This window comes from Dermacentor silvarum, chromosome 3, assembly GCF_013339745.2.
Source record: "Dermacentor silvarum isolate Dsil-2018 chromosome 3, BIME_Dsil_1.4, whole genome shotgun sequence".
Classification (NCBI taxonomy): domain Eukaryota; kingdom Metazoa; phylum Arthropoda; class Arachnida; order Ixodida; family Ixodidae; genus Dermacentor; species Dermacentor silvarum.
This window is the reverse complement of record NC_051156.1, coordinates 81,624,819-81,768,997: the sequence shown is the minus strand read 5'-3', so window position 1 is coordinate 81,768,997 and position 144,179 is coordinate 81,624,819.

Below are 144,179 nucleotides of genomic sequence, written 5' to 3'. Positions count from 1 at the left end.
ATTCGCAAGGCGGTGGCCAAGTTGCCGGTGCTGCGTCGACGATGTTACTCCCCGCATACATGCCGCTGCGTAGTGCACGAGCTGAGGCGCGCTAACACGCATTATTTCTTTGGGGCGTCCACCCAACATTCCACAACGAGAAAGGGGCCACACTCCACGGCAGAAAATCGTTGGTCCACATTTGCCTGGCGCGCCACGCATACGGCGAGTTTGAAGCATGACACAAGGTATCTTCAGGCACTTCTGTGCACGCTAACTGCGACCCACTTCATTACAGCAAACACAAAAACACAAGATCAAGCAAACGCATCGTGCCACCCCGGACATACGACCGCTATCACAGAACACGGAGGAAAAACAACAGCGCCGCCTGCATGCTTGTGAGCCTGTTGTGGCCTCTGTGATGCCAAATATATTGTCATGAGCAATGGGAAAGACAAAGACGTTGTAGTGGGGCTGGGTCAGAGTCTCTCTTGTCGGACTGAAACCTGCTGGAACCTGTGCGCTCTGTGCAGTCTTGACTTGACAAGTGCTAGCCGCTTACTGGTAATTAAATACTCCCCCGTAACATCTTTTTCGTGGAGGTTACGGGTTCTATTCCTTCCGGCCCTGGATCTTCGGAGCGGACGCCACGTTTCTCCGGCCTCCATGGCCGAAGACAGTACGCAGCCATCGCAGCCCGCGCCCGCGGCGCCGAAAACCGTGGTCCTTTCGCAGCTCCTCGACCCCGGCACGTTTTGCGACACGGACAACAAAGACGTCGACGATTGGCTCCTATTGTACGAGCGCGTCAGCAAGCACCACAGGTGGGATGACACTCTCATGCTTGCCAACGTCATTTTCTACCTACGGGGCACGGCTCGGGTGTGGTTTAACACGCACGAAGAAGAAATTACAAGTTGGGACCTATGCAAAGGAGAAGATGCGCGCATTGTTTGGCCGATAGGCCGCTCGCCAAATGACAGCCCGGCCCGAGCTGGCGGTCCAGAGCTCAGACGTCCACGGAGTCGTATGTCGCATACATCCAAGACGTACTAACCTTGTGCCGTGCCATTGACAAAGACATGCCAGAGACAGACAAGGTTGGCCACGTTTTGAAAGGCGTAGCTGACGATTCCTTCAACATCCTCATGTGTAAGCACTGCACCACGGTTGACTCCATCACAGAATGCCGGCGGTTTGAACAAGCAAAAAGCAGGCGGATTACTCCGCGCTTTAACAGACTCCCGAATACAGCTGCGACCTCCTTGTGCGATGATCCCGTGACGCCCCCTCCGTTCTCGCCGCCTAACTTGGCCAGGATTGTTCGCCAGGAGCTCGAAGCCATGGCTCCAGCCGCTTATCAGGCACCTGCTCACGACCATTTGGCGACAATATCTCTCATTCAGGCCGTCGTACGTCAGGAGGTTGCAAATATGGGCGTCCTATTTCCACAAGCCCCCAGTTACGCCCCTCCGCCCATGTGCGCTTCCGGTCCTCCCACTGAACACCACACCGCCCCAATTGTTGCTGCTGCCGCTTCCGCTCCCCGGTTCCCACCCCGCTACCGCAACGCTTTGAGTGGAGGAGGCCTGACGATCGACCAATCTGTTTTTCTTGCTCTCGCGTCGGCCACATTTCACGTCACTGCCGCAATCGTCGGAATTACGGACCCAGTTTCCCCGGTGAGCGCCGCCAAGATCGTGCTACAGCACATCTTTTCTCTACGACCAACTCCCGGCCCGTGATTCTCACCCTATTTCTTCGCGCTATCAATCGACCTATGCCGACATTGCCGTACAAGGACACTGGTCCAGCCGATCGCCGTCCCCTCAGAGTCGCCAGTCGCGTTCCCCTCAGCGCTGTCGCTCTCCTCCTCCGGCTTCCTCTGGACACCACCCGGGAAACTAGCCAGTGCAGCTCCGGGAGGTGAGGCTGCATTGACGACAAGGACCGCTAAACCTCTATTGACCCCTACTTCAAGATGCAATTTGCTCGGTGTTCTCGTCGACGGCGTGCCCATTACAGCTCTCATTGATAATGGCGCCCACTTATCTGTTATGAGTTCTAAGCTCCGACGCCGCCTACGCAAAGTGCTGACACCTGCCGTCTCTCCTACTGTGCGAGTAGCTGATGGCACCCGAACACCTGTTCTTGGTATGTGCACTGCCCGCGTTACTGTTGCCGGCCACCACACTTCAGTTCTCTTCGCTGTTCTCGACGCTTGCCCACATGATGTCATTCTTGGTATTGACTTCTTGAGTGCCTACTCTGCCCTCATCGATTGTTCTTCTGGCACTTTGCGGCTCGAACTGCCATTGTGTCCTGATGACGCCGCATCAAGCAACACTCGTCTGCGTTCCCTGGAGTTTCTACGACTACCCGCGCAGGCTGCTACCTACGTCCTTATGTCACCGTTACCCCAGTCCCTGATGGTGAATATGTGGTCGCTCCCCTCATAGATCTGATCCTCTCGCGCAACATCGCACTTCCTCATACCGTAGTGCTCATTGCCAACAACAGAACGTTGCTTCCAGTCCTCAACTTTTCTACTTCGACCAATGTGCTTCCTCAAGGAATTTCACTAGCCAAACTGTCCCCTTTGGAAGAATGTATTGTTGCTGCATTCGCTGCTGACGCTAAGACCGCGACGCAACCTGCCATACCGGCGCCAACCCAGGCACTCCTGGACAACATGATATCTCCTGACCTTTTACCTTCCCAAAATGAAGCACTCCGTGGTGTCCTATTTTCGTACCTTGACGTATTTGATGTTTCGAACAGTCCACTAGGCCGTACAAATGTCGTGGCCCATCGCATCCACACTGGAGACGCCAGCCCCCTTCACAAGCACCCTTACCGAGTATCTCACTCTGAGCGCCAAGTCATCCAAAAGGAGGTAGCGAAAATGCTTGATAAAGATGTTGTAGAGCCTTCCTCTAGCCCTTGGGCATCCCCTGTAGTGCTTGTGAAAAAGGACAACAGCTGGCGGTTTTGCGTCGATTATCGCCATCTCAATCAGGTAACAAAAAAAGATGTGCATCCTCTCCCACGAATCGATGATGCACTCGACTGCCTCCATGGTGCCAAATATTTCTCGTCGCTAGATCTCCGCTCGGGATACTGGTAAATTGCCGTCGATGACCGCGACCGCGAGAAGACCGCATTCGTCACACCCGACGGCCTCTACCAATTTAAGGTTATGCCTTTTGGGTTGTGTAATGGTCCTGCAACTTTTGAACGCATGATGGACACTCTTCTACGCGCTCTGAAATGGTCAACCTGTCTTTGTTATCTGGACGACGTCATCGTTTTCTCGCCCTGCTTTGACAGCCACCTCCCTCGTCTGTCGGCCATTCTCGACATCTTTCACCGGGCTGGCCTCCAGCTCAATTCATCTAAGTGTACCTTCGGGCGCCGCCAGATCAAATTACTTGGACACCTAGTCGACGCTACTGGTGTCCAACTGGACCCTGACAAGGTCCGTGCCGTCCGCGAGTTCCCGGTTCCACGGTCCACGCAAGAAGTATGCAGCTTTCTTGGACTCTGCTCCTACTTTCGCCGCTTTGTCCTCAACTTCGCGGACATTTCTCGACCCCTCATGGACCTGCTCAAAAGGATGCGGCCTTTTCTTGGGGCGCGGACCAAGCGTCTTCCTTTGCGTCGTTGATTTCTTCCCTCACTACACCACCTGTGCTGGCTCATTTTGACCCGGCTGCTGGAACAGAACTTCGCACCGACGCAAGTGGCCATGGCATTGGTGGTATCCTCGCCCAAACACAGAACGGCGCCAACCGTGTGATAGCGTATGCTAGTCGTCTTCTGTCACAGTCGGAGAAGAATTACACCATTACTTAGCGGGAGTGTTTAACTCTCGTCTGGGCTGTCGCGAAATTCCGTCCGTACCTATATGGACGGCCGTTCGTGGTCATAACAGACCATCATGCACTCTGCTGGCTCTCAACACTTAAAGACCCCACAGGGAGGCTCGGCCGTTGGGCATTACGATTACAGGAGTACACGTTCTCGCTAGTGTACAAATCTGGCAAGTTAAACAATGACGCCGACTGCCTCTCCCGCTATCCCGTTGAACCATCCGACTCCACTGAAACGGACCCCGACACCTATGTCTTGGGGATAACAGACTTCACCCATGTGGCCGACGAACAACGTAGAGATACATCGTTACTCTCTCTTATTGACCATCTCCCATCCGGCACCCTCGTCCCTTCCATCAACATGTTCTTACTTCGGGATAACGTTATTTACCGCCGCACCATGCACCCCGATGGCGCAGAATTCCTGCTCGTTGTCCCGCATCATCTGCGCAGGGATGTCCTCATCCAGTTTCATGACGCCCCAACTTCCAAGCACTTAGGCGTCTCCTGAACTTATGATCGCATACGACGACGTTTTTTCTGGAAGGGCCTTTATCGGTCCGTTCGCCGCTACGTAACATCTTGTGACCTGTGTCAGCGTCGCAAGAAACCTGCAACGCTACCTGCTGGTCTCCTTCAGCCAAATGACGTTCCAGCCGAGCCGTTTTATCGAGTGGGCGTGGACTTGCTGGGTCCCTTTCCAATTTCCACGAAAGGCGTCAAATGGATTGCAGTCGCTACGGATTATACCACTCGATTTGCAATTACTCGAGCGTTGCCAACCAGCTGCGCCACAGGAGTAGCCGACTTCCTACTCTACGACGTCATCCTCCAACATGGTGCTCCATGTCACCTACTCACAGAACGCGGTCGCTGCTTCACGTCTCGTGTGGTTGACAATGTACTCCGATCATGTGCTACTCATCACAACTTCACGACCTCATATCACCCGCAAACCAATGGACTCACTGAACGCTTAAACCGTACACTGACCGACATGCTTTCCATGTACGTTTCCGATGACCACCACGATTGGTACGTTGCGCTCGCGTTCCTCACATTTGCATATAACTCATCGCGTCATGAAACTGCCGGCTACTCACCCTTCTATCTTCTCTTTGGACGCCATCACTTACTACCCTTCGACACCTTGCTCCCTTCTGATCAGGCCTCCACGTCTACGACTTCCTATCCGCAAGATGCCATCACGCGTGCGCTCGTCGCGCGCACAGTAGCCCGCGCTCGGCTCTTGTCATCGCAGACCGCACAAAAGGCCATCTACGATCGTCGACACCGGGATACTGATTTTCCACCGGGCTCTCTCGTCCTTCTCTGGCTCCCATCTCGTCGTGTCGGCCTCTGTGAAAAGTTAATGTCGCGGTACGTCGGACCCTACCGCGTGGTGCGCCAGGTGACTTCTGTCACCTATGAGATATCTCCCATGGCATCTACCTCATCGACTGCCGCACCACGAAGTGACATCGTACATGTTCCCCGCCTCAAACTTTACAACTGTGATAATCCATTTTAACCACAACAAGCACCGGGACGGTGCTTCATCGGCCGGGGATAATGTCACGAGCAATGGGAAAAAGAAAGACGTTATAGTGGGGCTGGGTCAGAGTCTCTCTTGTCGGACTGAAACCTGCTGGAAGTTGTGCGCTCTGTGCATTCTTGACTTGACAAGCGCTAGCCGCTTACTGTGAGTTAAATACTCCCGTAACAATATTAACCGGTACACTCACACGCTAAAATTTTGTGCCCGGTTACACCCAACTACGTATAGATGTTGCGAGACAAAATAATCATAGAACAATCTATATTTCACGCTATAGTTCTGCGCAGAAAGAAATTCTATCACTTATTTTTACCTTTGAATTGCTTCCGCCGTCTGCAGCCAGCAAAAGCATGGTCTTCGAGATCAGCTAACGTTATATTTATCAAGCCGTCGCTGTGGCATGATTTGAACGGTTTGGGCTGTCTCGAAGCTGTCTCGAAGCCAATCCATGAGATTTCGCGATGCTGCCTACTTTTCCTACGCCACCACTTCGTTTTAAATAACTTTCTCATGTCGTCAACATGAATTGTAGCCTCAGGAATTGTTGACACGATATCGGAGGTACACATGTGCTGTGTGCGATGTTTCCGTGCGCGTTGTGACTGTTTCAGTCGGAAAGGATCAAATCTATACGAGGGTTGATAGCTCGTGTGGCGCAGATTACACCCGTATCGTCCGCATTTCATTTCGTGTCGGTGTGTTCAATGTGAGCGGGTTGCGCTCCTGTCGTCCGTGGCTTCTGTGTTTATCGCGCGGCTCGCGAAGATTCCTCCTAAAAAAACATGTCTCTGCAGCGTGCATGTGTCCTATGTGGTCTGTGGCAGAAACGTTCGGTGGTGTACGATGTGTTTGTAGCCGTATTGGTGGCTTAGTCATTTGCTCTAGTGCCGTTTCTATGATGTAAGCCATACGTGAACTGAAAAAATGCGCTGTTTTTCATATCGACAAGTAGATATATGATCTGTGTGTATCCACTGTGCAGTCTGGATGTGTTCGTTATTTTTATGCAGCTGGTATCATGGGGCTTGTGCCTTTCATGATGGCGACTGCCTAATGTTTCCACTTATAGGGGCATCTGGCGTGCAAGCAGTCGCAAGGTCTAGTGCATTTGGTGCGGAAGAAGGGAATGCTTTTATGCGTAACTTTGTCTACTATAGGTAAACCGTTGCAACAATTAGCATTTTCGTCATGTGAATGCTTGTGTCATTTAATTAATATAATTTGTAGCAGTTCTTATCTGTGGAGAAGCACAATACACATAATTTAACATGGTATTTCTTAGAAAATATTAATTACTGCATAACCACTATACATCTCCATACCTCACTGTATGATAAAGATGAGTTTTGAGTTGAGAATGAAAATATCTTATAATTGCATGAACGCACACATGCGAAATGCTACAGCAGCCTGGCATCACATTAATGTCAATATTTGTGACATCCGGCAATGTTTCGGGAACGTGCTGTTTTGTAACGTTGCTTCATTGATAGCATTTACACGGTAAATTGATGTTTACATGCAACGTTGACACAACGTGGGTGTCGGGATGTTGCTGTGACATTTATTTGTGACATCACTTGAACGTACAGCTGGCAACATACGTTCAATGTTGAGGTTGGCTGTTTAACGTTGCCTGACATTTGTTATGATCAAGCAATGTTTACACAACATTCTGTGTTACTTGGGTCAGTGAATGGTGTAGGACGTTAGTGGAGACCAGAAAAATGAAAATCGGCGGTGTATCCGTCATTTAGAAATGATTGGTGATTTTGATACGATTGTCAATAATTTTATGATTGCTGCGTAACTGTTTATTACGTGTTTCATATATGAAAACTGAAAACTTGAAAAGATGGCGTGTCCGGTGACCCAATTAGGTTTGAAAAAGGTTCGTTGAAGAGCGCCAAATACCATGGACCCAAGTTGGCGGGAAAGAGGTTAGGTGCTGACATACATGCACACATGCATACGTACATAATGCATACATACATACATACATACATACATACATACATACATACACACATACATGCACACACACACATACATGCATACATACATAGACACAAAGCGCAAACTTGGTGATATGCCCAAAGAAGGCTAATCGCATAATTATTTGCAAGTGCACGAACGAGCGTCTACTAAACTCGCGATGGTATCTGACATCATATTTTTCCTGAAAATTTGCCTTTGATCAAAATTTATTGAGAAGTTGTTTCACGACAGCCAAACTTTCCCTTGAGTTAGATGAAGGTGCAACATTTTATTTTGCGACCACCATAACAGTCCCTATTAGAACATAACACAGATCAAACTTGATACTTCTCTCGAGTCATGAGACATTCCTCCCGCCTTTGCAATTTTCGGCTTATTTCACCAATATTGTTACAGCGCCAGGCCATCTCCGTTACTTCTTGAAGCGTCCTCAGGCATTTAAGACGACGTACATAATCCCTAAACATAAGGCACATACACGAAAGAACATAACCCTTTAACTGATCAGCTCTTCTACGTGCCATCATTTTTTGGAATGATCTTCCCGGTATGATCGCATCTATCTGCAACCATCCCATCTTCAGCTGCGCAAATATCTTCAAACACATCAAGACAACAATAAGGTTTACTTGTGTACCATATTGTGTTTCTATGCTATTGCGCTGTTCTTGGGCTGTTTGTGTACAATCACTGATAATGATAATATTGTGTACCTCCAATGATAATATTGTGTGAGGAAAACATGGTTGCGCTAACAGGAAAAGAAAGACTTGGAAAGAAAAGTAGGAAAGGATAGGTCGGGCACTGAAACGTCTGTTTCACCGCGCGAGCTATCCTTTTCTACTTTTCCAGTAGAAACCAATTTGTTTGCCTGTTAGCCCAAACATGCTTTCCTCAGATGTCAACCAACTTGCCCAGCAAAATGTTCTACTTATAATATTGTGTGCCTAGTACTTATGTCTTTTAGACCTAGCTCTCTTTTTGCCCTGTGCATCTCGCATTTTCTTATACTATCCTTGTACGTCCCCCTTACTCAACGCTTCAGACCCTGTAAGGTATCCTAAATAAATAGATAAACTTGCATAGATTGTCATTTTAATCAATGTCCCCATTTTCTCTTGGATGCACGAAATCGTATGTGAGTGTATACGTTGGGAATGTATATCTGAATTTGATTGGTGCTTCTGTTTGACATATGAATTCAGTAAATTGCAAAATGATCGCTAAGAGCCGTATAATTTGCACCACAGTGTATTAAGTTGCAGAGTTTGCTTAGCATGAGGTGCCTATTATGCTTGTATCGCCTTGAAACAGTCGTTTATTTTACTTTTTAATATTAATATTTAGGTTATTTACAGAATACTGCAGGCTAACACGTGGCCCAGGCAGGCGTGGATATTTTTATTGATTGTTGATAAGAAATACAAAATTCGAAGAAGAAAAATAACACGCTGTCACAATAAAAGGAACTATGTATGCACAATGCAAGGTATTTCGTAAGGTGTAATAACTTTTTTTCGTGGGAAAAACAAGAACGAAGAAGAATTTTCTGTACCAGTAATGTAGTCTTACCAAGCCTAACGCAGCGAACTGACGCAGCGCTGACTAATGCATGACACCCCTGGACACCCTGCACCACCGTTGAGTGCATATGTCGTCTCCATGTCAACATACTGCATTCATGAATGGCAGATTCTTGTTTCGCTTAAAAAGGCCCTTTCCAAACGTTATCGTAAATTTTGAAAGCGACGATCGTTTTCTGCCTTCTCCCACACCGAAGCCGAGCAACCGCGTCATATTTACGACACGAGCCGCTCCTCCATGATATTCTTTGTTTCCGGCGGCACTATTCCGCGTTCTATCTCGGATGGTTTCTGAAGTGGTAGGCCATATTTGGTAGCGTTTCAGGCAATGCGTCTCACTTAAACGTGGTCAGACAAGAGACATTCGTTCTCCTGCAGGATAGGGTCTCAATCGAGCAGAAGGGCACTATGGCTTTCGTTTAAAATTACAGCTTTTTTCGCACCACGAAGCCGTTTGATTCTGTGTTGACACAATCGTCAGCGTGTTATATACGCACCGCGCTTGTTTCGGATGCCCGATTCTGCGGAGAGGCTCTTTATGAAATGATAACTATTTCTGAAATGGCCCAGAGATATAGCGTCTTCTATCATCCTCAGCATAACAGAGAACATCCGCAGTACTTCGCTCGATGCGAAAATAGGTTTCAATGAAGTATATGCAAGTATGTTGGTTTCATAAGAAATTTAAAACAAGCACTAACACTGGTACTGATCCTGCATACACAATGATTGAATTAGTCATGAGTTTACCGTCCGAAAGCGAAACTTAGGATGTAGGAGACGCAGTGGTGGAGTGGCCCATGTGTACCTATGCGAGTCTGAATCTAAGAACACGAGCGTCTTTGAGTTTCGTGCCCGCCTAAATGCGGCCGGATGGTCGGGAGAGGGCTCGCGACCTTGTGCTCAGCATCGCAACGCGACAGCTACCCAACTGCCGGGCCAGTATGCATACGTAATAGAACACCCTATATAGAGGCTGTCTAGGAAAGAGATTGCACATATTGCGCTTATTAATTGGGAAGATGTGATGTCTAAATGATTTCCTAGTGATTTCTTTACAAAAGATTCAAACATATTGCAATAAGTTGAGGTAGTACTTAGTTTACTTTCCATAATTACTTTATGAATTATCTTTACCTAGACGAATGATTTTGTGGAATGGATGACTTCAAGCCCGTCATCCAAGGAGCCCGTAATCGATTCCTGAGATACGCAATGCTTACTCTGCCAAATACTGCACTAGCATACGTTTTCATCAATTTCGCCAAGAAAGGTGGAACTAAACTGTGGAAGAGCATTTTGTCACTCCCTTATTATCGCTCATGGTTGACGGGCAGGATACAAGCGAGATTGTGGTTTGATTAGCACGCGTGCATATTGTTACGGGGAGATGTCAAAAAGGGTTTATATCCAATATTTACTAGTGACAGCGAGGGACACCGCAACAACAAAAATGGTGGGTCGGGATACAGCTCGTTCTCTTTCACGTCTGCTTTGCCACTTCTATTTCGTCCGCAGGATAGGTGCATACCTCATAACATTGCCCCCCCCCCCCCTGGCGGCGAAAGCACTGACTCGGTTAAGCACTGATGCGGTTAACTTAAAAAACAAAGGAAACAATCTTCTCACCCATTTTACAAACAACGATGTATAGACGGTAGGAGACTGTCGCTTTTCTCCCTGTTTTTGTGTAGTTGCCGGCACTGCGCAAACAAAAGTTACACAAAAATTCTCTTACGCGATGCAGATAATCAACACATTTCCTAGGTATACTTGAATGTGGCGCGAAATACATTTCGTGAAAAGGGGACAGAAAAGAGGAGACAGGGAAGCGCCAAACTACCAAGTGTTTAATGACAGCGTCAGAACATAGGGAAATAAGTTTAACTTCCGCGCGTGCGCAGAGAGCCAAGGTGTGACATCAAGCAACATGGTCATGATAACATTTTTTCAAGAAAGCACATTTCTGCCGAATACAATGTAATAGATGTATCACTTACACAATCCGACTCTTTCTTTTTAATAAAGAAAGTTTCCAACAACTCTCCGGTAGTCTTGTCCGCACTTTTGCCCAGAATCGATACTTGCTTAAAGCGTGGTTCACAAGGACAGGCCTTACAGTGCGCATGAAGGAGCACATTGTCCCACTTACCAATAATATTAGCATGCTCCCTCAGTCGGTCATTGATGCAACGTTCCGTTTTTCCAATTAATGTAGCACATACCATAGTCTAGCTGTATCTCAGACTACCATTTCAATACTGTGCCTTAAAGAATTATTATGCTGCTTCTGGCAGCCCCGCAGCCCATCACGTCTGATGCGAGGGCACAATTGAGCCAACTGCGGTAAAACAATCTGCGGCTCTGCAGAGGCTCAGATTGTTTTAATTGAGTGCGAACATGGTGACATTTAACAAATAATAAATTGCTTTGCCTAGATCAAGACGACCAATTATTATGCTGCGTAAGTCAAGATATGTTTATTCAACGAGAGGAAGCTATTGTGCGCGAGATCACCTTCTTAATGTATTGATCCAAGAACTGACGCATATAGGGGTAATTGTGGTTCTCCTACAATGCCTTCCGTAGCAAGTCTCCATTTCACTCGACTTGACTTGACTTTCAATTTATTTAAATACACATACAGCGCAATTTTAGCATGCCAAAGACGTGTGGCTACAGAATTTGTATTTTTCTTTTTCCCAGCACACTGCAATTAGTGTTTGCATCCATAATATTAAAACTGGAACAAATATTCGACAACTTCGAGTAGTAAACTCCTGAATGAAATCTAATAATTAATACAATTTGATTCGTATTTAAAATATCGGGTACACAACGTCCTTATGATTTTATCAATGCCATGTAGATTTTTTTGTTGTGACAAAGGTGGCCGATAGTGAAGGATGCCAAAAAACATTGGTGTGGCTTAGCTTTCGTTAACCCTGGTTGATTACGAAATCTTCACTGCCCTGGCTAGGCCCATTGTCGATCTGTTTCCGAGGTGTGGTTTCGCAATGATATACAGACATGTTTGAAATAAATACAGTGTTTATTCATTATTTTATATGCCTATGAAGACACTGCGGTTAACAGTAAAGTAGTGAGACTTGGTTGCAACTCGCACACGGGCCCAACTGTACTCGGGAAACGGCGACAATGTCTCCATTCAGGGCTCCGTAAAGGCCTAAATATAGTTCGAGGTAGCGTGAACGCGCTCACAGGTTATGTCACATTGGCGAGAACAACAGCGGCTATAGTTCGACCGATGGTTCGACGTACTGGCGCCGCCAACGTAATCGGACGCGCGACCAATGCGCTCCGAACGCGCCCGGCGTCTAATGACTCTCGCCCGCGTGCCGATAGCGTCGGAATATAAACGCGCCTTGATGTTCTCTTGTGGTTTGACCTCTAGCTCTCAAGGTGAAAACTGTTGAGTCGCTGACGGCTGCCCGAGGTAGCGTAATGAAGATTTCGCTTCAAAAGTAACGATGCATTCGAATGAGAATGTCAGTAATTTAATGAATGTCACCAGAGCGTACAGACTTTCGCTTTCATCCTCTTTGGCGTATGCTAAAGTGGCTGTCAATTTTTGTCTCGCACTTTAATATTAAGTTTGAGAATATTGTCACAGGGATTCACAAGTACACTGGAGAGACAATATATACAGGCTGCTGCTATCAGAGAATGGCTGACAGCATCTCACGAAGCATGTCCCGTCTTCTTCCTCTTCTCGTAGCACAGCGGTCCTTTAATGGCAGGCTCATACGCAATGCCTCGTAACATCACCCCCGGCGGACTGAGCGCCGTCACGGCGCCTTCTAAAATGAGTCAGCACTGCTGGTGTAGTAGGGTTTTAGCCGCGACACATGGACAGCATCAGCAGCAGACGCAAAAGAAGAAGATGGGCGATCTCGGAGCGGGGTGATGAGGTAGTCAACATCGTTGAGCTTGCGGAGAACCTTGTAGGGTCCTGTGTAGCGAGGGAGGAGCTTCTCGCACAGGCCTTGGCGTCGAGACGGCGTCCAGAGTAGGACCAGAGATTCAGGAGGGTACTCTACTTCGCGGTGCCGGCTATCATAGCGCTCTTTTTGGGAGGCCTGCGACGCACACAGCCTAGTGTGAGCAACCTGGCGAGCCATTCTGGCTCGGGAGAGGACGTCCTGAGCATATGCGGTTGGTACGGATGGATCAGCAGGAAGGAGCGTCTCGAAGGGCAACGCAGGGTTGCGGCCGTACAGGAGAAAGAACGGCGAATAGCCGGCAGTGTCATGTCGGGACGAGTTGTAGGCAAAAGTAACGTAGGGTAGGGCGGCGTCTCAATCGCGGTGATCAGTAGAGACGTACATGGACAGCATATCCGTGAGAGTTCGGTTGAGCCGCTCGGTAAGACCGTTGGTCTGTGGATGATAGGCTGTCGTAAGGCGATGTTCAGTAGAGCAGCTACGCAGAATTTCGTCACTGACCTTTGCAAGGAAACAGCGTCCACGATCCGTAAGAAGCTGACGCGGAGCTCCGTGTCGAAGAATGACGTCATTGAGCAGAAAGTCTGCAACGTCGGTAGCGCAGCTACTGGGCATGGCGCGCGTGATGGCATATCTGGTGGCGTAGTCAGTTACGACGGCAATCCATTTGTTGCCGGATACGGACGTAGGGAAAGGTCCGAGCAAGTCAAGGCCGATGCGGAAGAAAGGCTCCGGTGGAATGTCGACAGGTTGAAGCAGGCCAGCCTGAGGAAGAGCAGGACGTTTGCGGCGTTGACAGCGTTCGCAGGCAGCAACGTATCGGCGCCCCGAACGATATAAGCCAGGCCAAAAGAACCGCTGTCGCACGCGGTCGTAGGTGCGTGAAACGCCCAGGTGGCCGGCAGTTGGAGCATCATGTAGATGTTGAAGAATGGTGATGCGCAGGTGTCGGGGAATAACTAGCAAGAATTCTGGACCGTCAGGTTTCATGTTGCGACGGTAAAGGACGTCATCGCATAGGACATACTGGCGTAGAGCAGGGTCGGAACGCGCAGAAGAGAGTCGCTGAATGGTGAGCTTTAGGGCTGCATCCCGACGCTGTTCGTTGCCGATGTCGCGTAGATCAGAGATGGCCAGCAGACAGGAATCATGCTCATGGTCGGCGAGGCTAGCAGGGTCCACAGGATGGCGCGAAAGACAATCGGCATCGCGATGTAGCCTACCCGATTTATAAAGTACCCCAAAGGTATATTCCTGTAGCCTCAGAGCCCAGAGACCAAGGCGACCAGTTGGGTCCTTGAGCGAGGACAGCCAACAAAGAACGTGGTGGTCGGTAATAACCGAGAATGCGCGGCCGTACAAATACGGGCGAAATTTTGCGACAGCCCAAACCAATGCAAGGCACTCGCGCTCTGTGATAGAATAGTTCCGTTCTGATGTGGAGAGCAGGCGGCTGGCGTATGCAATAACACGTGTGTGGCCATGCTGGTGCTGAGCGAGGACGGCGCCGATTCCATGCCCACTAGCATCTGTGCGAACCTCAGTAGGCGCGGATGGGTCAAAGTGAGCCAAGATAGACGGTGAAGTGAGCAAGTTGGTCAGCACCGAGAATGCGGTTGCTTGGTCGGGGCCCCGCGAGAAGGGCACGTCCTTCTTGAGAAGGTCGGTGAGGGGTCGGGCTATGATGACGAAATTGCGTATAAAACGGCGGAAGTAGGAGCATAATCCAACGAAACTCCGAACAGCTTTAGTAGACGAGGGCACAGGCAAGTTCTTAACAGCGCTAATCTTGGCAGGGTCAGGTTGGACACCTGTAGCACTTACAAGATGACCAAGCACAGTGATTTGTTGTCTGCCGAAATTACACTTTTTGGAGTTTAGCTGGAGTCCTGCCCGACGAAAGACAGCTAGAATGGTCACCAAACGAGTAAGGTGACTTTCAAACGTTGGGGAAAACACAATTATGTCGTCTGTCGTCTAGGTAGCAGAGGCAGATAGACCATTTGTAGCCACGAAGGATAGAGTCCATCATGCGTTCGAACGTTGCGGGGGCGTTGCACAGTCCAAAGGGTATAACTTTGAACTGATAGAGGCTGTCCGGTGTGATAAAGGCAGTCTTTTCTCGATCCAAGTCATCAACAGAAATCTGCCAGTAACCCGAGCGCAGGTCGATGGATGAGAAGTACTTCGCACCGTGAAGACAGTCCAGGGCGTCATCGATCCGTGGCAGCGGATATACGTCTTTGCGCGTTATTTTGTTTAAGGCACGATAGTCGACGCAAAATCTCCAGCTGCCATCCTTCATTTTGACCAAGACAACAGGTGACGCCCACGGACTTGAAGCCTCTATGACGTCTTTAGAGAGCATCTTGTCGACTTCTCGTTGTATGACCTGGCGTTCGGAATGGGACACACGATAGGGTCGCCGTCTGATAGGAATAGCATCTCTGGTATGTATTCGATGACTTACGAGAGACGTTTGACCGAGAGGGCGGTCATCGAAGTCGAAGATATCCGTATAGGTCGTTAGGAGGTGGTGGAGTTCCGTGGCTTGACAAGTCGGAAGATCAGGGGCAATCATCGTGGTAATTTCGTCGGGGAGTGGACTTGCCGGACCGCTTGCGAGAAAGGATGAACAAGTGTCCGCGTCTAGTGCCGCGACGTCGCATTCATCAAGCGCAGACACGTTGGCCACTGAGATGCCTTGCGGGAGAGCTTGAGTCGAGTTGCTGAAGTTCAGAAGCGGGAGCTGGACGTCGTTGTCGACAACAGTCACGAGGGTGTGTGGCACAGCAATATTTCTGGTCAACAGTACTTCAACTAGTGGAGATACTATGTAGTCGCCGTCTGGAACTGTAGATGCCGTCGTCAAGGCAACACACGTGGCGGCTTGCGGTGCCACCCGAACATAATCGACAGAGCATAAGCGGTGTGACGGTAAATCTGGATCATCCGCCAGTTGAGGAAGCTCAAGTTCAAGGATGCTGGTTGCACAGTCAATGAGAGCGGCATAGGCCGACAAGAAATCAAGTCCGAGAATGACGTCGTTGGGGCATTGCTCGAGAACCGTAAACAAAACAGATATATGGTGACCGGCGATGGTGATGCGAGCTCTGCACATTCCGATGACTACGGGACTTCTTCCATCAGCGACGCCAATAATACCAGTAGCGGCGGGGGTAAGTACTTTCTTAAGGCGACGACGAAGGTGATTACTCATCACGGATATTTGTGCCCCAGTATCGACGAGTGCGGGAACAGTTAAGCCGTCAACGTCAACGTCGATCAAGTTTTGTCGCGTCGGCAATACGAGGAGAGGATTTGAGGTGCAAGTCGTAGATGCAGCGTCACCTCTAAGAGCTGCATCCCTTATGTTCCCTGTTGAAGGCTGAGCGGCGATGTCGGACGTCGTCGAAGAGGCGAAGGAGACGACGGCCGACGCGCTGGCGGCGAACGGGACTGATGACCTCGGGGCGACGGGGAACGGCTGTGCGGCGTAGGGGTGGCATCGACGTTGTACGGCTCAAAAGGCTGGAAGCGGCGGTAGCTATCAGTGTGGTATGGTTGGTATGGCTGAGCGGGCTGAAAACGGCGGTAGTTGTCGGTGCGGCTAGCAGCGTCGTCCCGGGTTAACGGCGACACCCAACGGTTGTTGCAATGGCGCGCAACGTGACCGATACGGCGGCAGTGGAAGCAAATCGGCCGATCATCTGCCGTCCGCCATTCAGCCGGATTACGGGAGCGCGGATAAAACCGTTGTTCCTGGGGCGGTGATCTCGGGCGAGGCGGTGACCTAGGGCGAAATTCGGCTGTCCGAGATTGAGCAACGGTGCAGACGGCGAAACCCAAGTTGCCGAGTTCCTCCCGCACAATGGACTGGACCAGGGAAACGGCCGGCACGTGAAAATCGCCGTGGCCGTTGTTGGGGAGAGCAGGAGCAATAGCTTCGATTTCCCGACGGACGATTCGTGTAATTTCCGACGGTGGCGATGACTGCAGACGAGAGGCCTGTCCGTGTTCGCATGATGACGTCGTGGCGGTGTTCGGTAGCCGAGCGAATGACCTCGCAATACGCCGACTTTTGGCCTGCTCAAAACGCCGGCATTCTTCAATAATTGCGTCGACGGTCGCACAATTTCGGCACAGTAATAGGTTGAACGCATCGTCTGCGATTCCCTTTAGTACGTGACCAACCTTGTCCGACTCCGTCATGTTCATGTCCACTTTACGGCAAAGAGCCAAGACGTCCTGAATGTAGGAGATGTATGGTTCCGTGGACGTCTGAGCGCGGACGGACAGCTCTTGCGTAGCGGCCACCTTTCGACCCATGGGCTTCCCAAACAAGGCACTAAATTTTGTTTTGAAGGTGTCCCAACTTCCAATCTCTGCCTCATTGTTATCGAACCACACCTTTGCCATTCCTTTAAGGTAAAACAGCACGTTCGACAGCATCATCGTCGGGTACCAACGATTGACCTCACCGATGCGTTTATAATTGGCAATCCAATCGTCGACGTCAACTTCATCCGTACCGCAGAACGTTCCCGGGTCTTTAGGGTGCGTAACGACGATCGTTGACGTTGTGGTCGGCGCTGGTGCAGGCATCGCACTGGCCAGCGCAGGCGGCGTGGTCGTGGTCTCGTCTGTCATAATGATGACCCCGACTCGACGACCACTGCGGAGCTCCGTTGTACAGCGCGTATTCTGGTACCCCACACCTCCACCAAATTGTCACGGGAGATTCACAAGCACACAGGAAGGACAATATATACAGGCTGCTGCTATCAGAGAATGGCTGACAGCATCTCACGAAGCATGTCCCGTCTTCTTCCTCTTCTCGTAGCACAGCGGTCCTTTAATGGCACGCTCATACGCAATGCCTCGTAACAATATTTAGCATAAAAGGCATGCGCTCCAGCGTTTTCTTTCTTGATATTTGTATGTGGGCTGTCATATTCAAACATACGTGGAATAATTTTGTAAATAATACAAGGCAAAGTGTGAGCAACGATACCACCGGAATCTAAACGAGCCTAAATGCTCTCTTGTGGTTTGATACGCCGACGGCAGCCCGATGTAACGTAATGATGCTTTCGCTTCAAAACAAAAGAAACAAAAGAATCAGCGAAATCCATCTCCCGAAGACTGTCAACGCAAATGCGTTTCATCATCATCATCATCATCATCATCATCATCATCATCATCATCAGCCTATATTTATGTCCACTGCAGGGCGAAGACCTTACTCTGTGATCTCCAATTACCCCTGTCTTGCGCTAGCTGATTCCAGCTTGCGCCTGCAAATTTCCTAATTTCGTCACCCTAACTAGTTTTCTGCCGTCCTCCACTGCGATTCCCTTCTCTTGGAATCCATTCTGAAACTCTAATGATCCACCGTTTATCTACCCTACGCATTACATGGCCTGCCCAGCTTCATTTTTTCCGTTTAATGTCAACTAGAATATCGGTTATCCCCGTTTGTTCTCTGATCCACACCGCTCTCTTCCTGTCGTCTCTTAACGTTAGGCCTAAAAGTTTTCGTTACATCGCTCTTTGTGTGGTCGAACTTGTTCTCGAGCTTCTTTGTTAACCTCCAAGTTTCTGCCTCATATGTTAGTACCGGTAGAATACAATGATTGCACTATCTTCTTTTTAACGACCATGGTAAGCTCGCAGTCAGGATTTGGCAATGCGTGCCGTACGCACTCCAACCTAATTTTATTCATCTGTAAACTGTTTTCTCATGGTCAGGGTCCCCTTTGAGTAATTGACCTAGATAAACGTACTTGTTTACAGATGCTAGAGGCTGATTGGCGATACTGAATTCTTTTTATCTTGGCAGGCTATTTAACATTATATTTGTCTTCTTCATGTTAATATTCAGCCCTACTCTTACACTTTCTCGGTTCAGGTCCTCAATAATTAGCTGTAATTCGTGTCCATTGGTGCTGAATAGGACAATGTCATCTGCAAACCGAAGGTTGTTGAGATATTCGCCGTTCATCCTCACTCATAAGCCTTCGCAGTCTAAGAGCTTGAATACTTCTTTTAAGCATGCAGTGAATAGCATTAAAGAGATTGTGTCTCTTTGCCTTACCCTTTTCTTGATAGGTATATTTCTACTTTTCTTGTGGAGGACCAAAGCTGTTGTGCAATCCTTGTAGATATATTGCCAAGATGTTCACGCATGCCTCCTGTACTCCTTGATTTCGCAGTGTCTCTATGAGTGCTGGTATCAATATTGAATCCAATGCTTTTCCAGAATCGATGACAGTGATATAGAGAGGTTGATTGTACTATGCAGATTTCTGTATTACCTGATTGATGACATGGATATGATCCATCGTAGAATATCCCTTCCTGAAGCCAGCCTGTTCTCTTGGTTGGCTGAAGTCAAGTGTTGCCATGACTCTATTGGAAATTATCTTGATGAATATTTTATACAATACTGAAAGGAAGCTAATGGGTCTATAATTCTTCAATTCTTTAACGATGAGCATAATGTTGGCGCTCTTCCAGCTTTCTGGAACACTTGAAGTCGTGAGGCATTGCGTATAAAGGTCCCCAAGCTTTTCAAGCATGATATCTCCTCCATCCTTGATTAAATCGACTGTTATTGCATCTTCTCTGAAGGCTTTTCCCCTGGTCATGTCTTTCAAGGCCCTTCTAACTTCAATCACTAGTTATAGCAGGAGCCTCTGCATGCTGTTGATCCCTACTTCGAAAGAAAGTAGCTTGGCTACTCTGGGGACCGTACAGGTCAGTATAGAATTCTTGCACTGCTTTTACTATGTCATCGAAATTGATGATGATATTACTCTGCTTATCTTTCAGTGCATACATTTTGCCTTGTCCTATGCCCAGTTTTATTCTCGCTGATATCATGCTGCGTCCATATTTTACTGCTTCCTTAATCTTTTCCGCGTTATAATTTCGGATATCCCTTACTTTCTTTTTGTGGATCAGTTTCGAGATCGAGTTCAGCGAACTCTATCTGATCTCCCGAGTTTGAAACTTTCATGTTTTGCCGTTTCTTTATTAGGTCCTTTGCTTGGGCGCGTTGGTGATTCATTGGCAAAAACACAGCGCAAAAAAGACACGGACACGAGAGAGCGAGACCTTACCTACTGGTTGCCTTGGTACCTTACCTCTCACTTCAATTGCTGCTTTTGAGATCAGCCTAGTTACGGTTTCATTCATTACCTCTATGTTGTATTCAGGTTCTTGTTCTAAAGCTGCATATATGTTGGCGAGCACCAGCCTGAATGGGTCTGCTTTTACCCTTACTCCGTCTAGGTTGGCCTGTTTCTTCTTCACTAACTTTATTCTTTCTCTCTTCAAATTGAGAGAAATCCTAGACCTCACTGATTTATGGTCACTGCAGTTTATCCTACTTAACACTTCTACATCGTGCACTATGCTTGGATCGGCAGTGCGAGGAGTGGCAGTGGCAGTGCGTGGAGTATGAAATGTATTTCATTCCTTGTCTCTCCATAAGGGCTATTCCAGGTCAACTTCCTGTTGCTGCGCTTCCCGAAGAAGGTATTCATTATTCGGAGCCTATTCCTTTCCGTGAATTCAACCAATATCTCTCCTCTAGTGTTCCTAGAATCGATGCCGTAGTTGCCAATTGCTTGCTCACCAGCCGACTTTTTCCAAACTTTCGCATTGAAGTCGCCCATTGCTACAATATATTGAGTTTGCGCCTTCCTAATTGCGAACTCAACATTTCATAAAAATGTTCTATTGGTCAAGTGCTCCGCAAATGCTGGAGACTGAGGGCCATTGGTAGATTGTAGGAGTCATGAGGGAGGTAGTGGCTGAATACTAGCATTGAATAAATGTAGCGATACAATATATTGCCATCGCCGAAACAAGCAATGTATGACGTGACTGCAGATTCAAGATTCCTCTTTGGCACTTATTTAAGAACACTCGGCGCCATCTGGTGCTGCTGCCGCGAAGCCTGCGTAGCCTCCAATGTCCATGGTGCGGGCGAACGCTGAGAAACGTCTCATGCGGTTACCGGACTTCTATATCACTTTTTTTTCTGGACACCCTGCACCACCTAGCGGCTCTGCCGAGAAGTCCGCGCATAGCCTCCGAGATGCGAAGCGTGGAGCACTAGTGTCTGCTAACGCTAAGAATTGTTCCCTCGTTTGCCGCGCACTCAAGAGCGCATACGCAGTGGCGCAGGTTGGTGAGATGTTCATTGAAGAGCAGCACATACTCAGTGGCACAGCTTGCTTAAACCTTGGCGTGAAATGCGTTAACTGAAAGTGGCATATACTAAGTGCATTTGTGGCGCAGCCTGCTAATGCTTCGGGTAGTTGTCCTTGAATAACTCTTGTGACATGGCATCGACGTGGGTCCGCTCAGCATAGGGATATTTTAAGCGATATTTTTGTCACTGTAGAGCGGCACATTACTAGTTACCAAAGTTTGAGTCAAATGCTTTCACTAAAAATGAATGACACATATCCATTTAACCAAATTAGCATCGAAGCGGTTCTCTGAAGACCAGTACAAACCGAGCGAAACATACCCGGCGCTCCAATTTGGCGTCAGAGTTTGTTCGAACAGCGGTACCCAGCCAGTCCCGCATCTACTGTGACTCATGTCGTCGTGAAAGAGGTTCGTTGAAGAGGGGGCACGTATGTTTAAATTACCACATACTCAGTGAACCATGTTGGCCCGATGGCTCGTTGCCCATTCAGCAAAGCAGCACGATGCGTCGCCCATTCGACCACGGAATACCCAGTGACCCAGCTACGCGGGAAAACGGTTACTTATAAGCATAGATACATCCATACATATATAGACACATATTCCCCGAAAAGCGGGTACGTATCTCAGAATGCGAACGCATTAATAAGTATTGTGAGTATAAGTTTAGTCGTGGGCGTGCATTGCGCGTCCAATTATTAACGTCAGAACAATGGTTCATTAGGTGACAATACGGGGCGAGTACCCGGAGCCCTTTGAATGCGAGTAGCATTCTTTGCCTAGTTCAAGCATATCTATCTATCTATACATCTGTCTATCTATTTATTTATCTATGTTCTAGCCTCTTCTGCCGACCCAGTGGCCCAAGTTGTCTACCAGTTTAAGCCACTACGCATGCGCTCGTGGTCGTGACGTCGTCGTTCAAACATCGTCATCCTAGATTAATCTTCTGATTCTCTTCAGGCTGTCATCTTCGTGCCTTTTACGCCGACTCAGTGGCCCAAGCTGTCTAATAGCTTCGGCCACTGGGTATGTCGTTGCGGTCGTGATGCCATCGTGGTCATTTCATCGTCGTCATTCCAGCTTTGTCACCCGACTCTCGCCATGGTATCGTCGTTACCCCATCATCTTCATAGAGGCGTCATGCATTCATTGTCCTACTACGTCGTGAGGCCGTTTCTCCGTCATCGTTCACCCCAGCTTCGTCATTCGACTCTCGTCATGCCGTCGCCCTCACGCCATGTTACCATACAGTCGTCGCTTTACAGTCGTCGTCACGCCGTTGTCGCAAATACATTCGTCGTCAACCTATTGTCCTCATATCTTTGTCATGCCATCATCGTCACTGCGTCGTCGTTATAGATTCATCGTCATGCATTTGGTGTCGCACCGTTGCTGTATGCCGTCGCGTTAGTGTCATCTTTGTCACTCTTTGTCATCGAATCTTGTCGCGCGGTCGTCTTCACGCCATCGTCACCACACAGTCGTCCCAATACGATTGTCGTCATGCCGTCGTCGTCATCCCACCGCTATCGTCGTTCCACCGACGCCAGTTTTTCTACGTCATTGTAACGTAATGAAGGTGTCCACTTTCAATCGAGATTATGCCCTTGTTTTCATGTGATTGTTGTCATTTGGTCGTTGTCAGGTAGCCGGTAGCAGCCGTTGTCATCATGCCGTCGAGGTTGTGCCATCATCATCTATTTTTCGTCATGTCATCACTCGTCGTCACCCTTTGTCATGATGTCGTCGTCACGCTGCCGTCGGCATACCATCACCATTTAAAAATCATCATCTCATCGTCATTATGCCTTTGTTATCATACTGCCGTTGCAATTCGATAGATGACATTTTATCTTCGTCTTTCAATCGTCGTGCCTGCGTCGGGGCCATACAGTCGTCATCCCAACATGCGCGTGGCCGACCTTTGCAAGAGAGTGTAATAGCAATGCGGGGCAGTACCGGAGCTCATCAAATATAGCCAAATCAACGAAATTCTCAGAATGACCAATGCAGATTTTTAATATACGTGATTTCCGAAGTATCCTGTCGCTACTTAGCTCAAATGCATTACCATCGAGAGTCATCGTGAGAAGAGCTCTGCCGTAATATTTCTTTAAGATGTTGAATTTGCGCCCGTCTTAGTCATTAAAACATATGCATTTTAAATAACGGCGGGCCCATAAATATTTACTGATTTAAATTAGGAAATATTATTGATGGTGTGCCCATTTCACTACAATGCACTGTGGTGTTGCCGTGCGGCGCAACGGGTAGATAGAGAGGCATCGTTTGAACGCAGCATGGCGCCGGATGTCACTTTCGCTAAACAATAGCAGCTTTTACACCAAAGAGAGATTGTGTGAGCGAAAGTGTCAAAAATTCCTAATAAGTGTATCTACGCCACAGGATTATACAGCTGGCGGCTTCTAGGCGCCCCTAAACAAGAAAAGTGGGCGAAAAGAATGGGACGTTATAAGCTCGTCAAGGCAATTGCTGCAATTGTGCCATGAGGAGGTACTCCACGACTTCATTTAAATAAATAACTATGTCGCAGGGCCAGTTGCAAAAACGAAACAATAAATCACAGCGTCTGTACTAAAACTACTAAGGATCTTACAACCACCAGGCAAGACGTAAAACTTATATACATATCGGAATATATCTTCGTTCAGAATGACAATGCAAGAACGGACGTATTCATTATTCAGTAGCATCTAGAAGCCGATACGCACAACGCGTACGAAGGTTTGTTTCACGGGAGATTTGTTAACGTCTTTGTGTCTAGCGCTTTCAAAATCCCCTAAGTTGTTGTTGCGTCCCACAGCTGCCGCCCACAATTCTCTCATTTGAACTTGAGCAATTAAACCAATATTTAAAACCTCACCTACAAATACGATACATACTAATGCGAAATTGGAGCGCAGCTGTATACGTGTTTTCTTCTCCCCATTTATTGGCTGGCGCGGACAATGTTTCTTGTGCCGCACGTTGCAAACCTAGCGAAGTGTGGTGCGACTTGATCGCTGATCTGGAGATCGCGAGAGCCCGAACGTGGGTGCGATTCACAACAGCCGCCACCGACAAATCTACCAAACGACGCGCACTACTCCGGCGGCATCTCGTAGCCATCGTCGCAGCGCTATTCTTTTCTTCTCACGCCTTCGCCATGCCCTCCTCCACTTTTCTCCTCATGGTTCCACTGCACTCTCCTCTCCTATTTCCTCCTTGCGTCTTTCATCTCCCGCTGCGATCAGCGTTCGTTTTAATTTTACGCTGTGCTCGTTCGCTCGGTTACGGCGCACCGGAGGAGCGGTCGCCTTAGAGCTGCGCTATAAAAGCGACCACCACCAACCTCTGACCATGAAAACTGGCGAAAAAGCCAGTGAAAGGCGTTTGCATAAAAAATTTAATAACCTATTTTAGTTTAACCGACTGCAACACCTACTCGACCAACGAGTGTCCGCCTCACTGCATGGATGAATAAGCAAATAGTCCTCCCCTCCCCCCTCCCTATACACACATCTGGTAAATAATTTCTGTTCTCTCTTGAATATAGCAGGCTATCCACTGATGCTGGCGGCCACCACTGCCATATTCTTCAAGGGCATTTATAATTGCATCATGCAGAAAATTGTCAAATACACCCTTGATATCAAGAAAGAAAGCAACCATAAATCGACGGCGACGTTTCTGATGTGCAACAGTCGTTAATAGGTCCAATAACGCCGTCGATTTACGACCTACCGTGTCGCGTATCTGTCCTCGCCCCTATATATATAACGCTTGTCGAAAAACCATTTTAGGCGCATTAAAACCTTGCGTTTTGTGGGCTTTCCTGTACAACTGGCAAGCGCCGCAGGTCTGTAGGAAAGCAGAGCATGGGGTGACTTGCGCGGTTTCAGGAATTCCACGATCTTGCTCGTCTTCCAGTGTGCAGGCGCTGTTCGCGAGGCCCTAGAGAGTTTTTATAAATCCAGAAGCTTTTCAATCTCTTGAGAGCCCATGTGACCGCTTTGTATGTGCCAGTAGGTGTGTGCGGTTATTCACTGAAAGGGTTCGACGCCAAGTTCGGTAAGTAGGTACGTGCCACCGGGAATGTGACGCTTTAAAATGACGAAAAGGATTCCTTAAATTTATGCGATGCTGAGCGGAATCAAACGCACGTCGCAAGGGTGCCTCGAGGACAGCAACCCGGCTCATTTGCAGGCTGCACCACAAATGCACTGGACATGTGCGGCTTTTCAAAGAATGCCTTTCACGCCATCCTTTTGCCAGCTGCGCCACGAACGCACTGGGCATGTGCCACTCCCTAATGTTCTTCTTCTTTCTGGGGTTTCAGGTGCCAAAACAGTTCTGATTATGAGACATGCCGTAGTGAATGGCTCCGGATTAATTTTGACCGCCTGGGGTTCTTTAACGTGCACTACAACGCAAGCACACGGGCGTTTTTGCATTTAGCCGCCATCGAAATGCGGCTGCCGCGGCCGGGATTCGGTCCCACGACTTCGTGATCCTATTTAATGAACCTCTCGCCAACTTCGTTCACGGAGTATGTGCCGCTGAGCGTGCGGCAAGCGTTGAAGGTTTGTTGAAGAGGGGCCCTGTGGACACCCTCTCGCACACAGCCAGCCAATAACGCAAGTTTGTGTTAATGAGGTTCATTGAAGAGCGGCTCACAACCAGGTACCCGGTGACACAAATTGACATCAAAGGGGTTCATGGAAGTGTGCCACATACCTAGTCTCACACCCCGTGTAAACCAAGTTGGGATGGAGGAGGTTCATTGAACGGTGGTTCATTGAAGGAGGTTCATTGAAAGGCGCAAAGCTGGGGCTGTGGCATTGCTCCGAAGGATAAAAGCCTCGCCTCACACGGTCACTTTCGTTGTCGCGGCCCAGTACGGACACACATAGGACTTCGTCACAACGGTAGTTAATCACGATGCACACGTCATTTGTGCCACCTCTATCAGAAACAGCACGGCGGCTAGAGAGCTGAAATATTTAATGACTCGAGGGCGGTGGTTCGGGCATTTGCCTCTGGTACCATCGCCGAGGAAGCTCAACGAATTCTCAAAGGCAATATCATCGAGCCACATACAATCACGTAGTTCCCGGCACATCTCGAACCCTAAATCGATTCCCTCCCCAACTTGAATGACATCGCACGCGTCCAAGCGTGCGAACTAACCCTCCGCGCTGACGCCACTGCGAGTCGTGGCTCCGTCGATTCTAGGCTCGTCGAGTTTCGTGACACTCTCACCACCTTTAACGAGGTTACCAAGCACTACTACCTTGGTAGGAGACTATACCCTTCCCCACACGGCACACTAACCAGACCTCAAGCTGTCACACTACGCATGCTTCAGACGGGATCATATCCCAACCTGAATTTATTTCACTACATCAATCCAGACTGCTTTAGTCCAGACTGCCCTAGCTGCCGACAACGTAGTACCTTGGACCACACGCCCTGGGATGCCCCTTGTTACAGAGGGGCCCGCATCGATGCACTGCAGAGGAGTGGAGCTCGGACAAGTCACGCCAATTTTGGGCTATCTAGAGAGCCCACGATGCGGCGCTGGAGCTCGGTCTCCCCGTTCCGACGTGGCTGCGGCCTGCGGCTTCGTCGCCTCTCTGAGAGGGAGCAACGGAGCTTCTCAGGACCTTCATTATATTTATTTGTCTGTGTATCTATGAAAAAATATATTTCAGATCAAATCGACCACATTGTAAACGGTATTGTCGCCTGCGGAAATAGAATATGACATACCATCAAAGGCTGCCTTTCGTGGCCAAGTGTTCACAGGCGTCACCTCGGCAAAAAAGAAAAAAAAAAGGATAATGTATGACGTAAGTTTAAGCAATGTTTTTTTAACAACTTTAAATCGTACTCAAATCAGCCAGCAATGACGACTCTCTTTGTTCCACCTTTCACGCATAAGAATTCGCGTGGCCGCTGTGAAATTCTGATACCGGATATAAAAATGCAGCGTGAATTGATAACACTTACTCGAGGCGCACTTTCAACGCGCCTGTATGCTGTGCGGTCTAGTGAGGCTCGCCAATCGTCGCCGTGTGGCTATTCAGGACTAAACGGTCGCTGTCATCGTCTAGTGAATAATAACGAGCGAACTTCGCTGTGTTCACCACAATCAACGAAGCCACGCCTACTGGTTTTTCATCTTTGGATATCCGTCCGGATGGAATTCTCAAGTGACGTATTGGTTTGAAACCGAAACATTTGCCAAGCCTCTTTTCAGCAGCGATGTACACTTTAAGCTAAGCTAAGTACCCTAACAGTGGACCTTACAATGATGATGATTTATGACATCCTCGTTGAAAGGGGGTGGTAACAAATAGTCACCTAGCCTGCCTGATTTACTCTTGTATTCTATACATGTTTTTACCTAGCATTTTTGTATATATTTCGTTAATCCTTTATTCCCTCTAAATCTACCTTGTACCGCTACCTATGACTGTAAGACATCAAATCAAGTCGTATCAATCTCTTGCCCTTTTTTCCACCAATACCCTAAACGAATCTTGCTTATCTCGACTGCTGCCTGGTTGATGCTTCCGTCCACTTTCAACCCAAGCGCTCTGGAAGGTACCAGTACGTTTCGTACTGCTCTCACTGGGTGTGAGAGCAGTACGAAACGCATTCCATTAGGATGTGCGGAGTCATCTCCGCTTCTTTGCTGCAGCATATACATGCCTAATCTAGTTCCGAATATTTGCTCCGGCATGTTTTGGTATTTAGGCAACCGGCTCGAGCCTCAAATAGCAAGGCACTGCCCTTTGTGTTATCGTACAGATGTTCCTTCCTAATTTCTTTCGTCTCATTCTTGTAAATCTCCTTTTATAGCGGAGCTGTTAAGCGTTTTGAAAGTCTGTTTCGTGCCGACGAAAAATGTGGACCGATCCTGGCGGTAGTGCAGAAAGGGTCGAAGCACAATGGCACATAGACCTGTGAACTAGCTAAAGTGTTTAAGCTCGAGGTTGGACCGTAGAATGCACGCCGCAAAACTCCGCCTGGCGATGACCTCACCATGCGTCGCCTAGCAACGCTTCGCCCCAGCTGCGCCGAGCCTCGCCGTAGCTGCGTGAGCCGCGACGTCATCGCGCGCAACGCATCGCTTCGCCTTAGCTTTGCCGAGCCATGACGTCACCGCGCCGTGCAGAATATTTCGAGTATCGCGCCGCTTCGAAAAGTTTGCGATTCGCAGAGGATCCGGAATTACGAGCCGGCGAAACCGAGCAAAAGCGTTTGAGCGTCCAGAAGCGTCCCGATTTGGCGTCTCGCCTAATCTCGCAAGAACTTGACCGAGTGTTCGTTGCTTCTTGGGCTGTAGATGATTCCGGGGTGATCTTGCGCAAAACGTGGCCAAGTCTCGAAGCCTAATCTCGCAAGAACTTGACTGAACCGAGATAAAGCTAGGTGGGGTCGTCAGCTTCGCTGTTTACCCAGTCTTCGCAGCACTAGTGTGAAGCTGCCCTAATTTTATTGTTTCCATTCTTTGCATCCAATTCACAGTTTCTATTTCTCTCACTTTCTTTCTGATGACTCCCGGTTGTCTATTTACAGCGTCAATTATCCTGTACTTGCTTGACAACTTTCTTGACCTCTTCATTCATTCTGTGTCGACGCTTTTCAGGAACAGATACTTGTGCACTTCAGCCGCCCATTTATTTGCATGCGTGTTCCCGAGTCTTTCTTAAAAAATGCAGGTAATCCACGCTGTGAAAGTGGATTTTAGCGAAGCTGTTGAGTTTCACCAAAGGAATTATTAAACAAAAAATATGCGATAAAATGCAGTGCAATAAATTTATTTTATTGCACAACAACATTTCACCACTGCTTTGTGGTCACTGTAGTATACGCTTATGTTTTCTTTTTTGATGCTTGAAACGTTCTTGGCCAAGATCCGCACACCTCGAAAGCAGACACGGCTTGTCCGGGGAATGCACGAGCGGGAACGTCGAGGGCACTGCTTTTCTTTGCGGCGTTCTGTACGGCGGAGATGCGCGACAAGTCGTGACGGAACCACATGCGATCACACACGGCACAGGAGAATCCAAATTCCACGTTGAGGAACTTGCGCTTGAATTTCGCCGTCGCTCCCTTGAATGTGGCGACCTTGTCGGCGCGGTACTTTAGTCGCTTCGCAGCATTCTCTGCTTCGCGACGCTCATCGTCGTCCTGGCGGGCTTGTCGGATACGCTTAGCATCTCTAGCGGCATATGTCGGATCCCGCTTACGACGCGTTTCAGCGAGACTGTTGTGTTCTTTTCTTCGAGCTTGATATTCCCGCTCTTCTGCACTCTTCATTTTGCGTAGTCTCCCCATGGCAGCCTGGGATATTGACCCTTTTCGCGGAGCAGTTTGCTCTAAAGGAACGAGAAAGCGCTTTCGGCGACGCGCCATACGTTGCCTCAGCGAATGCGCACTAATACGAAACCATTACTGCTTCTGCTCTGCTACTGTGCGATCAGGTGTCGGAAATGCAACTGGGTGTTTGCTAATGCACTGTGCCCAATTCATGCTGCCAAATGTGCAACGATAAAGGGAAGACGTTTGCGGTAGTTAGCTGCAAAAATAGTGATTCGCATATTACGGAATGGAATCAACCTGTGTCGCCGCTGCTACATATGGATTGCCTGCGTTGCTGGCCCTTCGCGATGCACAGCTTTTTTTCGAGGATAAAAAAACTAATCCGCCAGCGCTGTATAGCTAACCTCCAAAGAAATGACTTCAACTCCGGAACGTCGGCACATACGACTGAATACTGCTCGTTACAAAAGGTAGCGCCACTTACTGACATGGTAAGTTTCTGCCACGTTAAACACACATCCACCCCTGCTCACAATCAAACTTCCGCACACTCTATCGCCAACGTGTCAATATTAGGTGAATGGGCGCACAATGTGCCGAAGCATGAGTGACGGCGACTACACCGACAGGACACGAATGTTCGAAACTGAACGTAGAACACTTACATTCCAAGCTTTTTGCGCAGCAAGAACAAATCTGTCACAGCAGATAGTGGCCACAGATAGTGGCCACACCGAGGAACTTTACTGAGTCAGAAACATGACAAGCTGCTGCTTCAAAATGTTTGCCAAATAAAGAAGGAAGAGCACACTGAACCTGATTTAATTCATAAGCGTAAAGTTTGGTCAACTTGGAAAACACTTCTATCGCCGTTTTTGTATACAAACACCGTATACGCTGCTCGCACCGTTTGGAGAAGGCGTAATGAGCTCTGAAAGCACTTACAAATCCTATAAAGCTGTGGCCAAAGCTTCGTGCCGTCCACACAGTCGCCGTCTACGATATGCGGGAAAGCGGAGGTTTGCTGCGCCGCACCGGCGTCACGCGCTTGCATTGTAAACAAGGAGGCAACAGAGGCAGCTGAGGCAAGCAATGGGCGCTTCACCACGTGATCAATCATGGCCACGCCCACGGCAGCGCCGGGAAAAGAATCAATACTAGAGGCGTTGCGAGACCTGTTTCCCTTTTATTACAAATAGCGCACGCACTGGGTGATTGCCAAATGGGCACTTTGCCAGACGTGCGGCGCTTGCGCTGTCTTTTTTCTTTTTTGGAGAAGAAGCGCTTGGTTGTGCGGCTAGACTGGTTTCAGACATGGCAACGAAGATATGCTGTTTTGTGCCTTCAGTACGTGATCCGTAATACGAGCAATCGCAGGGAATTGTGGGGCGCGCCGTCTGCTAGCAGCTTAACGGTTCGACGGACGACGCAGCGGCATCGGCGGCATGCTCGGCGCACGTGTTTTTCTACGCGGTTTCAACTGTCAGTCGTGCGAATTAAACTTTCCGTCCACTTTGTCGACCAGCAATGTCGTACCATTCATGCAGCTGATTTCTAGGTTTCAGTTCACTCTGGGCGCGCCGATGACGAGCCGAGAAAGGCAAGGATACGTTTTTATTCAAAAGGAACTCTGGTTTTCGTTTCGGCGGCCTTTTTTGTTTCTGCCAGGTTTAGCTCTACGACATATGCCGTTGCTTGGACGCACCGTCACTGACTGCTCTGCCTGCGGGTCAGTCAGACAGGTGAAAAAGTTAATGTCATCCGATAATTTATCGAATGTATAGAAGACTTATTTAGAAAACCGGGTGCTGAGGCAATGGCTACAGCGGTGCATCCTGTTCTGTGATCGTAGCTAGAAACCGATGTCGTCGGTATAACGGCACAGCTAGCGCTGAAAATTATAACTTTGCGCTCTGTCAACGGCATTTCTCGGTCGAAACTTTAGGTTCATTTGAAGTGGTGCGTAGTTAGACGTTCTCGCATTTTTGTCAACCATGGCCGTATCGCCGTCATATTACGGCTGCGCATTATCTCTATCTGTGCTGTAGGAGCGAAGGAGGGCTAGTTGGTTACGAGTATTATGTATGTATCTCGTCGTGTCCCGCTTAAATTCGCGCCGTAAAATGTCGTTTCATAATACCTCTATATGTGCATGCGAAAACTGACATGGTTATGGTTGCCTGACTCAATGTTAGAGAAAGAAATATCTTGGGGAATCATTCCGTGACGACTCTTACACAGCTAATCGCCGCCTGATAAGTGGCACTGTACGTTCATTTTCTTTTTATTCTTGGGTGGTCTCTGCCTTGTTACAGTTTTGGAAGTGGCAGCCATTCCTCTCATAATTGTGCACAGCTGACTCAGCAAGGGTTGCTGCAAGACAGTAGTTACTTGCGTTCACCTTTAACGCTTGCATTTGAGCAGCCAACGGCTGAACAGCCGACAATGGTTTTGCTAGGCACCTGCAACCGGGTAAACTTCGAGTGGGACAAAGCCGGATTGCAAGCGCAAGTGGCTCAGTCAGCTAAGGCGTTGCGCTGCTGAGCACGAGCTCGCGGGATCAAATCCCGGCCGCGGGGGCCGCATTTCAATGGAGGCGAAATGCGAAAACGCCCGTGCGCTTGCGTTGTAGTGCATGTTAAAGAAAACCAGGTGGTCAAAATTAATTCGGAGTCCTCCACTACGGGGCGTGCCTCGTAATCAGAACTGGTTTTGTCACGTGAAACTCCAGAAATAAGAACGGACTGCAAGCGCATCAATGGAATTCAAGGGCGAAGCGGTGGCAGCGGCTGCGCTGACTCGAACCGGAAGCAGCCAGCAGACGACCCATCCCACAATCCCTCGCTATTTTGCGGGTCACCTATTGCTGACAACAGGGACCTTATCATCTGTCATGTGATTTTGATGCTTGTTTTGCACTTTTTCTTTTTCTTTGCGAAGGTTTTTTTGCTGGGCACACGAAAGAACCGTTGGTTGGTAGAAGTATATAGCTTCGCTATAAAACTAATTTTGCTCTGTGCTTCTCTGACTTCAAAAGAGGCCCAACCCATGTCACCCTGCAGTGCCTCATTTGTGGTTTTACCGTGGGCTCCCAAAGCCAACCGGCCTACTGATCTTTGGCAAACTTCCCAATCCGACAATATATCCCATTTTAAGCATAGAGTGGCATTTACGAACGTTAGCGTGGGCACCATTACTGCTTTCCGGATTCCACGCACCACCTCATACTTGTTGCCGCCCCACAGTGCTCAGTGTTTGATTATTGCTGCATTTCACTTCCCCTTTATTTTCAAATTTTCTTCGTTGGGTGCTTGAGTTTATGCTTCGTTTATGTATACACCGAGGTACTTATATTGCTTGACTATGGGTGTACCTTGCTGTTGAACCGACACCACTCATCTCTTCATTAAAGATCATAATACCTGATTTCTCTATGCTAAACTCAAGGCCTAGATTTGTCGCTGCGTTGCCACAGATAATCGCAAGTGTCTCTAAATCGCTCGTATTGTCCGCTAGTAGCACTATGTCGTCCGCATACATCAGTCCAGGGAACTTCTGTGGCACCCTTTGTCCATTACGCATGTAGGATGAATAAAACCCTAATTCGCTGTTTTCCAGTCCTCTTTCTATGCCCTTCACATAAAGTGTCAATAACAATGGAGACAGAGGACATCTTTGTTTCAGTCCTTGGTGAATTCTCACCACTTCATTACCTTTTCGACCTTCCCATACAACTTGTACTTCGTTGTCTATGCAGGGTGTTCAAAATAAAACTTTATGGATCATAAAATTATGCACTTGAAGGCACGCGAAGACCACCTGTGTAAATAAGTTATGTGGCCCGGGTACACAAAGCGAGATGATAATTATCGCTTTCAGCAGCCGAATTAGCTACAATTGAATAATTAAGTTTTTATTGACTGCAGTCAGTGTGTATGCAATCAAAAGTTAGAGGCAGTCGTGTTTCAACACAGTTTCACTTGGAAGAATTCTAGCATGTCTGTGCTCCGAGATATCCAACTAGAAATTTTAATTGTTGGTTGCATGATTACGCATGCCTGAGAGTGAGGATCGGCGCAAATCTCCTCCCTGATGTGACGCGGCTGTTGCGTGTGGTGTTCAGTCTGACAACAGGGAGGAGGCATAGGCAAAGATGATGACTGTTCCCCTTTCCCTCTCGGCTGGCGAAATCAAGATATGACAGCGCCGTGTGCCGTACGCAGTACGCATGATCCTGGTAAACGCGATAAGAGGAGTTAATTTTCGGCACATTTTCGTATTACTTGAGATCGCACCTGGACATGATCTTGTAAATGCGTTAGCTTCACTGTCATCTACTAGAGTGCTTTTGGAATAGCGGCGCCCCTGTACGGAAGGACAATCAATAATATCGACGGGGAGTCCCTCCGTGCTAATATGGCTGCTTCTCGCGGGACAGGGTATTCTACTGAAGAAAAATAGAGTTTGTTCTTGCAATGGTTAAGATGAATGGTAACGCTTCATTGGCAATGTGTACGCGGCTCGCCACCCACAACGTCCCCTTCCAGCTAAGTCTACCTTCATAAACATGTTTCGGCGCTTTCGCACAACAGGGTCAGTCCATCATCCGAGACAGACTAGGAAGACAATCGTCGATGAAGACATGGTAATCGACGTTGTCACATGCGTAACGTCGATGCCAGAACTCAGCATCTGACAGATGGCCGATCAGTGCGGTCGCAGCGTTGGAACAGCCGCACATATAATAAAAAAGCATAAGTTCTATTCGTATCATGTTTACCTTCACCAGGACCTAAGTGAAGCGGACTTCCAGCAGGGGCTGCTGAAGCAAAGTGGCGGAGGAGGGTTGGATATCCAGAGTTTACAGAGAGAAGCTGCATCTCGGCAACACTATAAAGAAGCTGACCGCGAAGATAGACAAATCGATGGTAAAGTAAAGCTAAAGCTAAGAACAAGCAAGAAATAAAGCTAAGTAAAAATTCAAGTTAATGCTACGTACAAGCCAAGTTATAGCTAAGTAAAAGCCAAGTTAAAGCCAAGTCAAAGCTTGTATAAGCCACCAGCTCCGCTGTTTCAGCAGTCTTCGGGAAGTTTAGTCTGTGAAGCTGGCTAAATTATTTTTTAGGGCAACTTGAACGGAAAGTTGTACACGGAAGAAATATTAGGTGTTTTCGTCGACGACATTGTCTCGAATCTTTGCCTGAATGACCTGCGCCAAGTGTGATTCCATCACGACGGAGCACGACCACATTTATCCAACACGGCAAAGAGCTGGTTGGACACACGTTTTTCACGACACTGGATCGGGCGTGCAGGAGCGATGTTTTGGCCGCCGACATCCCCTGACCTTTCTCCGCTTGACTTTTTTTCTTTGCGGCCATGTTTAAGTTCGAGTTTGTGCAGCAGAGCCCAGTGATGTCAATGATAATGTCGCGTATACCCTGTTGTACAACATACGCTGAATGAGGATCGAGGTAAGCGTAAGCGTCGACGCGCGATGCCGAGACGAACCTCGTTCTCTTCTTCTACAGTCCCCTAGCTGTAATGAGCCACGCCATGTGGCATTACCCCCTCTTCAAAAAAAAAGTAGGAAAACACACACAGGCTTGACGTGAGGGCGCCGAGATGGCCTAGACGAACACATAGGCTGTAGTCACAATCACTGTGGCGTGCGATATAGTCACAGGGCACTGAGGGACGAGAAACAACCAAATTTAACCTAAGCGGCTGAGAACGTCGGATATTAGGGGCTATAGTACGGTTTCAACCGCACAACGTGCACAATATCAGATTGCGGTTGTCGACGTCGCGGAAGGTGGCTTCCGTCAGGAAGGACTTCGTAATTCACGTCACTAATTCGCTGCAACACTCTGTAAGATCCGAAGTACCAACTCAAAAGCTTCTCAGATAGTCCTTTTCCACGCACGGGAGTCCAGACCAAGACTTGATCACCAGGTTAGAACTCGACTTGTCGATGGCGGAGATTGTAAGGGTGCGCATCGATGCTCTGTTGTTTCTTTATGTACACTCGGGCAAGCTGACGGGCTTCTTCCGCGCGTTGCACGAAAAGTTCGGCATCTAGGGCGAGATTGAGATGATCGAGGTTGTCACACGGAAGCATTGCTTCTAACATAGTCTGTACTTCACGGCCGTAAACGAGGTAAAACGGCGTGAAGCGTGTTGTTTCTTGCGTAGCCGTGTTACAGGCAAACGTTACGTAAGCGAGTATCTCGTCCCATGTCTTGTGCTGTACGTCTGTGTACATAGACATCATGTCAGTCATCGTTTGGTTCAGTCGTTCGGTCAAGCAGCTTGTCTGCGGATCATAGGCAGTTGTCCTTCGGTGGGTCGTACAGCTGAGTTTAAAGACGTCTTCAATTGGCTGTGCGGTAAAGGCTTTGCCTCGGTCTGTGATGACGTGCGATGCGGCGCCATGCCGTATGACGATGCTCTGTATGAAAAACTGGGCAACCTCGAAAGCTGTGCCTCGAGGCAGCGCCTTTGTCTCAGCATACCACGTTAAATATTCCGTGGCGACGATTGTCCACCTGTTACCAGAAGATGACAGTGGAAACGGGCCCCGAAGACGGTTGAAAGGTTTGCCAGGTGGGTCAATCAGATTCAGCAATCCTGCAGGCTTCACGGCTGGCGACTTTCGGCGCTGGCATTCACGGCAGGCTTGGACGTACCGCTTAACACACTAGGCAAGTTTGGGCCAGTAGTAGGGTTTGCGCACTCTATCAAGCGTTCGCGTAAAACCCAAATGGCCAGACAGAGGCTCGTCATGACAGCCGAACAAAACTTCGGCACGGAGGTCTGCTGGAACGACCAAAAGGTAGGTCTTGTTGGTGGCAGCGGAGTTCTTCTTATACAAGACGCCATGTCGTAAACAAAAAGACGACAATCCTCGAGCGATATGCCACGGTATTGATGGATTTCGTCCTTCCAGATGTTCGAATATAGGCCGTAGTGCGTCGTCTGCGCGCTGCCGTGTGGACAAATCAGAAACGCTTACCGCACCAAGGAAAGCGCCGTCATCCTTAATGTCTTGGTTGGTAGTGTCGATAGGGGCGCGCGAGAGTGCGTCAGCGTCTTCGTGTATGCGGCCCGACTTGTACACGATAGCCACGTCGTACTCCTGCAAACGTAGACTCCACCGTGCCAGTCGTCCAGAAGGGTCTCGCAGATTTGCAAGCCAGCATAACGAATGACGATCGGTTACAACTTTGAATGGGCGGCCGTAGAGATAAGGTCGAAATTTGGACAGCGCCCATACGACGGCAAGACATTCTTTCTCCGTGGTGGTGCAGTTGGTCTCTGCACGCGGTAGCGTGCGACTTGCGTATGCGATCGCTCTTTCAATACCTTCCTCCCGTTGTACAAGCACCGCACCAAGACCAACGTTACTGGCGTCTGTATGAACTTCCGTGTCCACCTCCTCGTGAAAGTGGGCTAAAACTGGTGCTGAGACCAGACGCTGTCGAAGCTCGGCGAAAGCAGTCTCTTGCTCTGCGGCCCAGACGAACGATACATTGTCCTTCGTAAGGTGAGTCAGCGGCTCCGCCATCTTCGAAAAATTTTCGATGAAACGCCGGTTGTATGCGCAAAAGCCCAGGAAGCGTCGGACACCCTTCTTTTCGGTCGGTGTTGGAAACGTGGCTACAGCTGCAGTTTTCGCGGGATCGGGGCTAACGCCTTCCGCGCTGACCACGTGTCCCAGAAACATCAGCTCCTTATACCCGAAATGAAACTTCTGAGGCTTAAGGGTGAGGTTAGCCGATCGGATGGCTTCGAGAACTTGCCGCAGTCGTTTCAGGTGGTCGTCAAATGTCGCCGAAAAAACAACCACGTCGTCGAGGTAGACGAGGCAGCTTTGCCACTTCAGACCAGCGAGAACGGTGTCCATAATTCGCTAGAAAGTTGCTGGTGCCGAACACAGACCGAAAGGAAGTACTCGGAATTCGTAAAGGCCACCTGGAGTGACGAAATCAGTTTTTTCGCGGTCTCGTTCATCTACCTCAATTTGCCAGTAACCGCTCTTGAGATCGAGAGACAAAAAATACTTAGCTCGCAGCAAACTGTCTAAAGATTCATCGATACGTGGTAGGGGGTACACGTCCTTCTTGGTAACATCGTGCAGGCGTCGATAATCAACACAGAAACGAAGTGTTCCGTCTTTTTTCTTGACCAGAACGACCGGGGAGGACCACGGAGTGTGCGAAGGCTGAATGACACCATCATCTAGCATCTCCTTGACTTGGGCTTCACTTGGGCTTGAATTGCCTCACGTTCTAACGGCGAGACACGATAAGGCTCTTATTTGATGGGGCGTGCGTCGTCGGATGTCGTTATTCGGTGTTTCGTGATTGGCGTTTTGCCCACCTTAGTAGACAGAGCGAAGCACGTGCGGAATTCATTCAAGAGTTCCTGCAGTGCGTTCTTTTGGTCTTCCATAAGCTCAGAGTTTACGTCGATGTCTCTGAGCAAACCGTCGTCTGTGTTCACTTCAGAAGCAAAACACTCGACGATCTCCGTTGATGGTTCCGCGAAGGCGATGGCAGTGCCACGAAAAATGTGCCGATGCTCAAAAGTAAAGTTGGTAACGAGGACCGCTGTCTGGTTATCACGAAGTTCCACAAGGCTTCGCGCTACACAAATACCTTGGGTCAGCAACATAGAAATGTTGCCTTCTACAATGGCTTCACCGTCTTGTAGCTCGTCGGACTTGACCGCAACCATAACTCTCGCACGCGGCGGTATCGTGATGCTGTCGTCGGAAACGCGAAGTGTGGATCTGCGTCCAATGACGTCGGTCTGTGTTGTTGCCCTTTGTATCGAGAAAGTGATGCAGCGCTCGCGGAGGTTAATAATGGCACCATATTCCCGGAGAAAGTCCATCCCAAGAATTACATCGCGGGAGGACTCGCGAAGAACCAGACTAGTGGCGATAAAAGCAGCACCGCGAATTTCTACTCTGTCGGTGCATAAGCCAAGTGGTGTGACGACGTGGCCAGCTGCCGTACGAACTGGTGCCCCATTCGAGGGCAACACAACTTTTTTCAGAACGCTCACCAGTTTGCCACTAAGAATAGAGTAATCGGCGCCGGTATCTACAAGTGCACTCATCTTTCTATCGTCGATCAACACAGGTATGTTCAGTGACATCTTGTTCGCGGGAACTGGTTCTAGCGTCATCGTGTTTTCGTTTTTCTGCGGTCGCCGGGACGATACGAGGTCTTCAGCGCGTCGAGTATCAGCGGCCCCGCCTCGGAAGGTCGCTGACGTCATTTTTCCCGGTGTGGACTTGGTGATCTCTCTTACGTCGTCCTCGAGGAGGTATCACGAGCAGGGAAATATCGCCGCGGTGAGGGCGAGCGTGACTGCCGCTGTGATGTGTCCGGCCTGCGCTGCTGGTCGAGGAATTCTGCGATGTCGAGAGGCCTTTGGCCGACCCTAGGTCGAGGTGAATTGATAGAAGAACCCCGCAGTCCGAGTCGTCGGTAGCGGCACTCCCGATACACGTGACCCGCTTCGCCGCAGTGGTAGCACAACGGTCGTCGATCGGGTGCTCGCCAAACCACTGATTTCCTCGCGGGTATTCGGCGGTCTTTGAAGTACGGTAGCGGGGTTGTCGGAGTGGCTTGCGCCGCCTGCAACGCGACTGGCGACGCAACATAAGTAGGTGTGAAAGCTTGGGCGGGGCTCAGCAATGTTTCCGCGTAAGTCTTGCGCCGGGGCTCCCTTGGCAGAGGTGATGCTTCACTGCTGGAAAGAGATGCCTGCAGTGCCTGCTGCACTTCATTGCGTACGACGCTGGCGAGGGAGCTGACTGGAGGTGGCGACGTACCGTAGCGCTTCTGCAGCTCGTCGCGAACCACGGAGCGAATCAGCTCGCAAAGCAAGGCGACGTCGCACCCGAAGCCTACCGGCGTATACGGAGTGCAGGCGGCATTGGCTTGCCGGTTGTACATGTTCTACCGTTGCTGAAGCGTCTGCTCCATCGCGGTGGCTTCGGTGAGGAACTCCGCAACAGTCTTGAGCGTATTCCGAACAAGACCGCCAAAGAGCTGCGTGGCAATATGAAGCACAGGATAAGGTTTGCCTGTGCGAGCATCCGTCCAAAGGTGTGCTGCGCTGAGTTATCGAGTAGACGCGAGACCGCTTTATGTTTTGAGTTGCTGTGGAAGGCAGGCATTTTAAACATCTTTTAAGGCATTTCCATCTTGATGGGTGAAGTGTTTTCATGAAATTTGTGCATCACCACACCAAACTTACACGGCAGTTTGAAATAATCGTTAGCATAGCTAAAACTGTTTTTCCTGTTGATGGTGCAGTTGTTGCTCTTGGTCTCAATAAAACTTACATTACTTAGAAATCAGCAGTCACTTTTTTCAGCAGCCCAGGTAATGAACATGCCCACTCGTCTAGTCACCATTACGCACGCGCAGTGCCCTCCGGCTTCTAAGCTCGCGTCATTATCTCGTCATGGCAGCTGCCGCCATCATTACAGGCTGCGCGGTCGCGTGTACGACAGCGGTTTGGGGTTCTTTGATTTTTTATTTCGCCAGCCGAGAGGGGAAGAGGGGCAGTTATCTTTGCCAATGCCCCCGCCCCATTGTCGACTAAACACCGCACGCAACAGCCGCGTCACATGAGGGAGATCTTCGCGGCGATACTGTCTTGCATGCGTAACCTTGCGAACAACAATTAAAATTTGGAGTCGGATATCTCGGAGTGCAGACACGCTAGAACAATTTTCTCAACTGGTCCTGTGTACAAACATGACTGCCTCTAACTTTTCAATGCAGGCGGTATACCCACTTACTGCAGTCAACAAAAAGGTAAATATTCAATTTTAGTTAACTGGACCGCTGACAGCCAATAATTATCGTGTCACTTTGTGTCCCCCTGGCCACATAACATAACTGCACAGGTGGTCTTCGCGTGCCTCTCAGTGCCTAATTTCAAGAACACCATAAAACTTAATTTAGAACACCCTGTATATCTGCCTCAGCAGCTCCATGAAATCGTCATCTATGCCTTCGTCCTTTTTTTTTTCATGTTGCGTTATTGTTTGTTAAATCACACAATGTTAACGCACTAAGGCTGTTCTCAATATTGTACGTGTATTTTCTTACTGATCCCTACTGTAAGTATTTTCGCCCTTGTACGTTTGCAAGTTCAGAATGTATTCCAATGTTTTCAGTATTCCTTTGCGTTTGTCAAAACTAAGCTGTTTCCTCGCCATACTGCCATGTGGGGCGTAATGGGGTTCTTTCAAGCCGCTGCATGCGGCTTTTACCCTTACGTCCGCTCTCATTCTGTATTCTGTGGAAAGAGAGAAATAAAGATTATTATTATTATTAGTATTATAAGAATCGTGATCATCATCAGCCTATATATATATATATATATATATATATATATATATATATGTCCACTGCAGGACGAAGGCCTCTCCCTGCGAACTCCAGTTACCCCTGTCTTGCGCTAGCTGATTCCAACATTCGGCTGTAAATTTCTTAAGTTCATCACCTCACCAGCTTTCTGCCGTCCTCGACTGCGCTTCCCTTCTCTTGGTAACCATTTCATAACTCTAATAGTCGACCGGTTATCCATCCTACGCATTACACAGCCTGCCGTGCTCCATTTTTTCCCTCTAAATGTCAATTAGAATATTGGCTATCCCTGATTGCTCTCTGATCCACAACACTCTCTTCCTCTCTCTCTACATTAGGCCTAAATTTTTCGTTACATCGCTCTTTGAGCGGTCCTTAACTTGTTCTCGATATCCTTTGTTAACATCCATTAAAAATATCCCGTAACAATTCCCCGTCTACGTTGTGACAGGCAATTCCCCGTCTACATTGTCACAGGCTGTCGACGAAATGCTACGCGACGACATCATCCAGCCGTCCAAGAGTCCGTGGGCGTCCCTCGTGCTTTAGTGAAGAAGGATGGAACCCTAGGTTTCTGCGTCGATTATCCTCGCCTCAGCAAAATCACGAAGAAGGACGCATACCCTCTTCCACGGATAGACGACGCCTTGGATCGACTCTACAGCGCAACGTATTTTTCGTCGATGGACCTCAAAACCGCTACTGGCAAATCGAAATCAATGAGAGGGACCGGTAGAAGACTGCCTTTATTACATCAGATGGAATGTTTGAGTTCAAAGTCATCCTGTTTGGCCTTTGCTCGGGACCTGCGAATTTCCAACGCGTCACGCATATAGTACTGGAAGACTTGAAGTCACAGACTTACCTCGTCTACATGGACGACGTCGTTATGTTTCCCTCAAGCTTCGAAGAACACCTCCGGCGACTTGAAACAGTTGTTCAAGCAATCAAGACCTCCGAACTCACGTTGAAGCCTGAAAAGTGCCGCTTCGCATACGAGGAGCTCTTGTTTTTGGGTCACGTCATCAACCAGTGTGGAGTGCGCCTTGACCCACAGAAAGCTGCCGCCATCACTGACTTTCCTCCTCCCGCCGACAAGAAGGCAGTGCGTAGATTTTTTTGGACTGTGCGTCCATTACAGGCGCTTCGTTAAGGACTTTTCACGGATCAACGAGCCACTGACGTACCTCACGAAGGCCGACGTCAAGTTAAAGTGGGCGACGCCGCAAGTGGAAGCAGTTGAAGAACTAAAACGACGCCTGCAATTGCCGCCAATACTTGTGCATTTAGACGAAAACACCGATACCGAATTCCACACCGACGCAAGCAGGGTAGGACTCGGCGCCGTGTTTGTGCAGAGGACAGAGTGACTAGAAAGTGTAAGTTACGCTAGCCGGTCGCTGTCGAAGGCGGAATCAAATTATTACACATCATAAAAGGAGTACCTCGCCATCATCTGGGCAAGATCAAAGTTTCGCCCCTACCTCTATGTCAGGTCCTTCAAAGTTGTGAGCGACCACCACACCTTCTGTTGGCTAGCTAACTTGAAGGATCCTTCAGGTCGCCTCGCACGATGGAGTCTGAGACTTCAGGCATTCAACATCACCGTCGTTTACAAGACCGGGCGAAAGCACTCTGACACCGACTGCTTGTCTCGCGCCCCTGTTGAACCCCCACCACAGAACGACCAGGATGACGACACTTTCGTGTGACCCATCTGTGCCAACGAATTGGCCGAACCACAACGAGCCGACCCGGAACAAAGGAGCCTTGTAGACTACCTGGAAGGCAAGGTCGTCGTTGTTCCGAAGGTGTTCAGGCGAGGACTGGCGTCGTTTTTCTTGCAAAACGACATTCTCCTAAAGAAGAACTTCTCGCCACTCCGAGCCAACTACCTCCTCGTGGTACCTTCAGCATTGCGCCCAGAGGTTCTGCAAGCTCTCCATGACGACCCGACGGCTGGACACCTGCGTTTTTCCCGCACGCTCGCGAGGATACAAGAAAAATACTACTGGCCGCGCCTCACTGCCGACGTCGCCCATTACTTAAAGACATGCCGAGACTGTCAGCGACGCAAAAACACCGCTGACAAGGTCAGCCGGACTACTACAGCCGATCGAACCACCTCGCCGATTGTTCCAGCAGATAGGGATGGACTTACTGGGGCCTTTCCCGACGACGACGTCCGAGAATAAATGGATGATCGTAGCTACGGACTACCTCACCCGCTCCGCCGAAACAAAAGCCTTGCCCAAAGGCAGTGCCGTAGAGGTAACCAGATTCTTCGTTGAGAACATCCTCCTGCGTGACGGCGCTCCAGAGGTCCTCATCGCCGACAGAGGCACGGTCTCTACGGCAGAACTAACTCAAGCCATCCTGCGAAACAACCAGACAAGCCGTCGCCGGACCACCGCCTACCAACCGCATAGGAATGGCCTCACCGAGTGGCTAAATAAGACCATCGCCGACATGCTGGCAATGTACGTCGACGTCGAACACAAGATGTGGGATGCCATCCTTTCGCATGTGACCTTGGCATACAACGCGGCTGTGCAAGAAACGACGCGCATGGCTCCGTTCAACCTGGTCTACGGAAGGAACCCGGCAACGACGCTTGACGCCATGCTACCGCACGTCACCGAAGACATTCTCGACGTTGCCACCTACTTGCAGTGCGCCGAAGAAGGTCGACAGCTCGCTCGCCTGCCCATCAAGATCCAGCAGAGGACCGATAGCCGACACTACAATCTTGGACGACGCTACGTCGAGTACCAACCTGGCGACCGTGTTTGGATCTGGACTCCGATACGCCGATGAGGACTTAGCGAGAAACTGTTACGACGCTATTTCGGAACCTGTAAGATCATCCGACGTATTGGCGCACTGGACTTTGAGGCCGTGCTAGACGGGATTTCGCAATCACAGCGGCGCCGCGCATGACCTGAAGTCATCCACGTGGTGCATCTTAAGGGTTTCTATGCCCACTGACGAACCTAGGGACTTTGTTGCTTTCTTGTTTTTTCCTCTTTATTATGCATGATTTTGTCTTCGCTTTCGTGCTTGTTGCATCGGGACGATCTTTTAAAGGGGAGGGTATTGACACGTCTACTTGTCTATCTTTCAGCGATGACCACTTTTCACCGGCTAAATATTAAAGGTTAAAGGTTATCGCTCGGCGCAGGACGCGCCTCCATGTATCGGAAGTTTCTCGAACGTTATCGATGCTTCTATCCATTGTCCCTTGTCACCGACGATTATGTAATCTGATTAAATGAGCGACGCGAGTTGTCTAGTACTTTCTGGAAGAAACGCGGCCACCAGGGATTACTCTAGAACCTTCGATGACACATTTATAAAAGCCGACGCGTTTCGCCGCTGATCAGATTTCGACGACCGCCTACTGTGTTCACCGCTATCGTTGTGTTTTGAGTGTAGCTTGCTTTTGTGGGCGCAGGTTCGCCCCATAAAGAATCAGTTTTGTCATACACAGTTTTACGACTGTTTTCTTCACTGTTACTACTACGTGACAATATGAGGTTCATCTTGGCTTCGCGCCACCCAACTGGAATGTTCTTCGTTCTAATGACTAGTTCTATGGCATTAGTCGGCAGTGTCCTGCTGTTTGGACCGAGGTTTTTGATTAGCTCTATTGCAAGTTCATAGGGTCCTGCTGCCGTGTTATTAGGGACATATTCTGCTGCTTTTTTCCAATGAAGGCTTTCTATGCTAAATAATCTCAATGATCCCTAGACGCCTGCTTACGCTCTTCTATAGCTTGCTTTATTTCCTTGTTTCGTCACTTACGTGGTTTCCTCATTCCAACCCAACAATTTTTACTGTTAAAAAATTAAATTATGGGGTCTTACGTGCCAATTAAAGCCACGATCTGATTATGAGGCACGCCGTAGTGGTGGACTCCGGAAATTTGGACCACCTGGGGTTCTTTACGTGAATCTAAATCTATGTTCACGGATGTTTTCGCATTTCGCCCCCATCGAAATGCGGCCGCCGTCGCCGGTATTCGATCCCGCGACCTCATGCTTAGCAACCACGGCGTGTTTTTTTAGATGCGAAGCAGCTTATGACGGGGGCTTTGTCCGTCCCTCCTGCGTCCCGCGGCGTCCCACACCCCCACAGCGCATGCGCGTCCCATCCCCCTCTCTCTCGTCTCCTACGCTCCCCCTTTCTCTCCTCTAGGAATCCTCTTCTGTACGGAGCGGTGCCCTCGTCCCACACCCCCACAGCGCATTTGCGTCCCCTCCACCTCTCTCTCTCCTCTCCTACGCTCCCCCCTTTCTCTCCTCCAGGAATCCGGAGCGGCTCGCACGACAGGTGGTGCGACAGCTGCATACTCCACTGGGGGCGCCACGGTAGTTCCGCGGTATGAAAATGACTGAGCGCGCGCGCCTCATTCGCTCTCCTGTGCAGCGCCGCGTTGTGCGCTCGGGCCGCTGCCAAGAAACCATCTCCCGCTCAAGCTAACCATCTCCCCGCTACTTCGAATCCACACATGGTTCCCTTTGCGGGAGATGGAGTAATTTTTTTTACTGTGTGTGTCTTATTTTCTGCTGGATAACGTCTACCAGTTGCTTATATTCTCAAACTGCTGTAGGAAACGCCTTAATTTTCTTCTCTGTTTTTTGCGATATCTGTTATTTGCTCTTCATTCATGTTTAGAAATTCTGAAGTTACTGGTTTGTGTTCTGCGTTAGTATATCTCTCAAGCTTTAGTATTAAACGTCTATGATCGCTACCCTGGCTATTTTTCCCATTTTTGTCTATTTTCATTTGGTGTAGTTGTTCGTAGACCATTTCTGAGGCTAAGGCGTAGTTGATACATGACTGCCTGTTTCGGCATTGCCACGTTACCTCTCCATGACACTTATTCTCTCTGTTAACTACTATAAGGTTCTGTTCATCAGAAAGATCCAGCACTACAGAACTGATGGGATCAGTATATGCGTGTATATCGCCCATGTGCGCGTTCATATCTCTTAATAATATCACCTGGCCCGATTTCTTGAACTAATTAATATCGATTCGAATACAATCAACCAGTTCCTTACTTTCTCCCCTATCACTACCTGTCCATAGGTAAGCTACTCTCATCCACGTCTTTTTGCCTTGTCTTGTGCTGCTAATCCATAAATGCTCCTTACATGTCTGTTTTGCGCTTTAACACTTCAGACCTCACTTAATTCGAATACCTACGCCTTTCCCTGACCCGATCATTCGGTTGCACCCTTCCCATACAAAGTTGTCAATAACAGGCGGCTGCTCCAAATTTCGTAGATGCGTTTGGGTCAAGGCGTACAGGATAATCGCGGCGTCATTCAGCTGCGTTTGAATTTCCAGCCATTTTATTGCTTGTGACCCCCCTGCATGTTTATGTGACAAATTTTACCTTCTCTATTCTTATCCTTTGTGCGTCTTTTCCTAAGTCCATGTGGTGTAATTCTGCCTTTTATTGGCGTGCCGCTACATTCAAGACTTAATATGCCCTCCTGATTGTCTGGGGCCCAGCTAAAAAAGGTACAGCCCGTGCCGCGAATCGACGTACAACCGGTGTTCCTACACTTTCACTAATATGTATCCCGCCACTCACAAAAAGGCCTTCGAGGCCTGCTCGGTGCACTTCTCGGTTGATGTCAGTGACTGTAAATGTCCTCGTCAGAAAGTCAACAACCTTACCAGAAAGTCAGGTGTGCACCTAGAGGCCACCCAATAAGTGATCTGGATGAAAGGACGCCGGCTCCGCTATCAGTCTGTTACCGCCATGTATTTGCATCCTGGTTGCGACAGGTTCAAGCAACATCAAGCGTTTTCTTGCTGTGTTAGGTGAGTAAAGCTGTGTAAGCTTCCTGTATAATGTTCATTGCACTTCAAAGCACGAAAAATCTGTAAGTCGGCACTTAAAGATCTATAAGTCTGAAGGGTAAAGAGAGAACGGCCGCGAGCATCTTAACAAGAGAAATAGCTACAGCAGAAGAAACAGCAATAGCTTTGGCAAACTCCATCTGTGGGGAATGATCAATAATACACACAGATTCACCAGCAACTTGCCGGAATTTTCTGAAAGGGAGAATGTCCAGGCAAGCCCTACAAATGCTCACAAGAACGACAAAGAAGAACCTACCAGAAACATACATTGTTTGGACTCAGGGGCACGAGTGACTACTGGGGAATGAGGCAGCCGACGCCTCCGCCCGAGCTCACGTTCACCGGGCTTTCTGACAGGACGCTCGAAGGAGAACCGATGAAGCTCCGAAAACGTACAGCGATATTCTGAAACACTACAGGCTAGACAGAAGAACTTACCCGCGACCTCACCCCTGCCTAACTAGCGAAGAGGCAGTTATCCTCAGGAAACTGCAAACCAACAGCTACGTCCGCGGTATTCTATTGCACCGAATATCATCTACTCAGCACTCATACTTCTGCACGTACTGTGATGTCCCAGACACCCTATGCCATATGGTATGGGGACGTGTCGGAAAACATGGCACCATCGATACTCACACACTAACTGAAGAGCAGTGGGAGGCAAAGCAATCAGACCCAGATCCGAAGAGACTTCTCCTCTCCTCCGTTCTCTTCATTAAAATCTACTCCTCTTTCTTCTTGCAGCCTCATCGGGAGATGACCATGGCCCGCGGCTACCTGTAATAAGGAGGCCACCCACCTAGGGCGCAGACTGCGCTTGCTCAGAAAAAAAGTTTACTCTCTCTCTCTGTCAAGCAGCCGACTTGTTAGAATTGTTGCTGTAAGCAACCGGCCCTTTGTGTCTGCATGAAATTTTGCTCACATTTACGGGAGGCCCGGTATGCTTGTTATCGGAACTTGCAACTGTGTTTACGAATTAGATGTACTGTTTTGAATGCGCTAATGGTAAACGGTCCCGTGTGCAGAGTAGTCGCCACCGCAGCAATAGATGCAACCAGGCATGGCCTTCGCTAGCGGTGATGAGAGGGCACGAGAAACGAAATTGTTCATTGCCCAGGGTGACGACTCTTCCTTTGGAAGAAAACTCGAGGCAATAAAAATGATTGCGCCTAGCGCCTCTCTGACACGAAATCTGTACACTGAAATTTCGGTAGTAATTCACCTAATGTACAAATTTGCACTTGTAATTTTTTACACAACTATCGAGGTAGTCAAATCAATTGCAGTGCAGACCAGTCGTCTGATTAAAAAGTTGGAGCGGACTGCGATACTTAAAATACTAGATTCAAAGATTTGTGACTTAGAAGACCAGTAACGGCGCACAAGACGAAGAACGATGAAAGACGCAACATGGGCGCTGACTCACAACACATTTTTTGGGGGAAAGCATCCATGTTGCATATTGTATGACTTATACTGCAGGCATTTTCATTTGATATGTATGGTCATCTACTGCAACTCTATCCAAATCTTCGTTCTATCTTGCAGCCATATTTTAATGTTGGGAATGTCCCATTCTTGTTCACTGTTATTACCTCTTAATTAAAGGGGAAAAGAGACATGCACCCAATCGTAGCAATTGCTACAAAGGAAACCCATACGGGTTCCTCGAAAGAAAAGCCTCTTGCTGCGTAGAATGTTCATGTGTTATCGACATACACATCTGCAGGTGGAAGAAGTGAATGAACTGCCGTAGTGTGGAGGAGCCGTTGCATCGTGGGGCGATGGTGATATTTGTGCTAAGGAGAGCAGTGTTCGAGAAAAAAGCATCACTCCAGAGCCTCCCACAGACAGCCCACAGCCTGGGGTAACAATTGACCTGGGTGCCAAAAGAGGCAGCCGTTGTACCAGCAGCAAGTCCAAAGGAAGGAAGAGGCCTGCATCGACAAACCCCGAATAGCTCACAAGCTTACGCAAGCAAGCGGAACAATGAGCAGCGAGAGCGTCAACAAAGTCAGAAACTTCAGAAGACGTTCGTAAAATTGCACGTATAATGAAAAGACATGCAGGCAAGCATGATCAGAAAGTTGCAGAAGTTTCTTGTATCAAAATAAAGTAAAAAGTCAGCATATACCACAACACAAATATTCATTTATCTCTGAAACATTGCACAACACGCATTCCCGTGAAAAGAGTGGTATTCTAGAGCCTCGCACAGCACCTATGCACACACGGGGGAAAACCTTTCCGAGATGTCGCCGCGGCATCGGTTAATACAGGCGACACGCACATCCCCAGTTCCACTCTATCCACAGGACAAAAATGACGAAATTGATCAGCTTTCCCAACCCTACACAAACAAGTTGAAACACGAGTTGCCAATGCTTAAAAAGCTACGAATAGTTTTCAGCATAATTATGTTCTGGCTAACGGGGAACTGAAGTATTTAGAAGTATTTATTTACGTGAAGTAGTATTACTGAAGTATTTTATTTGTTTTTTGACAATAAAGGGGAAGTCTGAGCAAGTATACCAAGAAAGCTAGCTCAACGATCAGCAAGCAGCTCTAGGGTTACACGTTTGCCGGTTTTAAAACTGTACTAGAAGAGTGTAGTGTGTCCAGGGGCGGCACGCGCCATGCATTGTCATGAGTCCGCAAGTGTGGACACGTCCGGCTGTTGGATGCCAACCCATGCGACAGCAGCTGCGCCGCCAACATCCGTCGGTCCATCGTTGATTACTGCTGTTACCAGTTGTGCTGCTTGTATGCAGATAGCGCATATGTCGAAGTTTGTGTTGTGTGCAAAGTTTGTTATAGTTGATGTAGTTCAAACGACGCATTGTTTAAAATAAAGGCTTGGTTTTCGCTAAGGTGTTCCAGTTTGAATTATACAGAGCCGTTTACACAGCAATACAAAGAGCTGAAATCGTGTAGTTAATTACATAATTATTCCATTAAATTTAATTATGCACCTTTGCAATACACAGGTAATGAAAACTTATGATTTCTAATCAGTTAAATAACTAATTAAAGATGTAGCGTAGAAGAGACGCTAGTGCGTTTAGTGCTACTGGATCAAAACGCTAGTGGGTCGAGCGCTCTTGATCGGCAACGGCTCTCGTGCTTGAAAGCTGTTACTGCGCTGACCGTTGACGTTGCGCTGCTCCAAGCTTTGCCGAATAAACACTTTTAGAATTGGTGGAGGTGCTAGGTAACCTCAGACAATCATCCTGAAACTCCGATCCCATACCCTACCATCTACAATGCCCCAAGACGATTCCGAGCAAACGCCTCATGCCTCGACCACAGCCTGCCATACAATCACCTTTAGAATCACCAATAAACACCTTTAGCAAAATAATTGTACTGTTGCGTTGCATTACTCATTTTACCTAAATAATTGAATAATTTGGTAAATAATCATTCTGTAGTGAAAAACTTTTGCTAAGTCCAATTGTTCATCATGTCACCTTGAGAAGTGAAGTAGCCAGTCTCTTTACATAATATTCATGTATTGTTTGAGTGATATCTGCATACGAAGGAGCAGGCTTTCATTTATACATTTTTTTAATGTGTAACACGTACTTTTAAGAATTGCATGCGCATTCCACGTTTCTAGTACAGCATAGCAGTTTCAAGTGTCAATATTAGGTACCTTTTTCCCAATCTGAAGTTCCGACTAAAAAGAAAAAAAAGTGAACGTTTGCATTGGTTAAAGGTACTCCACATTGGCTAAACAAAAGCCGATTGCCGCTGAGATGCTGCTCCAGTGAGCGAAGAGCCATCCTGCAGAAACCGAATACGGTACACCACCACCCAGACACGGAGCGCAATAACGACGTAAAAAATAAAAAAATAAAGTTAACCAAGATACGCAGACACGCAATTTCGCCACAAGCAGAATACGAAACGAAACAGAAACTTAGGTACTATGTAGGAATGTACGATATATAACGGCTTGGGGGCAACGAATTTTGTTGGCCATGAAAGCAGTCAATTTCGGCCAGCGTTCGGAGATTATGCCAAAGTTAGGCTCAATACAGATCCAGCACGTGCAAAACTAAGTATGAGACATTAAAACTATCAAACATGACAACTGACGTGTTAAAAAATACCATTTTATACCATTATAATGAAACTTTGCAGAAATATGGTTCAAAATGAAGCCTGAGCGCAAGCGATCACGTGACACGTCGTGAATCCATTAAACGTGAACAGGATAGCCCATACTAGCAGCGGTAGCTCAGTCGCTAGCAGCGACTAGCAACTTAGCAGCTTAGTCGTTAGCAACGTCGGTAGCAGCCTAGTCGCTAGCAGCGACTAACTTGCAGCTCAGTCGTTAGCAGCGAAACACAACAGCTTAGTCGCTATGGTGTTTCGCTGCTAAGCACGAAGTCGCGGGATCCAATCCCGGTCGCGGCGGTAGCATTTAGAGGGGGGCGTAATGCAAGAACGGCCGTGTTGCGTGCATTGGGGGCACGTTGAAGATCCCCTTGGGATCAAAATTAATCCGGTGTCCCCCACTACGGCGTACCTCATAGTCAAATCGTGATTTTGGCACATAAAACCCCAGAATTCATTCATTCATTCATTCAGTATAGCCCATGTAACTCCAGTGTACTATCGCTGGCGTCAACCGCGGTTGATCGAGTTAACCAAGGTTAAGTTTAACCGCGGTTAAACTGCCTGTGTAACTAGGACATAAGCCATTTTGCTGTGCAGATTAGTTCTACTTCTTACATTATACTCTTATTGTGCAAGGAAATTCGCTTAAGAAATAAGATAAATATATCTCAGTATTCGCCTGAAGACTGAGTAGTGAGCAGTTAGTGGATATCGCAAATATTACTTGCCTGGTTCTGTCGTTGTTGCGGCTGTAGTGGTGGTCGACACAGTTTCGGGATCAGGACCGGCGTTTTGGAGCCATTTATTCAGACAAGGTAGTAGTATTGCGGGACACCAGACATGACCACATTGGCTCTGGCCATCTGCGTACGAATAATCAAGTTGAACAGCTTATGCCTAAAAAAGAATTTTCGGAAGTATACCAATTCAATAACTTTGCGCAAATGAGCTAATCATCTGCCGGGAAATTGCATGCGATAACACGATCTCCCGGCTTATCTGTACCTGTCATCAATGTTATTTATTTATTAGGGAAAATATTTACTTATTCGTTATTGTGATTAGAATTCTTCGGAAATATAAGTCTGTTCTTGGCCTGTCCTTTTGCCTGCGCCTAACCTCTTTCATACCAACTTGGGTGACCGGGTAGTCCATGGTCTAAAGTGTTGAGAATCCGGCTGCCGTGCGGAGTGAACCGCATTGGAAATGAAAAATTCAGTCATTGAGTATTTTACACAAGATGTGTCACTCTTCAAGAAAATCTTTCATGCCAACTGCGCCACTGACCATGGGCCGCTCTTGAACAAACCACAATGACCCCAACTTGTTTCACTGGTAGTGTTGCAACTATTTTTGATTTCGAGGTACGGCTTTCCCGATCATCAAAAAAAGGGGTGCCTTAAAATGTGACTGCTTTCACATTCGCCATGTAAACAGCTGCCCGTAAGGCACTAAAAAAAGTAAATAACAGATTCTCCTTAATTATTATTTTCAGACTAACTTAAGCAGCAGCAAAGTATTTCTGCATCGCCGTAGACCTCGTATGCGAAGACAACAGGCGTCTCACAGTCATAGCACTTTTATAGAAATCTGTGGCGTCTAAAAAGAAAAAAAAGAAGAAAAAAACACTCGGTATACGGGGTTTATCACCAAATGCGTTCGAAATTCTTTAAAACATTTTTTTTATATAAAAGGACTAGACAAATTGTTGCAAGGGAAGACTTGAAGCATACCGTTGGAGGAGCTCCAATAAGTTTCCAAATATGAAAACAAAAGTTATACGAAGTAATGCCAAATGATGGTAAGTTATACGAAGTGTATAAGCATTTCCTCGTGGTTCGTGGCATCGGCGAACTCCTCGCGAAGCACTTGCAGTCCGAGCACACGAAGGGGAAGGGGGGCGAAAGCTATGTAGAGTGTACGGGCGGCGCACAGCAGACGACACGCCGGGATGACGTCACGACGCATGCGCAGTAGCGCGCAGCTGGTGGGAGCTCGGCAGAGCCGTCGCCAGAGGTCCCTGCTGCAGTCACGAAGATTGTCACTGTGAAGAGGAAGAGGCACTATTTTCTGCAGCCCTTTAGGCAGCACGACTCAGCGTCTTGGGGAAGGGGCAGGGCTGTAAAGAAGAAAGAAAAGAGAGAGAGAAGGTCGAGGCGATTACACAGCCCTTGAATGGCAGGCGTAGCCAGGCGGCGCATTCACAATTTTCACGACAGCCCCGTGTCCTACAGGAATGTGAGAAGATATCTTGCCTGAAGGCAGAGCCGTGGCGCCGGCCGGGAAAGAACAGCTGCGATGCTGAGTCTGTAGGGAGTCCTAGGCGTCGGAATGATGCGTAGGGAGAAGCCCTTTCTTTCGAGAAGGCGGAGCACAAACAAAGTAGATGGTCGATTGTTTCCTCCTCTCCATACGCTGAGCGCACGGGTAGAGTGAGCGTTCGGCGCTAATGCGGGGAAAGGAGAAGCGCGGATGGCGTCGGCTGCACCTCGGCGCGTTGCCTCGTTGGTGCTACTCACGGTGGAAGAATATTTAGGTGTTGACACTGCGCGCGAGCGAGCGTCTAGATTATGTTCGGCCGCGAGCGGGCGCACCGAATAGCTCTGCTGCGATCAGATAGATGGCGCCGCGGCCAGCGGTCCCAGCTTCGCGGCGCCGGCGGCTTGGCATTCCTCTGCCTCCCCTAAATTTTCGTTCATAGTGGCGCCAGTAAAACTCTAAGCGCGAAGGAAATTCGTTATTTCAGATTAAGGTGATAAGTGTACCAGGCTGAATGCTTTGCTCACATGAACGTATATTGTGCAGGTCGTGAATGACGTGAACACGGATCGATCGGGCACCACTCAACGCCCACCCACATTCCGCTCGCGCGCACATTTTGTTGCGGCCGATCTAGTCATGCCTACAAGCATAAAAAAAATGAAAGCGTAAGCCCGCGTGCTACCCCTCGATCAGAAGAAAATAGTGACTGCATAGGAAAATTTAAACTCAGAAAACGTTTAAGCATCGTCACGCGAATTCAGTGTGGGCGCGATATAATTTAAGAAATGAAATAGCGCAAGCTTGCGATATGCAACGCACTAGAGGAAAGTGGGGTTCATGGCTAGAACCTATGATGAGAAAGCTATGTAAAGAAATCTTTCAAAAGATAATTTGTCAGGTGGGACGAAGGCAGGCGCTTTATCATGGATTACAATATCACTAATGCAGTTTACTTGTGAAAATCTTTTTTATTTCAATTCCACTGAACATAGACTTTGTATATTATTCATTTGGCTTTCGTCGTTTGGGGAGCCAGTGACTCTTGCAGGATCTAAGAGGTGACTTTCCTTTTTCCTAAATTGCATATGAGAATGTGCCAATGTAAGCGTATTTGACAATGCATGCTACAGCCTGTCCACAAGTATACTTATACCCAGCACACAATCATCTCATAGACTTTTTATTTTTTATTTTGCAAAGACGGAATAATTAAAAAATTGTGCATGAAGCAGCTCGATAATTTTAATAGAGGATAGCTTTCCCAGAAGCTTACGCTCTCATACACTCCCACAATGCAAAAATGTTGAATAAAAACATGCAACCGTGTAATATACACCGCACGCGCATTCTAAAAAACATTCAGTATCCAGGATGGCACAAATTTGAAAATCAGGCACAGATCTGCACAGAAAACAGCAGTATTATACAGGCTGTACAAAGATTTCAAAACATGTAAATGTCACGTAGCTGAACAGAACCAAGGTAATGTTGTTTTCCGTCCCTTGGAGATACTGAGATTATTTTTTACATTTGGCCTAATTACATGATTAGTCTTAATTAATTAATCAGCTACTCTACTCAAATATTATAATTATATTAAAAGTTTCAATGAGAAAATTGGAGAGCAACATGAAAGACTCCCGATACAGCTTTCTATTACTCAATACACGCTACGTAGAAGTATTTTTCCGAGCGTGAAAGAAGCCCACGAATACACGCAAAGTATGCCTCGAGGCAATTTTGAGTCTATTCGCGGGTTTCTTTCACGCTCGGAAAACACTTTTATGTATCACGTATTGAGCAACAAAAAGCTGTATCGGGAATCTTTCATGTTGCTGTGCAATTCTCTCGTTCACACTTTTTTTCTAATTATAGCATTAGAAAAGTTGATTAATCAGTTATGAAAGTATTTATGTAATAAGGCGGAATGCAAAAAATAATCTGAGTATCTCCAAGAGACGACAGACAACATTGCCTTGGTTCTGTCCAGCTATGTGACATTTTCATATTTTTTAAATTTTTGTGCATGATAGTTAAGACACCCAGTATATATCTTATACATGCAGCAAAATTTGCACAGACTGCTGTGGCAGACAGCAGTTTTTGTGGCACACCGGAGGTTCTCTCTTCCGCAGCGGCTTTCAAGGTTTATTTGACCATGTGAGGTTCTTTGGACAGTTCGGAAATAAGGTGGGAACTGTATTTGCAGACAGAACAGGGCTCTTTGGCGCGTCAAGTAGCACCATTTTATCGAGCTCCACGTAATATGCCGTCGATATCATATCCTCTGAAAAATGCATGGCGCAAACATGGTCGGAAGGCATTAGAGTTCGGTCTGCCCTCAGATTGACACGCCGCCACTGCTCTAGACGACCGCTGTCGGACGGCACTTTGAATAGAGGCACACGCTCCGCACAAGTTCGGTATCCAGAATTGCAGTTCGTGAGGAAGCACTTTCTACCCTTTTCAAACTCTCAGAAGGCCGCTTCCACCTTGGTCGAGGGCCCGTGGCGACAATACACAAGCACAAGATGATGAAAGGCGCGTGAACAAAAAGTGTGCCTTCAAAACAGCACGGCCGCACACGCAAGCACAAAGCGCACAAAGACAGCGAAGCACGCGCCTTCCCGCCGAGGCTAGGACCGTAAAGCCCTACATCAAGGGACTTTATGGGACCGCATACCGCAGCGCCCTCTACGACGGCGCCGAACCAGCTGCAACCAAGCCGAACATAATCTGGACGCGAGCGAGCGGCGCTTTCGCGCGCGTTGGGGGGAGAGTGTCAGCACCTCTCCTTATTCTTACACCGTGGTGCTGCTACAATATGTTTCTCTATCTCTCTCTCACATTCATTTTCTATTTCTCTCTCCCGGGCAAGGCGCGCGACGCTCCGCGAGGTGGCTGCTAGGAAACGCAGTAGCCGGCACACATTACAGCCGGCTTAAACAGCTCCGCTGTTAAAGGGATGCGAACACAAAATCTGAAAATTTTACGAAAATGCTGAAAATGAGTCCTCAGTGTGTAATTACACCGAAAAGAAGTAGTCACTTAGCTCATTTTTGAGCCGATGTCTTTATTTTTGGCGTTTTTATGAGAGCGCCTCGCCGCCCGACCCGTAGGAGTTGGAAGGCGTGACGTCACGACACCCTCGTCGGTTGGCCAGCCGGCCGGCCGCGGCCATTCGAAGCGCACCGACGCCGCCATCGCGAGCATGGATTCGAGTTATGGTGCCTCTACCAGCGATGAGTACACGTCTGAAGATGAGGACAATTGCAATTTGGCAAGAAATATTACCGCTCACGGTTACGAGTCTTCCGCATCAAGCGACGAAGAAGAGTAGGCGGCCTTGGAAGTGCCGGTCAGGTTTTCGCGAACCGTAGCGCGAAGATTTCGCTCTGCACCAGACACTTGTGCAAGAATTATTTGTAATTTTCTCTGTAAACATGCTTTTTCAAGAGCGCACGCAGGCGAGGCAGCTGCGGGGTACTTCAGCACTGCGTGGATGACTGAATAGTAGTTTATGCTGTCGGCCTGAGCAACTGCTGTGAGGTATCAGTACCTCCGAGACTCTCACGTCCACTTCGCCAGCCGACACACAGATGGCAGCACCTGTGTGGCGTTCTGCCTAGTTTTTCTGCATTTAGCCTGTAGAGAAGCAGAGCTGTGTGTGTCTCTGCCCAGCGCTCCTCGCTGGTCTGCCCCGCTGCCATGCAGGATTGATCCCGTGAGTGGCGCTCGCTAGCCTTGTATTGTTTTACTAGATTAGCCAACATTTTAAAAGAAATTGCTGCTTTCGTGCCCTGCCTTGGCATCTCACCCCAGCCTCGCTCTCACACTACTCAAGAAGGCTGCAAGTGAACGAAAACAGCACCGACATCTATTCGCCTCCTCTTTTCAAACGCGCCGCTGATCATTTCTGCCTTGCGTTTTCGTGATAAGACCGATGGCACAGCGTCAGGCTTTAGGCGTTGCCTTTTGAGCGGCATTCCGAGGCTTTACAGCATAGCCGAGCTGGTCACATAATCATCGTTGACGAAGTGGTCCGCGCAAATGAAGTCATCTTTTAGAGGTCTCCAGGCTGAGCGTGATGGCTGATAGCCAGGTATCCGAAGGTTACGCACCTTCTCGTCTCTGGGAAACGTCTCCGATGGCGTGTCACGACCGACGATACTATTATAACAGCAATGTATGCGCATTTCCTTCCGCCGCAACGAACGCGTCAATACCGAGCGACGACCGCAGGAAGGCGCGTGTAAGACGCACCACCTGCGTGGAGCGGCGACGGGGATGTTTCAGACGGACCACGTGCGAAGATCACCGAAATGTGTTAAACAAACGCTACAAGGGACCGACACCCCCGGAAACACTGCGTCGGCTGTGGCCGACCTTGGCCGAGCGCGCGCGGGTGGGTGTTATGATGCCAAATTTCAGCTTCTGCAGGCGGCCGCTTGGAGGAAAGATGAAACTGAAAATCGCCAGAAAGAAGTTTCTCGTTTTTTTTGCAAATCAGCTTGTTGTATTTGCATTTTCAACAGTTCAACTTTTGTTCCGACGCAAAAAAACTACCCGCCAACTTTTGTGTCCATATCGCTTGAAAAAAAATTACAAAACGCGACCTAGACATTTTTGTGTTCTGTGTTTCGGTCATCTGTGAAGGTAACCCTAAAGCTAAGTGAAGGAAACACTAAAACATGAAGGTCGAAGTCCTAGTCATGAGCATGACATGATGGATTCATGACATGATGACATGATGGATTCGGATGTGGTACTAAGTGAAGGAAAAGGCTAACGGTTCATGGCCGAAGTAGTAGTCATGAGCATGACTAAGGCTTTTGCCTTAAGGTCTCTCAGGTGTAGCTAAAGGGACTCCTGAGGACTCACGACATGAATGTCATAACATCCGTGTCATGTCAGTCATGAAACAGCTGCCTACGTTTTGGTGCTCTCATGGTCGTTTCGTTAAGTTGGTAGGCTCCCCGCACCAGTGGCGTAGCCAGAAATTTTGTTCGGGGGGGGGGGGGCTAAGGTTGCAGCGCGGCCTCCTCCTTATAGAATTTGTTGAGAGATCAAATGTATGAATAATAACTGCATTGCCAATTTCATTGTATATTAGATGCTACAAACGAATTATTGAACGCTATGCACTGTCCATTAAAATATATATGTTTTTATAACAGGATATATTCGTATGCCCCAAAAATTGTTGCAGACATAACTGATATCAATGCTTCCGTGTTTTTTTTTTTGTCTAAATAATAAGTAAAGAAAACATCACATGAACTTTAGAACTATTGACCCCTTTCGCGGAGCAGTTTGTTTTAGAGAAACGAGATGGCGCTCACGGCGGCGCGCCATACCTCTCAGCAACCGCGCACGAATACGAAACCATTACCGATTCTACCTTGCTTCTGTGCGATCAGCTGTCGGAAATGCAACTGAGTTTTCGCTAACACACTGTGCTCCAATCATGCTAGATTGAATAATGTGGATTGAAGACGTGCGCAGTAGTCGGCTGCAAAAATAGTGATTGGCATGTTAAGGAATAGGATGAATCTGTGTGGCGAAGTTCGCGGACCGCTGCTGCAACTGTCCGAACGTGTTACCGGCACTTCATGATGTACGGCTTTCCTCGAGGATACAGAAATTTGCTCATCCGCCAGCCTTGTATCGCTAACCTACAAAGAAAGGGCTTCATCACCAGAACGTCGGCAACAGTGAGTACCACTCATTAAACAATGACAAAGGGAGTAGCTCCGCTTCCTGTCATAGTAAGTTGCGCGCAGGTTATCTATACACATCTGTCCAAATGGCAGGAACACTTACGCCCACTCTATCGCCGACGTATCAAGAATAAGTGAATGGACGCACACTTGAATATAAGCGCACTGTATACACACAATAAATGACGGACTACACCTATGGCGCACAAATGGTCGAAGCTGAATGTTTCGTGACGGTCCACAAGAGTAAGCAAGTTACTAGCTGTAATATATATTTGCTACAAGGTATTAGAATGTACAAAACAGCTACGTTAAGCCTTGTGCGCAGCAAGAACAAATCTATCGGATTCGGAACTGAGCACACCCGCGAGCGATTAGGAAGAAAATAATCAGATAGTGGCCGCACCGAGGAACTTCACTGAGTCAGAAACTGACAAGCCACTGCTTCAAAATATTTGCCGAATAAAGAACAAAGAGCAAAACACACTAATCCTGACTGAATTCATAATCGCAAAGCTTGGAATGCATATTTAGCCCCGCTTTTAGAAGAAGCACCATATAAACTGCCTGCGCCGTTTGGACATAGCTCAATCAGCTTCGAAAGCGCTTTTGCATGTTCTCTGAAGCTGTGATCAAAGCTTCGTGTCGTCCACCTAGTCACCGTCTATGAGGTCTCCGAAAACAGAGGTTTTCTAAGCCGCGCCGGCGTCATACACTTCCATTGTAAACAAGGAGGCAACAGAGGCAGTTGAGGCAAGCAATGGACGCGTCACCACGTGATCAAATATGGCAGCGCCCACGGGATCGCCGCGAAAAGGGTCAATATCAGTTCGAAACCAGCAAAGCAGTGCATACAGCTAGCTTATATGAAAAACGTAAAGGCCATGAAATGAATAAGTTGAGGACAAATATTTTGGTGAATCTTTGCCATTCGAGAACCTTGTTTACATTTTTCTACATATGCAACGGCCAGGAAGAAACCTCAATGACGCTATCCCTCGTTGCAGTCGATTGCGCAGGAGCAGCTGTAATTCGTCGTGTATTGTATATATTAGAAATGCGAAGATAGAATGGAATATACAAATGCGAAGATACAACTCGCTAAAGGGCAAAAAAAGAGTCGCTGGAAACAAAGTTCACTACTTGTATACACAAAACCTCGCAATGAGACATTTAAAAATACGTATGAGTCCCCAATAAATCTACGTATTTAAGCAAACGTCAGTGTATATAATGCGTCAAATACGACAAATAAACATGTTGCTCAGTCACAGATGGTAAACTTTGCGCACAGAAAGACAGATGATCCTGGCAAGAACATAACTATGATCGCAGAAATCGTGATATGTACTTGGGCCATGCAGCGGTCACGACAGTGCCATGTGGGTAGAATAATAGAGGAATAATGCATAAATCAGTACGAAAATGTGTAATTTAACTGCCTGCACAACGCCAACAATTATTCTGCACCCAAAATTAAAGGAGGGCCGGTATTCCTTCGTTTCAAAAAATAAATAAAGGTAGGTAGCTGGAAAGGAAAGAAAAGGACAAACGAAGGCCACAGATGATGCGGTAAGTTGAACTACCCAATATCCGAGTGTTTTTGGCGAACGCCGCGTGGCCCGGGCTTTCAATGAGCAAGGTCGGTCAAAATTGGTTATTGGTATCCTCGTAATTTTTGTATTCGCGTGATAATTGTGATCATGATGCTAACTGCTAGAATAAACGGCGAAAGTTTTTGCGGTTTTAAAAGCTAATGAGCGGTCATACGTTTTCATAATTAAGAACTTATGGACCTGAAGGAACAGTGCTTTTTACTTGCATTGATTTTTGCTGCTTCGCTATCTAAAGGACAAACTTCTCTCGGCGGGAAAGTTGAGCGAAGTGGTCAATGACTTCGGACACGTTGATGCCGACGTCTCTGTGGGTGTATAGAAGCGCCAGCCTAACCATGCGTTCCACAGACATTGTAGAGCGCAAGTAGGTTTGTAGTAAACTCTCGTTAAAAAAATATTCTCTCTGCGCTGGCAGCGGTCACTTGAAGGGTGACTAGAAGCTGCAGCAGTATTTAGACATTTACATAGAACCTGCTGTCGCAGTGGGAGATGGGCATCTATTCCGGTGCTAAAACCTAAAACACTCCCTCGATGTCGTTGGCATACTTGTTTAGGTACCTTGCAGAAACAGTAGGCTGTTCGATTCCAGCGATGTCCGTCCTTTCGTCAGGAAGTATGGAGAAGCAGCCTGCTTTTGAATCTAAGCTTTCTTTGATAATGTCACCACAAATTTCTATAATTTGGTTTTGTGCGTCTGGGCTTAAATACGAGGCAATACTGGGGCAACTTTCCAAATGGTTCTTCAGATATGTATCTCCACAATCAGCGCGCACGTGAAGAAGCACTCTGAAAATGCCTGTATTTTCAGCAGGGGCATTGCTTAAATCCATAGAGCCCCTGTCCCTGTGGCCACGGAGAGCCAGACCTTGTCGGCCGCAAAAAAAAAAAAAAAAATCCTCAATAATAGGCCGTTCACTTTCTTCTGTTTTCTCATTTACTTTGCCTGCCCTGGTCCAGCTGATCAATCACATTGGGCACGCTTCCTGAAAATGTTTGGAGAAAATTATCAGCTGCTAGCTGACAGTCACGGTGATATTTAGTATTTTCGTGTGTGCGGGATATTGCGATCGCGCGCTTCGATTTATGGAACGACTTGGACACGAGCGTTCCAGTGCGCGCATGTTGGCCCAAGTTTATAAGAACATTAACCCCGTAAAGTTCTAGAATTGAAAATCTTTGAAAGCATGCCTTTGGAAATGTCAGCGCACCTTTCGCGTCAAAAGTTTATGAGAACGTTATACCCATGAAGTTTCGTAATTGAAATCCATGTGCTCCGTATATTCCGCGGCCGCTGCGAGATGCCGCAACTCGCCCGCTCGCTATCGAAAAGCCGTTGAAAGTTTGTGCTCGGATGGGGCTCCTTGCGTTATGTGACTCCAGGTGCAAGGGCGTTGTCACGAAATCCAGCCCGAGTTCGCAATGTTCGTGCCGAAATGTCTTTTCGAGCGTGAAAAGGACATTGTAGACAAAATCCAGAATGATTGCCGGCGTCGGTGGTAGTTTTGGTCTGCGGTGCATGCCAGCACGAAAAAATTTCGGGGGGGGGGGGCTGAAGCCCCATCAGCGTGCGGGGCAGGCGCGTAGCCAGGGGGGGGGGGGGCTGAAGCCCCATCAGCCCCCCCCCTCATTACCATATTATACGGCGCATTCTGATTCTGTTTTTCTCTGGTGGTTGCTGTTGTCGGATCTCTGGAGTTTATTATGTGGTGCATCCCCTTTTTCTGCAGATAGCTTCGACGGTCTCAGCTAGCGAGCGTTCACTCCGACGGATGTTTGGGGAAGGGGGGGGGGAGGAGTGAAACGCATCGAAACCATTGTATATGACGAATGTCATCGATGGTAATGGAATGCACTTATTGAGTATTGCCCAGCCAGTATGTATTACCACTCTTGTTCATTTTTTCATTGCTTTCCTAATTGATACTGTTTTTCGTGTGAAGCTTCCCTCTTGGTCAGAGACGGCATGTGAGTGCATTACCATGCACCTGCTGCCCCCCAAGCTCACTGAGCACTAGGGCCAATGTTGAAACAAGCAGGTCGGCACAGAATATTTCCTCTGCATATAAGGTACCCTGTGTCGACCATGTGTCGATCCATGTCTTCAAATGATGACATAACCCCCACTCATCAACGCAGGTGGGTGACGTGGTCGTGGCGAGCAGGTATCGTCGTGCGATTGCTTGGAGGGATGCGATCACTTTCACGAGAATTCGCATCTTGGCACCGGGCGGTTCTGACAGCGTTTGTTGCGCACTGCAGTGATGTGAACTTGGCACAGCGGGTGTCTTTCGCCACTTCGTGAAAAATATCGTGACAGTTATTAATGCCTCAAAACATCTCTTCGTTCATCCTACGAAGAGATAGCTCAAAAAACCTCTTCAGTTCATCGGCTAAGGGAACCACACATCTGCAAGCGGGTAACGCACAAGTGGGCCTGCTATGCCGAGCGTGCCAGCCGTTGCCACATCAGTAGCGTTTACGGCCAACCATGCCGGCAGTCGATTTTGAAACCTTGGACAGCTTCGGGTTGTCTTGGATTCCAGCCCACGTTAACATGATATTGACACGTATACATGTTTATCTTTCGCCGATGGCGGCTTCCCACCGGCTAACAAATGTTAAACGTTATCGCTCGGCGCAGGACGCGCCTGTATCGGAAGTTTCTAGAACGTTATCGATGCTTCTTTTCGTTGCCTGTTTTCACCGACGTTTATGTTATCTGATTGTATGAGCGACGCGAATTGTCTAGAACTTTCTGGAAGACACGCGCGTACCAGGGATTATTCTGGAACCTTCGATGACTCAGGTATAAAAGCCGACGCGTGTTGCCGCTGATCAGATTTTCGACGATCGCCGACTGTGTTCGCCGCTATCGTTGTGCTTTGAGTGTAGCTTGCTTTTGTGGGCACAGGTTCGCCCAATAAACAACCAGTTTCGTCATACACAGTTTTGCGACTGTTTTCTCTACCGTCACTACTACGTGACATCTGGTGGAGGTGCTAGTTCGTCCATGCACCGAACGCCCCCGCAAAGCCGCGACCCAAGCCCAAAACCGGAGGACGAGACCAACGTCGCCAAGGACCAGCGAGCTAGCCGTAGGCAGCAAGGACTTGTGCCGGAGTTCGGACTTCTCCCCGAAAAGACCACCGCAATCAAGGCCAAGTCAACGACCAGAATGGCAGCACCAGCGTCCCCCATCCTGCTGCAGCAACCTCGGGAACCACCGACCTTCCGTGGATCATCAGCTGAAGACCCTGAAACCTGGCTGGAGACATACGAGCGGACCGCGACGTTCAACAAATGGAGTGACGATGACAAGCTGCGCCATGTCTATTTTTCGTTGGATGACGCTGCTCGGACCTGGTTTGAGAACAGAGAGACCACCCTGGTTACGTGGGACCTTTTTCGTGAAAACTTCGTGAGGACCTTCACGAGTGTCGTACGAAAGGAGAGGGCAGAGGTTCTCTTAGAAACCAGAGTGCAATTGCCGAACGAGAACATCGCTATCTTCACGGAGGAGATGACTCGCCTCTTCCGCCACGCCGACCCCGACATGTCTGAAGAAAAGAAAGTTCGGTTCTTGATGCGGGGTGTCAAAGACCAACTATTCGCCGGATTGATGCGCAACCCGCCCAAGACTGTCACCGAATTTCTTTCCGAGGCTACAACGATCGAGAAGACGCTTGAAATGCGCGTCAGGCAATACAACCGCCGTGCCCTGACCAACTACGCCGACGCTCAAGCGCTAGGCGCCGACGACCTGCGCGAGACCATCAGAGCGGTCGTTCGCGAGGAGCTGCATAAGCTCTTTCCAAGGTCGCAGCCTCACGTGGCATCTATCGCCGACGTCATCAAAGACGAAATTCAGCGCTCACTTGGAGTTCCCGATGTGCAGCCACAATCGCCGCAACCCCAGCCGGAAGCGCTGACCTACGCCGCCGTCGCTCGTCGTCAAGGCCCCCCTCCGCGCTCGCGCCAGGGCCCCGTAACGCCGCAGTTCCGTCGTCCACCGCCGCCGCCGCCAGCACGCCCGCCCGTCGCCCAGCGCAGCTACCAGAGGAAGACGGACATTTGGCGCGCCCCCGACCACCGCCCGCTCTGCTATCACTGCGGGGAAGCCGGCCATGTCTACCGCCGATGCCCATACCGCGAGATGGGCCTACGAGGGTTCGCCGTCAACGCGCCGCGTCCACAGCTTGGCGAGCGACCACGTGACATCGCCGACTACCTCGCCGGAGCCCAGTGGCAACCACGACGACCCTCACGCTCGCCGTCACCGGGCCGCTACAGCTCGCCGCATCGTCGTCAGTTTACCGGTCCCACCCGGGGCCGATCTCCGAGCCCTTACCCGGGAAACTAAAGGCAGCAACCGATGGAGGTGCGGTTGCTGTACGACGCAATGCCGAAGATCCTCCGCCGCCGCCGACGACGACGACGATTCGCGAATCATCACGACGAGATATCAGCACGCCGCCTAGCAACAGCCTTGACAGCACTTCGCCGACGCAAGAAGACCGGCCGACGCGACGTAGCAGCAGCGGAACAAGCCGACGCAGCCGTGATCCGACGCCACGACTTAACCGTAATGCTAGACGACGGTCTACCGACTTAGACGTGCTCATCGATGGTCATAACGTCACCGCTCTTGTCGACACTGGCGCCGACTATTCCGTCTTCAGTGGCGCGTTCGCCGCCAAGTTAAAGAAGGTGAAGACTGCCTGGCAAGGACCCGATATCCGGACAGCGGGAGGCCACCTAATAACGCCGGCTGGAATCTGCACAGCCCGAGTCACGGTAAACAACCGCACTTACCCGGCGAGCTTCGTAATCCTGCAGCACTGCTCCAGGGATGTCATCCTAGGCATGGACTTTCTAAACCAATACGGTGCAGTCATCGACTTAAGATCCAAGTCGATAACGCTTTCAACGCACAACGCGCTATCACCGGATACAAGCATAAGTTACCATGCCTTGAATGTGCTTGAAGAACAAGTCACCGTTCCGCCTCGTTCCAGCGTAATGATTTCCGTCGGTACCGAAGTGCCTGCAGACATGGAGGGCATCATCGAGGGCGATCATCACCTACTGCTCGACCGTGAAATTTGCGTCGCAAGAGGCATAGCTAAGCTACGTTCAGGGAAAGCAAGGGTGATGCTCACGAACTTCAGCCCTGAATACAAGCACATTAACAAAGGCACCACGGTCGCCTACATCGACGAAATAGTACAAGCCAGCAGTGCTTTCGCCTTCACGGATTCCAGTGCACCTGCAACGACGACTATAACACCTGAGCCAACTTTCGACGTCAATCAGAACCTTCCCAGGCACAAGAAAGAACAACTAAAAGCTCTGCTCCTGCAATACAAGGACTGCTTCTCGTCGTCGTCAAAAGTTCGACAAACCCCTGTCGCCAAGCACCGCATCATCACCGACGAAAATGTCCGCCCACTGCGTCAGAGCCCGTACCGAGTTTCGGCGCGCGAACGTGAAGCCATAAGGCACCAAGTCGACGAAATGCTACGCGACGACATCATCCAGCCGTCCAAGAGTCCGTGGGCGTCCCCCGTTGTGTTAGTGAAGAAGAAGGATGGAACCCTACGTTTCTGCGTCGAGTATCGTCGCCTCAACAAGATCACGAAGAAGGACGTATACCCCCTCCCACGGATTGACGACGCCTTGGATCGACTATACAACGCAAAGTATTTTTCGTCGATGGACCTCAAAACCGGCTACTGGCAAATCGAAGTCGACGAGAGGGACCGGGAGAAGACGGCCTTTATAACACCAGACGGACTGTTCGAGTTCAAGGTCATGCCGTTTGGTCTTTGCTCGGCACCTGCGACTTTCCAACGCGTCATGGATACAGTACTGGCAGGCTTGAAGTGGCAGACTTGCCTCGTCTATTTGGACGACGTCGTTGTGTTTGCCTCAAGCTTCGAGGAACACCTCCGGCGCCTTGAAACAGTTCTTCAAGCAATCAAAACCTCCGGACTCACGTTAAAGCCAGAAAAGTGCCGCTTCGCATATGAGGAGCTCTTGTTTTTGGGCCACGTCATCAACAAGTCTGGAGTGCGCCCCGACCCTCAGAAAACTGCGGCCATCTCCAACTTTCCTCTGCCCGCTGACAAGAAGGCAGTGCGTAGATTTCTTGGACTGTGCGCCTATTGCAGGCGCTTCGTCAAGGATTTTTCACGGATCGCAGAGCCACTGACGTATCTCACGAAGGCTGACGTCGAGTTCAAGTGGGAGACGCCGCAACTCGAAGCATTTGAAGAACTGAAGCGACGCCTGCAATCGCCGCCAATACTTGCGCATTTCGACGAAAACGCCGATACCGAAGTCCACACCGACGCAAGCAGCGTAGGACTCGGCGCCGTGCTTGTGCAGATGACTGATGGACTAGAAAGGGTTGTAAGTTACGCTAGCCGGTCGCTATCGAAGGCGGAAGCAAATTATTCCACAACAGAAAAGGAGTGCCTCGCCATCATCTGGGCTACATCAAAGTTTCGCCCCTACCTCTATGGCAGGCCCTTTAAAGTTGTGAGCGACCACCACGCCTTGTGTTGGCTAGCTAACTTGAAGGATCCTTCAGGTCGCCTCGCACGATGGAGTCTGAGACTTCAAGAATTCGACATCACCGTCGTTTACAAGTCCGGGCGAAAGCACTCCGACGCCGACTGCTTGTCTCGCGCCCCCGTCGAACCGCCGCCACAGGACGACCAGGATGACGATACTTTCTTGGGACCAATCAGTGCCGACGAATTCGCCGAACAACAGCGAGCCGACCCGGAACTAAGGAGCCTTATAGACTACCTGGAAGGCAAGACCGTCATTGTGCCGAAGGTGTTCAGGCGAGGATTGGCGTCGTTTTTCTTGCAAAACGACATTCTCCTAAAGAAGAACTTCTCGCCTCTCCGAGCCAACTACCTCCTCGTGGTACCCTCAACATTGCGTCCAGAGGTTCTGCAAGCTCTCCATGACGACCCAACGGCTGGACATCTCGGTTTTTCACGCACTCTCGCGAGGATACAAGAAAAATACTACTGGCCTCGCCTCCCTGCCGACGTCGCCCATTACGTAAGGACATGCCGAGACTGTCAGCGACGCAAAACACCACCGACAAGGCCAGCCGGACTTCTACAGCCAATCGAGCCACCTCGCCGACCGTTCCAGCAGATCGGGATGGACTTACTGGGGCCTTTTCCGACGTCGACGTCCGGGAATAAATGGATCGTCGTCGCTACGGACTACCTCACCCGCTACGCCGAAACAAAAGCCTTGCCCAAAGGCAGTGCCGCCGAGGTAGCCCGATTCTTCGTTGAGAACATCCTCCTGCGTCACGGTGCCCCAGAAGTCCTCATCACCGACAGAGGCACGGCCTTTACGGCAGAACTAACTCAAGCCATCCTGCGGTACAGCCATACAAGCCATCGCCGCACCACCGCCTACCACCCGCAGACGAATGGCCTCACCGAGCGCCTAAATAAGACCATCGCCGACATGCTGGCAATGTACGTCGACGTCGAACACAAGACGTGGGATGCCATCCTTCCGTACGTGACCTTCGCATACAACACGGCCGTGCAAGAAACGACGCACATGGCGCCGTTCAACCTGGTCTACGGAAGGAACCCGGCAACGACGCTTGACGCCATGCTACCAGACGTCGCTGACGAAGAAAATCTCGACGTTGCCACTTATTTGCAGCGTGCCGAAGAATGTCGACAGCTCGCCCGCCTGCGCATCAAGAACCAGCAGAGGACCGACAGCCGACACTACAATCTACGACGACGCTACGTCGAGTACCAGCCCGGCGACCGTGTTTGGGTCTGGACTCCGATACGCCGACGAGGACTTAGCGAGAAACTGTTGCGTCGCTATTTCGGACCATATAAGATAATCCGACGTATTGGCGCACTGGACTATGAGGTCGTGCCAGACGGCATTTCGCAATCACAGCGGCGCCGGGCACGACCTGAAGTCATCCACGTGGTGCGTCTTAAGCCTTTCTACGCCCGCTGACGAGCTTATAGGTACTTTGTTACTTTGTTATTTTCTTTCTTTAATACGCGTCGTTTTGTTTTCGCTTTCGCGTTTGTTTGTAGCATCGGGACGATGCTTTTTAAGGGGAGGGTATTGACACGTATACATGTTTATCTTTCGCCGATGGCGGCTTCCCACCGGCTAACAAATGTTAAACGTTATCGCTCGGCGCAGGACGCGCCTGTATCGGAAGTTTCTAGAACGTTATCGATGCTTCTTTTCGTTGCCTGTTTTCACCGACGTTTATGTTATCTGATTGTATGAGCGACGCGAATTGTCTAGAACTTTCTGGAAGACACGCGCGTACCAGGGATTATTCTGGAACCTTCGATGACTCAGGTATAAAAGCCGACGCGTGTTGCCGCTGATCAGATTTTCGACGATCGCCGACTGTGTTCGCCGCTATCGTTGTGCTTTGAGTGTAGCTTGCTTTTGTGGGCACAGGTTCGCCCAATAAACAACCAGTTTCGTCATACACAGTTTTGCGACTGTTTTCTCTACCGTCACTACTACGTGACAATATCGCTTTCTCTAAGGACTGGAACCAGCTAGGTGTCTCCTGGCAGCCCGCGAGCAGCCACTGTGTCGCATGTCGTTATGGGGGAGAAAAAAGATTGCACCTAACCAGTTCGCGAGACAGGTAAGTGTTGTAAACCGGTTCGCGAACCATCATAATCTTTATTTCATAAAACCGGAGCTGAACCTGAACGGAATGGGAGCTCGCCAAACATGAACCTAACCGGCATTTTTCTCGTTTCGACACCCTAGTTAGAACAGAAATTCTTTCTGTATGAGCGCATTGGTGCGGCGCGGGCAGGCCGGGGTGACCTGTGCACGGGGCTCTTAGACTTCAAAAACGCATTTGGTTCTATCCTCCGCGAGAGGCTCATCGCCAGCAGTTCAGGTTGTGCAGAGGCGTTCATAGACATCATGAAGCACCGATACCGCAACACGAAGACTTCAATAAATGCGGAAGTAGGCGTCATAACACCAATCAAGATTTAAAGTTGGACCCTACAGGGATGTCCGTAAACGAAACACCTATTCAATCAATTTATCCATCATGTATTAGGCGCTGTGCAAGACGGAGAGATACTGCACAATATCCTCGCAAACCAGACAATTTAACCCTATTAGCAAACAGCCCCCAACCGGTGCAACTGATAATCACCCTCACAGGCAATCTGGTAAAAGCGATTGGACTGCGACCAAACCCGGAAAAATGCGAAACAGTCCACTGCATGCAACATGGAAGTAACGTGGAACTCCTGTTGGCAAGAGGTCATATTACACATAACAGCGATCCGATTCCAGCAGGCAGAATCGCAAAAATTCCAGGGGAAACAAGTGGGCTTCCGTGTACTTTTGCACATTACACTCATGTAGAACGGAATTCATCTGGGCCAAGTGATTATTTCTTCTATGTTCACCCTATGTCACATGTTGGATGACCTTACAATCTTTTTTATGTGCAGCACTGAAATTAGCATTGCGGACGGTTACCAATGGACAGGGAGACTGGCGGTACTTGGATGAGATAATTCAACCTCTCATTAATAACACATTATAGCTCCAGGCGAACGCTTGAAATCATTACTTATTATACTATGTGGCAAGTGGAGTGGTAGGGATACCGGAGGCAGCAGAACTGAGCGGATTGGACTGCGCTTTGAAGTCATGAAAATTCCGGAATGCGGAAATAGGGGATATGGCTCTCAAGGAACTGAAGAACTTTGTTAAAGGACGCCTCCGTGTGACCCCGACAAAGGAGCACCTTTCTTTGCGCCTAACAGAGGAAGGGACAGTGCCTCTGGCTGCGCGGTATGGACTTAGTCAAGAAAGAAAGGCATCGGGGAGGATTGGCATCGCGTGTCATGTCTATGATGGAGAAGCCGGAATGTCTACGGCGAATATAATTCTGTCACATGTAAGAGGCCGCCGGTGGCGCGAAAAAGAAGAGGAGCACGCGATGCCCAGTGTTCCGAACAGCGCGAGCGCGCGTGGCGCACGAACCGAGGCATAGTCGAGGGATGAACGGGGCTGTCCGTTGAGTTTCAACGTGGCACCGGGTCAGGAAGGTCGCATCTCCAGCTATGTTCTGGCGACGGAAGACTTGGGGGTCTGGTTGAGTCCGCGACGCTGGCCGTCCAAGGTGTGGCCGTCGACCTCGCCAAGTTCGGGCGAGGCTCCTGGACGAGCTGCAGCTTCTCACGGCAGGACCAGGCACCCCAGAGAGGCTCCCCCTTCTGCGGCAGACCGGCGCGTTTGATTCTCCTCGGCACGACACGTCGGCACTTCTGAAGAAGTTGCGACGCATCCCGACGCTAGGCCTAGGCAGGTGGGCCTAAGCAACGCCGAGCGCCATCGCTGACGAGCTGACGAGCTCATCACCGACGAGCCGACGAGCTCACCGCCGACAAAAGAAACAACGCGAGGCGTCGACACCTACGACACCCTCAATGCTGGGACGAGCCCGACGCAGGTTCGACAAGAACTTCGCGACGACGATCTGTAAGCCCACGTTTCCGATTGCGACGCAGTCAGGCCGGATGCAGGGTGGCTAGACTCTAACGAACCCGCGCTAGGACTGACCTAGAGACTTCTAAGGCGGAGCGAGGCTCCGGAACTGAGATAGTTCTTTTTTCAGTAGCTGCTATTTAATCTGATTTTGTTATTTAAGTTCGAGTGAAGATTTTTGTTAAATCATAGCTTTAGTTTTGCGTGCCGTTAGTTTGAGTTTCAGTTTCAGTGTTGTGTGTTGCGTGCGTTCATCGTTCTTGTACGTATTAAATCCTCGTTTGCCATGCCGCCGGTCGTGTCTCTCCTCCATCGAGAGTAGCGCATGCACGCAACTCTCCACACTCCCGAGTAAAGGTGACAAATATTGGCGAGCCTGCCAGGATCGATACGGCCCAGTCACCGATAGTCGGGAGTTGTAAAGATGGAGTTGGAGCGGTTGGCGGCAGTAGCAAAGGATTTGAATATGACTAAGGAGGAGGCGATGACATTGTTTGAATATGCTCGGCAAGAACGGGATAAGCAGCAGCAACAAGCACGCGAGAAGGAAATTTTAGAGTTGAAGTTAAAGTTGGCAGAGATGAACTCCGGGTCTCGCGAGGGGTCGATTTCCCCCAGGTCGGCGTCATCCGACTCGACTTCGCCCAGGCCCAAACAGATTTGCCCAAGGAAATTGATGGCTCCCTTTGATGAGCGCAGAGATGATTTAGATGCGTATTTGCATCGCTTTGAGAGAATAGCGGTCGGGCAAGGCTGGGCAAAGAATGAGTGGGCTAGCGCCTTAAGCCTGTGTCTAGTTGGTGAGGCTTTGGGTGTGTTTGGACGAATGCCCGCCGAAGAGAGCTTAGACTATGACAAAGTGAAAAACACTTTATTGCAAAGATTCCGGCTAACTGCTGAGGGTTTCCGCGAAAAGTTCAGGTCATGCAAGCCGGAAGACGCGGCAACTGGAAAACAGTTTGCATGTAGATTGACAAACTACTTTGAGAGATGAATGGAGTTGTCAGAGGCCGACAAGACATACGAAGGGGTGCGGGACAAGGTCGTAGGAGAACAATTTCTCGCCAGGTGCAGCGACAGTCTGGCGATATTCCTCAAGGCGAGGAAATTAAAAACAGTAGAGGAAATGGCAGCGCACTCAGATCAGTTTGTAGAGGCGCAGGGACTAAGGAATTTAGGAAAGAGTGGCAAGGACGCGCCGATGGCAGCTGCAGGGGAGACGAGGAATCGGGGTCCAATGAACAGGCAAGGGACGCCCCAAAGATGTTTTCTTTGTAACCGGCTGGGACATATAGCAATGAACTGTCGGACGAAGGATAATAGACGTGGTCCACCAGTGGTTTGCCAGCTATGTCAAAAGAGAGGGCATGGAGCGCACGAATGCAGATCAGGATACGCAGACAAAGCTGCATGTATGATGAAAGGTAAAGAGGGTGAGCCGAGAGAAAAGAACATGCCCGTGGTAGAGGGAGAAGTTCAAGGACGCAGGGCCACGGTATTGAGATACACGGGGGCGAACACAGTCTTAGTCAGGGAGAGTCTGGTACCATCCGAGAACATGACCGGTTATTTCAAACCAGTCATGTTGGCGGACAGGTCTGTTAAGTATTTACCAGAGGCGCGAGTTCAAGTATCAACACCATATTTCACAGGAGTAATCACAGCTAGGTGTGTAGAAGATCCTCTGTTTGACTTGATTTTGGGGAATGTATCAGGGGTGAGAAGGGCGGATGACCCAGACCCTAACTGGAAGAGGACAGAAGATTTAGAGAAGAGAGAAAAGCCAGAAACGCTAGAAGAGGAGTCACCTGAGGTAGAGGTAGCAGCGGCAGTAAAAACGCGAGCCAGGAGTAAGAGTACTAAGCCCTTAAAACCATTACCGGTCACGAACATTAAAGGGTTGAACATAACGGTCGCTGAGTTCAAGGAATTACAGGAGAAAGACGAATCATTGCAGAAGTGCGTACAGAAGATAGGGGAAGTAGTACGAAGACAAAGTAGTCGAAACGTGGCGGAGTTTTTCAAGAAGAACGACTTATTATACCGGAGGTGTGTGTTCAATTCAGGAAGAGAGGTTCAGCAATTAATGGTCCCAAAGGAACTGCGAGAAACAGTAATGAAGATAGGACATGACAGTGTGATGGCAGGACATCAAGGGATAGGGAGCACGTTGGCGAGAATTACAGAGGAGTTCTTCTGGATTGGAGTACAAAGCGACGTGAAGAGATACGTCAGGTCCTGCGATATATGTCAAAGGACGGTGGCGAAGGGTCGTGTAGGAAAGGCACCGTTAGGAAAGATGCCTTTTGTTGAGCTACCATTTCACCGAGTAGCGATTGATATTGTAGGACCCATTAGTCCCACATCCGGGAAAGGTAACAGATATGTGCTCACGTTAGTGGATGTTGCCACCAGGTATCCTGACGCGGTAGAACTTAAGACGGTAGACACGATTCAGGTGGCCGAAGCATTATTAGAGATGTTTTCCCGGTACGGCGTTCCAAAGGAGATATTAAGTGTCAGGGGCTCTAACTTTACATCGGAAGTGATGAAAGAGATAAACAGGCTGCTATCCATAGATCAAAAGCTAACTACCCCGTACCATCCAATGGCCAATGGGTTAGTGGAAAGGTTTAACGGGACATTGAAAACAATGATCAGGAGGATGTGTCAGGAGAGGCCAAAAGACTGGGATAGATACTTGCCAGCGCTCTTGTTCGCGTACCGAGAGGTACCACAAGCCAGCATAGGGTTTTCTCCATTCGAGATGATTTATGGCAGAGCAGTCAGAGGGCCGACAACTATTCTCAAGGAGTTGTGGACTAAAGAAGAACTGGGTAGTGAGGAAAAGACGACCTATACCTATGTGTTGGAGCTGAGGAACAGGTTGGAGGAGACATGTAAGTTGGCCCATGAGAAGTTAGCGCAGGCTAAACAAACGCAGAAGAAATATTATGACCGCAAAGCAGTGTCTAGGAGATTAGAAGCGGGAGATAAGGTGTTAGTGCTGCTCCCCACAGACCATAATAAAATTTTGATGCAGTGGAAAGGACCTTTCATGGTGACGCAGAAGAAAAATGAGTTGGATTATGAAATTGAGGTGCAGGGTCATAGAAAGGTGTTTCATATTAACATGTTGAAAAAATATGAAGAGAGAGAAGAAACCGTAAAAGGGGAGGATGACGCAGGAGCTAGAGTTTGTATGGTAATCGCGGAGGAGAATGATCATGGCGAGGTACCAACGTATGTTGATAAGAAGACTAGTGTGTGCACGATTGCTGAAGAGAAGGACACAGGCAGACTAGATAGTGCCCATGATGCCGTAAGGAAGCTCACGACCGGAGAGCCCTTGGTTCAGGTTAACCGGGAGAAGAGGATGGACAACATCCCGATCGAGGTTTATATACCCGAAGAGCGGATGAGAGTGGAAAAAGTCGTTTCACCTCGGAAAGATAGGAAGTCTATAAGTGATGTTGAGTCCAGGGAGTATCAAGCACTAGACGTGATGGGATATTGGGACTCCGAGAAAAAGGGCGAAGGGAATAGATACCCAAATCGCCCTATACGTGTAACGCGTAAGCGTAGAAAGAAAATTCGCAAGAGATGGAAAAAATAGACCAGACGCGATGGTCAGAATCAAAAGGAAAAAAACATTTATGAATGGCATGCGGAAGACTGCGGGATTCAGAAATGTGTATAGAAAGGAATACACTGTAACAGTACCTACGCATATATAGGGCATGTGAAGCATTGTAAAATATGTCTAGGCCCAAAGTTTATTCATGTGAGAGTGTTTCAGAACATTAGATAGTGAACATTGTGAACAGTCGAGTGAAGTGCATTAGGTGATGAAATGTGCATAAAGTACACTCTTAAACGTGGTGAACAGTGCGTCTGGTGAATTGTGCGCAACAGTGTGGTGTTGTGTAGTGCATCGAGTCTTCAATGAACCAGCACCAATGTCACTACGAGGAGTCACAGTCATCGCCTGAACGCCAAGAGTGAGCAGTTTTTTGAGAAAAAACTCTTGAAGAGGGGGCCTATGTCACATGTAAGAGGCCGCCGGTGGCGCGAAAAAGAAGAGGAGCACGCGATGCCCGGTGTTCCGAACAGCGCGAGCGCGTGAGGCGCACGAACCGAGGCATAGTCGAGGGATGAACGGCGCTGTCCGTTGAGTTTCAACGTGGCACCGGGTCAGGAATGTCGCATCTCCAGCTATGTTCTGGCGACGGAAGACTTGGGGGTCTGGTTGAGTCCGCGACGCTGGCCGTCCAAGGTGTGGCCGTCGACCTCGGCAAGTTCGGGCGAGGCTCCTGGACGAGCTGCAGCTTCTCACGGCAGGACCAGGCACCCCAGAGAGGCTCCCCCTTCTAAGCAGACCGGCATGTTTGATTCTCCTCGGGACGACACGTCGGCACTTCTGAAGAAGTTGCGACGCATCCCGACGCTAGGCCTAGGCAGGTGGGCCTAAGCAACGCCGAGCGCCATCGCTGACGAGCTGACGAGCTCATCACCGACGAGCCGACGAGCTCACCGCCGACAAAAGAAACAACGCGAGGCGTCGACACCTACGACACCCTCAATGCTGCGGACGAGCCCGACGCAGGTTCGACAAGAGCTTCGCGACGACGATCTGTAAGCCCACGTTTCCGATTGCGACGCAGTCAGGCCGGATGCAGGGTGGCTAGACTCTAACGAACCCGCGCTAGGACTGACCTAGAGACTTCTAAGGCGGAGCTAGGCTCCGGAACTGAGATAGTCCTTTTTTCAGTAGCTGCTATTTAATCTGATTTTGTTATTTAAGTTCGAGTGAAGATTTTTGTTAAATCATAGCTTTAGTTTTGCGTGCCGTTAGTTTGAGTTTCAGTTTCAGTGTTGTGTGTTGCGTGCGTTCATCGTTCTTGTACGTATTAAATCCTCGTTTGCCATGCCGCCGGTCGTGTCTCTCCTCCATCGAGAGTAGCGCATGCACGCAACTCTCCACACTCCCGAGTAAAGGTGACAAATTCTACAACGACAACGCCGCGATAGAGTCATCAAAACTCTTCGCGGGCGGGTGGCTACCACCGACAACGTACAACTACCATCCCAGCCGAACCAGCGCCAAACCACGGATTGTGTCGCAGCCGACCCACCAAGGATTTATTTCATGCGATGGGATCCATACCTGTATATATATTTGAACAATTAGAGATTGTTCCATCGAGCCCGACTAAACCATCGCCCCCTGAAGGGTGGTTATACCTGGGCTCTGTCTATTTAAGAAAGGTGCAGAATAAGCGGATATAAGAATGAAACCCTGCCTCATGTTCTGTGATATGCAGGTTGCATTGTACAGATCTGATTCAACGCCATAATACAATTAGAGACCAAGTCAGCAATGGAACCACTTTCAAATTGACTAATTGGACAGCTATCACTACTTCCTGACCTGGTTCATGCTAATATTGAAGTAGGAATCACAGTAGACGTAGCCTCTCCAGTTGAAGACCGAAGCGCGGCATTGGAAGTGGCACCCCATGAAAAAGAAATCGGGGCAGCTTGCACTAGCGGTGCAAGGTTAAAGGCACAGCGGAGTTGAGCGGTATCGTTAGTTCTCTACTTCTCTCACGTCGGGATCTTCTCGGAGCCGGCGATTTCTCTCCCGTTCTCTAGCATTCTCTCGCTGTACGTACTCGGGGTCTCCGGCTCGCCGTCGTCGTTTTGCAGCGGATTCTTCGGCTAACCGTGCTGGGTACAATCGGTGTCGACGCTGGCAGTCTCGCTTACCAGCGCTCCGCGATTCTTGATAAGCGGCTTCTTTCTGGGCAGTGCTAACCTTCCTTGGTATCCCAATGTCTACGTCTGGTGCATCGCCGCCACGCACCGTCTTCTATACGGAGCGAAGGAGGGCATGCACAGTTGGCCGCGACGTCTCGTCTGACTTGTGGCGCATGCGCAGTAGTGCGCAGCTGGTGACGAAGTCGTAGGGGAAGTGCGGCGAAAGCTATGCACAGTGCTCGGGCGGCGAGACGCGCCTGGATGATGTAACGGTGCATGTCCAGCTGGCGGAATCTCGGTGGAGCCGTGTCTTGTCTGGCGAAGCGAGCGCGCACCTGCGCGAGAGGTTACTAGGCAACTATGACCCCGTAAATGTTTGCCTTTAGACACGCTACCAGAATATTTCTGTCGAGGTAGTGGTGTTGGGTTCGTTTGGTGTTCGTGACGCCGGAATTGAGAGGATTCTGAGACTACTCTGCAGACTATATCTGAACAATGATGCGAATAATTGGGTCACAATTCATTTGGCACTCTACAGCCGTATACCACGGCCATTCAAAAGATAGGTTGTAATTATAGTACCACGAGCAGCAGGTCGCAAACTGCAGCCACACATTGTAATGGTTATAATGACTCACCAGTCATAGGTAATCCACGTACTTGTACAAGCTGTGATGACCTCGCATTCTAGCGTGTTTGTAGACCATCACCATCATCAGCCTATATTTTATGTCCACTGCAGGACGAAGGCCGCTCCCTGTCATCTCCAATTACCCCTGTCTTGTGCCAGCTGATTCCAACTTACGCCTGCTAATTTCTGAACTTAATCCCCCGTCGAGTTTTCTTCCGCCCTCGACTGCGCTTCCCTTCTCTTGGTACCCATTCTGTAACTCTAATGGTCCACCAGTTATCCAACCTACGCATTACCTGGCCTGCCCATCTGCATCTTTTTCTATTAATGTCAATTAGAATATCGGCTATCCCCGTTTGCTCTCTGATCCACACCGCTCTCTTCCTGTCTCTTAACGTTAGGCGTTACATTTTTGGTTCCATTGCTCTGTGTGCGGTCCTTAACTTGTTCTAGAGCTTCTCCGCTAACTTACAAGTTTCTGCCCTATATGTTAGTAGTGGTAGAATGCAATGATTGTACACTTTTCTCTTCAGCAACAGTAGTAAGCTCCCAGTCAGGATATGACAATGCCTGCCGTATGTACTCCAACCCAATTTTATTCTTCTGTAGATTTACTTCTCATGATCAGGGTCCCCTGTAATTCACCTAGATAAGCGTACTCCTTTACAGACTCTAAAGGCTCACTGGCAATCCTGAATTCTTGTTCCCTTGCCAGGCTATTGAAAGTTATGTTTGTCTTTTGCATATTAATCGTCAACCCCACTCACTCACGCTCGGTTAAGGCCCTCAATCATCTGCTAATTTGTCCCCATTGTTGCTTATTGGACAATGTCATCTGCAAACCAAAGGTTGCTGAGATATTCACTGTTGATCCTCACTCCTAAGCCTTCCCAGTCTAAGAGCTTGAATACTTATTCTTAGCATGCAGTCAATGGCATTGGAGAGATTGTGCCTCCTTGCCTGACCCTTTCTTGATAGGTAACTTTCTACTGTTCTTGTGGAGAACCAAGGTTGCTGTGCAATACTTGTAGATATTTGCCAAGATATTCACGTATGCCTCCTGTACTCCTTAATAACGAAATGCCTCTACGGCTGCTGGTATCTCTACTAAATCAAATGCTTTTTCATAATCTATGAAACCCATATAGAGAGGTCGATGGTACTCTGCAGCTTTCTGTATTACCTGATTGATGACATGGATATGATTCATCGTACAATATCCCTTCCTGAAGCCAGCCTGTTCTCTTTGTTGGCTGAAGTCAAGTGTTGCCCTGATTCTTTTGGAAATTACCTTGGTGCATGTATTATACCATACTGTAAGCAAGCTAATGGGTCTATAGTTTGGATGAGTTTCATGCTGGCGTTCTTCCAGCTTACTGGTACACTTGAAGTCATGAGGCATTGCGAGTAAAGGGCCGCAAGCTGTTTGTAGACACTTGCTTATCATTCGCTAGTTCACATTATTGCTAGTTTGTGTCTCTACAGTGCGTACTCATACCTGATGTTCTGTATTTGTTGTCATGTTTCGCCTTTGTTTTTCAGGCCATTGCCAATTTAATATTGAGCTAGTTTTTCTTATTTTTCTCTATATGTATTCATGCTACCAAGCGTCCTAATAAAATGTGTTCGTATCATTGTGTTTCCAGCACTTACCACTGTGCCGCAGTATCGCGACAGTATAACGAGCACCACTTCTACTGCGATGCTCCACGTTTTCTGCGAAACCACCAAAACCTCAATTATTCACAGCAAACGTCAGTGCGCCGATGAAGTATCGAAAATGGCAATGGAGTACGCTGACGCTCAGATAGGTAAGTACACATTGCTCGCCCGAGGGTTTCGTCTTTCGGTGGCCATAAGACAGCTATTATTTATGATCACGCTGCGGGAACGATGAAGACCCACGTAAGCGCGGGCACTTACGAGATATTATGTGATACTAAAGCATACATAGGAGTGCTCGGTGTGTGAATACCTTCCTCACTAGTCGCGTCCTTTCGCCCTGTTTTCAATAACCTTCAATGCCCTTTCGCGTTCAATAATCTTTTCTGTCACTGGGTCTTCACACGAAGACACGACATACTTTTGAATGTAACGAGAAGTTGCGACAAAAAGTTCAAAACATAACGTTGAACTAAACATCACCCTCCCGTCACCTACGAACAATTTTAAAAGCCACCTCATTAGAGCGAGAAATGCAAAACAATCGTATTATATGAGGTGCACTACCAGGTTTGATTAAACGCTCGACGTGTTGCTCTGTGTAGCTGCTGTTAATTAATGTTCTTTTTTGCGTCCGAAAGCCCTCTGTTAAAGAGAAGCAAGGCATCTAATGATAACAATGTGTCATGCATTTTTTATTATGCATTGGACATTCTATAAGAGTCCCTTATCAGTTTTTGTCAATTTCTTTATTCGAAAGTGTCAAATGATCGATTGAGCGAGAAAGCAAGCGTCAGTCGTCTGTAGCCTTGAAACGGCACCTAAACTCGCATTGCCATTGGCTGGGACGCCACGTCACGAGCACGCTTCGACGGAGTTCCCATCGGTTGCGACGTCATTCACGATTAGCTCCTTGACGGAGCAGAGCAGGCGAAAGTGAACACCTGTTGTCACGGTAGCATGTAACGTGTTGCCTGAGGGGAGAGGGTATCGTCGCGACGCCACTTCACCCTAGCTCTCTACATGAGCGCTCCTCAACCGAGCAGAGCCAACGCCTCCTAGACAGCAGGCCTGGGCACTCTGCTTTATGGCGTCCTGTTACTTGGCGTACTGTTACGAAATCGGTGACGTCCAAATTACCGCGGCTTATTCGGAGCATACCCATTAGATTCTATGGCAGTCGGAGGATGAGGAGGTGAAACTTTATTGATATAGAAAGCTATGCGCGGTTTATTCCTGCGTGGTTCCCTCTTACAGGGCCTAACTGGCAATCGCAGCTCGCCGGGCCTGGTAGAGGGTCGCCAGTTGGCTGCCCAGGTTCAGTTCGGAGAGTCTTGCCTCCCAAGACCACGTAACGAGTGTTTGCGCTGTGAGTCGTGGCGAGATTGTTACAAGGTAGGATGACGTCTTGAAGTGAACAGGCGTTGTGCCAGGGGCGTAGCCAGAAATTTTTTTCGGGGGGGGGGGTCATCGGCCCGACCGGGGGGGCAAGCGTCTGCTTTCCACTACGTGACGTGATCGATAATAAGTATCGGTAGTTTAATCACACTCTATGCATGTATATCAAAGACATGGGACCCCCCCCCCCCTCGCGTGTGTGTGTGGCACTGTGTGCTTGTGAAGAAATTAAGTAAAAAGTAATGTAAGCTCAGTAAAATACAGTAAGTACGACAGGTACAGTGGGCGTTTGGAGCAACCGTCTCTCATCGCACCACTGAATGGACCAGTCTTCAAAACGCATCATTGAGACGACCCGCCCGATCGGAGAAGAGATCATTAATTGTTAATCTCCGTTAAGCGTAGATGGCGTCGTCCTCGTCGGGGCGAAGTGCGTTTCACAGGTCAAGGACGGCTATACATGTGAAAATGCACGTGTTACCACGCTATACCTACTCCCATAGCAATAGCTTGTTCGCTGCGTCTTTGCGCTAGAAAACTTAAATACGCGCAAGAACGAGTAATGCTTTTTTTTTTTTTTTTACAAAGCTTTCGTCGCCTTGCATTTCCTGCGGCAAGTGCATGGGCCGCTGTGTCTTCCGCTGTGTGTGAGCGTGCAGCCGTCATTTGCCTTTACGTCAACAGATTCAGAATTGTACAGAATATTTCACCGCACTGCATAGTTATGGCATGTGTACGCATTTTAAGTAGTGCGTGCGAGTCATTTCTGCTTCACTTAGGCCGGTGCAAACAGGAAGTGGCCTTGTACCTCACAGAATCTCGACTGATTGGTGTACTAGTGATGCAGGAATGAACTCCGGTCTTGTTCAGTGCATAGTGCACATAATCAATTTCTCAGGACGCGTGAACTCCGACGAGAACTGTCAGCGCCTGCAACAAGAGTTTACTTACGCTGTACTGCGCACAGCAGTAATCCATGCTTGTCGGCTGTCTGTTTCGTGCATTCTGTTGCGAGTCGGTGGAATTTCACTGCTGGCATCAACCCTTTCGTGTGTACATTGCTGGTTTGGGATTCCACAACACAACAGCAACTACCAGCCTTTCGTAATTGCTGGTTTGGGATTCAGCAACACAACAGTAACTACCAGCCTTCCGTAGGGGCGCAATCGCAAACGAGAGACGTTTTGCACTGCAGACTATGGCTACGTTCACATTTGGGAAGCGGCAAGCGGGTGGAGAGGCCAAAGCGGCCGGAAAATCTTTTCCGCGCATGTCCAAGTTCACATTTGTTTTGCTACCACCGCGGCCGCGCTGCCGCTTTCGTCCACATTCATCTAGTCTGCGTACGTTTGTCGGCGTGGTGGCGCTCATTATCGCATTATTTCGAGCGGTATGTTCATTCACTGACCCACCCGTCATCAAAAGTGATCATCTTGCGCAATTTCGCGTGTCATCTGCGACCTTCGGTAAGTTCCTCGTTGGCGTTCAGTAATTCTCCTCACACGGGCGCGGTAGCGCTGTGTCACAGGTTGCTGCCTATAGGCGTGATTATATTTCTTTAATAGCTTTTATTTACAAGTTGTAATAACATTTCATCATTTCGTATTATTTTCGGCGCCTCCAGGACACGAAAGCGGCAACGGGAACACCAAAGCTAAAACGCGGGCTGGCCCTTGTGTTGAGGCTCGCCGAAGCCTGCGCGTCCTACGTGAGACCTACGCTCCCAATCTATCGTCGCGACGAGAAAAGCACCCTGCGACTTCTGCAACATACCGTGCACGTGCGAGGAGAATTATGGAGCGCCAACGAGGAATCTGCCTATAACTATTGTCTTCCATGGAAGTGGAAGAAGAAATGGCTTTTATACTTCTACCTACTTGTTTTCTAGAAATCGACAATGAATAAACGGAAGACAAGAAAACCTCGGAAACGGCAGTGGTGGGTTCGCCTGGCTTTGCAAAAGTGTAAGAAGTTGGGTCACGCCAAGGCTTCGTTGCCGCACCTCCTGTCGCGCGTCGTTGAATACTATCGCGAGTATTGCTGACAGTACGTTTGAGTGCCACTCTTGTCGTAGAGGAAGGGGTGGTTCTTGATCGCGTCGATCAGCATTACAGCCTACACTTTTGGTGCCATGTTCAATGTTACGACCGGAAGTTTACATGCTAGTGTAGCTTCCGGTCGAGCAGAACGACTTTCCGCCGCGTTTCCACTTCGCCATGGCGAAAAAATCTGTCCGAGACCAATTTGGCTCGCCGCCTGTTTTTCTGCCTGTTTTGCCGCCTAGGCAGGCGGATTTTTGCAAGATTTTGCCGCTTCCGACAGCTTCGAGACCAAGTTCCTACGCGAACGCGGCCTAACCGGCACCTGAAGGGAAGCGGTGGAAATGTATACCGGAAATTTCGACCACCTGGGGACTTTAACGTGCACCTAAATCTAAGTAAACGGGCCTCGAGCATTTTCGCCTTCATCTAAAATGCGGCTGCCGCATTTGTTGCTTCATTTGTTGCGCATTTGTTGCGCATTTGTTGTTTCAGAATGCGGACGCCACATTCGCGCCCAAAACCTCACAGAGTGTCAAGGCCTTGACAAACACCGTGACAGTTTTTTTCCATATGCAGACATGATTCGCTGTAAATTACCAACCCAAACGGAAGCGCCCAGGAATGAAAGTGTGAAAGTAGCACCGGTTTCTTGAAATATGTCAGCGCGAAGAGACGAGAGAAAAGGGTGGGTTAGTGGGGGGGGGGGGTGCAAATAATTTCGGGGGGGGGGGGGTTTGAACCCCCCCAACCCCCCCCTTGGCTACGCCACTGCGTTGTGCTATCTAAGAGACGTTGGTAGAGTGTCGATAGCGCGCCACATGTTGAGTGATGGGAGAGGGCATTGTCGCGTCGGTGGCATGCTGCGCTGGCACTGTAGGCTGCTGCTACTGCTTGTTGGGGTGGGAAGCGCGTACCGCTATGGTACACTAGTCACGGCGCAAAACTAGAAGGACCGCTCAACGCCGTTCAATTGGACATTATTGCTTTCGCATTCATAACTCAAGAAGTACTTAGCTGTTCTCGGATTTTTTGATTATGGCAACTGGCTGCATGTGACAAATTTGGTGCTGCAGGTGAAAAAAGTTTTTGATATGTGAGAGCATTGTTTCGATAAATAAATATATAAATTTAAAGCCCCTATAACAGCCATTCACAATTGCTCACAAAAGGAGGTTAGTTCGCAGCATTGTGGTCATGGAGGAACATTAGGCGATAAAACTTGGTTGCTAGTTTAAACTGTGGCCTTAATCCTGTTAACTGGCTGCACTATTTCTTCCATATTTAGCCGTCGGTCAGTCAGCACTAGAGCCTTCATTCTCGCACCAAATTTGTGGTTCACCATCAGGAGAATACCTGCGACTGAATTTTCATCGCCGTAGCTTGTTCGACCGCTTTGAAATCGCCCGTGCCATAGAACCGTGCCATGAGCTGGCCCATTGTCACTGCCACCACCTCGGTCTGAATGTCCTTGGAATTGGGACGCTTTCAATGCAGAAACTGGATCACTGCTCATACTTCAAGTTTTCTCGATGGATGCTGCCATTTTTCTTCCGATGCTGTAGCGTTGTTCTTCGGTACTATATGACAGGACAATTTAATATTCCGCCTACACTAGATACGTGGTCTCATTTTGATACCTATTGTGTACTCGTTTTCTAAATTTCTATTACCGATAATACGAACCTTAGGAATGCTGTTGGGTTTCCGAGGGTGGACGTTTCCTCCAGGACGCCCTGTCGGTGTCCGGAAACCTCCAACGCTCTTCATCCGGAGATGATGTTGCGTGCTGATGCTTGGCGAAGGAACAATTGGTTTATTTCACAATTTTTCCGGTATTACGCCAAGAAAAAAGAAAAAGAACTACGAAAAAAAGCTAGAGACGTACGGCAGCGAAACGTGCGCTGGGCCTGAGAAGAATCAGGAAAACCTCTCTCACATGTCCGCGCTGCTGCTCTTAGGACCTTTTCTCCCGCCAGAGTTAAAAGGGCGTTTTACTCTTCTGGGTCTCTACTAAGAAGGCGCGCCTGCAACGGCTTTGTCAGTGGCGCTAACGTGTAGCAGTTCATCATGAACTCCGATATGAACACTTCATACTAATCTTTAGGTCACTGATCTAGAACGTTGACTACACGGGCTTAAGAACAAACTTGACAGACGAGTGTGCAAATAATAATAATAATATTAATAATAGGATGTTATTTATTACTGAGGAAGCTGCTTACCTGGTTTTCTTTGTTCCAGTAACATCGTTAGTTCGGGATCCATAGGAGCATCCCTCAGGTATGTGTTATAATGTGGATTTGTAACTTCAGGGCACCACTCCTTTACACACGTGTTATTGCATTCTGCAAGAGTGCATAATAAGCTATCATTGCCACTTCTTCGTCGAAACTCTATGTAAGGAAAGAAAATTTTGCAGCAGCGGCATTTCTAGCATATAGTTGCCGAAATGTTGTGGACCTAGGCAGCTCTAGTGTTTCGCTGAACATAAGACTGACTTGTACGTATCTCATTGTTGGTGATGCTTAAAAATACACTCGTTTTCAAATAAACTTTGCCAGCTCAGTGTCAATGTGTGTGAGCTGGCAAGTTGTTAATTCATTGTAAAAAGAGCACACTGGCGAACAAAAGACTGACAGAAGTGACTGAATATAGCGCTGACTATCAACCTTTCTATTGACAAGGACACACACACACACACAAGATCGGTCACCGGCTCACACGCCAAATTAAATCTTTATTTTCTTTGGTACATCTGCGTGCGATTTTATGACTTCCTACGACTGATGGCGCATCAAAGACATTCCAATCCTTTTTTAAGACACGACAATTCAGGGATACTTTCACAGTCAACCTTGCCTTAACTGCCGCTTCAGTTATCCTTGTGGCCACTAAGGGCTCGCTGATACAATTACCCTTGCCTATAAGTTCGGCACCAGATATCATGCGTGTACGATCACTTGACAGAGAAACAAAACCACGCGAAATGCGAGAAGGTCCTCCCAAACCTTTTGGATGTAATCTGCTATGTCGCAGAAGCGTATAGAAGGATTTCTTAATTGCGTTATCATCAATGTAGCTGTGTTCCGGTGTTTCATCAGAACAGTCGATGGAAAGCAATCAAGTGACCGTACAAGAGTGATAAAAAGAGATATTCACAATGTCAAGCACCACCTATCGACTTGCCGGAATATCCGCTATTTTCATGCCAGGACGCTTAAGTTTCGCCTTTAAGAGTGGAACGCGATAGCCTTAAGGGCCCCGTATCGCAGAAAATCTGGCGTCGGCTTCGGCGTAAGCATCGGCGTCCGTGGCATGCATGGCGAAGACATTCATCCCGAACCACCCCGACCACACAGGCCATCCCCGTGGCGCAAGGGGTTAAGGAACAAAAATTCAATTTCTCAAAGTAAAATCCGTCAGAAGAATCCAAAAAAGTGGGACTTAACTACAAGCTACAGACATGATAGCGTCGGATTGTAATTTGAATCTATCAGAAAAAAGCCTGATAAACACAGCTAGAGATATTTGAATGCTATCGCGTTCCACTTTTAAAGGCGAAGCTTAAGCGTCCTCCATTTCTGATGGTGCGCGGCTCAAGCAAGCAACGCTCACGGAATTTTGGACACGCGCTCGCCTCGGGGAAACAGCAAACAATAAATTTTAAAAAAGGCCCTAGGGCTTTCACATTTTGACATAAGACGGCTTATATTGCCCCTGGAAAAATGTCTACTGAGTAATGCAGTCGTGTTCAAAAGTGAAGCCGTGGCCTAGTGGTAGAGCACCCGCCTCGGCTGCGCGAGGCTGTGGGCTCGATTCCCACCGCCGCCGGGCACCCACTGGTTCAAATGGGTATACAAGCGTGCCCCGGACTGGCGTTCGGCTTCCTTCAGGGGTGATACGCTTGGGAAAGAAGCCTGCGCCCTGGATTCCCGTCGAAACCCTCGTTAGCACGGGATCGGTGTATGCTTCGTCTTACTAAGCTGCCTTTCCCACGTTGTGTGTAACAGCGAATGAAGCTTATGTAGTGTTATCAAGCGCGCCTACTGAGGTATAGCATGAGCAGCACGGCTTGCACGTGTCGCATTCTCGCTTATGAAGGCCGGTCATGTGACCATTTCTGTTGACCCAAAAACTTGTAACACCGAGCAATAAACGTTTTTTGGTTCTGCCTCTACCTGCCAGCTAGGCGGCGTCGACGAGAATGGGACAGTGGTACGATGACAGCGAGGCCACCCGAGTTCGACGACACGATCAGTAGCTGGAGCACGTACCGTATTCGTTTGGAGGCCTTTTTCGAGGGTCACGCCATCACAGATGAAGGAAAATGGCGTGCGCTGCTGGTGTCGGCACTGAGTGACAACGTTCTTCACGTGCTTCAAGGGCAATGCCAGTCGGAATCGGTGAGCAGCCTGAGCTCTAGGCTTGGTTGATCACCAAGCCTAGAAAAATATTATTGCTTGGCCGATGAAGCTAAGCTCTTAAAATCAAGCTTTAACTTATTTGGTGCTGATAAGTTATCTTAGGACCTGCATGTTTTCTAATTTAAGTACACTCCCCGTATGCTGCCTATGAAGTGCGCAATTGCCCATTAAACCATCAGTTGTCTTTTGGAAAAAGAGTTTGTCTTTAAAATTTCCCCGCGACTTCTCGGCGGTACAATCCTCTACCAACGTACCAAACGTTGGAAATAAGTTTTAATACCGAATTGGTTGCGTCATAATTGACATTTCTCTACAGGAACACTTCTCCTGAAGCATTCTTTGCCACTGATACTGTCTGAACAGTAACATTAGCAACAATGATATTAGGTCAGTCAGACCGGGCAAAACGTAGACGTTGAATATTATACCCGGGGAATCACGCAACTACTAAATGAAAGGCATCGTCAGTACCACAATCTACATAGTGATGCTTTAGGCACGTATTGCTAAAACGCGTGAGCGGCAGTACAATTAATAATAGCCGATGAAAACCTACCACCGGCGGTAGCCCTAAGAATATCACATGAGGAGTCAATCCTAGTAAGACTAAAATCACTTCCAAACGAAACATGTTTACTTTTATACTCTCCAAAAATTCATACGATACAAGGGTCGGCAGATAGTACGACCCAACCAGTACACGTTTCCCATTTGCTAAATTGCTAGCCTCAGCTTACAAAACACTAACTCCGAATCCAAAGCTGAGCATTCAAAGTGAATGCAAGGTATGCTACCGCTGACAAGAATGAAAACGCCGCCATAGTGAGAATTACGGCCGCGTCGGAAACAGTGATACCTCGCCGGAAATTTTCAGAATCAAATAAAGAAAACCCTGGCAATGATTCCATAATATAAAGCTTGTGGGCTGGGCGAAACGTTATAAGAAGGTGAATTTCATCAACTTCATTCTTTATACTCCTGCAATTACACAAGAAAACACTAAGCGGCTCTCACCGCTGTACAAATGGCTTTATTGCAATACTTTATCGAAGTCGCCTCTTCAATCAATAAAGCGTGTCATGCTTCATGATAAGGATCCCGTGTTCTTGCCTGTTGTGCTTCGTGAATTCTCAGAGCTTCCTTCTTTCTTCGCAAGACCATTACTGGCGTTTGTTCCAATGCATGCAAAAATTTGCTTTGTTACACGACGGTGGAGGCTTGGGCTAGTCGGTAAATACTCGGTAGGGAAACAGCGCAAAAACACACGACAAGACAAGAAGAGAGACACACACCAGCACTGTTTGTTACGATTTGCTACTCTAATTTCGCTCAAAAAGAACTACGGTCGCCATAAAATTACTGCGAACTAAGCGATAGTTTTCATTAACGTATATTTTTCCGGTTTGGATGTTCCCCGATAAACCTCTGTGATGGTTATTTTGCATTTTGTGATGTTAGACATCTCTAGTGCTCCAATTCTCGCTAACTTGAATGGAGCATTCTTTGAGCTCCTGCACAGGCTTATGTAAAATAAATGTGTGCGTTGCAGAAGTGTTGCGTAGGCCTGTACATACGGCAAAACATTTTATGAAAAAACTGCTTGTCGTTCACCGTGTGCTGAAAGGATCGATATTTCTCATCCACTGAAGAGGAGCATACTTGTGGAAAGAGTTTCTGTAAGCAAAGCCACGCCGGGCGCTTTAAACTGTGTGATGTGAAAACGGCTCAAAAGCGTTCAAGAATTAATGCGGGAATAGGACTTGCCTTGATGGCTGGATGCTGAAAGTCATAAATACAATGAAGCTGCTTGTTGGAAAAAGATGCACATTTTCATGGTGAGAGTTAGCAAAAACTTTTCCTGTTCTCTTTTTTTATGCTCTTACATGTTGCTTCGTATCGTGATGCGCCTGTGGCGCTGAGAGCGTGGATTGAGGAGTGCTCTGTTATAGCGTAGTTTCCCATTTGGTTCATCCACACGCACGTGGTCTTTAATTCGTCATGATGCCCATACCACTTCCTTGAGATAGTCAAGTGGGACCCCTCCTGCGAGCAAGATCTCTTACTGAAAAGGTGGAATCGCTGACCGATCGAGAGGGGACGTGTCCAAGTCTTCCCTCACCTGGAAAACCTGCGTATTTCATGTGTCACTTCCAGGCAATGTTTCGCTTTCTCTATTCTGCATAGTATTTTTACACACTCTACTTGTTTTCTTCGTGGCCTGCTCTAAATAACAAAAACAATTGTTCGCTCACTCTTTGTTTCGCAAGCAACTTCCGCCAAGGCAACAATCAGCAAAGCAGAGCAGCTAGAAAGCTTCATTGTTCTGTTTTATATGTCAAAATATACAAATCTGAAAAGAACATGGAAACAATCATGAGTGCGCGTTCCGAAAAAAAATTACTGAACGGGCGTGTAGCCCAGGTATGGACCGCCTTGTTTACAGAGCTAAAAATTTTTAAATGGTATTATTGAAAAGCACAACTTCGCGGTTATCTTCCATTTATCTGCCCGACAGTTTCTGTCGGCGGACCGGCCTTTTTCAGGGCCAAAGAAAAATCTTTCAACACAATCTCTTCATATAGTTAGGTAGACTAAAAGAAATAAGAAAGAAAAGAAAGAAGGAAGAAAACACGAACAAAAAACAAAGTGTGGGAGAGAGCCGGGGGCTAAAGAGATGACTTGTTTGTAGCAGGGTTATTAATCGTGCATTCGCGGAGTCACGTCCCTCATCATTGGCAGCGTTAGGTCCTTGACACGTTCCCCAAGACGAGCGTCATGTGGTCAGGAAGTGAGAAACGTAAGAGAAGGAATTCGGTACGTGGACTAATATATGGCAGACGAACTCGAAAACAATTTTGTGGTGTTCTGTTTAAACAACGGCGTTGCAACATAACAAAAATCTGTAAGAAGAAAAATTAAAGAATCACAAAAAAAGAAAATAATAATAATATTTAAAAAAAGGAGGGATGGAACGAGGCAAGGAGCAGAGTCAGCTCCGAGGAGTTCCAGGACGTGATCGTGCAAAAAGTAAAGACGGACGAAAAATAGAAAAAATAATGTAGCGCGAAAGAAAAACAGTACATGTAATAATCCGACGAAATGAGAATGCAAAGAAAAAGAAGGCGCAGTATTGTTACCATATTGAAAAATGGTAAGAGACATTCACCAGATAACTACCGGCCAATCTCACTAACATGTATTTGTTGTAAAATGCTCGAGCACATTATTGCCTCTCACATATACAACCATCTCGAATCGAACCACCGTCTCTTCACTAATCAACACGGATTCAGGAAAGACAAATCATGTGAGAACCAGCTTTTAGAATTTACATCTGAACTGCATTTTGACATGGACCGTAATATAGAGATCGATAGCATATTTCTAGACTTTTCGAAGGCGTTCGAACGTGTAGGGCACTGGCGCCTGATTTGAAGGTTAACTGCACTGCAATTATATTCACAGATACTATCTTGGCTTCGGAACTTCCTCTCTAACCGTCAACAGTTGACAATAGTTAACAATATTTCCTCGCCTCTTTGCTATGTTACTTCCGGCGTACCTCAAGGTAGCGTTCTTGGGCCACTACTATTCCTGATAAACATTAATGATCGTGCTAATAGTTTAGCAACACGCGTGCGGTTGTTCGCAGACGATTGCATTGTCTAGCGCCCTATAACAAGCCCCCATGACCATCTCCTTCTACAAAACGATTTTTGATTGGTGCAACACTTCGTCAATGACCCTAAATTCATTTAAATGTACGTAATGTCATCTCTTTTACTCGCTACTTTCTCTTATCACATAAATAACAATCCGATTTCCCAGGCCACTCCATACAAGTACTTGGGGAATTAATTTAGTGCCAAACCTTTCCTGGAACCATCACATTACTACCATATGGGCTAATGCTTTAACTCATTAGGGTACTTACGTAGAATCCTGCGCAAATCACCCTCCAACATCCGTAAGCTAGCTTTCCAGACGTTGGATCGCCCCAGATCGAATTAGCTTCTCCTGGTCACCCTACCATAAGAACCTAACGAGCGTATTAAAATGTGTCCAAAATACGGCCGCAAGGTTTATCTCTCATAACTATAGATACAATTGTAGTATTTCGCCAATAAAAGTGGATATTCCACTTCCACCCCTCAGTATCCGTCGCGACTTCGCTCTCTTATCTCTGCTTCATAAGTACGTTCATGTGGATAGGAAATCTTCCTTGAGGCTTGAATTTGCACCTTGCACATCACGCAGGCTACATAATCACCTCAGCTTCACAAGCATATGCGGAAACACTCACGCATTCAATTGGTTGGCGCTTCCCCGTGCTATTCGATTATGGAAAGCCCTTCCTGAATCTATCGTGTCCGAAAAAAATCCTGACAAATTTCCCCAGCTCAGAATCTCACATTTTATTGCGTAATCTCGACAAAAATGCCTGTCCCCTTCTTCTTATGTATCCTCATGATATGCCTTTTGTTAGCTATCTAGTTTATGGGATCACTTTGCTCTTTTTCTTGGATTACTGTGTTTCTTTTTTTGTCTGATTAAAACGTGACAGTCCAATATATTTTCTTATGCAATACTGATGTAACCCTTCCGTTTATCGGTGCATTGTTATTTTGTGTTGTGGTTGCTATGTTTGCATTTTTATCGAATTTCCTATTCGCCTAGTCAGTATGGTTTCCGGCCCGGCAAAGGCACTCAAATCCTTCTGGATGATTTCTCTGATCAGTTGAATGTAGCTTTCGATAATAATATAGTTGCTTGTGCGCTCCTTCTTGATTCTAGCAAGGCTTTTGATAGTGTTCACCATGGTCTGCTGTTAAATAAGCCTTTTTTGTTAGGATTTCGGGGTGCTTTCTGGTCGTTGTTAGCTAATTTCTTTCGGGATAGGCGTCAGGTCGTTTCAGTTGGTCAAGTTCATAGCGGCTTCTCCATTATTAATGCTGGAGTTCCGCAGGGATCTATACTCAGCCCATTATTATTTAATATCTTTGGAAATGACCTGTGTAGCATGATACCTGTTTCTCTTTATCAATACGCCGATGACACGATGATCGTAACTTCTCCCAACAGCTACTATGAAGCAATTGCTTCTTTACAGTCTGCTGCCACAAAAGCTATGGACTGGTTTAGAGATAACATAATAAATATATATGTATCCAACACGCAATTAATCTCCTTCCATAATCCTTTGAGGAAGGTAACGCTTGATTATCCTCTTGTTTTGCATTGTTCAGATTGTTTATCTTGTTCTTGTAGACCATTACAGTATTGATCTGTTGTAAAGTATCTTGGTTTATATCTTGATAGCGACCTTTCTTGGAACAGCCACCTTGCCTATGCTTGCAAAAAATCTTCACACCGTATCATGTCTATTGTACAATATAAGATATTACATGCCCTTATCGGTAAGCAAAACAATAACACACGCTTTAGGCTACAGTCTTCTGCGGTATGGAACAATTTACGGGCACTGTGCTGTTCGCTGGCACAACAGAATAAATGCTATACTGCACTCCCTCTTAAAAAACATATCTTATGATCTGAGCCTCAATGCTGACGCAGACTGTTTCAAAATACTTTCGATGCCGAATTTCAATTATCTTTTAATGCAAACGGTGGTTTTAAAACACTTCTGGTTCAGTGAATTCCTAGTTCCGTACACTTCTTCCCGTTGCTTAAGGCCCAGGAACCCGTTTTGGAGGCCACGTTGTTCCACAAGGTACGGCACTAGAGCTCGCGCCCATTACGTTCCAACCTACTTCAACGAATTACCCCCCAGCACCTTGGGTGCAAAATCGAAATACAAGTTAAAGAAACTGTTAAGGAATATCTGTTTGTAAAGGCGTATTTGTTCTTTTTGCTTACCGTTATTGCTTGTGTTCATGCATATGATTGTGCAATATCTTAGCACCATTGGTGTATGGTTACATATTATCTTACGGTTATTTTTTCACACGCATTTCTGTTTCTGCGATTAATTATGCTCAACAGAAACTCTTTTCATAGACACTGTATAACATTTAATAACTTTTCTCCTGTGCTATAGTCGAGTTCGCTGCTTATCTATTAGTGTACCGTGTATGCTTTTGCTGCATGCCAGACTCTGCCGCTCAAGCCTTCGAAGGCTTTGGCAGGCCTGTATGAATGCATTGATTTTATTATTGGCAATAAAAGTATTATTATTATTATTATTATTATTATTATTATTATTATTATTATTATGCGAATTGTTTCTTTTGTTTTATACTCTAATAAGCACCTCAATTCTACAATTATTTGGCGTATTCATCCCGTGTACGCAGGAAATCCTGAATATTCATTATTATTGTGCCAATTTATCGTGTATGTATATCATGTACCAATTATGCATGCTGTTTTCCTTTTTTTGTGATGCCCCCTTACCCAATGCCTCTCACGAGGCCTGTATGGACTTAAATAAATAAATAAATAAATAAATAAATAAATAAATAAATAAATAAATAAATCATGTGGAATGGAACCTTGCACTGAGGGGCGGTTGGTCCAGTCCCCCAGTTGAGTAGTAGAGATTCCTTCGGGATCAGCGACGTATTCAATTTGCATATGCGATGACTGATTTTTTCTTTAGTTACTGTAACCTATGCACTATAAACAAGAGGTTTATTCATGCCGCGTGTGCCATTCATGCCGCCTGTGATTATTAAAAATTTGTGGGTAAAATATCAAACACTTTGTTCGCGTTCACGAGCAGGGCCTTGCCCGCCGATGGTCTTCATCCCAGCTTTGAAGGCGGGGCGATGGCCCAGAAGCTCATCACTCCTTCAACACTACTGCAGATGGCCTACAATCTTCGTAGCTAGGCCGATGACCCTCGACCACCGAAGCAGCAGCGTCAGAACTGACAGTCTCAAGGCTCAGCCATGGTCCGCTCCTCCAATACACGGTCACGACTCAACCGTTTCCCTGATTTACTGAAATAAGCAATTAAGGGAAACGGTTGAGAAACGCGTAAAGTATAATCTACACAGCACGACGATTGATCCATATGCAACCACTAATTTGGCACCGAAGGACTTATGCCTCATGCTGAATCCGGCCATGACAACACTAGATCGGGATGAACGGCCACAGCGGGGAAAAACACTTTATGATGCGTCACTAATTCTCATGAAAATCATTATTGACCATATTGCACGCAAATGTCACGAACTAGAGCAAGCTTTGCACTCTGCAAAGTGCCAGTCCCATCTCAGTGAACGGGAGAGTAAAGACTTAGTAGAGTAGGAAAATCCGGAAATAAAAGATAAAATTAGCGTAAGCATGGGAAATTAGAGCGGGATGGCGCACCTCAGACGATTCCTATCAGCGCGAATCTACTTGCGACCATGAGAAATGGAAACAATGGCGTAGGAGCAACGGTGGTTAACCCTTGATCTGCCCCAATATCTGCTTCCGAAATTAGTTTTCTTTCTAAAGGCCTTACGTTCTCTCGGGCAAGTGGTAAATCTAGTCAATTTCAGTTATATCAGGATTTGGATAATTTGGCCAGAAATATTCGCTTGCGGCGAATATTTTCACGGTGAACCCAGCCAAACAGCCTTCCCCGAAGCGCCAGAAAAAAAAGCGTTGCCGGCACCAGATCAGTGGGACAGATATTTGGAAATGTATATATCCGCCCTCCAGAAAGATATGACGCCACGCTCAAAATTAAAACGCTTTCGATATAACTTTTCGTATGCAGAGCGCAAGTCATTGGAGTCGCTGAGCCGTCTGAGCTGAGGGTTAAGGGTGGCGCAATAGTAATATTGGATAAGGTCGACTACATGAAAGGAGGATATCGGCAATTAGGAAATACGGACTTCTACAAGGAGCTTGCAGGGAGCCGCGCGGCAAATTGCGTGGCAGTCTCACCATCGGCGGGCTTTCCGGTCCTAAACTTATCTCGGAAACCTTCTACGGTGAACCTAAATCTCTTTAGTCGAGCGGCTTTCACCCTTCCATAATTAGAGGCATCGGTTGGCATCAGCCTACCGTACACACTAAGTGCTTCGCCACTCAAACACGTGCTCAATGCAGTGGCGCATTGATCCTCTGGCCAATTCTGGCTTTTAGCAACTGTCCCAAATCTGTGCAAGTAAGCACACAGATCATCTTTTTTCATGGAAAGCCACAAGCTGCTTGCTTGGGTTCAGACGGTAGCTAGTGTCCTCCCTTTCAGTGCTATCGACTCTTGCCAGAGCGGGAGCGTCTGTACGCTGCTGCAAACGAAGTTGTTCGAGTTGTAACTAGTGCTGTCTTTGTCTTTCTTTCTCCTTCGCCTCCCTTTCTTCTTTTATCTGTCGCTCCTTTGCTTCTCTTTCTTCCTTTCGCTTCATCGCCTCTCGTTATTCTTTTCGTTCCTGCGCTTCTCTTTCTTCTTTGGCTCTTTCGGCCGCTAGCTTTTCTCTCTCTCTTTCTAAAGCTTCTTTTTCCTTCAGGCTAACCACTTCCGTAATTCCGCTCCGGAAAGACCCATCTTCTCACCAAGGGCAACTAATTTCTCGAGATCCATGATGCCCTTCAAAACTAGAAGCGTGCAAAAATTATCTGCCTAGATTTCAAATATCGAACAGCTCTCTGCACACAAGTTAGCAAGACGTGGTGCAATACTCAAAATCGTTTGCAATGGCAATATAACGACCCTAGGCTCTTTCTCTCTACTATGGACACACAATTTGCACCAGAAAGGTCCTGTCGCGGACGCCAGAAATATTGTCACAGACCCCGTGAACGAGGCGCAGACAACGGACCAAATTCCAAAGCCGATTTATCAGCTTCCGAAAATAATCCCACGAAACCAAGGGCAATTAAGAGCGGGTCCTCTGGTGCGCCAGCGAACGCCGGTTGCGCTCCAAAGACCGAGTCAGAGCCCAGAGTTGTCAAAACACAACAAAATTATATTCTTCACACAAGGCAGTTACACACACAAACGTGCACACTTAGGCTAGACAACATAATACAAATCAGATGGGTCTTCACAAAACACAGGAAAATAATTTACGACAAGCACTAAGAGTCGAACACGTAAAGTACAAAATGAAAAGGAACACTAAATGTCCCATCCTATTCACCAGTGTTGGTCTTGGAGTCAGACGATCTCGGCGTAGCTCGGGACAAATCTCGAAGAAGGAACTTCTTCCGGAAATACAGACGCTCGATGAACTCGTCTACTAGCTTGCCGGGGAATCCCCTTCTTCCACAGACGCTCGGTCTTCACGTTATATCACTTCACCGGTGCGGACTTAACTCCCACTGACGATTCTCGCACGGCGGTTATGTAGACGTCACAGGCGTTCTCGAACATTCCTATCGGAGTCGTGATCTCGTAGCATGGCCAAATCTTGGGAACCTTCGAGTCTTTTCTCGTACCTTGGACCGCTACTGTCGGAGCTTTGTCGAGGTGGGGGGGGGGGGGGGTGATGACTCATGCTGTTGGCGCACGCTCACGCTGTAGTTATCTCTCTCGACTCGCCGGGTGAGAAGGTGTCTCGGCGCGCGCGTGGGCTCTCTCTGTCTCTCTGGTTACCATGGTCTCGTCTATGCTCTTCTAGACTTCTAGGCGCCGTTGTTCGGGTGGCTGTTTGAGGCGTATGCGCTTTCCCCCTCTGTTGAAGTTGCCACGGGGCAGGCATGTGCTTTCGCTGGCTTGCGTGACACGCGGCGCGCACTTGGATTGCGCGCTCTTTTCTGACACACACACATGAAAATACTAAATATCACCGTGACTGTGAGCTAGCAGCTAATAATTTTCTCCAAACAATTTCAGGAAGCGTGCCCAATGTGATCGATCAGCTGGACCAGGGCAAGCAACGTAAAATATGAGAAAACAGAAGAAAGTAAATGGCCTATTATTCAGGAAATTCTTTTTGCGGGTGACAAGGTGTGGCTCTCCGTGGCCACAGGGACAGTGGCCCTAGAGATGCCCTCTCTCATTGCGACTACAGGTTCTATGTAAATGTGTACAAACTGCTGCAGATTCTAGTCACCCGTCCAGTGACCACTGCCAGTGCAGAGAGAATATTTTTTAAGAAGAGTTTACTAAAAGAACTACTTGCGCTCTACAATGTATGTGGGACGCATTGTTAGGCTTGCGCTTCTATACACCCACAGAGACGTCGGCATCAACGTGTCCGAAGTCATTGACTGCTTCTTTCAGCTTCCCCGCCAAGAGAATTTTGTCCTGTAGATAGCAAAGCAGCAAAATGAATGCAAGTAAAAAGATCTCTTCCTTCAGGTCCACAAGCTCGTAATTATGAAAACGTATGACTGTTTATACCCGCAGAAATTTTAGGAGTTTATTATCGTAGTTAGCATCATGATCAAAATTATCATGCGAATACGAAAATTACGAGGACATCAATAACCAATTTTGACCGTCCTTCTTCACTGAGAGCCCGGCACACGCGGCGTTTGCCTAAATCACACTCGGATATTGGGTAGTTCAACTTGCCGCATCATCTGTGGCCTTCTTTTGTCCTTTTCTTTCCTTTTTAACTACCTGCTTTTATTTCTCTTCTGAAACGAAGCAATACCCTCCATTAATTTTGGGCTCAGAACAATTGTTGCCGCTGGACAGGCAGTTAAATTACATATTTTCGTACTGATTTCTGCATTATTCCTGTATTATTCCGCCCACATGGCGCTGTCGCGACCGCTGCATGGCCCGAGTACATATCACGATTTCTGCGATCATAGTTTTGTTCTTGCGTAGATCATATGTCTTTCTGTGCGCAAACATTACTATCTCTGACTGCGCAACATGTTTATTTGTCTTGTTTGACGCATTATATACAGTGACGTTTACTTAAATACGTAGATTTATTGGAGACTTAGACGTATAATTGAACATCTTGTTCCGAGGTTTTGTGTATACAAGCAGCGAACTTTGTTTTCAGCGACTCTTTTTTGCCCTTTAGCCAGTTGTATCTTCGCATTTGTATATTCCATTCTATCTTCGCATTTATAATGTATATTTTGCAGAACTCCTGCTTTTTATTTTGTGCTCACTGTTGCGCGTATAATCTCCGTGTAAATTGCAATACACGACTGGTAAAAGCTGCTCCTGCGCAATCTATTGCAACGAGGGACAGCGTCATTGAGGTTTCTTCCTGGCTGTTGCATATGTGCAAAAATGTAAGCAAGGTTGTTCAATGACAAAGATTCATCAAAATATTTGTCCTCAACTTATTTATTTTATGGCCTTAACGTTTTTCATGTCAGCTGCATGCACTGCTTTGCTGGTTTCGAACTGCATGATATAGTTCTAAAGTTGGTGTGATATTTTCTTTACCTATTAAATATACAAAAACGCGGCAGCATTAATATCAGTTCTTTCTGCCACAATTTTTGGGACATACGAATATACTCTTGTATGAAAAAAAATCACAGCATATCCACGGGGTGAATGATGATGAGTGGGCGAAGCTCCGGAGGGAATCATCGGATCTCCCGCTTAAGGGGACGCTAGCACAAACGCGTTAGAAACCTGCAGTACTCTCTAGTAAGGGGGAGCGGCCCAGCGTCTTACGCAGCCATTTACACATGCCGGAACGTGCACCGCGTTTGCCGACGCCATCACATGACTGCTGAGAGAGTATACCCCCTGTATTCATAAACGCTCCTCGACTTGAACTTGACTTGCCACCGCTTTGGGCAGCGCGTTCGAAACGCGTTGAAGGTAAGGCGGAGAGGCCACAGCATCTTACACCAGCTTCTTACACGGGCCGTAACGCGCTAGCACAAACGCGTTAGAAACGCGTTAGAAACGCGCTAGAAACGCGGCCTTTCGTTAATGTTGGGTATTTATTGCCATCGTGGTGCGTGTGTCCATGTCCGCTTCGTGCCGTAGTGGGCTAACGCCGCGCGCTCGGGAGGGTCCCTGGTTCGATTCCGCGCTACGGACACAACTTCGGAATTTATTTTCTCATTTTTCTCAGACTGGTTACACACTACTGGTTACACACTACTACTACGACGACGGGGACGGAACGGGTGCCGCTATAAGGAGCTTCGCCCCTAAAATACATATTCTATTTGACAGTGCGTAGCGTTCAATAATTCGTTTGCAGCATCTAATATACAATGGCATTGGCAAAGCAGTTATTATTCATGTATTTCATCCCTCGACAAATTCTATAAGGAGGAGGCCGCGCTGCAACCTGAGCCTCCCCCCCCCCCCTCCCCGACAAAATTTCTGGCTACGCCACTCGTAGCCGGGGTTTGATCCCGCTACCTTATGCTTAGCAGCCCAACACCAAAGCATCGCACTGTGCTAGAAGATTCATTTGGCAAAATACGTGTCATCGTTGTCCAACACTCTTGCACACTGTTCGTGGACGGGAACAAAGAGAGTGATAGTTTGTCCACATAATTAGAACAATCAGACACAGCATAAATGAACACATGGGAAACCTTTCGTTTCTAAGTGCATACGTACAACAGCAACTCCATAACTTAATCATCGCATATGCAAATCGAATACATGGCAGATGCTGACAGAATGTCCGCTAATCAACTGGGGGAGAGAGCCAACCTGGCCTCACCGCAATGTTCCAGTGCACATTGCTCTACCTTGATTTTAATGCAAAAGCATTATGTACCCCATTACGCAAAAATCCGTCGTAGTCGGCGTAACCGAAAGATGGTACCCAAATGGCCGAAGGCGCAAAGAATAAAAACTTGTTGGGATCTCGGACTGGCGTCAAATTTATCAGGGACGTTGCTATAAACAAAGTAAATCAATGGCTTTGAAAAAAAATTCATACATTTTGGTCTGGGTGGGAATCGAAACCGAGCCTCCTGGGCGCGAGACGAGCACACTTCCCCGATGTCACGGTGGCTCCACGGTTCTGGCTGCCTAAATATAAGCCTAGTACATGCATCATTGCACACGTCACGTCGCGGCCATCTGGCTGACTGAAGGTCTGGGTTAGTGCGTGCGTCATTGGGCACGTGGTGGCGCACTAGGCCACACTTCCTCGAGCTGACATTTAAAGCAGCAATTCAAATTCAAATTTTTATTGACTGATAGTTCATGCGATGGCGTTTTACGAATGAATTTAGACTGAATAGCTGTTATTCGCTGACGTTTAAAGCAGCCACTAAATTATTTCAGATCATAATACAGCTCTTGTCTTCAAACAATGCAGTAAAACAGGCGCCCATGAAGACGCCCACCTGCATCGTGCCGCACAGATTAATAATCACCAGAAGGGCGAAAATTATCCGTAGACCTCCAATACGGCGTGCGAGCAACGTAAATGCGCTAGCGAATTGTCATAGCTGCTTTGGTCTCGACCCAGGCAATAATAATGTCAAAGGTTGAACGGAACAATATATTTTTCAAGTGCAAGTTGAGGAGCCACTCCATAAAGTTGTTCTTAGCAGTTTCATAATTTATTCTGTATTAATTTCTAATCTATTTCTCTTCTATTTCCCTATTATTAATTTTTAGCAGTGCAAGACTCCGTGGTGAATGTGGACTTCTTTATTTGGATAGCCTACAGCTACCGATGCACCACTACTTCTCAGAAAACTGTGTTCGACCGCCATTTTACCTGCTCAATTATACACCATTCTTTTGACACAGCAATAAGAATGACCCGCCAAACAAATCAGAAAAAGTATGACCCGCCGCGGTAGCTCAGTAAGCTAAGGCGTTGTGCTGCTGAGCACGAGGTTGCGGGATCAAATTCCGGCCGCGGCGGCCGCATTTCGACGAAGACGCACTGCAAAAACGCCCGTGTGCCTGCGTTGTAGTGCACGTTAAAGAACCTCAGGTCGTCAAAATTAATCTGGAGCCCTCCACTACGGCGTGCCTCATAATCAGAATTGATTTTGGCACGTAAAACCCCAGAAAGAAGGTGAACGAATATGCTTTTTTAGGGATTTTGAAAGAAATGTTTTTGAGGATCGTTCGAGGGGACCACTGCTGATGAGTATTATTTTTCTAAGTTTCATTATTTCTGTTCTGTGACAAGAGAAAACTTGAGAGCACTTTTGGGGCACTCATAACCAGTCAGAAGAATGCAATTCATTGCAACTCATGTGTTTGCTTTTTCACGCACATGGGCGCGATCACATTTGTGCATGCATTTCGTCATAGGATTGTCCCATAGTATTGAAGGAACACCTCGGCCGCTTGCTCTGACGATGTTTTGTCGCGATTGGAGGAAAAGAACAATTTTGCGGCGCTAGATGAAAGGCGCGTGCTCACTTCTTGTTCTGGGCACACGGACGTTAAAGTCAAGTTGGGTTTCACGTTGGAGGGAACGTAACAGTGGGGTATAAGAGGTAAATTAAACACATTCTTGCCTTTTACGCGCCAAAACTACGATCTAGCTTTCATCAGCTAAGTCTTTACCGTTCACCTAAATGTAAATACACGAATGTATTTGCATTGCGCTCACATCAAAATTTTACCGCCAGGGCAGGAATTGAACAGCGACTTGAAGCCCAGAAGCATAACCAGGAATCTGGGACATCGTCGAACAGCGCCTCTAGCGGCCGCCTCTGAACACATGCGCGTTTTCCATGGGAGAGCGTCGTTTTTCACAAATAACTAATCGTAGAAGTCATCTTTCAAAATATTCCCGTGGAAATAGGCCCGACAGCCGTAGCGCGACATCTCATGCAAATGGTACCATTACTTACGGCAGGAAACCCGTTCCAAATTGCAGGCGAAGTTTAAAGAGCAGGAGACTATGGAAAAGCCCAAATTATGGAGTTTTTTTGGCAAGTAAAAAGCAATTTGCGACGAACCTATTGCATCGATTGACGTATTCCCGGGGATTTATCAACTTCAATGACTCAGCTTTCAGCTAGAGTCAGCAGTAGCTTTTGAAATTAGAAAACAGTCGTTGCAAAGTCGCAGTTTTCATAACAAGGTCGCGGAATTTATTGTGGCACATATATAAACTTAGTTTTTGCCTGCAGAAGCGCGTCAAAGCGATGGACGAGCGTTTTGAGCGAGCACAGATCAAGGCCGCTCATACCACGAGCGTGAGTTCGTAGGTTCTAAGCCTGCTGCGTTACGCTTTTTTTATCACTTTGTCGCTGCTTAGCTTGGCCGTTTTCCACCAGATGACATATTCCGAAATGCAGGTCATTTAGTTAAGGTTCTTGTTTAGTTTCTTTCTACTGCGCCAACGTCTTCCTAAAAATAGCTGGCTGGTTTCGTGAACATGCGAACGTGCTTGCAAACTTCTTTTGCACTTTAGGTATAATGTATTTTAGACAATAAACCCAGGTAACTTGTTTGAAAGTTCATTTCTTTCTTACGGCGAATATTTATGAAGACATTACTAAGAAATATTTTTGCCTCTTCAGCTATGTCATGGGAAAGGCGTGTTTGAGCGACTCTTGTGCAGCTTGAAACGTACCACAAAAATAAATAGCGTCCAGTGTGTGCACTGAAAAGGCACAGAAGTAGAAACGTTTGCTGCAGCCCCAGACGTAGTATTCTTACATAGGAATGCTGTGAAAGGTATTTGACTCAGTATATTTCCATTATATCAAAGCAGAATTTTTGCGTACCTGATCTTCGGTGCAAATGAAGGCTGTCCGGGTTATTCCACAAGCTTGTTTGCTTAGTACAAACCGGTAACTCGAAGCATAAGCATTCTATCCTCAATATGCAGCGCACCTGTCTTATCATTTGAACCATTCCCATATACCTTCCCGAAATTCCAGAAATACTAAAGGTCTTCATATTCTTTTACCACGACTTACGCAGAGGAGTATTGGAAATTATGCGAAAAGACACCGGGACGTGTTAATGTAGCCTGTCGTGTAAAAATCAACAACAATTCCAATCACAGACCACACCCTTTTGGAGTTATGCCCACAAAGTTGTGCTGGAAGACGTTGTTTCCGGATACAATCACCAAAGTTGCTATAGCATTGTCTGTTCTGTTCGTGAGTAACTCTATGGCTGAATCAGGTCGCAGAACCTTGATATAATTACTGGTGCAATTCTTCAGTAATTCTGTGAGAATATTCGCCTACCCTAAATTTAACGTGTTTGAACAATTGAAGAAACACGAGAAAGGACCGTGAGTGTTTGCAGAAATGTTTCATTATTAGAATCGTTTATGACCATATCGGTGCGGTGGTGTTGTCATGATTACGCCAGCGTCCACTGACATGATTTATGACTTTGTCTACCACCTGTAAATAAAATACAAAAGTGTGGTTCCTTGTGCGTGAGTAGCACAATGGCAGCTGAACCTTTCAGATGGTCCCACTAAGCCACACCTTCCCTTTTCTGCCATGGTGCCACAGGACATCTCAATTTCACCCTTGAATTTCGCCCTTTCAGTTCCTAGAAAGCATAGGGATGTACACAAGACGAACAGGCGAAGTTTTGAAGTAGTCCTGAGATTTGAGTAAAATTTCATAGGCAATGTTATTATCCTTTATTTGTTTACATATGTATTACACCTCACTGGGGATAATAATGAGGTACTACATAATAGTTCAGTTCTTATACCTATACATCATGTCTGAGATGGCTGTCCAGAAAATTAACCAGGTTTAAGCACTGCATGAGGTTGGCTGGGAGGCCATCCATTAAAAAAAATTCTGTGCAGAATAAACAAAATAGAGGTGTTCATTGGCACAGTCGCCGTCAAAAGTTTACACGCCGGATGTTCTGTGAATAAGTTCATTTTCAACACAGCTACGCCCGCAGCCACAAAAATTATGCCACCCTTTTGTTTGCTTTAGACCAGTGTACGCTGTAAATCCGAATACCACGATGCGTGCCTAAGGCGTAGAAATATATTTTCCCAGCTTCCGGCGTCCGAAAGCTTTTGACGCTGACTATACGTTCTGAAGACGAGGTTGCTTTTTAGCTTATACGTGATGACAAGTGCCAAGTTCGTGTTGATGGAATATTGGAGCGTAGAATTGTAGAACTTGTGCAAGGTCAGGCGACTTCACGACGCCAACCTAGCGATAGAAGCTTAGCATGCTTTTTGTTTAATAACAATGATGATAAATGAATAGTCAGAGTAAAGGAATGTTACTGTCTGATTCTGGACAGATTCGAGTGTAATGCATTCGTTCTATATCACTGAAGGTTCCATACTAATTCCATACTGCGCATTCCTATTAAAATTTTGGCCTGTCTTACGCATACCGAGTATTTAGCAATGAGAATAGGTAGGCAACTGCTTCTTGGGATGTAGCCGAGGCCATGGTAGATGTGATTAGTAATGCGGTAATTGTGAGTAGGCTGACTTGGATTATTACAGGAAGTACACCAACGCACCTACGTTAAGTCACGGTGGAAATTACAGAGCCCTTTATTGTATGGATATGTCGTCTGAGAGTGTATCTGATAAAAAGTTGTAAGTTTAATATGATCAGGACTGATTAGACTTCTGTTAAAGTGTTCGGGAAAATACCGTGTACGAAGTTCTAATGTGGTTTAAATCGCAACGTTACCAGCGCTTCCAAAAGAAAGTCAGCGTACAAATCCATCTTGGGTGTTCATGTCACCTAGGTACCACCGCCTGACTCATGACCGTTATATTTTTAAATTTTCCCCGATGACGTAATTTACGTTGCGGAACAAAAATAAATACCCTTTCCAAAGAATTAACCATCACAGCTTCCCGACAAAGCGCGACACGTTGACGCAAGTCGTCATTTGTGATAACGATAACAGCGACAGCCCGTCGTTAAAAATGACTTGTCACTCCCCGGTTTTTTTTTGCTCAAGGACGCGACTAACCTGTACTAGGGTAATCCCTTCCTTGTCATGATGCTTGCGACCTATCTGGTTCCGGACAAGCGCGTTGTTTGTGCATATTTCAGGCGCTTGGCATAGAAAGGCTGAAACCTTTAAACAGCGAAAGGCTTTCAGTCACTTCGGTAGCTGCACAGAAAGCGCGGACAATCAGTCCACTTTCAGAACACGCGCCCAAAACCAAGGCCGCTATTTTGTAGCGATGATTTATGACTTATTCTATACTAGTCATATCATCCACCGCTCACGGCCGGCTGATCCCGTTGCTAACGCGAGCGGACCGTCGCCCTGACCACTGACAAAGCGCGATAAGCGCGAAAAGGCATTATTACCGGAAAGGCATCGCTACGAAATACCGGCCAAGACACATATTTGCGAGAAAGGGGCAAAAATATAGTTTGTACAGTGTCAGTAGACTAAACATAAAACAGGGAATTGAGGTCGTCACATCAACTGTCATATATCATAAATTGAAAGAAAACTGAAACTGTACTTCGTAATACTCGCAATGCAAACTTTGATGCATGTGGTTCATTTCAATTTCGTATCTGTAGATAGGGTAGATAGAGTAGAAATATGCTGTTAACATGGTAAACACTATTTATTTTGCAAAATATAAGAATTTTGTCCTCCAACCTGTGTTCCTATTGGTCATGAACATCCTCTCAATCAAATATATGGCCGAAACATCACCAAGTCGAATTGTGAATCATTTAAAGTTAAACTGGCTTCTCCGCATAGGGGAAATGCCGTAGGAAATTGAGACACAATCAATACAAAATACACAATCATTAGTTTGCGCAAACTTCCTGGCTATAGGCATGTAATGAAAAGGTCAAATGTATTGGACGGCCTTGTCTTTTCGCAGCAATTTCATCCACTGCATTCATAAAACAATGCACTTTTTATTTTAGCGCGTGAGTTCAAAAACACATAGCAACTGATTTAACAAAGCGATATAAGTTTCAAGAACTCGTTGATTAGGTTGTAATTTTAGCAAAGAAGACGAGAGACTTTCATGCACAGACAAAATAAGCGGCGAAGAGCGACAACTGATTAGTTATTTCAAAAGAAAAAAACTGAGTTTACCGATGCAGTGTTAAACTAAGTAGCTTTAAATAATGCGCATATTTTATACATCGACGGACAGAGGTCATTGGAGACCGCTGGGAGAGGCCTTCGTCCTGCCATGGACATAAAGATAGCCTGGTTATGATGATGATGATGATGATGAAACATTGCCGGAGGTAACCGCCTGTCATCCAAAAATATTTTTTACAGTTTTATAACTCATTTATTTGCGCTGTCAGCGCTCGAAGGGATTACGGAAGGAAGTGGGTAGAGCAGGCTAAACAAAAAATGGAATGATTAAAAAGTAACTTTTTAGACATATAATTTTAGCTGGTGGTACGTGGAAAAACTTCAGTGCGCACCAAGAAGGCAGCTTTACAGTTATACCATATTACCTGATCTTACAAAGAATTTAAAGGGAACATAGTAAGTAATTAACAAATTCAGATTACACAACGTATACGCTAGTTGATGTTGCGTGAAACTTGCGTTTATTAGTACTTTTTAGGATTCCTTTGGGGAGGCGATACCATTCAAGGGCTGTGCGAGGCCAGAAAGAGCTTAAGCAAGTTAATGTGACTAAATCTGATACGTATTTTGTACAGCTGATCAATACGATGGGATATATGTAGCGACGGGGATACAGTCGTACCCGTCAAACCAACTTATAACGAATTATTCTGTATATCGAACAGCTGGAAAATCCCCTTGAAAATTACATGCAAATGTACCGGGCTGGTGCACGCGTATATAGAACGCCCGTTCAACGGAACATTCGATATATCGAACGAGGTGCCACGCAGAAGACCTCATAGTGCACTTCTTTGTACACTTTGAGGTATTCTGGCACTTGGAGGTGGAGAAGAGATTCTGCAGTCAGTTGAGCCCCGTCGAGCGGTTCGGCTAGCCCGCATGCGACCTCGGGCGTCAACATTCCTTCTGTCCGATTTTCGAGGCGTCGTCGTGTGGGTTGAGTGCCTATTCACGAGTTTATTTTCTGCAAGCGATAGCCGCTACAAGTGAAAAGAAAAGAATCAGCTTGGACTTTTCAATTAGTTAAGTTGAAGGTCATCCAGCAATTTTTTTGCGGGTAAATAAAGTGTGCTTGCTCTTTTTCCCCGAGTTGCGTGCAGTAAGTTAGCGGCTCTCGGACGCACCAATCGGTAAGCCACCGTTTACCTGAGAGCCTATTATTTATTATATCGAATTAGTTAGATAACAAGACTGTTTGTGATCCCCTTCAGATTTGATATATCCGGTTTCGACTGTATCAGTTTAAGGGTTAAAAATTCAAGTTTAGTTTTATTCAGGTTAGAGTAGCTATTCGATCACAAGTTGAACATATAAAATGAGTGGAGTAATTTTAAGTTCTAATGAGGTAATAAATATAATGGAATTTCACACATTGGATGCATACTCATATTTTGTTCCTATTAGTGTTTTCTATAGAAGTAACTTGAGAGAGGATAGTGCCATTATAATTGTACAGCAGCAAATAACCCAACGTTCGATCCGCATTGCTACTAATGTGGATATACCAGGTGATATTAGCAGTAATAGGTTGACCAGGGAAGATTTGCGGTTATATGAACACGTTAATTCTTTTATGAATATAGAGGCTCTAACTCCGTGTTGTTAAGTACGTGGAAGAGCTGTTTTGAATGGGAGTTGTTCCGATGAAATTGCTGCTACGTATGGTGTGCCGCAAGGCTCCGTGTTGGGGCCGATTCCTTTCTATTTTTAATGCGAAAACATTATATGCCCCATTACGCGAAAATCCGACGTTGTAGTCGCGGCGTGACCGAATGACGCTGCGAAAAGTGGCCGACAACAAACAGTAAAAATGCGTAAGCAATGCTCGAATTTACGACAAATTAAGCAGGGAGGTTCATGTAAACGAAGTAAATTAATCCCTTTGAAAGGAAAAAATACGTAAATTTTGATCCAGGAGGGAATCGAAACCGGGCCACCGGGGTGCGGAGGAGACCCACTCCGTCTTTTGTGGAGAGCGGACGTGCTTTACATGCGATCCGCACACATTGTCCCTACGACCGGATCAACTTATCCTAGCGATCCGAATTTAGTATCATCCGCCTCCGCTTCTCGCCTGGAACCTGCCCATAGCAACTTTTCCTGGTTTGGACCACCAAATCAAGAGGCAAGTGCATCTATTTTCCTGATCACGCTGCGCTAAGAGGCTAAGCCTCGCTGTGCAGCAGGCGCCGACACCGAACGCCGCAAGAGACGCAGCTGTGCACAAGGGCAATCCGGCACGTCGGCGCCTCGATGGCGACATGCAACCAATTGTAGTATAGGGAGAAGAAATATCACCCTCGGAACTAACCTCTAACAACACCTGGTATTCAACGCACGACAAGAGAAGCTCGACTCGCAACTCCCGCCCCACCACTACTCCGAATTCCGCCGCTGCCGAGAAATGCACCCAGCCATCTACGCCTCAAGCTCTGGTGGGGCACCGGCCCCGGCCGCCCAAACTCTCTTCCCTACGGCACCCCAAGCTACCCATCGATGATTATAAAATCATCCTCCGTCCCTGTGGCGGCCTCAACCTTCGGACCGTGAACGGCGTTACGCTTCGCGATGCCATTCTGCAAGCAGCCCACCTCGGACACCAAGAGGCCAAGCCAGAGACCGTAATTATCATCACCCTCCAACACCTCGTCCTCATCAACACTCCCGACCAGCAACGCCGACTCCACTACATCGTCATCAAGTCCGTACTCATCAAAGACAATGCGTACGACATCAACTCCTACCAAGCGGCCCCGGAAGACTGTGCCGGCGGTGTGGTCCACGTGGTCCCTCTTGCCCACTCTTACGAAGGCATTCAGGATCGTTTAAATCAGGAGCAGAACCCTCCCATCATCGACTTTAGTCGCATGGGCTCGACGGAGTCCATCATCATCCTTTTCGAACAAGACTGAATGCCCAAGCACACCTACTATTCCTCGTACTCCATAGGTGTTCATCATCATCAGCCTATTTATGTCCACTACAGGACAAAGACCTCTCCCTGTGATCTCCAATTACCCCTGTCTTGCGCAAGCTGATTCAAACTTGCGCCTGCAAATTTCCTGCGCCTGCAACTTCATCACCTCACCTAGTTTTCGCCGTCCTAGACTGCGCTTCCCTTGTCTTGGTACCATTCTGTAACTCTAATGGTCCACCGGTTGTCCATCCTACGCATTACACGGCCTGCCCAGCTCCATTTCTTCCGCGTAATGTGAACTAGAATATCAGGCATCCTTGCTTGTTGTCTAATCCACACTGCTCTCCTGCTGTCTCTTAACGTTAGGCCTAACATTTATCATTCTATCGCTCCTTGCGCGGTCCTTAACTTGTTCTCGAGCTTCCTTGTTAACCTCCAAGTTTCTGCCCCATATGTTAGCAGCGGTAGAATGCAATGATTGTGCACTTTCCTTTTCAACTCCAGTGGTACGCTCCCAGTCAGGATTTGGCAATGCCTGCCGTAGGCCGCCGAGGCAACCACGCTCCCACCAATAAAGATCCACCCCAACATCGCAGCCGCTCTATGACCCGCAAGCCCGACGCCCTGCAGCTCACCCTGGAGTCCCACCCGCTGCTTTAGCCCGCCGCACTGAAACAGCCCTCTAACCATACCAAGGCCAAGACACGATCCCAATCCTGGATCAGGCAACCTCCGCTTCCAGTGCCCCCGAGACCACCTGCACAGGAACTAGGCAGCCACACCAGTGAGGTGAGCTGGGCAGGCGTAGTCTCTCAGGACTTCCCCAACCCCCTCTATAAGGAAATTCTGCATGTCCGCATACAACTCGCCTCCCTCCACACCACCAACCAACCCCTTCAGTCGCAGCTGCATGCCTTCCAGCAGGGCCAAACCCCTACCCCGGTGACAGTGGCCCCGGCCGCTCATAAACTGCCTCCCCTACCACTCTCTCCCCCTACTCGCGAACCGCCGGCCAAGAAGAGGGCCGCGACTACCACTATCTCGGCGACCGCACCAACACCAGCCGCGGCAACCCCGGCCCCACCTCCCCCCCCAATTCGAACAACTCGTGGAGGCCAAAATTCAGGCCGTGGTGCAGACGGCCATCCAAGACTTCACCCAATAATTCTCCAACCTCCCTAGCCATCGAGACGGATTTGCTCGCCAAATTGACGCATGAATTAAAGAGCAAGAGGCCCGCCACGCGACAGCCTGTGCTGCCGCGAAGCCTGAAACGAAGAAGACCAAGCTCCACACCTTTTCCAACCCCTCCGCTGGAAACGACACCCTCAGTAATGGCTAGACCTCGCACTAGCCTCACCATCTGGCACTGGAACTGTCGATGCTTTGGCTCCAAGCGGGGTCTGGTTCACCAGTTCCTAGCTCGGAAAGAGGGCCCCGACGTGCTCGCGTTGCAAGAGCCCTCAAATCCTCTCACCCTACCAAGCTACGTGCCCATCAACCCCATTTCTCCTACGTCCCCTCGGGTCACATTCCTCGTACGCCGTGCGCTCACTGCCATCTCCCACCCGCTAGACGTCCCCGAACTAGATTATCTCTTCATCGAACTCATGCCCCAGTGCGCTCGCGATACCAGCCTCTTCATCCTTAACGTATACAGCCACCCAGAGTGCCCGCGGCACGACTTCGACTGACTGTTCACGCTCAGCAAGCGCGTCACACACAAAAGCCTCCTCCTAATTCTAGCTATCCAACGGACACGCGCAAGGGGCGCAGAGTATAGCTCGCAGCGCAGCAGGCCGGCTTCCCCTTCTCACAATCCCACTCGCGCCGGAAACAGTGTCTGCGCAGACACTACAACCCCCCCCCCCCTGACGCCACCCTTACCCATCGCCTACCTCAAGCTGCGTCGTGTAACACCCGGCAGAATCTGGGTAGTGATCACTACAGTAATTTGGGTAGTGATCACTACAGCTGATTACACTCTTAATAACACACCCCTAACCGCCGTGACTTCTTACAAGTATCTCGGCGTCACGATGGCCCGGAATATATCATGGACTTTGCATGTGAACTATATTGTCAACAACGCTAATCGCATGCGAGGTTTCTTGCGTCGCAAGTTCTCACGCGCCAATAATACAGTAAAACTCACATTTTACAAGGCCTTGGTCAGACCCAAACTTGAGTATGCCTGCTCAATTTGGGATCCTGGCCAGGTAACACTAACGAACTTCCTGGAGCTTGTCCAGAATCGCAGCGCCCGGTTTATATTTGCTAACTATAGTCGTTATTCTAGTGTCTCGTCAATGAAACTAACTCTTGACCTACCAGACCTCGCTCTGCGCCGACATTGTTCTCGACTGTGCCTCTTGCATAAAATGTTTTACTTCGATCTCATATTTAGGGACGAATTACATCGGCCATCGTACGTGTCATCTCGCATTGATCATCCCCAGAAAGTTGGTGAGCCCCTTTCTCGCACAAAAATCTACTCTGACTCACTTATACCAAGAACCTCGGAAGACTGGAGCCACCTCCCTGCCTCCATCATTGCTATCTCTAACTCCAAGAATTTCAGGACCGCCATTAACACTTACATTTGTTGCCCCTCCTCTCTGTAAAGCCTTCGGGCGATTGAGAGTGCGAAAAGAAATGAGTAAATAAATAAAAATAAATACAGTATTGAGATTCTTCTACAAGCAGGCCGAGCACGCAGACCCGCTCGTGGTGGGCCATCACGAAGTGGGACTCGTTCCGCACTTTCTGAGTAGCCCGCACTCTACACACCATCTCAGAAATAGCTACTTGGTCCGACTAGCTCCAGTGCGACGTCCGCGCCGTGACTCGCCCCCTCCCAGAGGACTGACCTGCAGACGCAATAGATACCCATCAACTGCACCTGTGTTAAACCAAGGCGGGTCTGGAGTGGAGGTGGCAGCGCCAGCGCTGGAATAGAACACTCAGACGCCGGCTGACCCACCTCAACAAGGAGATTGAGACGCATGCTGCGACTCTCTCTCGCCGAAATTGGGAATACGTCTGTAACAGGAAGACGGCAACATAAGCCTGCCGCAGACCTGGAACCTATTCCGCCATCTCATCGATTCGACTCAGTCCAAGACACCCCAGAAGCACATCATCACCAAGCTCATGTACACATCCGAGGCCTCCTCGCAGGAACTCCGCCAACGCTTCGTGATCTACACTTCCCCGCATATCCCTCCGGAAACCACCCCGAATATACAGGCTCCCCCAATGACCTCCTCGACTAACCCATAACAGAGGCACAAGTCAGGGCAGAACTTCAGTGCCTGAATAAGTCCTCAGCTCCCGGTCCCGACGGAGTGCAACAAGGCACTGCGCAACCTCCATTCACCCTCCATCACAGCCCTAACCGACTACTTTAATGAATGCTGCCTGCGTGGCGCCCTTCCAACTCAACGAAAGGACGCTAAGGTAGTTTTCATTCCCAAAATCAGGAAAACCACTTCTCCCCACTAATCTGTGTCCCATCTCCCTTACGTCCTGCGTGGGCAAGCTTACGGAGCCCGTTCTACAGACCCGCCTGAGCCGGTATATGGAGAACAACCTCCTTCGTTCGTGCAAGTTTGGTTTCCGCCCGGGCTTGTCTACCCAGGACGTCTTTCTACAACTCAAACACAACATCCTCGACTCCCCCACTGGTGACACCAAGACTATCCACGCTGTCAACCTAAGAAAAGCTTTCGACAATGTTACCCACGCAGCCGTCCTAGAAGGCCTCCATGCCCTAGACGTAGGCCAGCGGATGTACAGTTACATCCGCGACTTCCTTTCCCAACGCACAGTCAAACTACTCACCCTAGGGCAAGACCACCGGCTTTCCTGTGTCTCACTGGGAGCGCGGGGGACGCCTGAGGAAGCTGTGCTGTCTCCTATCCTCTTCAACATAGCCCTTCTCCAACACCCCAACCAACTCTCCCAAGTCCCCGACATACACTTCAGCTTCTATGCCGACGACATCACTGTCTGGGCCAACCGAGGCAGTGATGCCGACATGGAGCGCAGCCTCCAGTCGGCCCTCAAAATGACCCTCTCGTACATTCGCGCGCGCGGCCAGCCTGCTCCCCTTCCAAATCAGAACTTTTCCTCTACCACCCCAGGCCGCACGACCCCGTCAACCATCCCATCTCACTAACGCTAGAAAACCATCCCATTTCCCTAGTCTCTAAGATTCATAGGTCGGCAGGGTGGGACAATAATCACTCACAGTCACTCACCATAATGTTTTCCAGGCCCCGCACTCACTCACCTTCACACTCACCTCCACTCACACTCACAGCACTCACTCGCACTCATCTCCACTCACACTTACAGGCACTCACTCGCACTCACCTGCACTCTCACTCACTGGTACTCACTCGCACTCGCACTCACTTCCACTCACACTCACTGATACTCACTCGCACTCGCACTCACTTCCACTGACACTCACTGGCACTCACTCGCACTCACCTCCACTCACACTCACAGACACTCACTCGCAATCGCACTCATCTCTACTCACACTCACTGGCACTCACTCGCACTCACCTGCACTCACACTCACTGGTACTCACTCGCACTCACCTACACTCACACTCACTGGCACTCACCCGCACTCGCACTCACCTACACTCACACTCACTGGCACTCACTCGCACTCATAGTCACCTGCACTCACATTCACTGGCACTCACTCGCACTCGCATTCACCTGCAATCGCACTCATTGGCACTCAATCGCACTCGCACTCACCTCCACTCACACTCGCATTCACTGGCACTCACTCACACTCGCCCCTTTGAAATGAGTGCGAGTGTAAGTGAGTGCACTCATGAGTCACTGTGCCGAACTATACCGCTCACAATTCGTGCATATTCCTAACGAAGCTTTCAATTTAGCACGTGTTGCATCGGGAGTGCGCCAAGGCAGTGTTTTGGACCAAGTTTTATTTTTAATATACAGAAATATTTTGCCTTCCCGATTGCATGGTAACATCCGTCTATTCGCTGACTATTGTATTTGGCACCGCGAAATTAATCACAGCGATAATCACCATATACAAAATTCTGCCTTTTCTTGTTGTCAGGAGTGGCTGATGACTCTAAATGCCCAAAAATCTATCTGTAACGGTAACAGTAAGAAAGAAACAGATATCTGAGTTTACTTACATTATTAATGACACACCTCTCACTTGTGCATTTCACCGTAAATATTTAGGTGTCACTTTAACATACGCTCACCGACGGAAAGCCATGTTAACAAAATAACCTCAAGTTTAAATCAATGTACATGCTGAGCACTAAAGCGACTCTTCTTTCTGAGAAGACACTTTCGTCTTGCGCCCCCAGATAAAATTTGTTGGCCTACAAAATGCTTGTTCGAACAGTGCTGGAGCACGCCAATATTGTTTGGTTTCCGTACACAAATAAACTCATTGCAAGAATGGAAGGGGTGCAGAGGAAAGCAATAAGGTTCTGTTTTAATAAGTACAAGTTAACAGATTCATTGACTGAAATATTAAAGCAAGCTAGTTTATTAACACTGCAAAGTAGAGGAAAACTAGCACGACTAAAGTTTTCGTTTTAATTTATTCATGGTGACATAAACATTGACATCAGCCCCAACCCCTCGCTGTCCATCTCTCTGTCATTGACCTTAGACGTGTGAATGCTTGCAGCCCATGCTCGCTAGGCTCCCTTTCGGTCGGATTGAGCCAGGAGAGCGGGAAATAGTGGGAGAGAGTGACTGTCCGTATACTTAGTCAACCACTTAACGCCGAAACAAACACAAGAGGGAGAACAAAGCGGTATCTATCATTGCATGTTCGCTTTTTCTCTATGTATGCGAGCGTACGTGTCTGTTACTCTGTGCTAACTTGGCTAGTCCCTCTTCCGCTCTGCCTGTTTATATAAGGAGCCTGTACGTGTACGTTTAAGAGGGAAGCAGGAAGAAAATGAGGAGCCATTCCACCCTCTGAAGGCGGATGACCAGCGAAGGTATAGCAAATCACACGGTATTAAGCGTCTTCACTCAGTGAAAGTCATGGCAAAATTTGCCGGTCATGATTTCGATACGTCTGCCATCAGCGCTATAGCCCATACAAATTCTCTGATGCAATAAAGAAAATGTCGCAGTTTCGCCCGACAGGCGAAGAAGCTTCGATTGCGATAGCAAATTCGTAGAGAGCTATACGAAGCAAGGATAATAGTTTAATGGGCCGTATAAACTTGTAAACATTCACCTACTGACTAAATAGACAAGCACGGTGTCACGCGCGCACAGGTAAACATGCACGCATCTCGCTCGATGACCGCGGAAACTCGCCGTCAGTACGCTGGAGTAAGGAGGCGCAGGTATAGCCGCGAGCGAATAGACCTACGTGCCACCTCTCGCTTCAAAGGGAACTAAACGTCGAAAACACAGCGCATACGAAGTTACCGGCTCTAGTTGAAGTTCGTTCACGTCGCAAATCGCTTTGAATAGGCGGTCCGCGCGGGCGCGCACTTTTTCCACGTCGCAGATCGCTTTCGAGATACGACATCCACGTGGCCGCCGCCGGAGCAGGACGACCCTACCCCCCCCCCCTTCCCCCCCCCCCCCCCCCCGGTGCCTAACGCGTGACAGAAGCAGCGCGCTTCCACCCCGCATTTCCCCTCGCGCACGCAAGATTGAGCAGCAAGTGTTGGCTGACCCTCGCAAGCTTGCACTCGCATACGCAGTTTACCGCCGGCACGCAGCGACGATTTTACCGTGTTTGGACTTTATACCGAACCTCAAAACGACGTCCACGACCACGGCAGAAGTTCGTTTGGAGTGTCCATATAATTGCTATCGCAATATAATATATCCGCTCATTTCATTATACATGCATTGTCTCACTCATGCCTGAACCTTGGATTATTACAACCTTAATGAGTGGTTTCTATCTTGGCGTGCACAATCTGCTAGCGCGATAAGTCATCACCGCGAGTAAAGAGCGTGTACACATAACGCGCCTCCATTTTTCCGCAAGCAAGGCGAACCGATATCACCTCTGCTTATCGTTCAAGCACTCACCACGTTCACACTCACTTCCACTCACAAGCACTCACTCATGTTCACACTCACCTGTACTCTTACTCACGTTCACACTCACCTCTATACACCCAAAAGCACTCACCACGTTCACACTCACAGCACTCAGTCACGTTCACACTCATTTCCACTCACTCACAGGCACTCACCACGTTCACACTCACTTCCACTCACATTCATTGGCTCTCACCTCCACTCATACTCAATGGCACTCACCTCCACTCACTGGCTCTCACCTCCACTCACACTCACTGGCACTCACCTCCACTCACTCACTCACCTGCACTCACATTCACTGGCACTCACTCATACTCACCTCCATTCACACTCACCGGCACTCACTGGCACTCACACTCACTGGCACTCACTCGCACTCACCTGCACTCACACTCACCGGCACTCACTCGCTCTCTCACTCACCTGCACGTACACTCACTGGCACTCACTCTCACTCCCACTCACACTCACTACCACTCACTCGCACTCGCACTCACGCCTTTGAAATGAGTGCGAGTGAGTGTGAGTGAGTGCGCCGACCTATGCTAAGATTCGCATCCTGGGCCTCGTCCTTCACTCCCAAGGCGCACACGGCGACACCATCCAAGCTCTCCAGACCCAAACCCAACAAGCCACCCGTCTCATTTGGCGTGTGGCACATCGACGCGCGAGTTGATGAGAGCGGAACACTCTCCGCCTCAGCCAAGCGTACATTAGAAGCCACACGGCGTAGGCATTTCCATACCTCCCCCTAAAGCAGAAAGAGCGGGACCGCATCAACGCGCTCCTCAGGAGCTGCACGCAGGTCGCCCTCCGCTTACCCCCCAGCACCTCCACAGCCAGGCTCCTTAACCTCGGTAACCACAATACGCAGAAGCAACCCTAACAGCACAGCTTACTCGTTTGTCGGGTACAGCGGCAGGCTGGGCTCTACTCTGTCAGCTAGGCATTGCCCCGATCACCCATCCTACTGAGGCGCTCCCCCTACCTCCAGACCTATATTCCCATCTTGTCATTCCTCCCATTCCGAACAATATGCACCCCGAGCACGACGGTAAATGCAGGGCAGCCCACGCCAAAGCCCCACACAAGCATTACGGCGACAGTTCTGAAGTAGCCTACGTGGACGTGGCAACGTATTTGTCAGGCTCCCGAATGGTCCTCGCCGTCATTAACAATCAGGTCCGATTACTCGCATCAGGCTCCATCATCACAGACTCATCCGAAACTGCAGAGGAGGCAGCCATTGCACGCGCTCTCATCTCCACCTCTGCCACTAAAATTCTTTCCGACTCAAAATCCGTCCTATCAATTTGCCCAAAGGCCTGGTATCCGCACCACGGCCTGGTGTATACGCTTCTGGCACCACACCCGCCAAGTAACCCTTATCTGGACCCCCGCCCACGCAAGCCTCCCTGGTAAGGAGGAGGTCCACTCCCTCGCCCGAGGTCTTACTTTCCAGAGCAGAGTCGGACCCTGCGCCAGCCCTGGAGCTTCTGCTTACCTTTAGAGACATCCTTACCTATTACCGAGATACCCGGCGTGTTTACACACCGCCGGCTCCCTCCCTAACCCTAACCCAAGCCTCCCACTAGCGCCGACTCCAGACCCGTACTGATCCCTACACTATTCTCATTCATGCCCCATACACCGATCAATTCTTGTCCTCCTGTAAGCTCTAGCGGACACCAGGAGACTTTCTTCATGTCCTCCTCCCATTCCCTACGTTTCCGCACGCTCCATCCCAAGCCACGGTGGAGTCATACTGGGAGACTCTCCTGGCCAGCTCCACTGCTACACACCTGCGCCTATTATCGCCGCAACCCTGAAGCGGGTAGCCCCCCAAGGGCTCTCCATTGCTCTATAAAGGCGGCCCCCTAAGGGCTGCCTCGTGCCATGTAAGGGGCTTTTACCCCTTTCTTCAAGCATTTGGCAATAAATTTTTTCACAACCACCACCCTCCGGGGCACGAGACGAGCGCGCTCCCCCGACGCCACAGCGGCTCCACGGTTGTGATTCACTAAAGGTGCGCAGTGCGTGCGTCATTGCGCACGCCACGTCGAAGCCATCTGGCTGACTAAACGTGTGGCCTAGTGGGTGTGTCGTTAGGCACATGACGGCGCAGCCAATGGGTAGGGGGTGGTGCCACGTCATCAGTGTATCAAATGACTAAATGAAATAAAATGTATTAATGTCCAATTGAACGCCGCGGAGCACTCCTTCGAGTTACGAACTCGTGGGCAAGCGAGTGTGTTCAGATGCTTGGCGCGTTTTCATTTGGCCTCACCCAGGTGTCGTTAGAACGCGGGGGATAACTTAAAAATTAAATTATGGTGGTTCTAAGTGCCAGAACCACGACCTGAATATGAGCATGCCGTAGTGGTGGACTCCGGAAATTTGTACCACCTGGGGTTCTTTAACGTGCACCTAAATCTAAGTACACGGGTGTTTTCAGGGGAGAACTTGCACGGACACGGAACGCGCGAAAAAAACATTTCACGAAAGGGGCTATATCGCTTTCGCATAACCACACGTAAGCACTTTAAAACGCCTCTGGCAAATTTGTTGTTTTGTTTTCATTAACAATATGTTTGATGTTATCGAAACAGAGATACCATTTTTGTGGATGATTGCGTACTGTATGCAAGGGCATCTAATGAGGCAGTGTCCTTATTGGCGGCCGACTTGAAGCACCTATAAAGTAGTGTGTCACTAATAGCATGCCCCTAAACATAAATAACTGTGTAGACATTAGCTTCACTGGAAACATATAACAAAATCAGATATAAGTATTTGTTAAGTGGCCAAAAAATAAAAAGATAAAATAAGTCATCAGTGAAATATTTAAGTCTTCTGCTGTCAGAGGATGGTTCTTGGTCATAACATCTTAATACCGAAGTTAGAAATGCAGGGCGCGCCCTTCATTTCTTGCAACAAAGTTTATAACATGTACGTATTAACGTATAAGAATCATCGTATCAAACACGTTTTACCAATTTTGCAGTAGGCATGCCCTGTGTGGGATCCGTTTTCCGATCTGCAAATTATAGCAGCATTAGGTGAACGTTAAGAGCCCCAAGTGGTCTTAATTAATCCGGAGTCCCATACTACAGCGTGCCTCATAATCATATCGTGGTTTTGGCACGTAATTAAAGCCCAAGAACTTAATTTTTTGGCATAATAATTCACTAGAAAAAGTCCAATCCATCGCGACACTGTTCGTCCTGGTGATGTACAACCGCTTTCTAAGTGTAGGGGGGAAAAAGAACTTGACTGGATCCTTTTGCTTGAACAGGGAATCAGGTTACGTCTTAAGCTGTTGCACTCAATCTTTCATAATCATATGGAAATCTGCTCTTCAGACTATCTGAAGTAGAGCACTGCACGGGCCGGTTTTTCAGGTCCGGGCCTGCATGGCCCGAGCCCGAAAGTATCATACGTTGGCCGGCCCGGTTCTGTTCGACCCATTAGCCATTTTGCCTATACAAAGCTAGCTCGAGTTCTCGGTTATTGTGAAGATACCGTCACGTGATTAGCAGCCGCCAGGCGGTCTTCAAGCTTCATCAAAGGTGGTTTTTGCCCTGCATTCCGTTTTGCTGGTTACATGATAATTTAACTGTGAGAGAAATAAACATTTCATTACGAGCCGAGCACGCACAGATTTTTATGTGAATATTTGGTATAAAGACAAAGCAAGAATCGACAATTAGGAAAATATGGAGGGATCAGGCTGGCAACAACCACCGGGAGTGGAAGAACACCAGTTTACATGTAGGGATGAAGTTGTAGAAAAGCACATCGGTTGATCACCATGCTCGGGCTTTAAAGTGAGCGCCAACATACTATAGCGAAGGCATAGGTGAACAGTCCCGTACACGCCGAGGCCAGCCATCTCATCTCACTTTTGAATCTCATATAGTCATTCGAGTGTACCTACAGTGACGGAATTTGAGCCAATAATTTTGTCGCGAATGTGAAATTAAATACGATGGTTACTGGCTTTCAGGAATACCATAATATACGACCACTAGAAGCTTCGTTTTATTAAATAGACATTACTGACCCGAAAGGCTAACGCTCATCATATTTTCACACGGAACATGCCGTTTTTATTGCTTCATTCGGCTTCATTATAATGATGTCAGTTTTTCAATCGACAATTTAGGCATCCTTGTTTCGAAATATATGCAAATTTGGAATCTGTCTACTTGTGTTTCAGCACAGTGCATGTATAACGTAGGCTTTTTTGTTTTTTTCCTCCGTCATATGACCTGCTTGATATTCACGAAATTGGCAGACAACGTACCTAGTGCTACAAAAAACGTATAGAAGGCGGCGAACACGAGGGTCGAGCTACTTAACGAATGGAAATAGCATTCAAAATAAAAATTTACTGAGGCAATAAAATGTTCTGCATTTCTGTTTTGTTTTTCACATCCCCCTCGCCAATGTTGCAGCATCCGCGTAGACTTGAAGCATTTGTCTAAGAACAATGGACACTTGAAAGTCTCGATTTAATTAGTTCGGCTAATTGTGCAATAACCCAGGGCAAAATATTCAACTAGCTTGAATATATAACGAAGAAAAATAATGGAAACCAATTGTGAGTTGCCCTATATGCCTTAAGACAAAAAAGTTGTAAATGAATTTTCAGAATGTATTTGCTACAATTTCATCTAAAAACTTCTTGAAAAGTTGTTTAATTTTTGCTTCTCCATTAAAATTATCAAGCCGAAAATCTACATATTGTTGTGCAGCAACAAAATATTGCTGTGGACTCTGCCTCTAGGCACGTCTTCCTCTCTTGAAAAATGTGACGAGCTCTATCGAAACTCGTCTCATTGATTCCCGTTAAGGACAGCTTGGATGCCTGAGACAGTCTAGTGAATGTTTTTGCAGCGAGTCTCGTACCAATCCTATACTTTCCAATTTCTTGAGCGCGACTGCAACGCATATATATTTATAACTCTTTGTGAGTTTGATTCGAATCTGTCATGTCTATCAACTCTTGAAGTGTGCCTTTCGACGCTATTCCCACCCATTCAAATGTGCTTCCCCTTGTTGACAGGCGACGCCGCTCTTGAAATCATACCGCTACCTCTATCAAACTTCGGGTCGTCCGTCACACGCCAGAGCACGACCATCTCTTGGAAATCGAGGAGTTAATAAGCTGGGAACAATGTGGACCAGAGTTCGTTAGTGTCGCGAAGACGAAAGAATTCCTGCAGAACCCAGGTTAAGATGACTATCGAAGTTATTGCAATTAACATTCACACAATGTAGCGAACAAGAACCGACACACCGTGTTATCTAAGACACTTTTATTAAGAATCCGTAGTATTTCTCCTGATGCTTCAAGTGATTCGGCTATATGCGGTCATATACTGTCTCCCTGATTGACCCGCTTTGTTATGACCATCACTCGCCATTGTTATCTCACAACGGTAGAACAAGGACCACAGGCCGACGGTGCATGCAGTGCCGACGATGTAATTACGAAGAAGGAATGATGTTGATCGAACGACGAAGGCATATGAGGACGACGGCATGACGACGATGAGATGATTCTGAAGTGATGGCGATAAATAATTGCGATGGTATTACAATGCCATGACCACGGTGTCCTAATCTCGATTGATTGATGATAGCGCAATATCAGAATGAAACAGAAATTATGCTGATGGAACGCAAGGTGGTATGACGGCCACAGCATTTAGTAATTGTTAGCCAACTACACATGCTTCTGAATAACATCCCTGCCTTCTCCCTTTCTTTTCTGCTCGTCCTTCCCAGGCCGCTTTACAAACATATCCTCTGCCGTTCAGCTCAGTATGGCGGTGCTGTAGCTCATTAGGCCACGATCGCACACTTACAAACAAATCTTATCAACAAGTCTTTTATTCAAGCTCGAACCTAAGGAGAACATTGAGCTTGGGGGTTCCTATCGAAATACATGAGAAATCGGCAATATTTTCTCAGAGCAACAACTGCACCAAATATGATGAGTTATGTTGAATTTAGAAAAAAATGTTAAAGCGTAGTGATTTCAGAAAGGGATATTTTATCTAGGCTGTCTACTTTCTTACGTAAAATTTTAAGAATTCGAAAAGTTCGACAAAGAAAATTTGACGTATAGAACAATGTACCTCAGCTGCTGAAAAATGATATCGGAATTTTGTAAACTGCACCTAATAATACATCCACAGCGCACAGCAATCATATATCATACACCATCCGGAAATACACCACTAAGTTGTGAATGTTGCATTTGCAAAACCCTTCCGAACATTATACGAAATTCACTTAAGTTTTAGGATATAGCAAAAAAAAAATCGTTCGCTTTTGATGCTCCAACGAGTGCAGCTTTTAGAAATGCCATATTTGTTTTTAATGGCTGAGTTGCTGATTTATAAACTTCATGCTTCTATTTTTTTCCAAATTTACGAACATCCTGCAATTGTTGGAAAAGATTACACTATCTAAACAAAAGTTATATTTGCTGCAGTCTCTGCAATTTACCTTTACATCTTAAATGCAACACATTTCATTCGAATCGGTTCAGCGGTTTTCTCATGAAAGCATTCCTGCATTATACATGTATTTCAGTATCCGGCATCGAAGATAGGCCGGAGCTAAAGCTTCCTCTTAAACAATACATCGCGCCAGTTCTATAGGAAACCCATGAATAATCCTGACGTATATGCAATACCGTGGCCACAGTGGTGCACAAATCAGAAATCCGCCCAAGAGAATATATATATGCAGCGAAAGCTTCGCGGGAGCCGTTATCTCAGCCAGGCATCTCTCAGAAGGCCGACGAGCTGTCTGGCCAAGTGTCTAGCAAAACCGTAGATTCGTTGTCAGTAGAGCAAGTAGCTGACCGTCTTCGAGATAACGCTGATACACAAGCGCGCTCGTTTCTAAGTACCGAGGTGAAGCGACAGCTTCAGGGTATGTTTATTTTCATTGTGCTTTCTTTAGCTGTGCGTCATAGTATACGTCATAGCGGAAATATCGTATTCCTTAAAGTCGATACGCCACGTGGTGGCGAGAAAAGGAACCTGTACGAACTGTCCCTAACTCCTGGCTATGTGCAATGCCCTGCGCAATAAGCTCATGGCATGATTTTTGTAGCGCGAAATACTGAAGTGCGGAATAAAAAAAAGGAAGGCTTAGGGGAAGAAAGACGAGCAGGAGTGCTAATTAACAACTTGAAGCTAAACATTTCGACAGAATTACCTGTCTGGTTGGGAAAATTGATTAAGACTTAGAGATTGACTCCAACCAAATAAGGAAATTTACTAGCCCGACGTTTCGGAACCAATTCGGCTCCTTCTTCAGGGGGTATTCTTCGGAGGTGGCGGTGTGCCGCTTTTAAAAGGTGCGTCGTAACAAAGGAGAGGAAGGGGGAGAGAGCGTAAGGTGCGGAGACACTTGGCAGGGCACCTGTTCTAGACAGACAAAATAGGTTGTGGGGGTGGGGGGGGGGGGCTTCATGGTCGCTGGTCGGCTGGGTTGACCAATGCTGGGCGCCCTTTAGTCGCGGGAATGCGTTGACGAGGGACAAGGGGGGGGGGGCGAGGTGTTTTGGTGTTGCTGACCTAGAGCGGGGGGTCCTTTCTTCCCTTCGTCGCGTCTGCAAGGCCATGAACATACAAAGAAGGAAGAATGCCCTTCTCGCGGTTTATATTACCCACCGTGTTCTGAATGTGCCAAGACTCGAGTAGTAGCCTTTTTCGCCAGTGTGTCTCTGTTTGAAGGATTTGGGTTTCATGGAAAGAAATCTTATGGTCGGCGTCTTCATATCAAATGTACGCCTCGAAGATGATGAATGCCTGGTCTCTTTTGATGTGATCTCTTTGTTCACCAGAGTACCCATTCAGTTAGCTATATCCGCAACAAGGGATGCCCTGGAACGCGACGACACACTCGACGAGAGAACCCCCTTGAGTGTAGACGAGATCTGCCGCCTTCTCGAGCTATGCGTGTCAAATACCTACTTCACCTTCCGAGGCAGCTACTACAAGCAGGTGAAAGGAACTCCCATGGGGGCCTCAATTTCCGTCACCATGGCTAACTTAACGATGGAAAATATCGAAGACAGAACTCTGAGTACTTTTTCCCCGAAGCCAAAAGTCTTCCTCAGGTACGCGGATGATTGCTTCTGTATCGTGAAGGAGTCGCAAGTCGAAAACCTGCAGAGCCATTTAAATTCCATAGACCCGGATATACAGTTTACGTCGGAGCGCGAACAAAAGGGATCGTTACCATTCCTAGATGTACAAGTTACACAAACCAACGGCAATCTAAAATTCTCAGTCTACCGAAAACCAACCCACATAGACCTACCTACACTTCGCATCCAACCATCCGGCAAACCACAAGGCATCGGTCGTAAATTCTTTATTGAAAAGAGTCGAAACTCATTGCACATTGGAATTGGATCAAACGAAAGAAAGGAGAACGGTTCTCAACGAACTCAAAAGGAACGGCTATACAACGGAATTCATTCGAAAAAACACCCGACAACAAAAAAGAAAAAAAACAAACTACGAGACCTCCAACCGTTGACTCCCCCTCGACCACAGAAACGAGTGTCCATCCCATACGTCAAAGGTACCAGAGAAGCTCTCAGCCGAATATTGAAAAAAGAAGGCCTCAAAGTCGCGCATAAACCGATGAACACTTTGAATATCCTCATTTCTAAACCAAAAGACCGTCCACCAAAAGAAAAAGCTCAAGGCGTCGTCTATAAAATCAGCTGTGCCGACTGTCCAGCGTCGTACATCGGGGAAACCAAAAATCTAAAAGAATCAGACAACATGAAAACGACGTCAGAACATTCAACCGAATACGCAGCGCCGTCGCCGAACATTCCGAAGACGCCGACCACAATATTTCTGTCCAAGAAACCGAAATCCTTCAAACAGAGACAAACTGGCGAAAAAGGCTACTACTCGAGTCTCGGCACATTCAGAACACGGCGGGTAATATAAACCGCGTGAAGGGCATTCTTCCTTCTTTGTATGTTCATGGCCTTGCAGACGCGACGAAGGGAAGAAAGGACCCCCTGCTCTAGGTCAGCAACACCAAAACACCTCGTCCCCCCCCCCCCCCCCCCCATTGTCCCTCGTCAACGCATTCCCGCGACTAAAGGGCGCCCAGCATCGGTAAACCCAGCCGACCAGCGACGCCGAAGCCCCCCCCGCCCCCACCCCACCCCCACCACCTACTTTTTCTGTCTAGAACAGGTGCCCTGCCAAGTGTCTCCGACCCTTACGCTCTCTCCCCCTTCCTCTCCTCTGTTACGGCGGACCTTTTAAAAGCGGCACACCGCCACCTCCGAAGAATACCCCCTGAAGAAGGAGCCGAATTGGTTCCGAAACGTCGGGCTAGTAAATTTCATTATTTGGTTGGAGTCAATCTCTAAGTCTTAATTAACAATTGAATTAATTAGTCAAGAACTCACAAATATACACACAAGGAGATAGGTTTATCAAACACTGTATCAGAAACACTAGTCATCTGAGTAGGTTAATGAACCATTAGTAAAAAAAAACTTGTGAAGACTCATGCATGGCAATAATTTTGGTAGACTAAAAACCAGGCTAGGTTAGGGTGTACATATGTTCAAAAGCGCGAACTCCTTATCGCGTAAAGCCCGTGATGGTTGACTCACGTATCTGTCACCATGTTTTTTAACATATTAGGCCTCGGCATTTTCCAGCGTTCTCCGATGGTGACCGCGATTCAACAAAACTTCCTATTTGCACTGCGGCCATCAACATGCAAGCCTAGGTTGAAGGTTCCTTCGTTAAATCGTTTTTGTGTTCCCCCAAGCTTTTGCTGACGCCACGCTTGATTTGGCCTATATAACTACAGCCGCCGTGTGAATAGTATTCGAAATACAGGCCCTACGCAGCAATCCACAAATTTACTTGAACAGCACAGCCGTTTAAGCTCTTGGTTGCGCCGCGTAGTGCCAACAAAAACTGCTTCTGGTAAAGACGTCACCGTGTGTTGCCTACCAATCACCTCGCTGAGCGGGCGCGTGCTTCGCCTCCTCTGCGCGCCGTGCACATGCTCCCTTGACATGGGACGTCAACGAGACGGAAGGAGAACATGCGCGCGGTGCGCGCTATGCTGGGGACAGAGAAACAGAAAATGAGAGCGAGAGAGAGAGAGATTGTAGCTAAAGCCCCTATATAAAAAAGTAGCGTCATGCTTTGAAGAATGCCGCCGCCTCCTCGCACACCCTGTCCGAGGCCGACGCCGCGGTGGTATTGGCCTAATGGCATCACGTGGACCGCCAGACCGTCGGACGCTGGCTGCGTTTGTTTACGATCACGCTCCGTCGCCATTTTCGCTTGATACGCGTCTACCGACTGGCGAGGAGCGCACGTTGGTACCGTTGCTCTTCCTTGTTGTTTAAGTTTGAGAATGCGTTAAACTAAGTTTTGTGGCAAGTGCGACGTCGCTTCAAGGCATTTTCCATAACCATGGCTTGCTGCGCCTTTGGATGCCAAAATACTTCTAGCAAAGGCAAGCGACTCTTCTCGATACCGCCCGGTAAGCGCGACGGGTTAAGAAGAAAGACGTGGATTCATCGAATTGGCAGGAAGAACTTCAGACCAACACCCTCCACACGACTATGCGAGGTAAGTTGCGAGTACGTGTACTTTGGTGTATTTGGACGTGTATTCGGCGCGCTTAATCGTTTTGTACGCCTACAGGCTTGCATTCGCGGGCACGCGAGGCTGCGTGCGAGAACGTCATTCCGAAACTTGATTCCGGAACTTTTTTTTAAAAAGATTCTGCGCAGTCCTTTTGATAAAATTAAAGGGTCGAGTGTAAAAAATCATCTTAGGAAAGCAACTCTTTATCGCTTGTGGTTACTTAATAGCCCTCTTTACAGCGAACAGCTTTGTGTGCCTCTTTCATTCGTGTTTGTCGTTGGCGGTAGCGCGGTTGATAAGCGATACAAAGGCACCGATGAAAAACGTGCGTACTCTACCAAAATCGAGTTACAGGGTGCGTTCGTCGCCAAATGACAGCATCAAAGGTGTTTGAGACGTACATACATGCTAATTCGCGTGAGCTTTAAAGTGTGTGAATTTTAAGAAGCGGCGGTGGAGCACTCGCAAAGAAAACGTGCGGTCACCCGCTCGCAAACGTTCCCAAAGCATGCACCTTAATGCAACTCTGTTCGCGACAAGTACATCACTTCGTGAACGGACGAGCTAACGTGACAAGTCACAAACCTGAAAAAATAATTTACTGAACTTAAGCTCACTATGCTCTAGTTTGAGACTGAGTGAAGCGCTGTTACCGCCCTCCCGCTTCGCGAGCGAATGCTAAAAAAGTGATTTCATTTTCTATGTCCGCAGAGTCCCGACTGGATGACCGGCCGCGCAAAATTCTGTTGAGTATGAGGCACTAGAAACATAATAGGACCAGCGCCCACCCCGAGCCTTGGCGCGTGCTTATAAGATTGGCAAGCACGCATGTAGGCAGCTTTGTAGCTTGCAATGCCCCATCGAACCTTCAGAGCAGCGATTGTTTGTGTCCTCTATCAGCCTTTTTACGTCATCTGATACGCGTCGCCAATTCACATGGTATGGACGGTGCGGATTATTTAGGTTACCGAGGGCTTGCTGGAAGCCAAGATGTTGTCATTCGATCACAAACTTATTATTTACACCAATTCGCAACAAGATCTTGCGACACGCGCTTGACAAATGTTACGTACCTAATTGTAGCGCACGCGATACATTCGGAGTCGTCATGGTACGGCGTTGGCGCTCGTTTAGGTACTTAAAAGAAGTTTTCAAAACAGGAATAAACGAAAACCTGCCGTCACTGAATTTATATAACCCTCCTTACAGAAATTCTATGCTGTACACGAAGTTACTCGAAGCTAGAAAGCAAACGCAAACGCTCAAACGCTACGCCTTGCTAAGCGCGCATTCACTCTGCGAAAGGTCGTCTGCTACGCTCGAGCGGTGTAGGCGGCGCCACGGTCGAGGAGCGAGCGCGAAAGAGAGGAGAATCGAGGAGGAGGGTAGGTGGAGGAGGAGAGTGTCGCTACTTTTTTATATAGGGGCTTTAATTGTAGCGGCACCAACGTGGCAACGCGCAGAGCTGCTGCTGACGCCGTCCACGTAGCCGCGCGTTCACGCCGAACGCGCGCGGTGTCCGTGACTGCAGCAGGCGCCTCTGGCGGCGGCTCGGCAGGTTTCGACCAGACACGCTCCGGCAAGTGTGAAGGCGCAGCTTGGCCGTGACATCACCGGGGAGCTTAAAGCTCGGAGCCTCCACGACGCCGGCAGAGCTCTTGTTGACTCTGCGGCGAGTACATGTAGCCTTGAAATGGGACAACCAAAGAAGATCCGGACACCCGAAAAAGGAGCCGCTTATCTTGAAGCCCGTCGCACGGCCAAGCGACAATAAGCGCCTCGCCGGCGAGCTGATTCGGAATACCTTGCGTAGCAGCACTTGGCATTTACTCGCAAAATTTAGCCAAGCCTAGTAAAATCTGGAAGAAGCTAGGCCGATCATTAGCCCCATTGTTTACTCCAGCGTTGCACCACTAGTGCAAGCTTTCCACATTTTTGTGGTCCCCCTGGTTTATGTTTACGCCGCGTTTCCTTTGGCCTGTATAACTAGGGCCGCCATGTGAATGACATTCAAAATACACCCCTACGTAGCAATCCACAAAAAAATGTTCACCTCAAAGGCGAAGCATCAATTGCAATAGCAAATTTGTAGAGAGCTATACGGAGTAATGATGGTAGCTTTATCAGCTGTATAAACTTGGACATGCAGCAGCACCGGCAACACGGAGAACTGTTGTCGACGCCGTCGGCGTTTTGCCCGCGTTCGCACAAAATGCGGGCGGCGTTGGTGACTATTGCCGGAGCCCCTGATATAAATAGGCACTTGGTGCCGCAGCTAAACGTCACCTCCCTACACTCCCCCCCCCCCCCCCACGGCCTCTCGCGCGTGGGAAGTAGGCGCGTTTGCTCTCCATATATGGTGATTGTAAAGGAGAAAAGAGACGCCCACTTCTGCAGCCCTTAAGGGAGCACGGCGCAGAACGCGTTTGTTCTCCGCCGTGCGTTCATTCGCCGTGAAAGCGCGCGTCCCTCGCGCCCTTTCACTCGCACATACAGCGTTCGGCGCGCGGCGACGATTTCCTCTCCATTGAAGTCATACGGAACCTCACGGATACGGCGTAGAAAACGGCGACGGCAGAAATCTGCTTTGGTGGTGGTGGTGAAATCTTTTATTGAACAAAGAGAGAGGGTGAAGCCCGTGAGCTCCATGAAACTAGGTGTCGTCCTTAGTCCGGGACGTCATTGGTCGAAGCCGCCACTCGAGCCCGTTGAACCAGAGCTCGTTGTTTCTCTAGTCCGGAGCTGTTGAGCACGGTCGCCTCCCAGTCCTCTCGAGTTGGGTGGGGAATAGGGAATAGTTTGGGATTCTGTTGGCAGGCCCAGGCCATGTGATACAGATCTGCCAAATTACCACAGTGCTGGCATTGACCATTGATGTTGGGATCGAAATGCTTTACTATAGCTGGGCAGAGCAACGTATTAGTTTGGAGGCGCCGTAGGACGCGTTCTTCAGTTTTGGATAGGCCTTTTGCCGGAGGGGGGTACACCCGGCGCTGCTAGCAGAAGTAATGTCGAATTGCACTGAACCGTAGTAGGGGAGCAGGACATTCAGGCTGTTTAGGGCAACAGGGAGGTTCCCGGGGAATAAGTGCGCGGGCTGCTGCGTCTGCAGCTTCATTACCTCGAAGGCCCTGATGGCCTGGAGTCCAGATTATTCCTTTTGGGGCGGGATCCCGATACCTGATGCAGAGTCTCAGAATTTTGTTAGCTAGTGGAGAGATTTCCCCTGCCAAGTAGTTTTCAGAAGCCCTTCGAGAGTCTGTGAGTATGCATTTGGATTGAGGGTGTGCAGCCGCCAAGGCGACAGCGACTTATATTCGCGGCTCTAAATGAGAGTCCGTCCACCTGAGTTCCCTGATGTACAACCGCCGCCGTGTAATATCCCCTGGGCGAAGGTCCGGCTACATCCACATAGTAAACCCCAGAACGGGAGCCAAGCTGTCTTTCTTGCGCTTTGGCACGCGCCTGTCTTCGTCCTTCATGTGTTTCTTTCGTCATATTACGAGGGAGTGGGGGCACCCAGAGTTTGGTGCGCCGCAGCTCTGGGATGCGCTCCGTGTGTTCAGGTTCGCAGTTGTGTTGAATGCACAGGCGGTCTAGCAGGCGACGCCCCGGGGCGGTCTGCATAAGCCGTGTGTAATGATTTGTGAGGTACGCCTCCCTGAGCTCCTGAATAGAGTTAAGGACCCCCAAGGCAGATAGTTTCTGATTGGAAGTGCTGATGGGCAGGCCTAAGGCGCGTTTGGTTACTTTCCTGAGGATTACATCAGCCCTGTTCTCGTCGTGTTTAGTCATTCTTAAATACGGAATTGAGTAAAGAATCCTGCTGGTTACAAAGGCGTGGGCGAGCCGAAGCGCGTCCCTACCTCGTAACCCCCCGCGTTTGTTTGAGACTCGGCGGATCATACGTCCTACCTGTTCCCCTACTTTGCTTAACTTGTACAACGTAGTTCCGTTTTGTTCTGTTATGTATGAGAAGGCCTAAGACTCGGATCTCAGAGACCACCCGAATGGAACCCCCTGATAGAGTCAAGTCCAGGGTCGTTCTGTCTTTTACGTTTGCTCGGATATGTAGGAGTTCGGATTTAGCTGTAGCGCACTGCAATCCGCATTGAGTCGCGTAGGCGTCCACGATGGAGGCGGCCTGCTGGAGACGGTCTTCCATTTCGCCTATACTGCGCTGATTTGCCCAAATTGTGATATCATCGGCGTATAGTGCGTGATGTACCCCCTCTACATGTGCCAAAAACTTCGGGAGCTTCATCATAGCTATATTAAATAGTAACGGGGAGATGACCGCCCCTTGCGGAGTCCCTCGCGTACCCATCTTGAAGGGTCCATGTTCCTCATCATCTATGCGGAGAATCGCCAGCCTATCTGAGAGGAAGTCTCTGATATATGCAAAGGTTTTCCTATCGCAATGAGTGCGGCTTAAGTTGGTCAGAATGATCTCATGTTTAACATTATCGAACGCACCTTTAAGGTCGAGAGCAAGAATTGCCCTGTCATTGTGTGTCGAATAGGTGGGTTGGATGATGTCTCGATTTAGTTGAAGGAGGATGTATGGTGCAGACATATGTGGCCTAAAACCAAACATGGTATCCGCGAAGTATCCCTTACTTTCGAGGTACGGAGAGAGGCGGTCTCTAACCATGGCTTCCATGAGTTTGCCTACGCACGAAGTAAGCGGTATGGGCCTGAGGTTGTCTGTAGCAATTTGCTTGCCGGGTTTGGGAATGAAGGTGACTAATGCTGTTTTCCAATCGATTGGAAGCGGTTGGCCGTCCCAGATCGCGTTAATGTATTCCAATAGATGCCAATAGGTATCATCCGACAGATTTACTAGAAGTGTTACAGTGATATGATCTCGGCCCGGGGCGGTGCCCCTGCGCATTTTGCCCAGCGCCGCTTTCAGATCATGCATGGCAAATGGAGCATCGAGTTGATGGTTTTCCCTGCCCGCGTATTCGTATGCAGTCTTGTCCGGATCTAGCTTGCGGCATAGGTATTTATCGCAAAGAGCATCGGCTAGCTGGGAATTGGTTCCATGAAAGCCTTGCAAGGCCCGGCGGAGCTGTTTTTGTGTTTCTCCTCTGGTTTGCGTGCGGTCAATGAGACTGCGGAAAAGGCGCCATGCGCCCTTCGAGTTCATCTGCCTAGCTACCGCATTGCATCGTTCTGTCCAGTTTGAGTCGTTGAGTTGCGCCGCGTATTCCGCCGCTTGCATGCTCAGCTCAGCTATTCGAAGTTTGAGCTTGCGGTTGAGTTTGTTTTTCCGCCAGCGTTTGGTTAAACTCCTGCGGGCCTCCCAAAGATGGAGGAGGTGATTGTCTACTGCAGGAATGTCTTCCGTGGTCAGTAGGATTGTGACACACTTCGAGTTTGTGGCAGTGAGTTGTTTCGCCCATTCTGTGTACCCACCCGCTCCGAAAACAGAGGGGATTGCATGAGAGCGAAAAGCTGTCCAATTTGTAAGCTTGGCTTGGCTCCACGTTGTGCGGGCTACTTTAGCGGAAATATTGATTTTGAGGAGACAGTGATCGCTACCGAGTGTATCGTCTAAGTTTTCCCATGTTGCATGAGATATATTTTTAACCAAAGTTAGATCCGGGCATGTATCCCGGTTTACAGAATTTCCAACTCTAGTGGGTTGCATCGGGTCTGTAAGGAGCGATAGACGGAGCGTGGAAATGAGTTCTGCGAATTTGCGACCTTTGGGGATTTCGCGAGTGTAGCCCCAATGGTAGCTGGGGGCATTAAAGTCACCCACGATCACTAGTGGATGCTTATCCGCTTCCCTAACTGCTTTATAAAATATTTCGTTGAAGACGCTTCGCTTGCATTTGGGGGAACTGTAAACATTAAGGACGTATACGCTAGGGTCTCGTCTCTTATTAGGTAGGATGTTGACCATCGTGTGTTCATGCCCCTCCGAGAGATCGAGGTCTATCTGACGAGCGGTACACTCCTTATGTACGAGAATACAGGTGGACGTACCCCCCTGACATGAATTGTATCCAGGCAGTTTCGCCTGCAGTCCGGTTTCTTGTAAGGCTATGACCGCCGGCATTGAATTTAGGGTCTGCAGGTAGAGATGGAGAGTGGCCCTCTTTTTCCCATCTCTAAAGCCCCTGCAATTCCATTGGATAATCTCTAATTTCGCTTGTTTGGAACTTTTATGATTCACTTTAGAAATGCCTGCCATCATGAATTTATTGTTGAGGGGGTGGCATCATCACCGCTGGGGCCTGCGTGGGAGCCTGAGTAGGCATGGAAGTCTCGATTTGATGTGCAATGGGTTGCTCCATAGTGCCCTCGGATTCAGAGTTTGCCGGGTTACGATGAACAATTTTGCGTCGACGTTGTTCCGGCATCTTAGTGCTAGCTTTGATTTCCTCCAATTGGGGAGTGAGCCAATTTTGGATGGTCTGAAGTATGCTGGCCGTGAATATCGGCACGAGACTCTGCTTCAGGTCCTGGATCGCTGCCTGGACTGCAAGGTTTACCTGTTGTGGAATAATGTGTTCCACCATAAGTTTGTTTTGTTCCATTATCATTTTGTTCTCTTCCTCAAATGTTGTTGCCAGCCTGCTAAGACGTGTCTCTATGCCCTCCGAGTTTGTTACGACGGTTTCGGTTTTCGAGACGCTAGTATAACCTGATAGGTCCGACCCAGACTCCTGTTCCTCGTCCGAGCTGGCCGAGGCCTGCATAGACTCCGGCTCCGTTCGTGGTGGAGCCTGCATCGCTTTCAGCGCCTGGTTTCCGCGTTCTAGAGTGGCAATTCGTTTTTGCATAATTTCTAGCTGTTTGCTGATTTCGATTTCGGAAGGGGAGGGGGAGGTGGTAGCGGGAGGCTGAGAGGCGACCCCTGTCCAACTGCTCACCTTTTGCTGCGGGCTTACCAGCGGGGGGGGGGGGGGGAATCCCCAGCCTGGAAGGTAGGCGGCTTCGACCTCGGCCCGGCCTGTACATTGCTCGGTTTGGGCTGTCCAGTCTTCCTTTGCTTGGAATTCTGTGGCTTTTTTACGCCATTCGCGGGAGGTGCTGGTCCCCCTTGTTTGTGGTGTCCCGGTTGTCCATGTTTCAGCTGGGGTGGAGTGGGCTTCCATGCCTTCCTGAATTTTCCCACACATTCCGCAGAGCCAGTGAAGTGGTTTCCGCCGCAAATGAGGCACTTGGGTTGGCAGTTGTGCTTCGTTGGGCCTGACGGGGTGATGTTCACATTCGTACCGCAGTGAATACACCGCTGATCGTCCGGGTTGGGCCACGCATCCGCTCTGTGGCCCAGCGTGCCACACCGGTAGCATGCCGGAACCGTTTTCTTGTAGTAACGCACTGGCACGTTTTCGGAACAGTAGTGAATGAATCTTGGAACGCGACGTCCCTTGAAAGTCACCACTGCGATGTTAGATGTTCCTAATTTCCGCACGTACAGGATTTCACCGTCGATCCATTCGAGCTTGTGCCGAAGAGATTCCGAGGTTTCGGTGTCTGCAACGGTGATGATGCCTTTGCAGGTTTATCCAGCCGATTTTAAATGTCCGTGAAACGGTATTTGATGGTCCCCGATTGTCAGCGTGACGTCCCAGATAAGCTTCGAGGCCAGGGCTTCTGTATTCACTCCCACGACAACGATGTTTTGATCCCATACCGGCCACACGGAGACGCCAGCGTTCGCGGTACTACCGGTGAGGCCTTGCACTGCGGTGCCGATCCCGCCTGGACCGAACGCAGCACGGAGATTCGTGTTAATTCTTGGCTTGAGCACAATCACCAACTCATCTGGCCGGATCCAAGGTGTTTGTGACGGCTTCCATTGCACTTGCTGCCCTCCTCGCCTTGGAGAATCAGAGGCAGCGCCAGCTGCGGGAGCCAATCCTGTTTTGGGAGCTTGTTGCTGGGCGGCTGGCGCAGAGCCTGTTGGCTTCGTCTTGGCGAGATTCTCTTGCATTTGGCGAACCATGACCTGAAGATATTAATCTTCTCCGGGTATAGGGTCTTGCCGTGCTTCCGCGGCCTCGAGTTCCATCCTCTGCGTCGTGCTGGGGTCATTGCCTGCTTTCGCGGCCACCGCCATGGCTAGGGAGCCTCGGCGTTCGCGCCGCCGGCGTTTGGCTTAGCCAGGCTCGTGCGTGGCGTGAGTTTCAACCAGTCGTGAATTGATGAAAAAAGGCCCACCTGGACAAATATGGTATCCAGAGGTTCCTGACGACTTCACGGAGACGGTGAGACCAGTTTCGGGTGGATGTAGGGCAAATTTTCACAACACTCATCGATTTCCGACGGAGCCGACGTGGCATGCGTCCGACCGCCGCGTCTTGACAGACGCGTCCTCTGCTTTGTAGTGTTCATATAATTGCTATCGCAATAAAATAATCATTTTAAATGCAGAGCCTGCGCCGTCCGTCCGCAACAGCTCGAGCACAGGTGCGCCCTCTCCCCCACTCATCCTCTCCCGTAACACGCTGTGGCCTATGTGCACGCTTGCATTGGTGATCGTCTAGAAACGTCTTCATGGCATTAGACTATGCGTATACGCTAAATAGGGCGCACACATAAAATTTTTAACACGCACACTGTATGCGGAATGCAATGCGAACTTTTATATTTGATTTCGCGCTCATAGCTTGAGCACTTTTCGAGACAACGGTGTGGCGTGGAAATCTTTCGCAAAGTCGTGTTTGTCAGTCACGCTCGTCGCGAAGTTCACAAAAAGTGGAAGGATAAACTTCATAAACACAACGTCCAAGAGTTTTTCATGATGGCCTGGGGCTGACCACTTGAGTTGTTCACGTTTCTGAAGTACTTTCGCGGCGTTGTCAACGGCAGCCTTTAGTGGCTGCTTCATCTTTCTCGCTTTTGCGAGGAAAACTTCCAGGTACTTCTTTAGCGAATGCAGAACCATTACAAGCTCAGCAGACGGATAGAGGAGTCCACCTCTGTCCTGGTTGCTAATTAAGGAATCCGATAGCGTAGAAGTGTTTGGTTTCGTTACTAGAGTGAAGCATTCATCACAGGAAATGGTTTCGTGGATTTTTCGTGCGATATATCCACCAACCATTGCTAGTGCAGCAACATCTGGTGTTGGGAGCAACGTCTTCCCCCTGTCGAGATGCTCCTCGAGGGTCGTGGTACGCTTCCTGAGGGCTACATCGCTTCTTTCGGTTTGCTTTAGAGGCTGCAAATATGATGGATACTCTTGGAAGACGCTGGGCACAGCGCCTTTCTTCAGTCTTCATGTCGTGCACCCTTCTTTAAAGTCGGACGGGACGAATTGTTATTCCACTGTTTGTCGGCTACAAACAGTGGAATAACAAGATGTGCTATTTGGGGTCCAGTTGTCTCTCGAGATTACCTTAAGCCACTTTTCGCGAAGTTCTTGGTCACTGGGAATTTCGTGGAATGATACTCCGGTTTCTTTCCGGCCGCTCCATGATTTGCAGTGCGGTACGCAGCAGTACGGCATTGTGCAGCATTCGGGGCGCAACCAAACTTCTGAGCTTGGACAGCCGCCTTTTCTCTTTATCGGTAGTGCTGCACACAACAAAAATACCACTTTTAGGCATGTTGCCTTGAAACAAGCGAATTTTCTTTACGATGTAACACATTTAACAGAGAACTTACCCGAGTCGACCAAAAGTTGGAAGAAAGCGCACACAGGCACGGCTGTCTCAGTGAGTGCTGCAGTTAGCAAAGCACTTTGGGGACACGCACCACACTAGAAAGAACATCAACTGGCAAGCAGAGTTTTAGAACAAGCACGGTAAACTAATTTTGCACGTGGCGGGAAAACCGCAGCGTAGCGGTGTGCACCTGCTGTTGCAGCGAACGCCGAGTGAGCTATTATGGGACGCGAGCGCCCCTAGGGGAACGCCGAGGCGTTCAGGGGACGGCGGTGAGGGACCGACCGCGCAGGCACAAAAGTTATAGAGGAGGCTATGGCAGCACATGTGCAGCGCGCGAAGCGTCGTAGTTGAGTCTCGACGGCGGATGCCTGGACGGCACCGTCGCGTTGGCGCGCGTCATCCCCATCGTCAGCAACATCGGCGACGCGGACACCGCTTCGCTGGAACGGTTCCGGGCGTTCGCGGTGTGCGCGCCGCCGCCGCTGCGGAGCCCGTCGCCCCGGAGGGTGCTGGCGGGGATGCCGTCGGGCAACGTCAACGGGACTTTGGGGGTGCCGACACGCGCTTCAAACGCGAGTTCCTGGACCGGAGCTTCGGGCACAGCTGCGACGTGTGCGTCCGGCTGTGGTTCGACAACAACTTAACCACGGTCGGGAACATGCGTAACGCGGCGCATCGCACGAACGCCTTGCGGGTTCTTTGGAGCGCGTTTGTCGTCGACGCCGCCAACAAGCCCGACAACACCGGCGATAACGTCAGCGACGGCGTCAACGATAACGACGGGTTCAGCGGCTTCGTCGTCCACGGCGGCGGCGGCGGCGACAACGGCACCGGCAACAACAATGGCAACAACGGCGGCGGATGCCTGGACGGCACCGTCGCGTTGGCGCGCGTCATCCCCGTCGTCAGCAACATCGACGACGCGGACGCCGCTTCGCTGGAACGGTTCCGGGCGTTCGCGGTGTGCGCCTCGTGCAACACCACGGAGCCCCACTATGCTCTGCATTTACACGTGTCCCTCGCGCGGGGGCATGCGACGGAGCTTTTTTTTATGATTAACTGCCCAAGTACACTTTTTTAGGGGCGAAGCTCCTTAGGGTGTGGGTCTGGCCCTCCTCTGTAGTAGTAGTAGTAGTCGTCGTCGTCGTAGTAGGTAGCCGCGTCTACTTTTATGAAAAAAAAATTTCGAAAGTTTTGTCCGTAGCGCGCAATCGAACTAGGGACCCCTCGCTTCCGAACGCGCGGCGCTAACCAATACGCCACGAAGCGCACTTGGACACACTCACCACGATGACAATAAATACCCAACATTAACGAAAGACTGCGCGTTTCTAACCCGTTTGTGTTAGCGCGTTACGGCCCGTGTAAGAAGCTGGCGTAAGACGCTGTGGCCTCTCCGCCTTACCCCCGTATTCATAAACGCTCCTCGACTTGAACTTGACTTGCCATTGCCTTGGGCAGCGCGTTCGAAACGCGTTGAAGGCGGTGGCAAGTCAAGTTCAAGTCGAGGAGCGTTTATGAATACGGGGGTTATACTCTCCCAGCAGTCATGTGATGGCGTCGGCAAACGCGGTGCACGTTCCGGCATGTGTAAACGGCTGCGTAAGACGCTGTGGCCTCTCCCCCTTACTAGAGAGTACTGCACGTTTCTAACGCGTTTGTGCTAGTGTCCCCTTAAGCGGGAGATGGTGCAATTATAATGAAGGGCGCTGTTATAAAATAGGAATGACGTCACATATGGCGCGTGTCATTGGTGGAAGTCAATCGTTCGATTTAGTGCGGCGAGACTGGGCGAATTACACGGAAGATTCACGGTTTACCGATGATTCCCTCCGGAGCTTCGCCCACTCATCATCATTCACCCTGTGGATATGCGGTGTTTTTATTTGACGTGCCGCTGAGGGGGCGTTTGTCCGACATCCTACAAATGCGTTCGGCCTTGCATGAGGATGATCAGAATACCTCGACACCGTATCACGACCCGACTTTTTTGCAGCCAATGGAAGATATTGGGCAAGTATGAGATAACTTTTGTTGTTTTATTTTTATTTCTGACCTTCTAGTTTTTGATGGTCTCGCCTTGTTGCTATTTGCAACGACTTTACGCAAACCTATAAAGTGACACACCTCAGAATTCCTACAGAACGAAGCCTGTCTATCTGCGCTTTTACGCTGTTTGCTACCACGCGTGTACTAGAATTTCTTAACGATGCAGAAATAGCGGAGGAAGCAATCACTCTCTTCACTAATTTGTAGTGACTAGAGACGTAAATAAGAACAGGCTTGACGCTTTGCGGTTGGTATCCCCAGCAAGCACGATCTTGCAACTGCCCAATAATATTATTTGGGGAAGGTAACGAGTGGCCCTAAGGAACCACGCACGTCTCCCGCAGACAGATGTAATTGTGGTGCCGTGAGTGCTGCAGTGCGCCTCGTTCACGTCTAGTGTGGCTGGTTCACCTTCTGTTCATGTTTAGTACAGTTGTATTAATTTTATTTCAACAGTAACTATATGGACACTCCAAGCGCATTTCTGCCGTCGTTGTCGCCGTGAGGTTCCGTATAAAGTCCAACGGCGACAAAATCGTTGCCGCGCGCCGTATGCTGTATGTGCGAGTGAAAGTGCACGAGGGATGCGTGCTTTCACGAAAAGCGAACGCACGGCGGAGAGCAAACGTGAAGTCTTCCGTCGTACGAAAGGCCGTGGGGGCATAGGAGTGAGGGAGGGGAGGCGACGTTTAGCTGCGACACCAAATGCGTAGAGAGCTCCTGCTTTGCCCAGGGGGCGCTGCGAAAATGGTGCTAAAGAGCACCCTCTGCCCTGGGCTGGAGAGTACACGAGCTCGGGCTTCTATTTCGGGAAGCACGTTTACAATATGGACGCGCCACTTTCGCTTGTGTTGTTCCACGGCCTGTAGCGAATATCGGGCGCCGAAGACTTTTTGAGGGTGGCACGCTGCGTAAATGCAAGAAATTATGCAACGCCAAGTACGTGTACGCCGTTCAAGAAATAAGCGGGAAGTTTCAGCGCGGTGTCATTCGCAAGGGAAGCGAGTCGCGACAGAAGTTGAACTTCAGATAAGATATGCACACTGCTAGATTCAGGCACACAAACCCGAGAAACAGATTGCTATAGATGAATTCACAGAAGCTATAAGCAGACATCACGTGTACGGAACTGCTCGAGCTTACGACGGTATGCGCCGCGCCGGCAGCGGTCTTTCAGCATGCCGCGAAACGGCGGGCCTCCTGCAATCTTTTGTTGTGTTTACGTGATGTTTTGTTTACGTGTTGAAAGTTTATTGTCATCGATAATGCTTTCAGAGACCGTATGTTGAAGGTCTGAAGATATAATTATGGGCACTAAGCCAATTGACTAATTCCATTTGTTTTCCATTCCATTCCATTTCGATAGAAGTAACAAGGACTTCTGCGCTTTTTAAGTCCTGTGATATATAGAATTTCTCTGGGGGGACTTAAGTAACAGATACGGAATGTCCATCATTATTGTACGACTAATATATCAGCGATATCTTAGAAAAAAAAGCAGCCATTCTACTCTGTGCATGAGGGCTATTCTTCGGCAGTACGCACTACACACGGCGTCCCCATACCAGCGAACGCAACATACTAACTGCCTATTCGGTTCTTTACGTAGGCGCGGAAATGTAGCAGATGCCTTGTTAGCAGCCACCTGCTACACCAAATGATCGATGCGCGCTACGGTCATTAGCGCTCCCTCGGCGCAGCCAAACCGAGCACCTGGCGATGTAGCTGTCAAAACCAACCGTTAATAGAACTAACTCAGTTTCACAGCTCCGCTGAAAACGTGGGCTCCGTGGCGGTCACGAGAACTAACGGCGCTGCGATCGAGTAGCGCTACCGGCAGCGCTTCCGGTGGCGCACCTTTGTTGTGGCAGCATCCCGTGTGGTTGTTATGGTGGTGCGAATTTGTTGCGTCCTGCCGACGTTCATTCGGTTGAGGCTCGCGCTGGTCTGCGGAGGTGGGAAGCCTTACTTGTGTCAAGCATGCGATATGCTGACGTGCTTTGCACCGGGTTAAACAAGTGGCTACAAGTCGTCAGCTAATCGCTACTTTTAATGCCTGAACATTCATTGGCGAGTACGACGAGTCCGTCAAATGAAAAGTGTAATGCCTTGTATGTGCACAAATATGCGTAATTTGCGAACTTAAAATGTTTAATCATTACAATATAAATGTAGTGATAGTACGCGCCCGTATTTCTCACTATAGTAGATTATTGGTAGCTTTAAAGGATATAAGGAACAATTAAAAAAAATTATCCGACTGAATACCCATAAGGATACATAGGGCTCCATATAAAATGCATGGGGAAGCTTATAATAGGGATTAGCCAAATGAAATTTGGGGGTGGGCCAATTCGAAATTTGAACGTGGGCCAACTTGGACGTGGGCCAGCGCGCAATACGACTGTAACTTTCCCCAAGGAAGTGCAAAGCTAATACAGGGTCTCCCGACTATCATGCACCAAGACTTAAATATATCCGAATACCACATAGCTGAACAGAACCAACGTACTGTTGTTTGCTGTTACAACTCCGGAGACAGCTTCCTGTTGCTCAATAAGTGCCACATAAAAGTGTTTTTCCCAGCGCGAAAGAAGCCCGCGAATATACGCAAACTGTCTGGAGTGGCCCGTCGCGCGGCAATTTTGCGTGTAATCGCGGGCTTCTTTAACGCTCGGGAAAACACTAATTGCAACACGTATTCAGCAACAGAAACCTGTATCGGGAGTTTTTCATGCTGCTCTACAATTTTCTGATTTACAGTTTTAATCAAATAATATATAAGAAGTTGATTAATTATTTGAGGTGCTTTATGTATTTAAATATAATGCAAAAAAAAAGTTTTGAGTATCTCCAAGCGACGGCAAAATTACCTTGGTTCTGTCCAGCAGCATGGCATTTGCTTATTTTCAAATATGGGTGCATTATAGTTGGAGCACATGTACAGGATGTAAGGGAACTCTCCAATTGCAGATTACCGAATAAACAATAATTTTAAAGGTTTTTCAGGATATCTGATAGTTTTCTATTTTAGATTCTTCCCTCATTAGCTATCCTACTTTTATGCCCCTCCCGCATAATCAATTATGAACTGCCTTATGAGGCGGGCACATCCAGTCTCAATTGATGTCGGAGTATCTTCGCAGTATAGTATTCGCTCCGAGAACGAACAAAAGCGGCGCTGGGAGCGCCGCTCGCATGACGTCATGGCAAGGATTTGCGTCTGTCGTCTGCTACAGTTCGGGCTGCGTCTGGGCTCCTTCTGCAACGTTTCCATTTGTTCGCTCTCGTTCCCTATGCTGGTGCACTGATGACATTCCTCTGAAATATATTTTACGATGTGTTCGTGCGTGAAAATTTATTGGAAATGCTTATTTTGTAGAAAAAAAATATATTTCTCAAAGGCAAGGTTAGTGCCGGCCAACGGAGGTCAGTCGAGAGCGGTGCGGGTTTTTCAAGCGCAGTTCAAAACATGTTCTCTTTCCTGTCAAATGTATGTTTTCAAACGAATAATAATAATAATAATAATAATAATAATAATAATAATAATAATACACGCTACAGCGGCAGCTCACGTGGATAATAAAAGCATAAACGCGAAATCATATGATAGAACAATCTAGTTAAGCGACCATACTTGCCGTGGTGCAATAATCATGTCACAAACGCTGGCTATTGTATATGACTTCTACAGCATTTGCCTTCATTTTAACACGCTAAACCTTGTTTGCTCATGACGAGCTGTTCAATGGCAAAATATAGAATTTCCGCATTTATTCACAGAAACATTCGGCAGTGGCACGAGGGCTAAACTACACATCAGTACGGATCCTGCCACTGCCGTTTGCTTTTTGAACGGCTTGTCAAAATAATGCTGTTCTTAACTAGGTCATTTTAAGCAGCGGTAATTATAAGTAAAGCTAATTGAGGCTTTAAGCTGTTTTCCGCACAAAGAAAGGCATATGGACCAGTATTTATTTTCTTTTCAGTGCTACACGCTCTACTCAGTTGAATAATTTAGCGCTGCTTGTTACTTAGGAAAGCGTCTTGACCGATCTGCTTGGCAAAACTGACATAGCTGCTCGGCGCAACTTTTTGGGCGAAAAATGCCTTTTAGACCATATGGCTGCAGCCAGCAAGAAGCCGAAGCTTCATTCTTTAGTGAAAAACCACCGTATTTCCCATAACTCCTATATCCAATAACATCATATGACATATAGGAAAGACAGGTTTTTGTATGGGATCCTATATGTTTCATATCGAATTATTGGATATGGGAATAATGGGGCATATGGATTTTTCAATAGGGATAGGAGACAGAAAATATCAGCATTCACCGAAGGAGGTCAAAAATCAAGTGAATTCGCATGAGGCTTGCATATGGTATCTTTGTGAGGCGGGTATTCGAGGGCTTTTATGGGCTCACGCAGCGAAGAGTTCTCAGTTCGTGTAACTATACACCATTGTGAATCGAGACATCCTCATGCAGACGGTAGTTGCGTGAAGATGTTGGATGACAAAGCTGCCTTTTGCGAAGCTGCACTCTGGTGCCTTTAGTAAGTTATAGGCATTCCAAATGGCGCTGCAGAGGACTCCTTCATGGTTTCAATTCGAAGTTGTAGTGAGCGGAAGGGTTTCGCGAACAATACGCGCCTCGTTATAACGTCATATTGATTGTCGGTTGCTTCCATTGCGGGTGTTGTCTACCCTATTCTCATAGACTGCTTGAGGCCACTATGAAACATTGCCTGATACGTAATGGCTTGGCTCTTGATCTTAACCACAAGCCTTTCCTTTCGGGTGATTGCCTAACAGACACGAAGCGCAGTCGTGTTAACAGCCATGTAGAATTCTTTTCTGGGTGGCTCTTTCGGAGAAAGTGAAAGTAGTAGCAAATTTTTTTCGTGAAAAATGCGCGCCTAACTCTTGCTTTCCGGCATTACTGAAGTATCCACATTTGAGTAGAACAGCTCAGCAGAGCGATAACAAGCTTGAGGGAGGCCAGAAGAAGAAGTCGAAGGGAGCGGATGCACCTCACGTCGGCTCCGTGTTCTTCACGTGATTTCGCAGCGCAAATCAACAAGGATCACCCAAATTTTGGCACCAGTCAACTCAGCTTCTCACTCGGAATCTGCGGATACCCGATTCGGAGGTGGGAGACCATTTTTGGAGATTTTACGGCTGAAACCCACGCCGTTAATTGTTTCGCGCCGCCTCGGAGGTCGAGCGTGATTCAGGCCTCGGCTTTCCTGAGCCTAGGCGGCGACATGTTATCAAGAATGGAGATTGTTGACAGAAGCGACGACGATATTCGACAGGAAATGGAGGACGATAACGGCTGGAAAGTTGTTAGATATAAAAGACGGGCCAAGGAAGAAGCGAAACGTGCCATGCCAAGCGCTAGCCCTAGCCGACTTCCCAAGGCGAGCGGAGCCAAGATCATCTCACAAGTTATTAGGGCCAGCAAAATGCCTAAACTACCCATGGGAGACTACAAGATTGTGATCAGACCAAGAGGAGGGCTGCAGCTATCCCAGCTAAGCCTACTACATCTAGGACAAGCCATCTATGAGGCGGCCGGGATTTGTTACGATGAACGGGAGGCGGATACCATTTGCCCAAACAATTTCCAGAACATTATAGTCGTCAGTACTCCGTATCAGGTCCATGCGGACAAGTATCAGTGCATCAAGACAATCAAGTTCAACGCCAAGGAATATGAAGTTGGAGCCTACGAAACGGCCCCGGACGTTACAGCTAAAGGAGTCATCCGAGGTGTGCCTGTCGATGTTTCCCCGAAAGACATTATGGCAGCCATTATTACACCAAGAAATCGGACGGCGATCGCAGCCAAACGATTGGGAAACACCACAACTGTGATAATTTTATTCGAGGGTTACAAGGTTCCCTCGTACGTG